Source organism: Hyperolius riggenbachi, chromosome 7, assembly GCF_040937935.1.
Source record: "Hyperolius riggenbachi isolate aHypRig1 chromosome 7, aHypRig1.pri, whole genome shotgun sequence".
NCBI classification, from domain to species: Eukaryota; Metazoa; Chordata; class Amphibia; order Anura; family Hyperoliidae; genus Hyperolius; species Hyperolius riggenbachi.
The window spans coordinates 42,323,055-42,467,233 of NC_090652.1; the positions used below are offsets into that span (position 1 = coordinate 42,323,055).

A 144,179-nucleotide genomic window follows, 5' to 3' on the forward strand; every position below is an offset into this window, starting at 1 on the left:
GAATTATCCATCCAGCCCTGGCACAGAACCAGGCTTCTGAGTGCAGGGGGTAGATAAAAAAGGTCAATAGTCTATATATTTTGCCTCTGTGAGATACTGGACAGACTTTATTGAGCTGAGACTAAACAATAAAACAATTTTTTTTCCGTTTTTAAACATAACATAAAACTGTAGGATATCTAAGAGCATTTTTTTTAGGAGTAGGAGCATAGATACAATTGTTTGTCTCATCAGTGTATTTTCACTTTAGGTTCACTTTAAATATTTTTCTTTATTTAACAGTCTATAATCTCCTTACTCCTTACTAGTACATATATTTTATTTTTACATTTCAACATCAGCAAAAATAGACATTTTACTGACTGATTGTTCTAATTCTTCAATGTTTCTTCTCACTCATTTTTCTAAACAAAGCATTTTTCGGTAGAGGATTCTTCTCTTCTTCTATATCCTCTTTAGGCATTTTCTCTTTCTTAAGGTCATCAAGCTGTGCTTGGAAATCCCTGGCTTGTTGTTTTAGCTTCTGCTCCATGTTTAAATGCATTTCCTGTGAGAACAGTAACAATTCGAGCTGTAATATGTACGAACAGAGGCGCCAAGCAGAGTAAAACAATGTTCTAAAAATGATAAAAAGAGGGAAGTCGAGGTGGACACACCTCCCTCTGGTAGTGGACATATACTCAAATGCAGAGTAAAAAATATAAAATGTATTCACAGCTCCATAAAATCGCAACGCGTTTCGCGGTCAACAGTCCCGCTTCATCAGGCAGTACAGGAGCATATAAAACTGGTTTAGGTCCATTTTCCTATCTACAGAGAGCGATTTTTATACCTGAGTGGAGTCAGGTACTAATACTCCCCACCTGCCTGTCAAGTGGTTACCTGATGGTAACCCACCTTTGTGAGTATAAGAACCTTTGACTTTACATTATATATTGAGCTTACCAGACAATATTGCACTATTGGGCTCTTGGTGTCCTCTGTTTTGTTTTTACAAGTAACAATTCGAGCACATTAAGGACACAAGTTAGAAAAAATAAAGAATGCTGAATAGCAAAATGTAACTTAATGAATAAAATTGCTTATTTTTTACAATATTACTTTATAAATGATTTAGCTAATGTTTTCCCATTGTAAAACTTGATTCTCACGCTGACTTAAAGGGACTCCGAGCAGTGCAGAAACTATGGAAAGATGCATATCATTTTAAAGCTCTCTTTCTCCTCTTTCCAATGATATATAAACCACCGCCCTACACCTTTTAGTTTTCGCTATTTTCGCGATTGAAATTGCAGTGGCCGCGATTTCGATCGCGAAAATAGAGAAAACTAAAAGGCGTAGGACGACGATTTAGGAGTCGTCAGAAAGAGGAGAAAGAGAGCTTTAAAATGATATCCATTTTTCCATAGTTACATTGTATTACACAGGGCGACTTTTTCTCAAAGTCAGCAGCTGCATTCAGCAGAATGGAGCTGCTGACTTTGAGAAAAAGTCGTCCCGTGTAATACAATGTAACTATGGAAAGATGGATATCATTTTAAAGCTCTCTTTCTCCTCTTTTTGATGACCCCTAAATCGTCACCCTACGCCTTTTAGTTTTCTCTATTTCCGCGATCGAAATCGCAGCCGCGGCAATTTCAATTGCGAAAATAGCGAAAACTAAAAAGCTTAGGGCGGCGGTTTATATATCATTGGAATGAGGAGAAAGAGGGCTTTAAAATGATATGCATCTTTCTATAGTTTCTGCACTGCTCGGAGTCCCTTTAAGTTTTTAAACTTTTCACAGAAGGCGACATCTTTATTGCTGGCAAGGTGAAACAATGTGGAATGTTTGTTCGTTGAGTGTTCTGAAGTGAGCAGAAACAACAACTGGTCTCCCAGACTGCTTTGGAGCAGAAGACTAAACCTCACTGGGATGGTGAGGTTACATACTATTATCATTATTATTGTTGTTGTTGATGTTGTTGTTATTATTATTATTACTACTACAAGTACTATTATTACTATTATTATTATTATTATTTTATCACCTTTCTTCCTGGAGATTCAAAGAAAGTGTTTCTGATGCAGGGGCGGACTGGTCATTCGGCACTCGGGCACGGACCGAGGGCCCGTGGTCAGGGGGAGGGCCCGCCAGAGCACCCTGAGCAGGAGGGGAGGCAGCCAGTAAAGGGGAGTGGTATGTACAGTGGTGGAAAAGGGGGGATGTTCCTTTTGGGGCCCCCCTTCCTGGCTCTCCCCTCTGATAACTCGGCGGCTTAACAGCGGGCGGGGGCTTACCGCCGTTCCTCCAGCCGCAAGGGACGCTCTGCTCTGTGTGCGGCTAGTCTGGTCTTCAGTAGACCAGACTAGCCGCACACAGAGTAGAGCTCCCTCCGGCTGCTGGAAGAACGGCGGTAAGTCTCCGCCCCCTGACCGCCGAGTGACTGGAGGGAGAACCAGGAAGGGGGGCACCAAGGTGAGGAAAGGGGCGGGGACTTCCCCCTTCCTCACGCTCTGCACACCGCTCCCTTTCACTGCACTTCTCCCCTTCTGAAGGGACACCTATAGACCTAGCTACATACTGGGGACACCTAAAGACCTTTGCTGCATATACTGGGGACACCTATACACATTGCTACATATACTGGGAATACCTATACACCTGGCTATACTGGGGACATCTATAGACCTGGCTACATATACTGGGGATACCTATACACCTGACTGCATATACTGGGGACACCTATACACATTGCTACATATACTGGGAATACCTATAGACCTGGCTACATATGCTAGGAACACCTATAGACCTGGCTATCTATACTGGAGACACCTATAGACCTGGCTATCTGTACTGGGGACACCTATAGACCTGGCTACCTATTCTGGAGACACCTGTAGACCTGGCTATCTATACTGGGGACACCCATAGACCTGGCTACCTGTTCTGGGGACACCTATAGTCCTGGCTACCTATTCTGGGGACACCTTTAGACCTGGCTATCTAAACTTGGGACACCTATAGACCTGGTTACCTATTCTGGGGACTCCTATAGACCTGTCTACTTATACTGGGGACACCGACAGACCTGGATACCTGTACTGGGAACACCAATACACCTGGTTACTTCCACTGGGGGTACTGTAATGATCCGCTCAGCTGGCTGCACAGGCAGACAGCTGTTTGACCATTCCTTGACTCTGTGGGGTGCAGGTCTCTGGATAAGAGACCTGTCTTTGCTTTGCAAGCTTCAGACCTGCTCTGCTGAGGAATTTGCATATACTGATTAAGCAAATTCCCTAGTCGCCTCCCTTGAAGGTTTGCAGCATAAATACCATGTGATCCCACAGTCCTTCGCTGGTCATCATGGTTTGTTAGTGTTGAAACACTCCTGGAGTGTCAGCCTTGCTATTGTTTGCTAAAGATTATCTTAGAGTATTCCTGGGGACTGCATTAGGCATCCCTCTAGTATAGTCAGGTTGTATTATTTGTATTGCCTGTTCTGTCTTCTGTTTGTCCTTGCGATTGTGCTGTCGCCAGCGGTTGGCGATGGTGAATCGTTTGCTCCAGAACCTGGCTCACGCTTGCTCTGGCAGAAAGAGCAGTGGATCCTGCTAAGCTCTGTTTCTGTACTTGGATCACACTTGCTCTGGCGGAAAGAGCAGTGGATCCTGTTAGCCTGTTTCTGTATTTGGATCGCACTTGCTCTGGTGGAAAGAGCAGTGGATCCTGCTGGCCTGTTTCTGTACGTGGATCACACTTGCTCTGGGGAAAAGAGCAGTGGATCCTGCTAACTCTGTTTTCCTACTTGGTTCACACTCGCTCTGGCGGAAAGAGCAGTGGATCCTTCCTGTCCTGTCCCTGAACCTAGATCGCACTCGCTCTGGCGGAAGAGCTATGGATCTTATCTGACCTATTCCTGTTTCTGTTCGTTTGTCTGTCTGGATTGCACTCGCTCTAGCGGTAGCAGCGGTGGTTCCTTTTGAACTCTGTCTGGGAGTGTAGGCCAGAGCTGCGGTTGCTGCTGGCTGCTCCTTCTCTCTGTCTTGTCAGATACGAACGCTTGCTGTAGGCTCGGTGGGGTAACCGTTAAGCAAGCGTTCGCGTTCTCTATTTCGTGTTTGTGTCGCGTTGGTTAGTTAGGGTGGCGTGCTTGTCTCTGTTGCGCTTCTCATTGTTGTTTGCTGTGCCTTTGCTACTCTCGTGCTCTGTCTTGCTCAAGTCTTGTGTCACTTCTGGCAATCGCCTCTCTCACGATTGCGTTCCTACTTTGTTTCTGCTGTTGTGTGTGCACCGTCGCGGGTTGGCGATAGATTGGTGCACACACATACATTCTGTCCCTGTGCTCATTCTCATTCGCAATCGCTTCTCTTGCGATTGCGTTCTCACTTGGTTTTCACTGTTGTGTGTTCGCCGTCGCAGGTTGGCGACGAGATTGGTGGACATACATACATCCCTTCTCTGTGCTTATTCAGTCTTGTGTCGCTGTTAGCAATCACCATCTCTTGCGATTGCTTTCTCACCTGATCTTCACGGTTGTGTGTTCATCGTCACTGGATGGCGACTAGATTGGTGGACACACATACACCCTGTCGCTGTGCTCTCTCTCTTTAAGGGGCAAGGGCTATCTTACCCTGCATTGCTTCTCCTCGTACAATTCCTATTTGGCATCTGTGGCTGTTCCTCTGCACTCCACGGCTCCATCTGCCGGCAGGAATTTGCCTCTACAGGTGCATTGCACCTTTTGCTGGGTTCTCTCAGATTATATGCTTGTGGAGGATTTCCGCAGTGTCAGCGCACATCTTGTGCGCTGACCACGGAAAGAATTCCACAATTGTTACAGATACCTTTAGACCTGTTACCTATACTGGGGGCATCTATTTTGGGGTCTCTGCTGCTAGATTAACTATTTTTGGGGAACCGCTGCTGCCAGATTAAGTGTATTTTGGGGAACAGATGCCAGATTATGTGTATTTTTGGGGAACCGCTGCCAGATTATGTATTGTGGGGGAACCACTGCTGCAAGATTACATGTCTTTTGGGTGGTCCGCTGCCAGATTATGCATATTTTGGGCAACTGCTGCCAACTTATGTGTATGTTAGGGAAACTGCTGCTGCCAGATTACGTCTATTTTGGGGGAACGACTGCCATATTATCTGTATTTTGGAGGAACCTCTGCCAAATGGCGTAGATTTTTGGTGAAATGCTGTCAGATTGCATGTATTTTGGGGGGAAACACTAAGGCAGAGCTCAAACTTCCCCGACAGACCTTTTACACCCCTTGCCAAGGTCATGTATATTTTGCCCCACCCATGACCACACCCACATTCTGTTGCGTGACCACACCCATTTTTTGGCGCGGCACAGGGGTGTTTTTTTATCAGTATAAAATATCTGTCGGCAGTAAATTATTAGATCTTACTCCGTAAAAAATAACATGAAATGTGGGCGACACTGGTACGGGGCCCCATAATCTCCTATTGCCCGGGGGCCCCATGAGTTGTCAGTCCGCCCCTGTTCTGATGTTGAAATTAGGACAATACATGTAAAAAAATGGGTATCCTCAACCTAAGAACTGACTTTTTTTTTTCCAAACAAAGTTTAGATGCTCCACTATTATTTACTCTGCTGCTAGGATACTGCAATCGAAGAAAGACAGATAATATCACAATGAACAAACTCATTTTAAAGTATCTATTTTATTTTATCTAATCATTTTTTTATGTCAAGTCTTTTCATAAAAGTATTAAACACAGAACATTTCATACACAAAAGAGTTGTGTTTGAAACATAATGATCCAATGAAATAAGTACCCATTAAATGTTGCATAGAGTCTTATCAAAATGATATATCTATGAGTTGAGTGAAATCAAAGAACAGTAGTTCACAAAAATGAACAGAGCTACCAAACTACAGAAGTAAATTGTTGTGGACAAGCTATAACTGGTCATCCTCTAAGAGACCAAAGAGACAAAAGTTGAGTAATGGCTAAAGAAGCATATTAAATAGTTTGCCCACAGTACGCAGTCTACTGGAGCAATAACTTACATATCCCACAGAAAAGGGTGGTTCAAAAAATAATGTACAGTACACGTAAATTATATTCATAATGAAAAGAAATGGTATCACTCAATCAGGCTTACAAAAAAACATATAAATAGGAATCTCAGCTAAAAACTCACACAAAGCCTACAGATGCATGCAGCAACACCTCAAAAAATTAGATTGTTGGTTCCATACATCTAAAGACATGTGGGTGAGCCCCTCAGCCAGTGGCACAATCAACCTAATTGAGCAGTCCAAATGTTAACGCTGTAAACAGTCACATTCTTTACATACAATGAGCATATTCATGACTGGACATGCTTTTTAAGACTGCATGCAGGGTTACGGGCCCCAAATGTGCAGTTATCCATCGAAAAGGGGGGTGGGGGGGGGGGCATATGCACAGATACCACCTGTACTGCTGTGCTCACCATGTCAAACATTGCATATAAATGATGATGTTCTGCTCAGTCAGGCTGACAGCTAACATGCAAAGCGCCCAAAATGCCAAGAAGAAACATGGAGTACATAATGATCTTTTTAGCTAAAAATTCATAGCAAATAAACCACATTTCACCCAGAACCCCTAGATGAGTGATTCAAGCAATGCAGAGCAGTGGTGCTCAGCAGAGCTCGAATATTCGAGTAGCTCGAATATTCGAGCTCTTTTCCAGCTATTCGAGCTCGGTATTCGAGCTCCGAATAGCTGGAGCTATTCGAATGGGCTATTCGAGTACACTCGAATAGCCCATTCACTATTCGAGCTATTCGAGCAAACGGCGCTATTCGAGCTCGGTACCGAGCTCGAATAGCGTCATAGCCCAGATTGATGTCCTTAGAGCCAATCAGAGGGCTCCCAGGCCCTCTGACGGCAGCCAATCACAGAGGGGGACCCTGGCCAGCCCCTACCCTATAAATAGCGGCCGCCATGTTCCGTTTCTCCATGCTTGCCTGAGACTTGTACAGAGAGAGAGTTGCTCCTTTGTGCTTTGGCTTAGCAAGTGCTCTATTGTGATCATTTACCTAGCGTTTTTGCTCACCTACACCTGCCATATACACCTATATTGTTGTTAGTTAGATAGACATTGTATTTTAGTTAGTAGCTTGTGTGTTACATTAGAGACAGGCAGCTGCTGCAAGCTTACAGGTTTAGGCCTCAGGGGGGCCTTGCCTCTGTGGGCAGCTGTCCTCTGTTTATTTCTCTCATCTATACCAGTATTTCTGCTGTCCTTTACTAATAGTATTGTAGTTATACTGTACTAGGAGTAGGACACTCACTGACTGTCACTGTTTATAGGCTACTAGCTAGCTCCTGCGTGTGTGCACTCACTCACTGTCTGTGTGTACACACACTCTATTTCCTTCTGATTACTGATAGATTATTGTTAGTTAGTTGTACTTACTGTTACTACTTACTCTTACTGTACTAGGAGTCTAGGACACTCAGTCAGACAGTCACTGTGTTCATAGGCTACTAGCTCCTGCGTGCGGTCACTCACTGTCTGAGTGTACACACACCACCCACACTCCATTTCCTTCTGATCGCTGATTGATTATTGTAATTAGTTAGTTCTACTTACTGTTACTACTTACTCTTACTGTACTAGGAGTCTAGGACACTCAGTCACTGTGTTCATAGGCTACTAGCTCCTGCGTGCGGTCACTCACTGTCTGAGTGTACACACACCACCCACACTCCATTTCCTTCTGATCGCTGATTGATTATTGTAATTAGTTAGTTCTACTTACTGTTACTACTTACTCTTACTGTACTAGGAGTCTAGGACACTCAGTCACTGTGTTCATAGGCTACTAGCTCCTGCGTGCGGTCACTCACTGTCTGAGTGTACACACACCACCCACACTCCATTTCCTTCTGATCGCTGATTGATTATTGTAATTAGTTAGTTCTACTTACTGTTACTACTTACTCTTACTGTACTAGGAGTCTAGGACACTCAGTCACTGTGTGTTCATAGGCTACTAGCTCCTGCGTGCGGTCACTCACTGTCTGAGTGTACACACACCACCCACACTCCATTTCCTTCTGATCGCTGATTGATTATTGTAATTAGTTAGTTCTACTTACTGTTACTACTTACTCTTACTGTACTAGGAGTCTAGGACACTCAGTCACTGTGTGTTCATAGGCTACTAGCTCCTGCGTGCGGTCACTCACTGTCTGAGTGTACACACACCACCCACACTCCATTTCCTTCTGATCGCTGATTGATTATTGTAATTAGTTAGTTGTACTTACTGTTACTACTTACTCTTACTGTACTAGGAGTCTAGGACACTCAGTCACTGTGTGTTCATAGGCTACTAGCTCCTGCGTGCGGTCACTCACTGTCTGAGTGTACACACACCACCCACACTCCATTTCCTTCTGATCGCTGATTGATTATTGTAATTAGTTAGTTCTACTTACTGTTACTACTTACTTTTACTGTACTAGGAGTCTAGGACACTCAGTCACTGTGTTCATAGGCTACTAGCTCCTGCGTGCGTGCACTCACTGTCTGAGTGTACACACACCCACACTCCATTTCCTTCTGATCGCTGATTGATTATCGTAATTAGTTAGTTGTACTTACTGTTACTACTTACTCTTACTGTACTAGGAGTCTAGGACACTCAGTCACTGTGTTCATAGGCTACTAGCTCCTGCGTGCGGTCACTCACTGTCTGAGTGTACACACACCACCCACACTCCATTTCCTTCTGATCGCTGATTGATTATTGTAATTAGTTAGTTCTACTTACTGTTACTACTTACTCTTACTGTACTAGGAGTCTAGGACACTCAGTCACTGTGTGTTCATAGGCTACTAGCTCCTGCGTGCGGTCACTCACTGTCTGAGTGTACACACACCACCCACACTCCATTTCCTTCTGATCGCTGATTGATTATTGTAATTAGTTAGTTCTACTTACTGTTACTACTTACTCTTACTGTACTAGGAGTCTAGGACACTCAGTCACTGTGTGTTCATAGGCTACTAGCTCCTGCGTGCGGTCACTCACTGTCTGAGTGTACACACACCACCCACACTCCATTTCCTTCTGATCGCTGATTGATTATTGTAATTAGTTAGTTCTACTTACTGTTACTACTTACTCTTACTGTACTAGGAGTCTAGGACACTCAGTCACTGTGTGTTCATAGGCTACTAGCTCCTGCGTGCGGTCACTCACTGTCTGAGTGTACACACACCACCCACACTCCATTTCCTTCTGATCGCTGATTGATTATTGTAATTAGTTAGTTCTACTTACTGTTACTACTTACTCTTACTGTACTAGGAGTCTAGGACACTCAGTCACTGTGTGTTCATAGGCTACTAGCTCCTGCGTGCGGTCACTCACTGTCTGAGTGTACACACACCACCCACACTCCATTTCCTTCTGATCGCTGATTGATTATTGTAATTAGTTAGTTCTACTTACTGTTACTACTTACTCTTACTGTACTAGGAGTCTAGGACACTCAGTCACTGTGTTCATAGGCTACTAGCTCCTGCGTGCGTGCACTCACTGTCTGAGTGTACACACACCCACACTCCATTTCCTTCTGATCGCTGATTGATTATCGTAATTAGTTAGTTGTACTTACTGTTACTACTTACTCTTACTGTACTAGGAGTCTAGGACACTCAGTCACTGTGTTCATAGGCTACTAGCTCCTGCGTGCGGTCACTCACTGTCTGAGTGTACACACACCACCCACACTCCATTTCCTTCTGATCGCTGATTGATTATTGTAATTAGTTAGTTCTACTTACTGTTACTACTTACTCTTACTGTACTAGGAGTCTAGGACACTCAGTCACTGTGTGTTCATAGGCTACTAGCTCCTGCGTGCGGTCACTCACTGTCTGAGTGTACACACACCACCCACACTCCATTTCCTTCTGATCGCTGATTGATTATTGTAATTAGTTAGTTCTACTTACTGTTACTACTTACTCTTACTGTACTAGGAGTCTAGGACACTCAGTCACTGTGTTCATAGGCTACTAGCTCCTGCGTGCGTGCACTCACTGTCTGAGTGTACACACACCCACACTCCATTTCCTTCTGATCGCTGATTGATTATCGTAATTAGTTAGTTGTACTTACTGTTACTACTTACTCTTACTGTACTAGGAGTCTAGGACACTCAGTCACTGTGTTCATAGGCTACTAGCTCCTGCGTGCGTGCAGAGCTGGGACAAGGTCCTCCAGCACCCAAGGCTGAGACCCCAAAGTGCGCCCCTCCATCCCTGCCACCCCAGCCATCACTCACTGATTGCTATTAGACTAAGAGGCGCCACAGGGCCCACAACCTCCCCAACACCTTAATATCTAGTTATCTGGCTTGCAGTCACTGCCATGTATCCCCTTTTCTTATTTCTTTCTGCTTCAAACACAATTAGGAATGACAGCTGAATGAATTCTGCGCCCCCTCTTACACTGCGCCCTGAGGCTGGAGCCTCTCCAGCCTATGCCTCGGCCCGGCCCTGCGTGCGTGCACTCACTGTCTGAGTGTACACACACTAAATTTACTTGTGATTACTACTGATTATTGTAACTGCTAGTTGTACTTCCTGACTGTTACTACTTACTTACTGTACTAGGGGACACTCACTCAGTCACCTCACCAACCAACCCACTCCATTAAAGTACCCCACTTTTCACCCGCCCTTTTACAAAACTTTTGTCTATACGCCCAAAACATTTAAGATGTCTGGAAGTGGCAGCCAGCGCGGTTTGGGCAAGGGGAAGGGCAGCAAGGGAATCAGGAGGAGAGGGAGCAGCATTGTGGCAAGCCGCGGCCGCGGGCGCGCCACCATGCACAGTTCCGCAGCAGCAGCAGCAGCGTCAGTGGCTAACATTCCTCCCATAGCCACTGGCCGTGGACGCCTTGGGCGCCGCCCAGCAGGAGCATCTGCAACTCACGCTGCAGAGACACAGCAGCAGCAGCGTGTAGCACCTGCTCCCATTTTCCTCCAGCCGGGTCGGAAACGTCCCATTGAGGAAAAGGATGCAGACACTGTGGTGCAACTCATGACGGAGGATGAGCAGCCCGCCATCAGCTCTGCATCCGAGGCCTCCACCCTCACCACCACCACCACCCCTGTTCGCAGCAGCCGCCCAGCAGGGTCTGGGGAGGAGGCCAGTTCACCGTCACTCGCCGACCTGTCATTCAGCAGTCTTTTGACCCCAGGCATCATGAGTAAATTGTCTGCTGTTGTTGGCGATCTTGAGGAGGAGATGCTGATGGGCACTTTGGGGGATGAGGGATTGGACAGCAAGACTGTGGCGACAGTCAAGCAGCCCATCCATGCATCAGGAGAGGAGTTTGGGGGGTCCTCATCCCAGCAGGACATGTTTCAGGAGGGGGAGGATGATGATGACCCGGTGACAGACAGAGACTGGGTGCCACCACCTCCAGGGGATGTCGTCCTCAGCAGCTCTGAGGAGGAGGAGGAGGATGCTCTTGTGGGCCTTGCAAGGAGGCGCATCATTGCAAGCATTGGCAGCAGCAGTAGGCAGGTCCCACAGCCTGCTGGTGTCTCAGGCTCAGCAGCAGCAGCATCTGCCAGTACCACCACCAGCCGCACCCAAGCCCCCCAAGCCCCCCCCCCAACCACCACAGGGAGACAGGCAGCAGCGCTTCCATGCCGTAGGGGGATGTTTAAGTCACCAATCTGGCGATATTTCACCATGCCCACTGTGTACAGCAAGTACGCCACTTGCAACCACTGTCAGCGGAAGTTGAGCAGAGGTGCAGACCCCTTAAAGTTCTGCACCAGCTCGCTCATCAACCACCTTGCGGCTAAACATTTCCACCAGCATGAGGAGTTCCAGAGGCTGAAGGCATCTGGTGCTGGCAGTGGCACCACACCCATCACTGCACAGCCTTCAGCAGCAGCAGCAGCAACAGCAGCCACCCGCCCTCCTGCTCCTCCAGCAGCACCAGCAGTAGTGCGGAAACGCACTGCTCCTCCCCCCTCTGCAACTCCTGCCGCCGACACTGAGGCCTGTTCTGGCAGCCAGTCCTCAGTGGCCTCCTCTGCTGTGTCTGCTGATTCCCGTGTCAGCAAAAGGCCACGCCAGAGCCTTTTGAGCGAGTCCTTCCAGGGGGTGGTTAGGGCTCTGCCTCCCAGCAGCCGTCGCGTGCGGCAGCTGAACGGCTTGCTGGCACGGGCCATGTGCTCCCAACTCCTGCCGTACACGCTCGTGCAGGAGGGGAGCGACATTCGTGCGCTGCTTGCTTGCGCAGCCCCAGACTGGCAGCTCCCCAGCAGACACTTCTTTGCCCGCAAGGCCATTCCTGCACTGCACCGCTTTGTGATGGCCAATGTGGAGCGAGGGCTGGAGCACGCGGTTGGTGAAAGGGTCCACGTCACCATGGACTCCTGGAGCAGCCGCTTCGGGACAGGCCGCTACCTGTCCTTCACTGTCCACTGGGTCAGCTTGGTGGAAGGGGGTGAGGATGGGAGAGCAGCAGCGGGCACAGCAGCAGCAGCAACACAGTGGGTGGTGCCACCCCGCAGGCTCAGGGGAACTGCAGCAGGTTCCTCCGATCCTCTGCCATCCTCCGGCACACCTGGCCAAACCCCCCGTCTCAGCAGCAGCGTGAAGGCCCGCCACTGCCAAGCGCTGCTGCACTTGGTCAGCCTTGGGAAGACCAGGCTGACGGCAACCCATGTGTTGGCCAAACTCCAGGAGCAGGAGAGGATTTGGCTGACCCCCAGAGGCCTCAGAGTCGGAGAGGTGGTGGCCGACAATGGGGCCAATCTGGTTGCCGCAATAGACAGGGGAAACCTGACCCACATCCCCTGTCTTGCCCACATGCTGAACCTGGTGGTGCAGAAGTTCCTGCGCACCTACCAGGGGATGGGCGAACTGCTGGAAACGGCAAGGAATGTTGTGCGTCACTTCCGGCGCTCGGCTGCAGCCTGTGCGAGCCTGGAAGACGTGCAAAAGGAGCTGGATCTGCCACGCCATCAGCTGATCCTTGACGTTCCGACTCGCTGGAACTCCACCCTGGCGATGTTGGAGCGTCTGGTTGAACAGAGGCGCGCTGTCAAACAGTACCTTGCCCTGGCCACTGTTTCCGCAGCTCAGAGAAGGGACAAGACCAGCAACTTCCCGTCCATCGTCCCCGATGATGACTGGAGGCACATGCAGCAGGTGTGCTTAGTGCTGGCTCCCTTCCTGCAGGCCACAAACATGGTGAGCAGGGACCATGCTATGGTCTGCGAGTGGGTGCCCCTGGTTTCTCTGCTGAACAGGGCCCTCGATGCTTTGCTGGAACAGGGAGCGGCAGCCTTGGACCAGCAGGAGCGGCAACCAGCTGCGCAGTCCACCTCTGAGGGGGAGGAGGAGGAGGACTTGGTGGAGGTCCCTGACCTGGCTGCTGATGAGGGGGATCAGCACAGCGCAGCTGAGTTGGTGCGGGGGTGGAGAGAGGATGAGGCGGCAGAGGAGGAGGATGAGGACAGCACTGACGTCGATGTGCCAGCAGACGTGGCCCGCCTCTTCCCAATGGCAGCGCACATGCTGACGTGCCTGCGCAGGGACCCCAGGGTGATCCAGATGAAGCAGAGGGAGGACATCTGGATCAGCATGATGTTGGACCCACGCCTCAAGGGGAAGTTGAGCCAGTTCCTGCCGCCTGCAGGAGGAGACCCAGCGCAACAAATAAGGAGCTTGCAGCAGGCCCTTGTTGAGCGCTTGGAGGAAGCCTTCCCCCAGCCTTCCACCCCCACTGTCCAGCAGCCAGCACAGAGGCAGCAGCAGGTGCCTGCATCCAGCAGCAGCAAGCGCCCCACAGACCTGCTGTCTCTCAGCCACGAGCTCTACAGGACTGTAGAGGCTCCGGCAGCAGTGACTAGAGAGGAGATGCATGCAGCAGCATCCTCCTCCGGTCACAGCCAGCGCCTGACCCGCATGGTGGCTGACTACATGGGGTCGTACAGCGGGCTTGACAGCGATGCCCCTGTTGATCCCATGGAGTATTGGGTCAAGCGCATGGAGATCTGGAGCGAGCTGGCGCAGTACGCCCTGGAAGTGCTGTCCTGCCCCCCTTCCAGCGTGCTGTCCGAGCGCTGCTTCAGTGCAGCTGGTGGCGTGGTCACCGAGAAACGCTCACGTCTGTCTCACAAGTCTGTGGACAGACTGACGTTTCTCAAGATGAACCAGGCGTGGGTGGAAGGCGAGTTCCTGGCCCCTGTTGTCGGCGAGAGGGGGACATGAACTGGCTGCCGGAACCATCGTTAATGTGCCTTACCACCCTTTACCACCTCCTGGCTCCTGCTCACTAAGCCAGCCTGGTTCACTTTGACTATTACGTCGCCTGCAGCCACACATTTTTCACCTACAGTGGGCTGCTGTGTACTGCCCTTCTGCTGTCTGTCTGTGTTTCCCACTGCCAGGGTACACAGAATTACCTTCTTCTGCTGCCACTCTGCCACCAGCTATTACGTCAAACAATAGCTATATTGGTTGTAAAACCAAAAACCAAAAAACCATAAAAAAAAAAAAAGGTTTAATTTTTCTGAGGTGCCCGGGTTGAAAACTGTGTTGTCCCAGTTGTGTATTGGACACAATGTGGGCTGCACGACCGCTGTCTGGGACCTCCTGTTGTGTTTATTTACAGCCCTGGTATCACCGCTAGGTACCAGGGCTATTATGTCACGCTGCCTACCTGCTGCCACACTCACACTGCTCCTCCATACCTCCTCCTGCTGCTGCTGCTGCTGTCTGTCTGTGTTTCCCACTGCCAGGGTACACAGAATTACCTTCTTCTGCTGCCACTCTGCCACCAGCTATTACGTCAAACAATAGCTATATTGGTTGTAAAACCAAAAACCAAAAAACCATAAAAAAAAAAAAAGGTTTAATTTTTCTGAGGTGCCCGGGTTGAAAACTGTGTTGTCCCAGTTGTGTATTGGACACAATGTGGGCTGCACGACCGCTGTCTGGGACCTCCTGTTGTGTTTATTTACAGCCCTGGTATCACCGCTAGGTACCAGGGCTATTATGTCACGCTGCCTACCTGCTGCCACACTCACACTGCTCCTCCATACCTCCTCCTGCTGCTGCTGCTGCTGTCTGTCTGTGTTTCCCACTGCCAGGGTACACAGAATTACCTTCTTCTGCTGCCACTCTGCCACCAGCTATTACGTCAAACAATAGCTATATTGGTTGCACAACCAAAACCAAACAAACCATTAAAAAAAAAAAGGTTTAATTTTTCTGAGGTGCCCGGGTTGAAAACTGTGTTGTCCCAGTTGTGTATTGGACACAATGTGGGCTGCACGACCGCTGTCTGGGACCTCCTGTTGTGTTTATTTACAGCCCTGGTATCACCGCTAGGTACCAGGGCTATTATGTCACGCTGCCTACCTGCTGCCACACTCACACTGCTCCTCCATACCTCCTCCTGCTGCTGCTGCTGCTGCTGTCTGTCTGTGTTTCCCACTGCCAGGGTACACAGATGATTTACCTTCTGCTGCCACTCTGCCACCAGCTATTACGTCAAACAATAGCTGCTCGCCTACTCCTCCATTCCTCCTCCTGCTGCTGCTGTCTGTCTGTGTTTCCCACTGCCAGGGTACACAGAATTACCTTCTTCTGCTGCCACTCTGCCACCAGCTATTACGTCAAACAATAGCTATATTGGTTGCAAAACCAAAACCAAACAAACCATTAAAAAAAAAAAAAAGGTTTAATTTTTCTGAGGTGCCCGGGTTGAAAACTGTGTTGTCCCAGTTGTGTATTGGACACAATGTGGGCTGCACGACCGCTGTCTGGGACCTCCTGTTGTGTTTATTTACAGCCCTGGTATCACCGCTAGGTACCAGGGCTATTATGTCACGCTGCCTACCTGCTGCCACACTCACACTGCTCCTCCATACCTCCTCCTGCTGCTGCTGCTGCTGTCTGTCTGTGTTTCCCACTGCCAGGGTACACAGAATTACCTTCTTCTGCTGCCACTCTGCCACCAGCTATTACGTCAAACAATAGCTATATTGGTTGCACAACCAAAACCAAACAAACCATTAAAAAAAAAAAGGTTTAATTTTTCTGAGGTGCCCGGGTTGAAAACTGTGTTGTCCCAGTTGTGTATTGGACACAATGTGGGCTGCACGACCGCTGTCTGGGACCTCCTGTTGTGTTTATTTACAGCCCTGGTATCACCGCTAGGTACCAGGGCTATTATGTCACGCTGCCTACCTGCTGCCACACTCACACTGCTCCTCCATACCTCCTCCTGCTGCTGCTGCTGCTGCTGTCTGTCTGTGTTTCCCACTGCCAGGGTACACAGATGATTTACCTTCTGCTGCCACTCTGCCACCAGCTATTACGTCAAACAATAGCTGCTCGCCTACTCCTCCATTCCTCCTCCTGCTGCTGCTGTCTGTCTGTGTTTCCCACTGCCAGGGTACACAGAATTACCTTCTTCTGCTGCCACTCTGCCACCAGCTATTACGTCAAACAATAGCTATATTGGTTGCAAAACCAAAACCAAACAAACCATTAAAAAAAAAAAAAAGGTTTAATTTTTCTGAGGTGCCCGGGTTGAAAACTGTGTTGTCCCAGTTGTGTATTGGACACAATGTGGGCTGCACGACCGCTGTCTGGGACCTCCTGTTGTGTTTATTTACAGCCCTGGTATCACCGCTAGGTACCAGGGCTATTATGTCACGCTGCCTACCTGCTGCCACACTCACACTACTCCTCCATACCTCCTCCTGCTGCTGCTGCTGCTGTCTGTCTGTGTTTCCCACTGCCAGGGTACACTACACAGATGATTTACCTTCTGCTGCCACTCTGCCACCAGCTATTACGTCAAACAATAGCTGCTCACATTACTCCTCCATTCCTCCTGCTGCTGTTGCTGTCTGTCTGTGTTTCCCACTGCCAGGGTACACAGAATTACCTTCTGCTGCCACTCTGCCACCAGCTATTACGTCAAACAATAGCTATATTGGTTGCAAAACCAAAACCAAACAAACCATTAAAAAAAAAAAAAAGGTTTAATTTTTCTGAGGTGCCCGGGTTGAAAACTGTGTTGTCCCAGTTGTGTATTGGACACAATGTGGGCTGCACGACCGCTGTCTGGGACCTCCTGTTGTGTTTATTTACAGCCCTGGTATCACCGCTAGGTACCAGGGCTATTATGTCACGGCGAGCTGCCTGCCTCATTGACTGCCTGCTGCCACACACTCATCCTCCTCCTCCTGCTGCTGAATTTACCTCCTGCTGTCTTTGTGTTTCCACTGCCAGGGAGCACATACAATGGCGCTTCCAACATGCGTGCGCCCACCAGCTATTTGTTACGCTCAAAAATAGCTGCATTTCTTTAAAAAAAAAATTGAAAAGAGAAATACGTGAAGAAGAAGAAGACGATATTGAAAAAGAAGAAGAAGATGAAGAAGATGATGAAGAAGAAGATGAAAAAGAAGAAGAAGATGAAGAAGATGAAGAAGATGAAGAAGAAGAAGATGAAGAAGAAGATGAAGAAGAAGAAGAAGAAGAAGAAGAAGAAGAAGATGAAGAAGAAGAAGAAGAAGATGAAGAAGAAGAAGAAGAAGATGAAGAAGAAGAAGATGAAGAAGATGATGAAGAAGATGAAGAAGAAGAAGAAGAAGAAGAAGATGAAGAAGAAGAAGAAGAAGATGAAGAAGAAGAAGAAGAAGATGAAGAAGAAGAAGAAGATGAAGAAGAAGAAGATGAAGAAGATGAAGATGAAGAAGAAGAAGAAGATGAAGAAGATGAAGATGAAGAAGAAGATGATGATGAAGAAGAAGAAGATGATGAAGAAGAAGAAGAAGAAGATGATGAAGAAGAAGAAGAAGATGATGAAGAAGAAGAAGAAGAAGAAGAAGAAGACAATATAGAAGAAGAAGAAGAAGATATAGAAGAAGAAGATCTAGAAGAAGAAGAAGAAAGATAAAGAAGAAGAAGAACAAGTATATACAGTAACACTACTGAACAAAATTAAGGACACAACTTCTCTTTCCACATTTTTTTTTAAAGGAACATCCCCACATAATCACTTGCTGTTGTTACTTGGAAAAAAAGATGTTTCTTGCATCATTCACCCTCAAAACAAGTGTTGGAAGCTATTTAAGGCCAATTCGAATAGTCAGCTCGAATAGTGAGCTCGAATACCGACTCGAATAGTGAGCTCGAAGTCCGAGGTCGAATCGAATAGTAAAAATTATTCGACTCGAATATTCGACTGACCTCGAATAATTTACTATTCGAATTCGACCTAACTCGAATTTTGAAAAGGGGTACAGATAGCCTAACTGACACTACTCTTAATTGTACTAGCCCTGCAGTACAATTTGTATGTTCCAGTAAATAAATTGCTCAAAATGAAGGACAGGGGGAGGGTGCAGTAGTAGGTGTAGGAGTATTTTTGGTAAGTATAGTGGGGGAAGGCTGGGTTGTTAGATTTGGCGTGTGAGCAAAAAATATAGGTTTTTTTTCATCTTATATCTAGGCTGTCTAGCTAGCCAAGTCTTTGATGTGGTTCCATAAAGGATTTTAGATGAGGGGAAGTGAAGTAAGACATTTCAAGTGGAGACCAAGTAGTGAAGAGTTTAGAAGTTTTTGCTTATTTTGGAAGTTTAGTATTTTGTTTATTAAATAGCATAATCCTGTGAAGAGAGAGTAAAATTTGTGAGATAGAAGGATGATAGGAGAAAATATTGTTCTTCATTACTATAATAATCAGGTAATGCAGTGTTATCAGAGATGAACAATTTAGAATGTGAGTATGCTGGAGAGTGATGTAGGAGACGGGGGATGTTGAAGTAATACATACTGTACCCTCGGCCAGTAATGCAATGTCATTAATGATAAAGAACCAGAAAGACTGAAAGGGTGGACACCACTAGAATGTCAGGATTGAGCGAATTACATTTATGGCAGTTAGATATCTTATTAATTCTTGTAGATTTAATATGCAAGGTTGAAGAAAATATATGCTCCATGTGTATATGTGTAAGTAGGGGCATAGCAATAGCCATAGCAGCTGCTTCTGACTTTGTCTCAGTGCCTATGAACTATGATCAGTGTTGATTGCATGAGAATGTAAATTGCCCAATTAACTCATACCTATAGGGTAGGGACAGGAGGTATTGATAAAGAAAACCAGAGATCTGATAAAAAGAATATCTGATACTCACCCGTGGCTTCCTCCAGCAGCATAAACACGTCTGAGTCCCATGCTGTCCTCCCACAGTCTGCTGTTCAGCCGCGATTCCCGACCCAGACTGACGCAACTGAGCAATTTACCAGGGCTGATCGAGGCTGAATGGCAGACCACAGGAGGATGGCGTGGGACTCAGACATGTTTATGGGGCAGAAGGAAGACCCGGGTAAGTATCAAATCTGTAGCTCTGGTACACTTTAATGGCAGGCAAAACTTCTAAAACATTCAGGCCAGTTCTACAGCCACAATTTCTTTTAAAAAGGTGAAAAACTGTATCAAAACCTGGACAGTGGCATGATGGAGGAGGATCAAGTGAGAAATGGTTGCCAAAAATATGTTTTTTTTTGCGCAAACACTTTTTTAATGGTTATTTTTTAAGTTGAATGGCTGCCGGTTGATAGAAAAGTTCCCATACAAGCTAAAAACATCAAATTTGGCAGGTATGTTAAGGAAGACAATGGAAACAAGTGGGAAAAAATAGTCAGAAAGACCTAATTTTGGAGAAATTTGATTTTAAAGTTAATGTGCTGAGTGCAGTAAATTGGTTAATAGCAAAGCCCATGTTCAGAGTATGGAAAATAAAAAAAAACACAATGTGGGGTCCCCCCTCCCGAGCCTTGTAAACCCCTTGTCCCCCATGCAGGCTGGGACAGCAAGAATGCGGAGCCTCGGCTGCATGGTATTGAAGGCTCTGGGGGAGAGGGGCTGCCAAGCCTCCCCCTCTCCCCCAGAGCCCTTGTCCAATTCATAGATAAGGGGCTTTTTCCCACCTGCCGTGCCTCTGGGGAGGGGGGGGGAGGGGGTTCATGGTGGCATCTGAGCAGAGCCGGATTAAGGCTAAATGGGGCCCTAAGCAAAGTAACTGATTTGGGCCCCCCCATCATGTCGTAATAGAATCAGAAGATGCAGCTGCACAGCAACATGCCGCACACACCGGGGCAGCCGAGCTACTGGTTGCTATGGGCAACAGCCCACTTTCCTCTGTGGGTGCACAATGCAGGGAATAGCAGCGGCAAAATGCAGAGTGAGAGATGAATGGCTGGGACATTTTCACTCAGGGGCTGGGGCACCCCTGTGAAAAGGGCACCAGATATCACAGCAGCAGCACTTTCCCCCTGCATCTCCTGCCTGGCAATAGCAGAAAGCTCTGGACACCGCCAAACCGGAAGGCGTTCCCCAGACAGAATTACATAACCACCCCCACCACTGAACAACCGATTTTCTCCCAAACTAGACAGCCACCATGCAGCCTCCATCCCAGTGAATACGATAGTCCAGCAGAAAAGGCAGCCACAGCGGGGGAGAATGACAGCACCAGATGACTCACATTCACCTATTGCGATCCAAGCAATATAGGTCCATCTGTCTCCTCTAGAATGCTGCCTCTCTGTTACTACTACTATTACTACTTCCTACTTCCTGTCTGATCTGACAATCAGGAAGTTCAGAGCGAGCGGCTGCACTGTAGAAGAGACAGATGGGTTTCAGATGACGGGATCTCTATTGCTTGGATCATGGATAGATGAGTGAGCGTTTGCCATCTGCTGCTATCATTCTTGCTGCAGCTGTGGTTCTCTGTGGGAAGAAAGGAAGGGGTGGGCAGCAGCAGAGCGCACAGTATCAGGAGGGGAACCTAGGAGGAGAGCCTGGCTCTGAAGACAATCAGCAGCGCACGTCATCATTTGACAAGACAAAACAAATAACATTTATATTGCGCTTTTCTACTGGTGGACTCAAAGCGCCAGAGCTGCAGCCACTAGGACGCGCCCTATAGGCAGTAGCAGTGTTAGAGAGACTTGCCTAAGGTCTCCTACTGAATAGGTGCTGGCTTACTGAACAGGCAGAGCCGAGATTCGAACCCTGGTCTCCTGTGTCAGAGCCCTTAAAGGGACTCCGAGCAGTGCCTGTGGGTATGCCTTTAAGCATACCCACAACTAATTAATTACATCCTCACACCTACCAGCATGATGTTTGTAATTATATCCCCCTGGGTTCCTTATATTTCATTGCATTGTGCTGAATCGAGCTGCCGACTTTGGAGAAAAGTCGTCCTGTGCAATAAAATGTAACTATGGAAAGATGCATATTATTTTGAAGCTCTCTTTCTCCTCTTTCCAATGATAGATAAACTGCCACCCTATGCCTTTTTTTTAACGCTATTTTCGCGATCAAAATTGCCGTGGCCACAATTTCGATCGCAAAAATAGGGAAAACTAAAAGGCATAGGGCGGCAGTTTATATATCATTGGAAAGAGGAGAAAGAGCGCTTTAAAATGATATGCATCTTTCCATAGTTACTGCACTGCTCAGAGTCCCTTTAACCATTATACCATCCAGCCACCACTGACAGGATGGCGAGGGCTGGTTTATGTGCTGATGGGGCCCCTTTGACTCTCAATGGGGGGCCCCAAGCGACTGCTTTTGTTGCCTGGTCGGTAATCTGGCCCTGCATCTGAGAGCCCCCTTTATAAAGGGTCTGTGCTTGAGACAAGAGGAGACAGAGCGCACTCAGGGGAACAGTATAGCAGTAGATTGGGTCAATTCAGAATAATCTCACCTCTAGAAGTTGCTGGCAAACCTGTACAGGAGTAGCCATTGTGTGGGCTTTTATCCCTCTAGCCAGGGATCAGCCACAAAGGCAGCTGGATTCCTCCTTCACTCGGATGGTTGTTGGCAGGCAGCGAGCGGCTCTGAGGTTGTACACCCTGTCTGTGTGCGAGTCCGCTATATGCGATAGCACAAACAGATTGTAGAGGATTTCAAAGCATCAGCTCCAGGAGTGAGGGATCTAAAAGCAAAGCTCCACGCTGCTCTGTGAGTCTTGCACAGGCCGTTCATGGGCAGTTGGAGTGGTGGTCTAATTGTAATGCAGCAATGCGTGTAGGAAAGAAGAAACGACGGCTGCCGTATAGTGTTGATTGAGGTTTATTAAAATATATTGCAATGCGTTTTTAGGACACCAAGTCCTCCTTTCATCAGGCATAGAGTTAAAATGGTGTTTGCAAGGCAGTTAAATACATAATTTCCTGTTCGATTAGAAAAACGTGTTTTTTTTAAAAGGACTTATCAGGGTTGAGGTTAGAAAGGACCAATCAGGATTGAGAGCCAATCAGGGTTGAGGTTAAAAAGCAAGGAGTAGGATTTGGAGAGCCATTTCATCATTATTCAAATGACTGGCTCCCATGAGTCTAACAGTTAGCACGCTGGTGAAAAGCCCTTTATCACGCCTAAACTCAGTTTAGGCATGATAAGTTTAGGTGTGATAAGTTTAGGCGTGATAAGTTTAAGCACCAACTGGGTTAGCACCGCAGTGCACAGCTGATCAAAAGTTTTGCGCTAGCAAAGTCTGGTGCACTTTGCATAGACTTTAATGGCGCTGCTTTGCATGCGGGACTTTGCGCGCGATCTAAACTTATCTAAACTTATCATGCCTAAACTTATCATGTCTAAACTTATCACGCCTAAACTGGCTTTTCACCAGCGTGGTGCAATGGTTATCACGCCTAAAGTCTCTAACTGGGTTAGCACCGCTTTGTGAATCGAGCCCTAAATGTGCAGTATATCAATATTTGAACTGCAGCTTTGGCAGAGGAAGTGAACGTTTAAAATACATTTATGTTGGCAGATAAAATACTTGAAGATTGTGGGTTGAAAATTGGATCTTGTGTATAATTTATATTAATTATTTGTGGGGGTCGTCCTAATATACAAGCATATTATAGAAGATGGGTGTATAAGAGCTGGGTGTATGAGAGCTTCAAACCATTTATAACCATTTGGCAGTGCTGTACAAACAGCAACAGTCAAAATGCCAGAACAAGCAAGGCTTGGCCAATAAAACATAATAAATATTAGAGGACTGAAAAATTATATAAAAATATATATATCCATATCTTAAAACAGGACTTGGTTTACATTATAAAATCAAAATCAGAGGGCATCAAAAATCTTGCAAAAGACTCTCTTCAAGTCTGAAAAATGTGGGACTTAATTACTAAAATAACCTATGGATAATAAATAGTCTATGCAAATATCTGTGTGTATAAGATAAAAAAAATTGTGAAGAATTATAAAATATCACTAAACAACCTTTCGATAAATATTGTAGATAATAAATAATAAAAATGGAAATAATTGTATACACACACACACACACACACACACACAGAGTGTGTATATATATATATATATATATATATATATATATATATTAATCAAACGAGGAGTTGCAGCACATGGCTCTTTTATTGAGCAAAATATGATATATAGACAGACGTTTCGGTTGTCCCCAACCTTTCTCAATGTCCAACCGACAACCGAAAAGTCTGTCTATATATCATATTTTGCTCAATAAAAGAGCCGTGTGCTGCAACTCCTCGTTTGATTATTATATTACCTGGAGGTATTGGGCTACCTCAGTTGCAGGGGCACACAGATCCATAAGTTTGTTGATGTGAGCTGCTGAACCCCCTTGGACTTTATATATATATATATATATATATATATATATATATATATATATATATATATATATATATATATATATATAGATAGATAGATATAGATATACACACACATACATACACATACGCACATATATACATTTACACATATACAAATATACATACACACACATACATACATACATACATACACACACACATATGCAAATAAGGGAACAAAACATTCAATCATTCATATTCCCCAAGGCAATATTAAGGCCATTAGGGGTTACAGTGTCCAACTGTAGTATCCAGAAGGTTTCTCGATTGCACAGAGGCCTACATCATTTATATTTGCTGTTATTATCTATGATCTGTTCAATAAAAGTTAATTTCAGCAAGTCAAAGTTCTTATTGTGGGTTTCATTGAAATGTTTATGTAGGTAGAAAAAAAACAAAGTCTTGTAAAAGTAGTAATACCTTTTAATGGCTAACTGCTAAAGTTAAATAATGCAAGCTTTCTGGGATCTAGTCCCCTTCTTCAGGCATATTTCCAGATGTAAGCTGAAGTAAAACACTGATGCAGGTAAATAGTAAACACATAGATGGCAGTTGTGCTGGTTACTGTTTAGCAGTTAGATGTCAGGTGATCAGCAGGCTGGAGCCAGTGAGCTCATGCAAGCACACATGAAATCTAGCAGGTTTCTGAAAATCATGAAGCCAAGTAAATCATGTTACATAAGGAGTCGTGAATCCCATTCCACAATTTAAACCCTCTGTTAATGTCTTAAACATCTTCATAAATTTGAACTCAGAAATCTTTCTTGGTTGTTCAATTTTTAAAGTTGCCCTTAAGAACAAGTACTTTGAGATCTTGCATGCTGTGTCCTGGTTCACAGAAGTGTTGGCCCACTGATGTGTCCATTTTACCCTGATTAAATTTAAAGCGCTGATGGTGCATTCTTGTGCGCAGTTTTTGTCCTGTTTCTCCTATATAGATTCCTTTTGAGGGGCATTTCATGCAACGTATCATGTATACAACAATGGATGACTCACAGGAAAATTGGTCTGGTATTTGATGATATTTCTGTGAGTTTGGTATTTGTATTTGGCTTGTGCATAAGATATAAGGGCAGGTCTCACACCTTGTGTTATTTCAGGGTTATGTGCCTGGAGTTTCTGGTATCGATAATGCACTTCTGATAATCATTTGTCACAAATTGGGAGATTGTCTGAAAGCAAGGAGTGGTAAATCAGGAAAAAACTTCTTTCAGGCCTTTGTCTTTGTGAAGTATCGGTTGCAGGGCTTTCGATATCTTCCTCAGCATCTTTAATCTTGGGTTGTAGGTGACCACTATTGGGACTCTGTTGTTTTCAGTCTTTGGGGTGTACTTCAATAGTTCCTCTCTAGATTTTAAAGTTGCTCTGTGTATTTGATTATCAACGATTTGTGGATGATATCCCTGATCTATGAATATATTACGTAGCGACATAAGTTGTCTGTCTCTGTCCTCTGAATGTCTTTTGAAATGTTTAGAGACGCTGTGCTTGTCACAACCTTTTTCGATGTTTTCTCTATGTTTATTTAGTCTGTTACAGAGGGGCTGTTTGGTGCATCCCACACATTGCAGTTTGCATGGGCACTCTAAAAGATATATCACAAAAGAAGTCTTGGACGTTAACACAATTGGCGAATAGGCCAAGTTTGATTGTTTGTGGTAGTTGTGAAACTCTTTTTCCATTTTGTACACTTTTACAACATAGACAACATTTTCCACTACATCTGTAACAGCCTAAAATTGACATTATATTCTTTTGTTGTTGTTGGTTTTTATCTATTATTTTGAGTTGGCTTGGTGCTATCAAATTACGTATAGTCTTGCTTCTTCTAAAGGTTATAACTGTTTTTTTGGGGAGGATACTTTTTGTTCAGGAAATGTTTCTGTAAAATAATTGATTGCAACTATTCCTGAAGAAAAGTTATCCACCACAAATTGTCAGTAATACTCTACAAAAAGCCTCGCAACTGAGTCAAAAAGACTGTCTAGTACCTACTAACAAAGATCAGCCAAGCTCTAACTCAGAAAAAAGAAAAATTAACATTGTTATGAATTCCTCTGGACAGCACAGAGTGTTGAACGATTTCGAAAATTCTTTCTTCTAAATGATCCCCTCTTAAAAACAAAGCTGCAGTTCAAATATTGATATACTACACATTTAGACTCATGGGAGCCAGTCATTTGCATATTGATGACATGGCTCTCCAAAACCTAGCCCTTGCTTTTTAACCTCAACCCTGATTGGCTCTCAATCCTGATTGGTCCTTTCTAACCTCAACCCTGATTAGTCCTTTTTTAAAAAAACGTTTTTCTAATTGAACAGGAAATTATGTATTTAACTGCCTTGCAAACACCGTTGTAACTCTTTGCCTAATGAAAGGAGGACTTGGTCTCCTGAAACACGTTGCAATCTATTTTAATAAACCTCAATCAACACTATACGGCAGCCGTGGTTTCTTCTTTCCTACACGCATTGCTGCATTACAATTAGACCACCACTCCAACTGCCCGTAAACTGCCTGTGCAAGACTCACGGAGCAGCGTGGAGCTTTGCTTTTTGATTCCTCACTCCTGGAGCTGATGCTTTGAAATCCTCTACAATCTGTTTGTGCTATCGCATATAGCGGACTCGCACACAGACAGGGTGTACAACCTCAGAGCCGCTCGCTGCTTGCCAACAACCATCCGAGTGAAGGAGGAATCCAGCTGCCTTTGTGCTTGATCCCTGGCTAGAGCGATAAAAGCCTACACGCTGGCTACTCCTGTACAGGTTTGCCAGCAACTTCTAGAGAGAGATTCTGAATTGACCCAATATACTGCTGTACTGTTCCCCTAAGTGCACTCTGTCTCTTCTTGTCTCAAACACAGATACTTTTGCCACCAAGGTGGATAACAAGAACAGCACCTTCATCCTCCCCCTCTTCCACCCTGCCACACTGATCTTTTCCTAATACCCTTTATGAAGGGAACCCCCAGATGCCAGCCCTCACCCGAGACAAATTAGTGTAGGAGTACATAGTACCCCTTACCCAATTCCACAAAGGGTTAAAAGAAATAAAAACAAAATAACGAAAAAAAATAATCTTAATTAACCATGAACACTTACCTTTAAAAAAAAATGTTCCCATTCCAATATCCTCAGAAATTATCCCACACCAATGTCCTCTACGAGCTTGATTGAAGATCTCCACTGGCCGCCGCCACACACTACCGCTTCCCACTGCAGGTCCAGCTATACTAAGTATAGCTAGAGCTTAAGCATCTTTAAATTTCCCTCCAAGGCTCCCAATTGGTCTATCAGCAGACTCACCTCCTCACATTCACATATACAAGACTTCTCAGGTGCTTCATCTCTCTTCTGGAATGCCCTTCCCCAACACATCTGTCACATCCATCACTCACCAACCTTTGAAATCTTTAAACGTTCCCTCAAAATTAATTCCTTCTAACAAGCATATGATCTAACTTAAGCCTTTCCTCCTTCGACTTCTGGTCAAGTTGTACTCCTCACTGGACAACCTAAACACATACTGCCTGCATGAATACTGTATATTACCCCACCTCTTGCCCCCCTCCCATTCCTTTAGATTGTAAGCTTGCAAGGGCAGGGCTTTCTCACCCTTTTTTATCTTGTTAATTGTTATTAATTTGATATCTTGCACTCTGTTATACATTTTTATTCATCATGTTACATTTGTCACTGTAATTACTTGTTCAGTATGTTGTACCAGTGTCAATATTTGATGTATACCATTGTCTGTTTTAATATGTACCCCATGTTTGCATTTCTTACTTTGTGCAGTGCCACGGAATACCGTTGGCACTTTATAAATCAATAATATTTAAAATCAGATTAGAGGGTTGATTTATAAACTTTTTATATTCAATTATATTTTTATAATGAACACATTTTTAACACATATCTACATGTTTTAACATTCAGGGCCAGGAAGAACTGGCTTCCATTGCACCCATTGCTAGAAGTATAGCGATGGTTGGGAATTACAGTACATTCCCAATGTACTACTACTAACTGTGTTTTTGCTGGGAAATCTGCAACTGCCTTTACAGAGATCATCTAGACCTACTAGGTTTAAGAGGAACTTAAACACAAGATTGAACTTCATCCCTATCAGTAGCTGATACCGCCTTTCCCACAAGAAATCTTTACCTTTTCTCACATTAATTATTAGAGGGCTCTGTGTGGCTGACATTGTGGTGAAACTCCTCCCACAGTGTGATGTCATGACCAAACAAGCAGTATCTACCGCTATGCATAGAACTTTCAGTAAATGAACTAAAGTTGTCTCCACCAGTGATAAATGTCAGAATGTAAGTCAGTGAGTGGAAAGATTTTACAATGAGAAAACACTAACTAAATAATCTATAAATTAATATATATATATTTTTTATACATTATGTCATTTTCACTGCATCTCCTCTTTAAGGACTGTTGTTCAAAGAAAAAAAATGATTACCCTCTCCTTCTCCTTGATGATATCTTCTAATTTCTCCGTCATCGTTTCCTTCTGTGCTGCCATCTCCTTCTTCAGCTGTTGAATGATTTCCTGGAGGCGTGTCTTCTCTTCCTCTAGACTATTTCTTTTCCACAATTTTTCTTTCTGTCTGATTTTATATTCTGTTCCTATTTCCTCATTTTTGTTATAGTCCTCTGAAACAAAAATTAAACGTGATCTTTAAGTGAAAAGATAGAATGTGTATATATCGTTTTTGACCTATAAAAAGTACAGTATAAATGTGGAATCTGCTAGGCCCCAATTCAGGATAGTCATACCCACACAGATTGCCACCCAATGTGGCAAAAACATTGATCCCTCTCTAATCTGAATCCTCACTGTTTCATTTCTCTTGTTTTTCTATCCCTGCTTTTCATTGCTGTTTGGTCAAGGGACCCACTCCTCACTGCACACAATTCAGAGATGTAATGGCAGTCATAAGGAAGAACCCCTTTGTGTCTGTGCAAAAGAGGACCAAATTAGGGATTTACAGAAAATCTGTCATTTTTATCCGCTTTAGAACAATATCAGCAATTTTACCACAATTCTACCTTGTCCCTGTGTTGCCTATCTCTCACAACGCTCGCCTATCTATACCTAACAAAAACCCTCCCCTATATATGCCTAACATGAACACTTCCCTATGTATTTCTAACAAGAACCCTGCCCCTATCTATGCCTAACAAGAACCTTCCTTTATCGATGCCTAGCCAGAACGTTCCCGTATCTATGCCTAACTCCGCTATTTTTTGTGTGCGCCCCCCCCCTCCCCCCGCCACTTTCTCTGCCCAAATTTCCAGGTTTAGCCTGTCACTTTCCAGCTGTGGCCGGTATTTTCATACTGTATGTGTCCATGGCAACCACATTTCCCTGGTGCCGCTCGTGCCCAAATAGTCCATTTTAACACCCACTTTTTCAATGAGTAAAGCAGTATCAGTGGGGAGTGGCTTTGGGGTCGAGGTGAGAATATCAAAATGACAGAAGGATAAAAAAAAAAAGACATTGTTGCAGGTAGAGGGCCTCTGTTTAATCAGCATCAACCACTTGCCCTCCTGCAGGATGAGTATTTTCGTCCCTAAAAATAGAATAAAAATTGCTCCCAGGGTGGTAGATACTCATCCCTCTGTTTGTGCGGCCATCATGCGTGCGCCGCCCATACCCCCCCCCCCCTCTCCCACAGTAGGGCACTGATTGGGGATTAGGAACATATGTTTCTAAACCCAATCTAAGTGTTTAAATTGAAATGATCACAGTTGCAATGAGCAATGGTAATCATTTCCTTGTGAAAATGACTGTCTCTGTCATTACCTGTTGGTAGAACTCAGCTTAAGCTGCGCTCTAAACAGACCAAAAAATGTGTGGTAACATCTAGTGGCCAAAAGACTGTTACAATAAAAAAAAAATAAAAGTACATTTCCTATCCCTTTAATAAGCCCCTTAATGTATTCTGCTCCCTCCCTGCCCCATATAACTCAATTGTAAAAAAATAAATAAAAATAAAATAAAGTTAGAGAAATTAAAAGACAATACATAAAATTGTTATGTTAAGGACTTAGCTTTTAAAATATGTATGCTATGAGGGTGTATTACTGTTATTTTTTGCAAATAAGGTAGGAGTACTGAAAATTACATAATGGAAAAAATACACCTTTATTCCCAAATCGAATATTTGTCACCATACATTGTGACAGGGACATAATTTAAATGGTGTAACTGGGACAAATGGGCAAATAAAAATTGTGGGTTTAATTATTTTTAAGTACAGTAACATGTTTTATTTTAAATCTACATAATAGCAGAAAACTGAGAAATAATTAATCGTTTCCATTTTATTCTTATTATTTCTGTTAATGCATTTAGAATAAAATAATTCTTAGCACAAAGTACCACCCAAAGAAAGCCTTACTTGTGGCAGAAAAAACAATGTATAGATTATTTCAGTTTAATAAGTCGTGATAAAGTTATTGGCAAATGAAAGGACTTAGTGCTGAAATGGGAAAATTGCCCTGGTGTTTAAGGAGAAAAACCCTTAGAGGTGAATTGGTTAAAGGTACATCTTAGTATTATAATGCTTGCCCCTCCACTCCCCTTCCCCCTTCCTTAAAAGTCATTCATAATGTGCAGTATTGCCTCATAAAATGTGTCAGAAGAAATACTGTAAAACTGAAAATATTCAACACAGTATCGATGTGAATAAAAATGATATGGTAAAGTATCAATGGTTTTGTAGCAAGACAATTATGCAGCTTCTGCCACTGTCTTCAATTAATAATAATTGCTTAGAATACATTAAAGATAATCTGTACTGTCCGATTTGTACAATAAAAAACATTCCAATCAAGTCACTGTGATCTCCTGGGTCCCACTTTGCCATTTCCGCCGCTCCACGCCGCCATCCTGGCTTTTAATCGCCAGTTTTAGGCAGTGTTTACAAACAAAAAACATGGCCGCTAACCAGGAAGTGATGTGTGTATATATGTGTGTGTATATATATATATATATATATATATATATATATATATATATATATATATATATATATACTACAAGCTTTTATTACATAGTGAACTCCAGTCAGGGATTCTCAGTTTCTCAGAATGGGAAAGCTCCCTTCCCCCTCAGACAAGCTGAAATTGAGAGCATAGAGCTGTCTTTGACTAATAAACAATGCACACACACAGAGCCTGCAGGAGGCGTGGAGGAGGTTGCATAACTTCTCCCTATCACAGCAGAAGCAGTGCATTCCTCTCTGGCTCAACAAGGCTTGACAAAGAAAAGAAGATTAGATATATTACAAAGAGAGTACAGCTAGAAAAGGCTGCAGTAAGGCAGACCACATTAGAACAGGTATAGGAACTTATAGGATAGAAGAAATAAGGCTAAAAATTGTGTTACAGAGTCTCTTTAAAAATGTTAAAGTAATATTTCAGATCAATTTCCATGATAAAGAACTCCACCTTTGTTCTTCAGTAGAGAGGGGTGTGAAAATATTACTCACTTGCTTCATTCCCATAATCCACAGATTCCATAGTCCCACCAAGAGTAAGATTTCCAACATCACTTTCAGGTAGTGGCCCATATGCAATTCACTTTTTCACCTAAGTTTTCCCATAGGAGAGAAGTTTTCATCTTCCTTTTAAAACAACTTTTTAGCACTCTGCAATTGACAAAGTACTAAAAAGTAGGTGAAAAATGGCTGACAAAATTATTCTGAATATTTTATTGCTTGCTGGTGGCTTAAAATGCATTTTATTGATAAGGTATGAAAATATCACCTAGGAGAAAACTAAGGAGAAAAAGTGAATTGCATATGGGCCATGGATGTTTGGGAACATCACCCGAAAATAGAATATAATGGCATCAAACTTTTCTCAGGGACCTCTATCTCACCCTGTCTTTTCAAAAACCTACTAGAAAAATTTAATAAAAATAAGATGATAATATTAATACAAAACTTAAATTAAACTTAATTTAAACATGACAAACAATTACAAGTGTTTTTCCCCTGTGTTGCATTCCATAGATTTCTCAATATAAATAAAAAATTGCAAACCTGTCAAATACTGAAAAAAGGATTCATGTAGCAATGGCAAATAGTAAATAGATTTTTGTACCAGAGTGGAGTTAGCTTTTACAACGTGTTAAACATAAACTAGTCCTGTCTATTTATATGGTAAGTTGAACACATGCACGATTCACAAAGCTTTTTTACCTGTTTTCCTCTGTTTTCACCTTATCTATAATACATTTTTTTTTCAAATTCTTGATTTATTAGAAAATTTTTCTTTCCATATAAAACTTCCATACACATTTTCTCTATATATATATATAAACATCTGGGCAAAAAAAAAGGGTGCATAGGTTATCGATATTACATACATCGCATATATATACATACGAAACTCCATTATATATCCCAATAGGTTAATACATTATCATATTCTCTTCTGCACTCCTTAGCCTCTGCTCATAAAACTTCAAAACCTAAACTCAATCATCCACTTCAGAGGTTTTACCTGGGGGCTTTTAACCTTACACATCCCCAAATTACCCATTTCCTTCCCCCAATTACTCATGCATCCTCCATTCATTCTCACCCACATGGTCTTCTTTATATTTTGCTGTTCTATTCGCCCTTTCCCCCTCCTGCACCTTCCCCTGTACTTTTCCTTTTCTTTATTCTTTTTCTCATATGTATTATATGTTTGTCCCCTCTCTCAGTCTGTTTCCCCCCTTAATTGTCTTTATCCATCTTTATCCAGTTCCCATTACCTGTCTATATTCCGCAGTCTTGGTAAATTCATCCCACTTCTCCCAGCACACTTTAAATTGTTCCTCTTCACCTTTCAATGTACATATCATCTTTTCCATGCGTTGAATAAACAGTATTTTCCGGAAGTACTCAATTAAAGGGGGGGCTAGATGTGATTTCCAATGCCTAGCAATGATAATTCTAGCCGCATTTAAAAAGTGTCGGCATATTGATTTTCTATATTGCTTTCTCCCATAGTCGTTATGATGTAGCAGGAAAAAAGCTGGATCATCTCCTGGAATTAGATCTGTCAATTCTACAATGTACTTTTTTACTTCCACCCAGAATCCCCTTATCCTTGAGCAGCTCCAAAAAACATGCATAAATGTTCCCTCCTCAAACTGACATCTCCAGCATCTCCTATCTGAGTCCGCATATATCCCTCCCAGCCTGACCGGAGTCATATACCATCGTGTAAGAATTTTAAAGCCGGATTCTTGTATCCTTGCTGATATTGAAGTTTTGTATGATCTTTCTATTATTCTTCCCCATTGTATATCCGTGAACGTAAATTCTAAATTCTCCTGCCATTTTTCTCTATAATGGATTATCTGATCCTCCCTGTTCACAAATTCCCCATATATCATAGTCAAAACTTTTTTTGGTCTTTGTTTCATAGCACATATTTTTTCAAATTTAGTTAACTCTCTACAGAATTCCTCTTTTTTCCCCTGGGTCAGAACAAAATGATGGTACTGCATTAGTCTCCACCAATCCAGTCTCAGATCTCGGAACTCCTCTCTGATTTCATTTAGTGTTTTCCAATTCTTCCCGTTTAGTAGTGCACCAGCCCTAATCTCTATTTGAACACTTGCCTCCTCCTTTATATTCTTTCTGCAACCGGGTTCAAAGGCGGGGTTATCTAATATTGGCATAAGCGGGGAGGGACTCATAGGCACAGGGATAGGTACTGTCTGGCATATATAAAGAAACCTAGGCATAGCATTCATTTTCAGTGTGTTAATTCGGCCCAACATTGTAAGATTAAGCTTTCTCCATTTAAGGAGATTTCTTTTAAGGGTAGAAAGCAGGGAACAATAATTTAATTGGTACATTTTTTGAATATCCACCGTTATTTTAATCCCCAAGTATGTAAGGGCCTCCCCCTCCCACCTAAATGGGTAATTGGCTTTTATATTATTTACTTCTTTAGGTTGCTATTTTAATTCCCATGGCCTGACATTTATCCCAATTAATCCTCAAGTTTGATAATCTTCCATACCTCTCAAACTCCCGCATCAGGCAGGGTAGGGATATATGCGGACCCCTCAAATAAAAAAGCAGATCATCTGCGAATGCCGCTACCCGATGTTCCCTCTGCCCAATTTTCACCCCATTGATATCAGGATTATTCCTGATAATATTCAAAAAAGGTTCGAGGATCTATAATACATTTTTAAGCTCCCAGAGAGCAAAAAAAAATAAAAATTGAAAAACAATATAATTAAGGTAAGAAAAGTAATATTGAAACAAAGTTAATCAGGAACAACTTACTTTGAGTGATTATTTTGCTTGTAAATGGGATGAAAGGTTATTGTTATTAATTAGGAGGAAAATAAGTAATTTATTAGAAGTTTTGTAATTGTTCCCATTGGACATATTTTTGAACATATTTTGGACATATTTTCTCTCTCTCCAATTCTTTTTTATTCAGAAATATCATTATTTTATGGTTACTGCTTTAGGGAGATCATCTCTTCTACCAAGCACATCTGAACAGAATGTCCTCACTGATCGAAGACCGCAACCCAAAGACCTTTCACAGGCAAAGAACACACAGGAAGGTAGGCCTCAGAAAATATGATATATCCTGTTGTGGAGATCTGTAGGTAAGTGACTGTGGGCCTGATTCACAAAGTGGTGCTAACAGTTAGCACGCTGGTGAAAAGCCCTTTAACATGCCTAAACTCAGTTTAGGCATGATAAGTTTAGGTGTGATAAGTTTAGGGGTGATAAGTTTAGGCATGATAAGTTTAGGTGTGATAAGTTTAGGCGTGATAAGTTTAAGCACCAACTGGGTTAGATCAGCAATGCACAGCTGATCAAAAGTTTTGCAAAGTCTGGTGCACTTTGCATAGAATTTAATGGTGCTGCTTTGCGTGCGGGACTTTGCACGCAATCTAAACTTATCTAAACTTATCATGCCTAAACTTATCACGCCTAAACTTATCACGCCCAAACTTATCACGCCTAAACTGGCTTTTCACCAGCGTGGTGCAATGGTTATCACGCCTAAAGTCTCTAACTGGATTAGCACCGCTTTGTGAATCGAGCCCTGTAAATCTATGATACCAGTGTAGAGTAGTGTGAATGATAAGATGAGTGGCATAATATACCCTGTTTGCCTAAAAATAAGACCCTCCCTGAAAATAAGCCCTAGCATGATTTTTTAGGATATTTGAGGATGCTCAAAAGATACACCCTACCCCAAAGAAAGCCCTAGTTCCAGTTCATAAAAAAGTCAATTTAATGAATGTACAGGCAGTTGGGGTATACATGTAAATACAATACAATACAATAACATTTGTAAAGCGCTTTTCTCCCATAGGACTCAAGAACAATTGAAAAATATTCTGGCAAAAGGATGCAACATGAAAGATAGACCCTTGGCCTCGACCAAGAAACCCCAGAAAACAATTGCATTCAAAATACTCTGCCAGACACAGCACAATAAGGGAGGGCAAGTGCAGAACTCTCAGTAAATATACATTATTGATTGTACATAGGAAAAGGAATTGTCTAAAGAAATTAATGATGGAATTCAGGTTTTAGAGAATTGTGCTGTTCCAGAATGCCATGACATGACTATATTTGAATAAATAGTGATTTTGTTGTTTAAGAGTAAACATAGAGGCCCATATGCAATTATCTTTTTCTCCTGGGTGATATTTTTACATTTGTCAATAAAATGCATTTTAAGCCACCAGAAAGCAAGAAAATGCTCAAAATAATTTTGATAGTACTTTTCCATTTATTTTTCGGTACATTTTTAGTTGAAAAGTACTGGGAAGTTATTTTAATTTGAAGATAAAAAATTATAATTATGGCCCCATATGTCAAGCTGTATAATTTTTTAAGTCCTACTGGTTATGTCTGTTCTGTGAATCTGGACATGGACAACTGTTGACTTAGAGGTCTTTTGAGTAGAATCTTTCAGATTAACCCAAAACAATAAACCTTGAAATAATAAACTGATAAGTCTGATAAGTAATGGAGATGAAACTAACTTGCAGTGCAATGCTAGTTTTGTAGTCCAAAGTAGCTAATTACTTGGGATGCCATTGGGCCTGTGCATGTCCACAATAAAGTCTTAACTTGAATATACAATACAATACAATACAATACAATACAATACCCTACTGCTACTACTTAACTTGAATATATGTGAGTAATATGATTGTTAGTTACACATATCAGACGATATTGCCAATTAAACATTAAGAATGAGGCACTTTATCGTTACATTTATATTTCCAATTCATGCATAAGGCAGACTGTATTATACTTTTCTGAATTATGCAAGATGTATGCAAACTTATGTTTTTGAATCATTATACTGATTGTATGTTAATGTAACATTAAGACTAAGGGCACTTTTTTATTAGATTTAAATTTTGCAATATATGCAAAACGCAAGTTGTATGCAAATTTGTAATAAGTGCAACTTGTTGACAAACTTTATATTTTTGCTTGATTCCACTGATTGCACTGTATGTAATTTAACAAGAAAGAGGGCACTCAATTATTAGATTTATATTTGCAATAAATTACTAGTGCTTTCGACAAAGGTTTGTTGTGGCAACGCTATTATTTTTGTGAGGATGAGAACTTTGGGAAAACACCATATAGTATTTTTGTAAAAAAAATCTTATCATGCAGATTTTGGGTGCATCTTCATGAATATTTTCTCTCTGGCTAAGCTAAATAAATGAATAAAAAATGGTATTTTCAATACCAAAAATAATTTTCTGAATTTTACCAGATTATTCTTTTTTTGTGGTGTACTAGACATATACTGGAACAAAGACCATGATCAGCATCTTTCTGCTTCATGTGGACTAATCCCAGGAATAAACACAGGCTTCAATGTTCAATGTTTCTCTAATTAGTGTATGAAGGCAGAAGTGGTCCATTAGGTTAACAAAGGTTCTGATTTCCAACTGCCTACTGGCCAAGTAAAGTGAAGTGCGGCACAACACTGTTAATGGATAAAATCTTAGACTGTTTCAGAGCCTTTGAATGTTTTTTTTTTTCACACATCACCTATTATTTCATAAGGGGTTCCCTGGCATCAATTGGAAGGCCAATATGATAAATCACTAAGGGCTCTAATAAAAGGCTGTACTAGCAAATAGAAAAACATATATTTTACAAATTGAAAGTATAATAATTTTACAAATTGAAAGCATTGAAGTATGCTAACAATTCAATACAAACATGGTAATGCCAGCTCACTTTTAAATATATATCAACAGCCCTTTTCTATCTGACAAATAATCATATGCAAACATCCATGATTTAAAGGTGTGCATTATACATACAATACTTACTGTATTCCTGTGCTTTTCTTGGTGCAGAAAAATCTTGCTGTCTATTGAAGATATTTCTGATGTCTTTGAATGAGGCGGCCAGTGGTGGTGAAGATGTTTCACCTAAAAAAGGAGCACATGAAATTATTAAAGCGAGTTTGTGAGCCACAAAATAAAATTCCATTTACCCACTGCTTTATGTTTATTATGTAGTCTACATCCTGACCCAGCATTGCATGCATTTCAATATAGCCATAAATGTGTCTGTTGTAATGAATCTTATATCAGCCAACCTGGTTCCATTTGGTACATTGCCGGGGAGAGGGAAGCCTGTTATCACCCCTCCTACATTCCTGCTCCTCCCTAATTGGCTGAGGGCAGTTCAGTGTAACATGAGGCTGAGAAGGGAAATACACCTCACCCCTCTGCAGAAGCTTCTGAAATACAGCCTATGCCTGTGCTCACATGTGTTTACAAAGCAAGCTAGATATGACGGTGTAGTTTCTAGGAGGAAAAAAAAGAGTAAGGGAGGAAATTATATCAGGATTGGCTTCAGTCAGAGGCAGTAAAAAAACGAAAATGCCTGAAACTGTTTTCTCTTTATTTACTATGCAAAAATTTACTGATATCAAACCGTGGACAGTACAATACACATGTTATGTATGTAGAACACATATTTATCTACTTTTTTACAGGCTAGTATGACTGTCCCTGCTGCTTTAAAGTGATCCTGAGAGGAATACTGAGTTACCTGGCTTCTATACTGATGCTCTCTGCATGTAACAGTATAAGTCACATATTCGCAGAAACTATCGCAATCTAGACATGCAATCCGTCTCTGATGCCCTGGCACCTCTCCTCACACAATCCTTCACTGACCCAGACTCAGCTGCTATACACTACAACAGCTCCATTGCAAAAGTCATGGATGACTTCGCCCCCCCTCGTCAATGTCCGCCCTCACCGTGTATGTCCGCCCTCACCGTGTCAGTCGCCAACCCTGGATGACTAAAGACACTAAACAGTTAAAAAGATGCTCTAGAGCAACGGAAAGGCATTGGAGGAAAAGTAACACAAATGAGGACTTCATCTCATATAAAATGGCCTTGAACAAATTCAGAAACACACTCTCTGTGGCAAAACAGGCCTATTTTTCCTCCCTAATATCCGCCCATGTACACAATCCAAAACGCTTGTTCAGCACCTTCAACTCCGTTCTCCATCCCCCTCCACCTTCATCTTGCTTATCAGCTGAAAAATTTGCAACATACTTCACTGATAAAATTGACAAAATCAGAAGTGAATTCTCCACGCAGCCCTCAAATCCCACCTCCACACCTCTCATTGACTGCTCTCTTACTGCCTTCTCTACACTCTCTGAACATTCTCTCTCCTCTATAATATCCAAAGCTAATCTAACCACTTGTTCTTTGGATCCTATTCCCTCCCATTTCATTCTGCAGCTATCCTCATCTCTCATGTCTGCACTAACATCGCTTTTTAACCTGTCCCTCTCCACTGGCATCTTTCCATCGCCACTCAAAAAGGCTGTTGTGACACCACTACTTAAAAAACCATCTCTAGATCCTACCACACTCGCCAACTACCGCCCAGTCTCACTTCTCCCATTTGCATCCAAACTAATTGAACGCCACATACATGCAGAATTAAGCCATTATTTATCAGCTAACTCCCTACTTGATCAGTTCCAGTCTGGCTTTCGCTCCAACCACTCCACGGAAACGGCACTTACCAAAGTGGCCAATGACCTTCTTACAGCTAAATCCAAAGGTCAGTTTTCCATACTCATCCTTCTTGATCTGTCATCAGCATTCGATACGGTTGACCACACAGTACTCTTACTAATACTTTCAAATGTAGGAATAAAGGACCTTGCTCTCACATGGTTATCTTCCTACCTCTCTGAAAGGTCCTTCACAGTCTCCTACTCAGATCAGATCTCTTCTCCGCATGCTTTGTCTGTCAGGGTTCCTCAAGGCTCTGTCCTTGGTCCCCTCCTCTTTTCCATCTACATGCACGGTCTTGGTGAATTAATCAACTCATTCGGGTTTCAATACCACCTGTATGCAGATGACACGCAACTGTACCTCTCGGGCCCAAACCTTAACTCCCTCCTCAAACGTGTTCCTGACTGCTTGTCTGCTATTATTATTATTATTATTGATTTATAAAGCGCCAACATATTCCGTGGCGCTGTACAAAGTAAGAAACAAACATGGGGTACATAATAGACAATGGTGTACACTAATATACAAGATACATAATTAGTGACAAAATACAAAAAATGATACAGCATACAGAGTACAAAATACAGAAGTGGTAATGACAGTGATAAAAGTAACATGATGAATAAAATGTATAATGATTTCCAAGACACAAAAGGGGGAGAGAGCCCTGCCCTTGCGAGCTTACAATCTAAAGGGAATGGGGGGAAAAAGAGGAGGGGTAGTATACGATAAAATATATAAAGGCAGTGTGTTTTAGGATACCTAGTAGGAGTGCAATTTGGTCTTAGGACAAAGGGAAGTGGCCTAGGGTAGCGCATATGCTTGTCGGAACAAATTAGTTTTTAGAGAGCGTTTAAAAGCAACAAAGGTTGGCGAGTGACGAATGTGTTGTGGGAGGGGATTCCAGAGAAGGGGAGAAGCGCGTGCAAAATCTTGTAAGCGGGAATGTGAGGAGGTGATTCTAGAGGAGGACAACAGAAGATCGTGTGCAGATCTGAGATTGCGATTGGGTTTGTATCTGGAAATGAGTGATGATATGTACCGGGGAGAGAGATTGTGGAGAGCTTTGTAGATTAGGGTTAGGAGTTTGAACTGGATCCTCTGGTTAGTTGGCAGCCAGTGAAGTGCTTGACAGAGAGGGTCAGCTGAGGAAGATCGAGAAGAAAGATGAATGAGACGAGCAGCTGAGTTCAGTACCGACTGGAGCGGGGCCAGTTTGTTAGAAGGTAGTCCACAAGTAGTACATTGCAGTAGTCCAGACGAGAAATTATAAGAGCATGTATTAACATTTTGGTTGTGTCTGCTATATCCTCCTTCATGTCCTCTCGCTTCCTAAAACTTAACATGAGTAAAACGGAACTAATAATTTTTCCACCGTCTCTGGCCACCTCTCTGCCTGAAGTAACTATAAATGTTAATAACACTCCCATAACTTCAGTTCCCAAAGCATGGTGCTTGGGGGTAATATTTGACTCTTCTCTCTCTTTTATTCCTCATCTTAACTCCATAACCAGCTCCTGCCATCTCCAACTCAAAAATATATCTCGCATCCGTCCCTTTCTCGCCCAAGACACAACCAAAATTATTATTATTTTTATTATTTTTTATTTATATAGCGCCAACATATTCCGCAGCGCTTTGTGTGTGCATACATGTTAATACATGCTCTTATAATTTCTCGTCTGGACTACTGCAACGTACTACTTTGTGGACTACCTTCTAACAAACTGGCCCCGCTCCAGTCGGTACTGAACTCAGCTGCTCATCTCATTCATCTTTCTTCTCGATCTTCCTCTGCTGACCCTCTCTGTCAAGCTCTTCACTGGCTGCCAATTAACCAGAGGATCCAGTTCAAACTCCTAACCCTAATCTACAAAGCTCTCCACAATCTCTCTCCCCGGTACATATCATCACTCATTTCCAGATACAAACCCAATCGCAATCTCAGATCTGCACACGATCTTCTGTTGTCCTTCTCTAGAATCACCTCCTCACATTCACGCTTACAAGATTTTGCACGCGCTTCACCCCTTCTCTGGAATCTCCTCCCACAACACATCCGTCACTTGCCAACCTTTGTTACTTTTAAAAGCTCTCTAAAAACTAATTTGTTCCGACAAGCATATGCGCTACCCTAAGCCACTTCTCTTTGTCCTAAGACCAAAATTGCACTCCTACTAGGTATCCTAAAACACACTGCCTTTATATATTTTATCGTATACTACCCCTCCTCTTGTTTCCCCCCATTCCCTTTAGATTGTAAGCTCGCAAGGGCAGGGCTCTCTCCCCCTTTTGTGTCTTGGAAATCATTATACATTTTATTCATCATGTTATTTTTATCACTGTCATTACCACTTCTATTTTGTCACTAATTATGTATCTTGTATATTAGTTTTCACCATTGTCTGTATTATGTTTGTTTCTTACTTTGTACAGCGCCACGGAATATGTTGGCGCTTTATAAATCAATAATAATAATAAGTCACTGGCCCAGAATGAGCATGCAGATCAGATGCTGTGACTCTGGTGTGACTCCACTAGCTGTATGCTCCCTGCAGATGTGTGACTCAAAACACAACTAAAGACAGAAGCTCAGCATGACTGCCAGACAACTGGCATAACAGGCATAATGGAATGACAATGGCATCCTCTGCTTTACTCTCACTATAGGTTCCCTTTAAATAGGTAAGATAATAAACAGTTAGGAATTGAAGCAAGAGTGAAATACTCAAGAAAAAAAAAAACGCATAAAATTGTCACGAAAATAACACTTAATCCAACTTAATTCAACTTTTGAGCAAAAAGGCCACCGAAAATCTTTTTTTGTAAAAAGTTTGTGATTAATCACATTTTTCATGAAATTTTACACTGAAAATCATGTATTTTGTGCTGTTTTCACCGTAAAATAGCAGATTTTTCATGTTTTCACAAATTTTCACCATACTTTTCTCAAAATCGAAAATACCATTTTCGATGCGAAAACGACTTTGTCAAAAATAAATTCAAAAATACAAAAATACTTTGCTAAAATACAAACAACTCTGTTTATCACTATAAAAACATCAATGGCTGTAAGAAAATCCTAGTGCAAAGAGGTAAGGATGAGCAGTGAAGATAGTAAAAAAATAAGTTTCGTATTTTTGCCTAATTAAAATTGCAATAGGATGGAGAATGTAACCAGATACTTTCTGCTGTTCACTGAGTGGTCATTGTTATCATATCAAAATATGCACCAATAACTCTGAATGACCACTTCGGAATATAAATACAAGCTGATTATTCCACCAGTCCTGCCAAGGGATGTTGTGATTACTCCAATCATAGTAGTTATGTTTATAATAATGATATAATTATGTTTTATAAACCCTATTGGTAATATACTTAATTGTATTCATTTTTTAAATCAGCTGTCAACTTTATGTGCCAAATGGAAATGGTTCCATGGAAATACAGGAATGTAGGGTGTGGTGTTCAAAGACAATAGAATACATAGAAATGTGTATTGTCATTGTAACAACCGAAATTGTACAGCAAAATTCTAAAGTGCAATTTTCCAGCAAAAGCAAAACAACATAACAACATTCCATTCCTACATACATTGCATTACACACACCCATTATCAACATGGCAGCATTTACCTTAGATATGGCACTACAAAGGCTCAAACAATCCCCCCCCCCCCCCCCCCCCAAAAAGGTGACTTTTGCTTCGTTGGACTCTACGTCAAGAGGCTGGTGCCTCATGAGCCTCTAAGTAGGTCCAGTTCTGCTTCTATGTATGATTGATTTTTTTTGCTGAAAATCCTTACAGTATAATTGACAGGGATCTCTATTGGACAGTGATCTCCATAAAAATAATTGACTTTTTCCCCAGGGTTTCCCATTGGTCATTACGCTATCAGTGTACAGTGTACTGCCCTGCTCTGGTGGAAAATTCACTGCTTTTACCAGGCATAAATGTATACCTGCAAAACCTATAAGTAAGGAAGGATGCATTTCATTTAACTGTATTTAAAATTTGCTGGCAATTAGTGATGGACAGAAATTTTGCCTAATCGTAGTTTCACATCCACAATGATGATGCAAAAAAGTGATGCAAAATTTCAGAATAAATTGTAATAAATTTAATTTGTTAATTTCACATACATTTTGCATAATTTTCATGGCAATTTTAGTGGTAAATAGCAAAGTTATTATCGCCAAAATTGCCATGTATGTTAAAAATAGTGGGAATAAAACAACATTTTTTTTTTTAAATAGACCTTGTAGTTTTTGAAGAAATTGATTTTAAAAATGCAAACAAAAATATTTTTTTAAACTGTCATTTTTCTGTGTTTAAAAACTGTTTCCTTTTATTTTTAAAATTGATTTTCTTAAAAACTGTAAGATCAATTATTTGCCTTGTTCCCACTAATCGCAATTTTGCTGCCAATAGCATGTATGGGGGCTTTGCTATTAACCGCTAAAGTCAGCAACAAATTATACAAATATTAAGTGAAATTACGAGTAATTGCAAATTGTTATGAAATCAATTGAATGTCCAAATCATAATTACGTATGGCTGTAATTGCAAAAATTACACAATTTTTTGTGTAATCGTATTAAGAATTTGATTGCTATTACGGGCCAAAATTAACTGAAAGATCATACTAACATTTTTACTTCTATTTACAATAATTCTACTCCTATTTTCTAAACTTTTTTTATGGAAGAGCCTTGTTATCACCTAACTGTGCTTCATGGTTTGAATTGGCTGCCAATTGTACAAGAAAACTCGCTAAGAAAAATGGAAAAGTTTGCTCCCTCATCCTTAATAAAAAAAAACAATGAGCTTTATGTTGGAACTTCAGGTCTCAAAAGCATAATATTTGTTTCCCTGTGGGTTTTATAATACATTTATAGCCCCAAGCTTTGTCTTGAAATGTGTCAATGTATGTGACATTAGGAATGGAGGAGCTCTATCTATTTTTGCAGTCTGTCCCCAATAAAAAGTTCCTATTTATAGTCCTATCACCAAAATGCATTTACCAAAATGGTAAAGGGGCTTGTGCTGGCCACCATCTTAACAACGTAAAAAAAAATAATTTCCCCACAGAAATCTGATGGTTGTCTAAAACGGTGAGCACTGAAAAGGAAAACAAGAGTCTGTAGAGAGAATCATGGAAACTGAAGGCTGATGTCAAAAGTCAAGACTGTAGAACAAACCTATTTTGAGGCAACAGAATAAAATTAATGTAGACAAGATACATCACATTAGAGGGAACTTTTTGCTATATGAATGTGTTCTTTTACATATACAGCACTGTGGCTTGGTCATTACCTGTCTTTACATTAATTAAAGTAGAGGCCAATTTGAAAGCGGTATCTTGATTGACCTCGCTGCATTCCTGCAACAGCTTATAAATGTCATGAAGCTGTAAGAAAGAATTAAAGTGAATGATTACCGTAACAAAGATTCACATATGGGTTTATTCATAAAGCAGCATTGTGCTGTAACTCATTTTTAATAATGTGTAAAGTCTTATCTTTAAAGCTTAATGAAGAACTTTACCTTATATAATGCACAGGTGACAACATCTTTACTGTTGGCGGGTGCATCACTGGGGAATATCAGTTTACTTTGTGTTTCAAAGCCAGCAAAAATAATACCTGAGTATTCAGCATATCTAATCATCCTAGGCTAAATGTCTTTGGGAGGAGGGCAGAGATGGGCTTTCGAGTTGAAAGCTGCTTGAATTTGAAATTTTAATGTGGCTTGATTAAGGCAGGTGTGAGCATGGAAGACGAGGGGTTACTTAACCAGAAGTCAGTTGGGCTCCTATGCATATCACTCACACGCGACCTATGGGATGCACTTCCTCCTTCAAGGAGGAAGTGCGGTAGTAAGTCATGGAACGCGTCCAATAGGTCGCGTGCGAGTGGAGTGATCCGCATAGGAGCCTGACGGATGCTCACACGCTCAAACCTGCCTTAATCAAGCCTTATTACAATTTCAAATTCAAGTGGCTTTCAACTCGAAAGCCCTTCTCCAAGGGTGGGACTACATATAAATATAAAGTAATATATAGATATAGAAGGTGGATGTGCAGAATTTTCTACATTCTACTGTATCACTGGAGTTCCTCTTTTAAAGAGACTTTGTAATAACATTTTCAGCCTTATTTCTTCTATCCTATAAGTTCCTATACCTGTTCTAATGTGGTCTGGATTACTGCAGCCTTTTCTAGTTGCACTGTCTCTGTAATAAATCTAATCTTATTTTCTTTGTCAAGCTTTGTCGACTCAGGGAGGGCCTCTGCTGTGAAAGGGACAAGTTATCCACTCCCCCTCCACTCCCCCTGCAGACTCTGTGTGCTTCGTTTATTAGTCACAGACAGGTCTCTGCTCAGTTTCAGCTTTTCTGTGTTGTGAGGCCAAGTGGGGAGGGAGCTGCTGCCTGTCACATGCTAATCCCAGACTGGAGTGCAGATAATTCACTATGTAATAAAAACTTGTAGTATACTGTAGTATACGGTAGCATTATATATATATATATATATATATATATATATATATATATATATATATATATATATATATATATACACAAACATTACTTCCTGGTTAGCGGCCATGTTTTTTGTTTGTAAACACTGCCTAAAACTGGCGATTAAAAGCCAAGATCGCTGTGCGGATCGGCGGAAATGGCAAAGAGGGATCCAGGAGATCACAGTGACTCAATTGGTATGTTTTTATTATACAAATCGGACAGTACAGATTCTCTTTAAAGAACCACCATCCCAAAAAATTAAAATACATACATATAAGATGTTCATTTGTTCCAACGTAAAATGTAACATATTATATATTTTTTTCTTATGCTATCACAGTAGGTAGCAAAAATGCAGATCTCACAGTTTTTAGACTAGTCCTTGTGCTAATTGTAGATCCTCAATTTTCATTACTTTCTTGCTCAACACCGGTGTCTGACCTTATAATGTTCTTCTGGAACAATGAATGGTGAAAAACTCAAGCAGATGCCTAAAACTCCTGCCTCTGGCTCTAAGGGCTCGTTTCCACTATTGCGTTGCGAAATCGCTGCGGCAAAATTCGCATGCAGATGCTAATTTTGCATGCGAGTGCATGCGAATTTTCGTGCGAATTCGCATGAAAATTCGCATGGATGACGATGTATGCGAATTTAACCATGGCAATGCCGGTGTGCTTTTCCATTGATTTCATGCGAATTCGCATGCGAATCCGCATGAAAATTCGCATACCAAAACAGCATGCGAATTTCCTATTAAATACATTAGCGGCGATTCGCATGCATTCCACTCGCAGGCGAATTCTGCGGCTCTTTTGTGCGTTTTTTCACCGCTGAAAAAAACGCACCTCAACAACGCTACAGTGGAAACAGGCCCATCCACTTGCATTACATGTGCGAATCTGCATGCGTTAGACGCATGCGGATTCGCGATAGTGGAAACGAGCCCTAAGTTTTTGGGCAGAAGAGCCTTATTTTGATCACTAAAAAAAGAACCTTTTTGCACACTGACAAATTACACATATTGACTTTTTTTCTGGGTGTAAAACAATGCATCCATAGTACTATTTGCTAGCATGATACAAGTTGAAGATCACTCTAAAAGACTGACATGGACTTAGTAATTTTTTTTGGAGTGTATTCAAGGTTAAGTTATTTAAAAAAAAAAAAAAAAAAAAACAGGGACAAGGTAATAGAGAAAAGTAGTGTATAGTGTTGCTGAAGCAGTGTCTCCTACTGTCCCACTAAGCTCCCGAGGAAGGTTCTTAGGGTATGTATACAACATGAGTAGTGTAAACTGCAGGGACCGTCCGGGAGTTGATATCTCAGGGATCAGTTCAGGGCCAAGTGTAATGCAGACACATTACTAGCCTGTAGGTTAAGTAAGGATGATGCTTGGTGCATGATAGAATGGTATGGGTAAGGAGTAGAGCAATGCCCTAAACCTGTGCTCAGCTGAGGTGATCTGACACTCTGGATATGCATCAGGACCACAGTACACATGCTGAATCCTTGGATGAAGCAGCCACAGTGGGGTGTGTCAACTGAGAGCCATCTAACTGTCATTTCTTGGGTTAGCCAGTCAACAAGTCTGCAGTTGGCCCTGTACTAGCTCACGTGGAATGCTTGCTTGATAAGAATTCCCATATCGAGACAGGCAGATTATTGGCTAATAGAGATGTAGCGAACGGTTCGCCAGCGAACGGTTCCAGGCGAACATTGGGGGTTCGCGTTCGCCTGCGACAGGCGAACTTTTCCGGAACTTCGATTCGCCCCATAATGCACTATGAGGGTCAACTTTGACCCTCTGCATCACAGTCAGCAGGCACATTGTAGCCATTCAGGCTACAGTAAGCCCTGGAGCCCCACCCCCCCCCCCCCTTATATAAGGCAGGGTCCGGCAGCCATTACACTCACTTGTGTGCCTGCTAGTGAGAGGAAAGATACAGCTGCTGCAGACTTGTTCTTCTAGGGACAGATTAGTTAGGTTCTTGGCTGCTTAGTTTGCTCCTGGCTGATTGTTATTGCTTTTATAGCACCCTAGCTCTTGTCAGAGCTCATCCTGTACTTTTTTTTTTACTGTGTGTCAAACTGACACTTTTGTTGCATGCACAGCCTTGCTAATTGATAGTGTGAGTGTGCCACTCCCAGCAGCAGCCCAGCACATTCAGTGACTGACTGCCTATGTGTGTGACAGGGAGCTGCACATTGTACTACCCAGTACTGCATATACCCAGTACATGTTGTGTTTACTTAACCCACCTCATCACTGCATATACCTAGCTTTGTGTTGAGTGAATCCAGCTCACTGCATCCTACTACTACCTGTTGTGTTTACTTAACCCACCTCATCACTGCACATAACTACCTGTAGTGTTGAGTGAACCCAGCTCACTGCATATACCTACTACCTGTTGTGTTGAGTGCATCCAGCTCACTGCATATACCTACTACCTGTTGTGTTTACTTAACCCACCTCATCACTGCACATAACTACCTGTTGTGTTGAGTGAACCCAGCTCACTGCATATACCTACTACCGGTTGTGTTGAGTGAACCCAGCTCACTGCATATACCTACTACCTGTTGTGTTTACTTAACCCACCTCATCACTGCACATAACTACCTGTAGTGTTGAGTGAACCCAGCTCACTGCATACACCTACTACCTGTTGTGTTGAGTGAACCCAGCTCACTGCATATACCTTCTACCTGTTGTGTTTACTTAACCCACCTCATCACTGCACATAACTACCTGTAGTGTTGCGTGAACCCAGCTCACTGCATATACCTACTATCTGTTGTGTTGAGTGAACCCAGCTCACTGCATATACCTACTACCTGTAGTGTTGAGTGAACCCAGCTCACTGCATATACCTACTACCTGTTGTGTTGAGTGAACCCAGCTCACTGCATATACCTACTACCTGTTTTGTTTACTTAACCCACCTCATCACTGCACATAACTACCTGTAGTGTTGAGTGAACCCAGCTCACTGCATATACCTAGTACCTGTTGTGTTGAGTGAACCCAGCTCACTGCATATACCTACTACCTGTTGTGTTTACTTAACCCACCTCATCACTGCACATAACTACCTGTTGTGTTGGGTGAACCCAGCTCACTGCATATACCTACTACCTGTTGTGTTGAGTGAACCCAGCTCACTGCATATACCTACTACCTGTTGTGTTGAGTGAACCCAGCTCACTGCATATACCTACTACCTGTTGCGTTTACTTAACCCACCTCATCAGTGCACATAACTACCTGTTGTGTTGAGTAAACCCAGCTCACTGCATATACCTAGCATCCACCCGAGATGGACAAAATGGACAAACCAGGTAGAGGAAGAGGTAGAGGCAGACCCAGAGGAAGGCCACCAGGCACCGGCAGGTCTGTGCGAGGTGGTGTTGCTGTGATTTTGTGCGGACCTGCCCCAAAATACAGTGCTCAGAAGAAGGCACGTGCCATCACTTCCCAAAATCGTGAGGAGGTGATTGAGTATTTAACACAGAACACCTCATCTCCTGCAGCCACCAGCACTACAACAAGCACCACATCCGCTGCATTTGACACTTCGCAGGAGTTATTTGGTGGTGGTGGTGGTGAAATCACCGATTCACAGCCACTACTGCAACAACAAGAAGAAGGCGCAGGTACACCACCTCCTACGTCTGAGTTAGGTGGCGATAGTATGGACGTATCGTGTGTGGATGTGGATGATGGACCACCTGAAGTTGGTGCAGTTGAGGAGGTTTCTGAGGAAAGCGCAGCTGGCCAGGAGGATTATGATGACGATTATACGGATACCACATATGTTCCCGGTAGAGGAGATGACCAGGGGGACAGTTCAGAGGAGGATTCAGAGAGGACTAGGAGGAGACGACTCCATGTCATAGAAGCAGAGGGAGCTCGTCCTCAGAAACAGCTGGGGGCAGTGTCCGGCGCCATGTATCGCCAGCTATGGCCAGACAGCCAACACGCCCTTCAACGTCAGCTGCTGATGCCACCGTAGCGCCATCAGCCCAGGGGGGCTCAGCGGTTTGGAAATTTTTTAACGTGTGTGTCTCAGATCGGAGCAAAGCCATCTGTTGTCTCTGCCAGCAAAAATTGAGCCGTGGAAAGGCCAACTCTCACGTAGGGACAAGTGCCTTACGAAGGCACCTGGAGAGAAGGCACAAACAGCTATGGCAAGAACACCTGAGGAAAAGCAACACCCCTCAAAAGACAAGCCACCCTCCTTCTCCTCTTCCTCCTTCAGGTGCATCGTCTTCATCCACTTTCTCCCTTGCACCTTCACAGCCACCCTCCTCCACACCGCCTCTTCCCTTCAGCGGTTCCTTCTCCTCCGCCCACAGCAGTACCCAGCTGTCCGTGAAGGAAGTATTTGAGCGGAAGAAGCAAATGTCTGCCAGTCACCCTCTTGCCCGGCATCTGACAGCTGGCTATTAGCTCGCCAGCTATTACCATACAAGCTGGTGGAGTCGGAGGCTTTCCGTAAGTTTGTGGCCATTGGTACACCGCAGTGGAAGATACCAGGCCACAATTATTTTTCACAAAAGGCCATACCCAAACTGTACCGTGCAGTTGAGAGGCAAGTGGTGTCATCTCTGGCACACAGCGTTGGGTCAAGGGTCCACCTGACCACGGATGCCTGGTCTGCCAAGCACGGGCAGGGCCACTACATTACATACACAGCCCATTGGGTCAACCTGGTGACCGATGGCAGCAAGCAGGGAGTACGTGGCTGCGCAGAGGACTGACTTGTCACACCTCCACGGCTTGCAGGCAGGCCTCCAGCCACCTCCTCTCTACCTGCTATCACCGCATCGCTGTCATCATCCTCCTCCTCCTCCTCCTTGGCTGGTGCCACCATCTCCTCTCCAGCTACACAGCCCCAGCACCCCAGGGCCTATGCTGCATGCCAGGTGCGACGGTGTCATGCAGTGTTAGACATGTCTTGCCTAAAAGCGGAGAGTCACACTGGAGCAGCTCTCCTGGCTGTTCTTAACAAACAGGTGGAGCAATGGCTGACCCCGCACAAGCTTGAGATCAGCAACGTGGTGTGTGACAATGGTAGCAATCTCATTGCTGCATTGAATTTGGGAAAGCTGACACACATACCCTGCATGGCACATGTGCTTAATCTGGTCATGCAAAAATTTGTGTCCAAGTAGCCAGGCTTAGAGGACGTCCTGAAGCAGGCCAGGAAGTTGTGTGGGCATTTCAGGCGATCTTACAAGGCCATGGCACGCTTTGCGGAGATTCAGCGTAGAATCAACTTGCCGGCGAGACGCCTGATTTGCGATAGCCCGACTCGCTGGAATTCCACCCTGCTGATGTTCTCTCGCCTGCTAGACCAGGAGAAAGCCGTCACCCAGTACCTGCATCATTACAGTACAAGGACACAATCTGGGAGGATGGGGATGTTGTGGCCCAACAACTGGACACTGATGTGAAATGCATGCAGGGTCATGGAGCCCTTTGAGGAGGTGACCAAACTGGTGAGTCGCGATGAGGGCACCATCAGCGACTTGATCCCCTACGCCTACTTCCTGGAGCGTGCCGTGCGTAGAGTGGTGGATACAGCTGTGGAGGAGCGTGAACAAGAAGAGTTAGGGCAGCAGGAGTCGTGGGAGCCATTTACACACGAACCCGATGTTTCCACAACACCTGCGGCAGCACAGAGGGGGGAGGAGGAGGAAGAAGAGGAGTCATGTGGGGAAGGAGAGGAGTCAGACTCTGATGATGGTGATGAAGAGGAAGGATTTTCTGTGGAGGAGGAAGAGGCGGCGGAAGGAGAACAACCGCGGCAGCCATCACAGGGGGCTTCTGCTGCTCCACGTTCCCGTGGTATTGTTCGTGGCTGGGGGGAGGAAGAGGAGTTGCGTCCCGTCACTGAGGAAGAGCAAGAGGAGATGGAGAGTACGTCTGCATCCAGCTTTGTGCAGATGTCCTCTTTCATGTTGTCCAGCCTGTTGAGGGACCTCCATATCAAAAAACTGAAGACGAATGACCTGTACTGGGTGGCCACGCTACTAGACCCTCGGTACAGGCACAAAGTGGCGGACCTCTTAGCAACTCAACAAAAGGCGGAAAGGATGCAGCACTTGCAGAACAAGCTGTCGATGATGCTTTACAATGCATTTAAGGGTGATGTGGCTGCACAACGCAATCAAGGTACCACTGGCAGTAACCCTCCTCCTCCCAAGTCCACGCAGGCAAGAACAGGATGCTCCAGCGATCTCAGGGTGATGTCGGACATGCGGACGTTCTTTAGTCCAACTCCTCACCATAGTCCTTCCGGATCCACCCTTCACCAACACCTGGACCGGCAGGTAGCCGACTACCTGGCCTTGAGTGTGGATGTAGACTCTGCAAAAAGCGACAATGAACCCTTGGACTACTGGTTGCGCAGGCTTGACCTGTGGCCAGAGCTGTCCCAATTTGCCATACAACATCTCTCTTGCCCTGCTGCAAGCGTCCTGTCAGAAAGGACCTTCAGTGCAGCTGGAGGCATAGTTACTGAGAAGAGAAGTCGCCTAAGTCACGACAGTGTTCAGTACCTGACCTTTATCAAAATGAATGAGGAATGGATCACGGAGGGCTACTGCACGACCGAAGACTAAGTCAGTCCCCACACACAGCATCTCTGCCTGCAGGCCGCTTGACTGCCTTCTCCGCCACTACCAACAGGGTCCAGGACTCTAGGCGGATTCCTGAATTTTTAAGGCCGCTGCTAGCAACGGCCGCTACACTAATTTTTCTGGTGCGTGTACATGTGCCCATCCCCCTTCGTGATCATTACCTTGCCGCGGTGAAGGGGCTTGCGCATCACAATGAAGCAATGACCGCCGGCTATTTGAGTGTCTCGGGTGGGGGTGGCACACAAAAGATAATAAGGTCGTTGCTTCATTGTGGTCAGACCAAATTTGATCAGCTGGACAGTCACTGTTCTGTCATTCAGCTACATCAGCCGGGCGAGCATATGGGCTGAAAAGCCACCATCACCTGCACTCTCGTCATGGTGCGCACCAGTCCAGCACGGCCGTCACTACACGAACGGCTGTTTGCAGTCACTGCATACCTTTCACTGCATCTGTGACTGCACATTATACCTGGCAGTCAGTGCATAACTTGCACTTGAATGGATACACTTTTAAACAATTTAAAAATACAACCATCTAAACTTTCAAACAATTTAAAAATACAACCATCTAAACTTTCAAACAATTTAAAAATACAACCATCTAAACTTTCAAACAATTTAAAAATACAACCATCTATCATTTTCAAAAAATTTAAAAAAAGGGCAAAAAAACTTGCCCTCCGTAAAACATTCTTGGCAAATGCTTTCGACTTGGTTTGTCTTCCGCTGGCTCAAGGGTCCATCTGACCACTAGAGTTGGGCCGAACCTCCGATTTTCGGTTCGCGAACCGGGTTCGCGAACTTCCGCGGAACGTTCGGTTCGTGGAAAAGTTCGCGAACCGCAATAGACTTCAATGGGGATGCGAACTTTGAAAAAAAAAAAAATTATGCTGGCCACAAAAGTAATGGAAAAGATGTTTCAAGGGGTCTAACACCTGGAGGGGGGCATGGCAGAGTGGGATACATGCCAAAAGTCCCGAGGAAAAATCTGGATGTGACGCAAAGCAGCGTTTTAAGGGCAGAAATCACATTGAATGCTAAATTGCAGGCCTAACGTGCTTTCAAACATCTTGCATGTGTATACATCAATCAGGTAGTGTAATTAAGGTACTGCTTCACACTGACACACCAAACTCACCGTGTAACGCACCGCAAACAGCTGTTTGTGTAGTGACGGCCATGCTGGACTGGTGCGCACCATGGCGAGAGTTCAGGTTTTGGTGGCTTTACAGCCCATATGGTCGCCTGGCTGATGTAGCTGAATGACAGAACAGTGACTGTCCAGCTGATCAAATTTGGTCTGACCACAATGAGGCAACGACCTTATTATCGTGGGTGTGCCCCCCGAGACACTCATCTAGGCGCCGGTCATTGCTTCATTGTGATACGCAAGCCCCTTCACCACGGCAAGGTAATGATCACGAAGGGGAATGGGCGCATGTACATGCCTTTTCTTTTGTTGTTGCAGCTGCCCGCAGTGCAGCCAGAAAAATTAGGCAGTCATGTACACGCACCAGAAAAATTATTACAGCGGCCGCTGCTAGCAGCGGCCTAAAAATTCAGCAATCCGCCTGGAGTCCCGGACCCTGTTGGTGGTGGCGGAGAAGGTAGTCAAGTGGCCTGCAGGCAGACATGCTGTGTGGAGGGACTGGGAGCGACTTAGCCTTCTTGGGGCAGGCCAGGCAGCCAGTCACACGGCGTGCAGGCAGAGATGCTGTGTGTGCGGGGACTGACTTAGTCTTGGGGCGGGCAGCAGCCCTCCGGGGTCCATGCCTCATTCATTTTGATAAAGGTGAGGTACTTAACACTTTTGTAACTTAGGCGACTTCTCTTCTCTGTGACAATGCCTCCAGCTGCGCTGAAGGTCCTTTCTGACAGGACGCTTGCGGCAGGGCAGGAGAGAAGTTGGATGGCAAATTGGGACAGCTCTGGCCACAGGTCAAGCCTGCGCACCCAGTAGTTCAAGGGTTCGTCATCGCTGTTCACAGCAGTGTCTACATCCACACTTAAGGCCAGGTAGTCGGCTACCTGCCGTTCCAGGCGTTGGTGGAGGGTGGATCCGGAAGGGCTACGGCGAGGCGTTGGACTAAAGAACGTCCGCATGTCCGACATCACCATGAGATCGCTGGAGCGTCCTGTCTTTGACTGCGTGGACACGGGAGGAGGATTTGTGGCAGTGGTACCTTGCTGGCGTTGTGCCGTCACATCACCCTTAAAGGCATTGTAAAGCATAGTTGACAGCTGGTTCTGCATGTGCTGCATCCTTTCCACCTTCCCGTGAGTTGGTAACAGGTCCGCCACTTTGTGCCTGTACCGAGGGTCTAGTAGTGTGGCCACCCAGTACAGCTCATTCCCCTTGAGGTTTTTTATACGGGGGTCCCTCAACAGGCAGGACAGCATAAAAGACGACATCTGCACAAAGTCTGATCCAGTACCCTCCATCTCCTCTTGCTCTTCCTCAGTTACGTCAGGTAAGTCAACCTCCTCCCCCCAGCCGCGAACAATACCACAGGAAGGCTGAGCAGCACAAGCCCCTTGCGATGCCTGCTGAGGTTGTTCTCCTGCCGCTGTCCCCTCCTCCTCCTCCTCCTCCTCCCCCAAAGAAACACCTTGCTCATCATCCTCTGAGTCTGACTCGTCTTCTGCACACGACTTCTCTTCTTCCTCCTCCTCCCCCCTCTGTGCTGCCGCAGGTGTTGAGGAAACAGCTGGGTCTGATGAAAATTGGTCCCATGCCTGTTCCTGCCGTAACGGTTCCTGGTCACGCTCATTCACAGCTTCATCCGCCACTCTACGCACAGCACGCTCCAAGAAGTAAGCGTAGGGAATTAAGTCACTGATGGTGCCCTCACTGCGGCTCACCAGGTTGGTCACCTCCTCAAACGGCCGCATGAGCCTGCATGCATTTTCCATCAGTGTCCAGTTGTCGGGCCAGAACATCCCCATCTTCCCAGACTGTTTCATTCTACTGTAGTTGTAGAGGTAGTGGGTCACGGCTTTCTTCTGTTCTAGCAGGCGGGAGAACATGAGCAGGGTCGAGTTCCAGCGAGTTGGGCTATCGCAAATGAGGCGTCTCACCGGCATGTTGTTTTTGCGCTGAATTTCCGCAAAGCATGCCATGGCTGTGTAAGACTGCCTCAAATGCCCACAGAACTTCCTGGCCTGCTTCAGGACATTCGCTAAGCCAGGGTACTTTGCCACAAATCTTTGAACCACTAGATTCATGACATGTGCCATGCAGGGTATGTGTGTCAGCTTCCCCATATGCAAAGCGGCAAGCAGATTGCTGCCGTTGTCGCACACCACGTTGCCTATCTCCAGGTGGTGCGGGGTCAGCCACTCATCCACCTGTTTCTTAAGAGCAGCCAGGAGAGCTGCTCCAGTGTGACTCTCCGCTTTGAGACAAGCCATGTCTAAGATGGCGTGACAGCGTCGTACCTGGCATGCAGCATAGGCCCTGAGGAGCTGGGGCTGTGTAGCTGGAGAGGAGAACTGCCACTCAGCCAAGGAGGAGGAGGACAGCAAAGAGCATGTAGCAGGAGGAGAGGAGGTGGCAGGAGGCCTGCCTGCAAGCCGTGGAGGTGTCACAATTTGGTCCGCTGCGCCCTGCTTGCCATCGTTCACCACCAGGTTCACCCAATGGGCTGTGTAGGTAATGTAGCGGCCCTGCCCGTGCTTGGCAGACCAGGCATCCGTGGTCAGGTGTACCCTTGACCCAACGCTCTTCGCAAGAGATGACACCACTTGCCTCTCAACTTCACGGTACAGTTGGGGTATGGCCTTTCTCGAAAAATAAGTGCGGCCTGGCATCTTCCACTGCGCTGTTCCGATGGCCACAAATTTACGGAAGGCCTCAGAGTCCACCAGCCAGTATGGTAACAGCTGCCGAGCTAACAGTTCCGCCACGCCAGCTGTCAGACGCCGGGCAAGGGGGTGACTGGCCGAAATTGGCTTCTTCCGCTCAAACATTTCCTTCACGGACACCTGACTGCTGCTGTGGGCAGAGGAGCAGGAACCGCTCAAGGGCAGAGGCGGAGTGGAGGAGGGTGCCTGTGAAGGTGCAAGGGAGAAAGCGGCAGAAGCAGATAATGCACCTGATGGAGGAGGAAGAGGAGAAGGAGGGTGGCTTTGCTTTTGTGTGCTGCTGCTGCTTTTGCTCAGGTGGCCATCCCATTGCTGTTTGTGCCTTTTCTCCAGGTGCCTTCGTAAGGCACTTGTCCCTACGTGAGTGTTGGCCTTTCCACGGCTCAATTTTTGTTGGCAGAGCGAACAGATGGCTTTGGTCCGATCTGAGGCACACACATTAAAACATTTCCACACCGCTGAGCCACCCTGGGATGTGGGCACTATGGGGACCTCAGCAGCTGATGCTGAAGGGCAAGTCGGCTGGCTGTACATAGGTGGCGATACATGGTGCCGGACACTGCCACCAGCTGTTTCTGACGAAGAGCTGCCCCAGCTTCTTTCAGCAACTTCTCTCCTCCTACTACTCTCTGACTCCCCCTCTGAACTGTCCCCCTCTTCATCTCCTCTGGGAACATACAGAGGATCCTTATTATCGTCATCATCGTAATCATCCTGCCCAGCTTCGCTTGCCTCAGACAAATCCAAACATGCACCATCAGTAGGTCCTTCATCCTCCTTACACGCTACATCCATAATGTTGCCGCGTAACTCAGACATATGAGCTGGTGAAAATTCATCTGGCTGTAACAACAATGGCTGTGCATCAGTGATTTCACCACTAAATAATTCTTGCGAAGTGTCAAATGCAGCGGAAGTGGTGCTAGTAGTAGCGCTGGTGGCTGAGCAAGATGAGGTGTTCTGTGTCGCTAAATACTCAACCACGTCCTGACAATCTTGGGAGGTGATGGGACGTGCCTTCTTCCGAGCACTGTACTGTGGGCCAGGTCTACACGAAATTACATTTACACGACCTCGCGCAGACCTGCCGGGTGGCCTTCCTCTGGCTCTGGCACTACCTCTTCCTCTACCTGTTTTGTCCATATCGGGTATGCACGGAGTGGTATATCACACTGTGTGCACTCACGTAGGTAGGTGGGTTCACTTAACTGCACAGGTATACGCACTGATGCGGTGGGTTCACTGAACAGAACAGGTATGCAGTGGCGGGTTCACTAAACAGAACAGGTATACAGTGGCGGGTTCACTGAACAGAACAGGTATACAGTGGCGGGTTCACAGAACAGGTATGCAGTGGTGGGTTCACAGCACAGGTATGCAGTGGTGGGTTCAATGAACAGGTATACAGTGGCGGGTCCACTGAACAGAACAGGTATGCAGTGGTGGGTTCACAGCACAGGTATGCAGTGGTGGGTTCACTAAACAGAACAGGTATACAGTGGCGGGTTCACAGAACAGGTATGCAGTGGCGGGTCCACTGAACAGAACAGGTATGCAGTGGCAGGTTCACTGAACACAACAGGTATGCAGTGGCGGGTTCACTGAACAGGTATACAGTGGCGGGTCCACTGAACAGAACAGGTATGCAGTGGCGGGTTCACTAAACAGAACAGGTATACAGTGGCGGGTTCACAGAACAGGTATGCAGTGGCGGGTCCACTGAACAGAACAGGTATGCAGTGGCAGGTTCACTGAACACAACAGGTATGCAGTGGCGGGTTCACTGAACAGGTATACAGTGGCGGGTCCACTGAACAGAACAGGTATGCAGTGGTGGGTTCACAGCACAGGTATGCAGTGGTGGGTTCACTAAACAGAACAGGTATACAGTGGCGGGTTCACAGAACAGGTATGCAGTGGCGGGTCCACTGAACAGAACAGGTATGCAGTGGCGGGTTCACTAAACAGAACAGGTATACAGTGGCGGGTTCACTGAACAGGTATACAGTGGTGGGTCCACTGAACAGAACAGGTATGCAGTGGCGGGTTCACTAAACAGAACAGGTATACAGTGGCGGGTTCACAGAACAGGTATGCAGTGGTGGGTCCACTGAACACAACAGGTATGCAGTGGCGGGTTCACTGAACAGGTATACAGTGGCGGGTCCACTGAACAGAACAGGTATGCAGTGGCGGGTTCACTAAACAGAACAGGTATGCAGTGGTGGGTTCACAGAACAGGTATGCAGTGGTGGGTTCACAGCACAGGTATGCAGTGGTGGGTTCAATGAACAGGTATACAGTGGGGGGTCCACTGAACAGAAAAGGTATGCAGTGGTGGGTTCACAGCACAGGTATACAGTGGCGGGTCCACTGAACAGAACAGGTATGCAGTGGCGGGTTCACTGAACAGAACAGGTATGCAGTGGCGGGTTCACTGAACAGGTATGCAGTGGTGGGTTCACAGAACAGGTATGCAGTGGTGGGTTCACAGCACAGGTATGCAGTGGTGGGTTCAATGAACAGGTATACAGTGGCGGGTCCACTGAACAGAACAGGTATGCAGTGGTGGGTTCACAGCACAGGTATGCAGTGGTGGGTTCACAGCACAGGTATGCAGTGGTGTGTTCACAGCACAGGTATGCAGTGGTGGGTTCACAGCACAGGTATGCAGTGGTGGGTTCACAGCACAGGTATGCAGTGGTGGGTTCACAGCACAGGTATGCAGTGGTGGGTTCACAGCACATGTATGCAGTGGAGGGTTCACAGCACAGGTATGCAGTGGTGGGTTCACAGCACAGGTATGCAGTGGTGGGTTCACAGCACAGGTATGCAGCCAGACAGGAACAAGTTAAGCCTTACTAATCTTTCCCTGAGAGACAGTCTGCAGCAGCTCGCCCTACTCTCACTAACGCAGGCAGCACACGAGTGACCGTAATGGCCGCCGCTGCCTGCCTTATATAAGGGGGGGTGGGGCTCCAGGGGCTAGTGTAGCCTAATTGGCTACACTGGGCCTGCTGACTGTGATGTAGAGGGTCAAAGTTGACCCTCCATGTGCATTATGGGGCGAACCGAACTTCCGCAAAGGTTCGCCTGCGGGACGCGAACGCGAACCACGGAAGTTCGCATGGAACCGTTCGCAGGCGAACCGTTCGGCCCAACTCTACTGACCACAGATGCCTGGTCTGCAAAGCACGGTCAGGGCAGCTACAGCATGGGTCTCAGCAGGAATCCAACCTTCATTCCCCACGGTGACAATGGCAGACTTGCCCTCCATAACGGATTCCCGTTAAAGGATTTAAAGTTAATTCATTTCAAATACACAGCAGGGCCTCGAAAGTCCGCCTCCTGTATTGTTATTTTTGGTCACTACCTCGGGGCGGGCGTGCATGCCTGCCTGCTGCCCTCCTTGGATGTGTAGTGGTAGCCGTTTCTCAGGCTCCACACCGGATCCCATCCCTCATTCCCCGGCCATTACCCGGGGTCACAAATGGCAGACTTGCCCGCCTCCATATGATTCTCGTGAAAGGAATGTGGTGTCATCTTTGCCCGCCATAACTGGTTCTCGTTAAAGGATTTAAAGTGCATTCATTTCAAATACACAGCAGGGCCTCGAAAGTCCTCCTCCTGTATTGTTATTTTTGGTCACTACCTCGGGGCGGGCGGGCGTGCATGCCTGCCCGCTGCCCTCCTTGCATGTGTAGTGGTAGCCGTTGCTCAGGCTCCACACCGGATTCAAACCCCTCATTCCCCAGCCATTACCCGGCGTCACAATGGCAGACTTGCCCGCCTCCACAGGATTCTCATTGTAGCGGTACTGAACAAGTACACAGCAGGTAGAAAATGTAATTTAAAAACAAAACGTAAGCTTTTTAACAATGCCATGGAAAGTTGAGAAGGATGTCACACATTACCTGACATCACTGAGTGAGGAAGAGCAATCTCGCCATGTTGCGCAGTAGTCCAGCATGGCCGTCACTACACAAACAGCTGTTTGCGGTGCGTTACACAGTGAGTTTGGTGTGTCAGTGTGAAGCAGTACACTAATTACACTCCCTGATTGATGTATACACATGCAAGATGTTTGAAAGCACGTTAGGCCTGCAATTTAGCATTCAATGTGATTTCTGCCCTTAAAACGCTGCTTTGCATCGCATCCAGATTTTTCCCCGGGACTTTTGGCATGTATCCCACTCCGCCATGCCCCCCTCCAGGTGTTAGACCCCTTGAAACATCTTTTCCATCACTTTTGTGGCCAGCATAATTTTTTCTATTTTTTAAAGTTCGTCTCCCCATTGAAGTCTATTGCAGTTCGCAAACTTTTCCGCGAACCGAACCTTCCGCGGAAGTTCGCGAACTGAAAATCGGAGGTTCACGACATCTCTATTGGCTAATAGCTGTATGGTTGTATTGAGGGCTGCTGATGTTACTGTATGTGAGCTTACAGAGTCGCCCATAATGCCACTCTTAGAATAATGGATGGCTCGCCAAGCTCAGCTAACACAGATACCTTCACTGTAATCATTTTCATCTGTCTTCTAGTGCATTTTTACATAATAAACTAAGTCCACCCACCTTTACAGCTGTTTCAATTTCCATCTTGTGTTTTAAGGCTTGCCTTGCCATAACATTTTCTTTAAGCAGAAGAGATATGTCCTTAAATTCTTTCTCAGGATCTTCCAGATGCTTTTCATTTAATTCATTCTTTTTCAAACCAAATCTCTCCTCATTCTTGGAATAAAGTTTCAAATATGCTTCTTCTCTCAACTGACATATTTTTTTCTAATGGGAAGGAAACGTACAAATATTATTCTGATGTTTAACAACACTTCCCCTCACACCAATATAATGTCAATCCTGCAATATTATTAGATTCAAAAAGCCTCCTTTAAAACTCCACCCTCAACCTAATTTTGCTCTTGAATTAATCATTAGTGTTGGGCGAACAGTGTTCGCCACTGTTCGGGTTCGCCCGGATTTCGGGCTGTTCGAGTTCGATTCGGGCTTTGCCGGACACCTCGTGGTGTTCGGCCATGTGTTCGGCCATGCGGTCAAACGTATGTTCGACCTGACAGCGCATGGCCGAACGTTTCCCGAACGTTTGGTTCGAGCTGTGATTGGCCGAGCGGGTCACGTGGTTCGGGTAAATAAATACCCGAACCGCGTCATTTCTCCGCCACTTGCGTTTGGGTTTAGCTTTGGGTAGGCAGGCAGGTTAGACTCTCTCTCACCAGCTAGGCTAGCCAGGGCCCCCCAGCCTCCTATACTATATTTGCCACTGCACTGTAGTGCCAGTCAGCTCAGCGTGCGTTTACTGCTGGGATCAGTAGTACTTCCGTCCATCACCAGTAAATAGCATAGTATATAGCATTGTCTTCTATTGCCACTGTACTGCCGGTCAGCGTGTACTGCTGGGATCAGTAGTACTTCCGTCCATCACCAGTATATAGCATAGTATATAGCATTGTCTTCTATTGCCACTGTACTGCCGGTCAGCGTGTACTGCTGGGATCAGTAGTACATCCGTCCATCACCAGTGTAGAACATAGTATATAGCACTGTCTTCTATTGCCACTGTACTGCTGGGATCAGTAGTACTTCCGTCCATCACCAATGTATAACATAGTATATAGCATTGTCTTCTATTGCCACTGTACTGCCAGTCAGCTTGTACTGCTGGGATCAGTAGTACTTCCGTCCATCACCAGTGTATAATATAGTATATAGCACTGTCTTCTATTGCCACTGTACTGCTGGAATCAGTAGTACTTCCGTCCATCACCAGTGTATAACATAGTATATAGCACTGTCTTCTATTGCCACTGTACTGCCAGTCAGCTTGTACTGCTGGGATCAGTAGTACTTCCGTCCATCACCAGTGTATAATATAGTATATAGCACTGTCTTCTATTGCCACTGTACTGCTGGGATCAGTAGTACGTCCGTCCATCACCAGTGTATAACATAGTATATAGCATTGTCTTCTATTGCCACTGTACTGCCAGTCAGCTTGTACTGCTGGGATCAGTAGTACTTCCGTCCATCACCAGTGTATAACATAGTATATAGCATTGTCTTCTATTGCCACTGTACTGCTGGGATCAGTAGTACTTCCATCCATCACCAGTTTATAACATACTATATAGCATTGTCTATTGCCACTGTACTGCCAGTCAGTGTGCGTGTACTGCTGGGATCAGTAGTACAACCATAATGAAGAAATCCAGTGAAAGAGGGAGGGGCAAGGGAAGAGGTGTTTCCCCTGACGGTTCACGTAGAGGCCGCAGTGGAGCACCTAAGAAAACCCACTCAATACCACCCATGTGTGCCAGACAAACAACCCTCACTGATCCACAAGAGCAGGAACGGATAATGAATTGGATGACCTCTCAAGCGTCCAGCAGCGGGTTAAGCAGCAGCAGCACCAGCACATCCTTGTTGTCACGCACGAGGTCCTCTGCCAGTTACAAGGAGCCAGTGGGCACAACGGTGACACAACCAGCAGCTACACCATGCACACAATGGCCGAATAACCAGTCCGAACAATTATTTCCGGACACAATGGCCTCTTCGGAGGAGCTATTCCCACTTCTACCCCCACAAACAATGGAACAGCCAGAAATGTTGTGCCCGGATTCACAACCATTGTGCGAGGTAAATGCACCACGCACTGCAATGCAAGGCGAGGACGAAGACACCCAAATCCCTGAGCAATGTGCGCAGGAATTTGAATTGCAGGAGGTCCACCAAGAACATCTTGAAGACATGGGAGTGAGGTGCGCAGAGGGTGTTCTGGTGAGCTCTAGTCCACTGCACACACACACAGTCACAGATGAGGAGATGGAAGAGGAGGTTTTGGACGATGTGGACACAGACCCGGATTATCGAGTACAACCTCGCTGTCGGGATAGCAGCAGTACAGATGAGTCTGCTGCAGAACCCACTGCTGCAAGAGTTCGCCGTGTGCCACAAAGTAGGCGGGGGCGGGGTATTTCGGACACAACAGGCATAGCCGTAGAAGTGAGACGCCCAAGAGGCACGAAAGAAACTCGCCAGCAAAGCAGGAGCTCAAAAGTATGGGCTTTCTTCGACGACTGCAGGGAGGATGTTACCATGGTGATTTGCAAGGTGTGCAGGACCCGACTGAGCAGGGGGAAAAATATCAACAACCTCTCCACCACCAGCATGCGCCGCCACATGGTAGCCAAACATAGCACTCTGTGGTCAAACACGCAAGGCCAGGGTAGCGGCTCGCTTCCAGCCCCCAGCAACACTTCCTCCGTTGTCACCAGACCCTCCTCAGCAGCAGCCCAGCCATTACGTGGTACACAAACATCCGTAGTAGACGACGATGTCAGTTTCCGCAACAGTCCTCTTGACGTTTCCCAGTCTTTAACGACCACGACAACAACAACCAACTGTCCTTCGGTGTGCGATCCTACGGTTCAGTTGTCTGTCCTGGAGATGTTAGAGCGCAAGAGAAAATTGCCAGCAAATGACGCCCGGGCCGTGGCACTAACAGCCAGCATAGCCAAATTTGTGGCCTGTGAAATGCTGCCATATCGCGTGGTGGAGACAAACAGCTTCAAGCGCATGATGGCGCTGGCCATCCCACGTTACATGGTTCCCAGCCGATACTATTTTGCGCGGTCTGCAGTGCCAGCGTTACATGAGCACGTGGTTAGCAAAATAACCAGAAGCTTGAAAAATGCTGTTGCCTGCAAGGTTCACCTCACCACAGACACCTGGACGAGTGCCTTTGGCCAGGGTCGATACATCTCCCTGACGGCGCACTGGGTGAACCTTGTGGAGCCTGGCAGCGACTCCTCACCGACTACGGCGCAGGTGTTGCCCATGCCACAAACTGCTGGACCGGCGCCCCTCAGAGATAACAGCAGCACCTACCTCGACTCTGACTCCTTCTCCTCCAACGCCTCTCAAAGCGGTACCTCATCCGGCATCGGTAACCCAGCAATAGGGTCGTGGAAGCAGTGCAGCACAGCTGTTGCCATGCGTCAGCAAGCCTTACTGAAGCTGATCTGCCTTGGAGATAAGCAGCACACAGGTGAAGAAATTTGTAAGGGAATCAAGGAACAGACCGATTTGTGGCTGGCACCGCATGACCTGAAACCAGGCATGGTTGTGTGTGACAATGGGAGCAATCTCATTCACGCTTTAAAGTTGGCTAAGCTGAGACACATCCCTTGCCTGGCACACGTTATGAACCTAGTTGTTCAGAGGTTCCTGAGGACATACCCAGGCATGGCAGATCTTCTGCTGAAGGTGCCACGAGTGGCCAAATATTTCCGAAAGTCCAGTACCGCTTCGGAGGGACTCACCAAGATGCAGGAGCGGTTCAATCTACCGAGCCATCGCTTGGTGTGTGACGTAACCACGTGCTGGAATTCGACGCTGCACATGCTAGCACGCTTTTGCGAGCAGAAGAGTGCAGTGGTCCAGTACATGACGGCGCAGTACCGAGGCGCACCCGGACAGCTACCAAGCTTCTGTGGATCTGATTGGGCCACCATGTTGGACCTCTGCCAAGTCCTCCAAAATTTTGAGCAATCCACGTTGCTTGTGAGCGGTGACAACTCTTCACTCAGCATTACGATACCACTGCTGTGTTTGCTGAAAAAATCAATGCTGCAGATCAAGGAAGCCGCAGTCAGGATGATGCAAGTGGGGGAATCTCAAGAGGACAACTATCAGCGTGATGATGATACCAACATCAGGCAATCTGCCTCAGGAAACGCTGGTCCTCCCGGCAGCTATGCTGAAGAAGAGGACGAGGAACAGCTGGAGTTGGAGCAGGACTTGGACGCCCCCACTGCCGAGGGACCGAGCGGTGCACGTTGGACTTCTATGATTCAGCGGGAATGGACAGCAGAAGAAGACGAGGAAGAAGGTGGGCGACGGCGTGATGCTGGTGATGATGATGAGGGTGCGTCAAGCTCAGAAGAACATGATGAGGATTCTGTTAGGACTGTGGCAGACATGGCTCAATTCATGCTAGACTGCATCGAATGCGACCCGCGCGTTGTTCGAATTCTGGACGACGTGGATTACTGGGTTTATACCCTTCTGGATGCACGGTACAAAGACAATGTTCCCAAACTCATTGGAGAAACTGTCAGACAGGTCAAAATGGAAGAATACCAGCAGGCCCCTGTGGAGACATTAGAGAGGAGATTGACATCCTCCTCCTCTAGCCAGTTCCACGCCGACAGACTGACTTCCGCAAACCCAGGACGAGGAGGGGAACAAAGAACGCAAGCTGCAGCTAGTGCCCACAAGGAAATGGTATCGGCAGTGTCCTTGGAGTGGCAAAATTTTCTGACACCCATGCAGCAGCCCACAGAACAGCAATCGCCCAGTTCCACCTACAACACTGCTCGCCTGCAGAAGATGGTCAAGGACTACATGTCAGATGGCGTAGCCGTGTTGAACAATCCATCTGCACCCTTCAACTATTGGGTCTCTAAGCTACACACCTGGCACGAACTGGCAATGTACGCAATAGAGGTGCTGGCTTGCCCGGCAGCCAGCGTTATGTCGGAACGCTGTTTCAGTGCTGCCGGAGGCATCGTCACAGATCGGCGTATCTGCCTCTCCACAGAAAATGCAGACCGTCTGACTCAAATTAAAATGATTTAATCCTGGATTGGAAACGACTACGCAACACTCCCGGACCCCAACCAAGTAACAGGAACAGTGAACATTTGTGATGGGTTAGCGTTGCGGGTCCCTGTTTATTGAACCTCTCATCTGTATTACATTTTTGACTGCATGGCGGCAAAATGCATTGCTATCCGCACGCTTCTTGTCCTCATGCAAGGCCTGGGTTGTTGTGTCTCAAAGCGTGGCCTTCTCCTCCTGCGCCGCCCTCCTCCTGTTCCATCACGTGTGCTGCTGCTGGGTTAGTGTTGCCGGTCCCTTTTCCTGGAACCTCTTATCTGTATTACATTTATGACTGCATGGCGGCAAAATGCATTGCTATCCGCACGCTTCTTGTCCTCATGCAAGGTCTGGGTTGTTGTGTCTCAAAGCGTGGCCTTCTCCTCCTGCGCCCTCCTCCTGTTCCATCACGTGTGCTGCTGCTGGGTTAGTATTACCGGTCCCTTTTCCTGGAACCTCTTATCTGTATTACATTTATGACTGCATGGCGGCAAAATGCATTGCTATCCGCACGCTTCTTGTCCTCATGCAAGGCCTGGGTTGTTGTGTCTCAAAGCGTGGCCTTCTCCTCCTGCGCCCTCCTCCTGTTCCATCACGTGTGCTGCTGCTGGGTTAGCGTTGCCGGTCCCTGTTTATTGAACCTCTCATCTGTATTACATTTATGACTGCATGGCGGCAAAATGCATTGCTATCCGCACGCTTCTTGTCCTCATGCAAGGCCTGGGTTGTTGTGTCTCAAAGCGTGGCCTTCTCCTCCTGCGCCGCCCTCCTCCTGTTCCATCACGTGTGCTGCTGCTGGGTTAGCGTTACCGGTCCCTTTTCCTGGAACCTCTTATCTGTATTACATTTATGACTGCATGGCGACAAAAAGCATGTTACCTGTGCAAAGAAAAATGACATTTTCCGCATTTAAAAGACAGTTTTTCCTTTGAAACTTTACAATCAATTTTCTCAAAAACTATAAGCTCTTTTTCAAATATTTTTTTTCCTCTTGTACCCACTCCCAAGGTGCACATACCCTGCAAATTTGGGGTATGTAGCATGTAAGGAAGCTTTACAAAGCACGAAAGTTCGGGTCCCCATTGACTTCCATTATGTTCGGAATTCGGCGCGAACACCTGAACATCGCGGACATGTTCGGCGAACGTTCGCGAACCCGAACATCCAGGTGTTCGCCCAACACAATTAATCATCGAGGAAGTTGGAGGGAGAACCAGCCAGTCCCTTCTACCTACTCCTCCTAATAAAGTTAACTCTTTGTGGTAAGCACTGTTGCTACAGCTCAACCATCTTATTGTCCTTATCCATGCCTCCCTATTCAGTGTGTAATTAAGTATTTAGCCTTTACTACATCCTCTACAGTGTCTTTACAAAAAGGTTAAGAGAACTTGTTTCATATTACCAGCAGAACAGTGAAAGCAATCCATAATTCACGGCTACCCCCAGCAAAATTTTGATGGGGTTCCCTATAACCTACAGTATGAAAAATCCCACTCCTATCCAACCAGTATAGCCAGGTAGCCTAAGCAATGCACCTTACCATGGAGAGGCATTAGGCTGTCTAATTGGGATATGGATGGGTAGGGGTACCAGGAAGTTTAATTCTGGTATAAGAGAGAGGTGGAGGGGTTACACCAGGTTACTTATTTCAGATACATTGGTGGGGTGTCTATGAAAAGGCACCAAGCTTCTTAATTTTCAAACCTGATTTGAGGGAATGGGGTCTATGGAAGGGTGGGAAGAGTGCCAGGCTATGTCCTACTTAATCTTCATTTTGGAGGCTATATAATTCTGATATGCATTGGGGGGTCCACATCATACTTCTTAATTCCGGTATAAGAAGAGGGTATACGGAGGAGAACCATGCAAAAGATTAGAAGCAGGGGTTGCAAGTGGAGCTGGGCCAATGCTCCTTAACGGCTCCTTGAGCACCCAACAATGCAAATCAAATCAAATCAAATCAAAGATAGCTTTATTGGCATGACCAAGATTCATTACAGGTATTGCCAAAGCAAGGGGAAATAGGGGACATGAAAGGGGGTGGGGTCGGGGGACAATGGCTAAGCAGTCTGTGGCCATTTTTTTAGGTTTACAGTTCCGTTATGCTCCTCTCAGTCTGTGGCATGCTGTGACATAGTGTGCAGCGATTGTCACTGTGGATTCCTCTTCTCCTAGTAGGATATATGTTTTTCTCTCATCTTCTAGTGTGAGAAAGTCTGGGAATAGTTCCGACAATTTCTTAAAGTAAGTGTCCCTGGTTGCAGTATATTTGGGGCAGTGCAGCAGGAAGTGGCTTTCATCCTCAAGGGTCTTCTGCTCACAGTGTTGACATAGTCTCTCCTCCCTGGGTTTGTACGTCTGTCTGTGTCTCCCAGACTCTATTTCGAGGTTGTGAGCACTCAATCTGTAGACACTCAGGATTTTCCTCTCTTGAGAGTTTTGCAGCTTTTCCAGGTATGGGGCCATTTTATATTCTCTTTGTAGAGACTGGTATATGGCTAGCTTTTGTGACTGTTTTATTTTACTCCTCCATTTTTCCACATAGTCTTCTTTGCTCTTAGCTGTGGTGTGTTTTATCTGGACTTTTGTTATGACCTGTGGGTCGGGGGTTGGAGGGAGTATAGATCTGACCATGACTTTCAGTGCACACGGCTTTTCTTGGTCTTCATTGTGCAGCATAGCTTTGTAGTGGGGTGAGTCGGGGCTGCTGCTCTGTAGGTGGGCCCAGAAGGACAACACTCTCTTCTGTATCTCAAGCAGTAATGGCAATCTCCCCAGCTCAGCTCAGCAGGCATTGTTTGAGGTACTCCGATGGACATGGAGAAGGTGTTTGCAGAACTCAAGGTGGAATATTTCTGTTGGGCTGGATTCCCATTTTGATTGGTCTGGGTAGGTGGTGGGGCCCCATACTTCACTTCCATACAGTAGGATTGGGGTGATGACACTGTCAAAAACCTTCAGCCAGACCTTTACTGGTGGTTTGAGGTGGTACAGCTCTTTCCTGATGGCATAGAACGTTCGGCATGCTTTGGCTTTTAGGGCCTCCATGGCTGACTTAAGGCTTCCTGATTGGTTGATTTCCAGACCAAGGTAGGTATATTTATCGGTTCTGCTGATTTCACAGTCATTGAGTATAAAGGATGGGCTCTGGGCTGACCTGTTTTTCCTCTGGAACACCATGGTTTTGGTTTTCTTTAGATTAATGGGGAGTGCAATGCTACATTTGCAGCAGAACATCTTGGAGAGGTGAATCACCTATCTGACTGGTGTGTACCTTCTACCTCTTCTTGTCAACACATCCCATATTCAAGGCATCCTATAACAGCTGCTCACATGACCCACCAACCTGGGAAGCACATTTGTAAGATGGTCTGGGCATGCTGTACAGCTATATGAGGGAGGGTTGGTGCAGGACAAGAGAGGGACTTACTTCATCATGCTCCACTACTGTTTACTTTGGATTTAGAGAGCTTACATGGCTACCTAACATTACTATCTAAGAGGTCGTACATGCCTATCTAATACTACTATCTGGGGCCCTTACATGGCTATCTAATACTACCATCTGGAAGGCACATATGGTTACTTAAAACTTCTGTCTGAGGATACACATGACTACGTTTACTTAATACTACAATCTGTGGCCACATATGACTACATAATACCCCTATCTTGGAGGTACGTATAGTTACCTAATACTATTAGTAAGGTGATATATTCAACAGAAAAGCTATGTGAATCTGCTCCAATGTGACTAGGGGCCTGGGAGGGCACAGCAATTTTACTATACTACTGCAGGGGGCAGTACCAGCCATTAACCTATTAGCAACACGTGTCATTATGGTTATGCGCACATTGCTATAGTAGCATACCTTACCATAGCAACATGTGCGTTAACCTGGTAACATGTGTGGTGCCACATTTTAGTGCATCTGGCTCTATATGTTATACATGTGAAGTGATGTCTTTTTGTTATAGTTGTAAGATTGGGTTAGCTGTTATGAAAGCTGTGCAGGGTTTGGCCAGGTTATTGATGCTATGTGGTCTTTCTTAATGAGGACAATTCATCTGAATTGCCTCTCTCCCCCATAGAACCTGATGCAATAAACCTCAGTAAGATTACAGTGTAGCACCAGTTGCCTAAATAGTATGACCCATGTTACTGCATGTAATGCAAGCAAGCATCAATCCCAGCCAGGGTCCTATCTGCTCTTCCTGTGTCTGTGTGGGTTTACTCCAGGCACTCGGCTTTCCTCCCACATCCTAAAAACATATAGATAAGTTAATTGACTTCCCACTAAAAAAAATGGCCCTAGACTATGATACATACACTACACACTACACACGTAGACATATGACTATGATACATATTATATTGTAAGCCCCTCTGAAGAAAACTTAAGTGACAAGACAATATACTCTGTACTGCACTACGGAAGATGGCGGCACTATATAGATACTAAATAATAATAATAATCAATAGTAACTCTCACCACAAATGTAAGAAATTCCTGATCTTTGCCCGTTACAGATTTTTTAAAAAATATCTGCCAGGCTTCTTCCTCACACTCTTTGCTTTGCTTCATGAAGTCCATAACTGTTTGGTTAAGGAAATCAGTTTTGTCCATCTTGCTTACATAGTGCTTCATTGCATCTTGGATGGCTGATATATTAATGCTCTGAAACCAAGAACCCACCACCTCCTCTATGGGGATTGTATTAGAAGAGTTTAGGGCTTTAGTATAATTCTCTACAAGTTCAGCCAAACCTAAGGAAATTAGAAAAAAATAAGTACTTAGAGTTATAAAAGTTTGCAGGAAATGTACTTCACCAGTAGCGGTTATAGGAAAATAAACATCTGATTGATCAATGTTATAACAGTAAAGAACTTTCTAGTATTCACTAGGACTTTTCTTGCCATGAATTCAGATACATCTAAAAGCCTACTCCTTGGGGTTAGGGCTCTAAAGGATGTCATGATTCTTAGAAGATGGATCTCATTCACTTTAGTGAACGGGTCAGCAGCGCGTTTTGCAAACAAATGCATGCAGTATGTGTTCGCGCACCACACTGGAACGGAACGCAAGCAATGTGAACATCGGACAGTGCAGTCTATGCACTTCTGATGTTCATGCGTGTCTGCCTCCTACATGCGTTGCCAACATACGGGCGGCAGCACGTGTATTGTGAACAAAGCCTTAGAGTTCATTTTGTTAAGGGGGCACACAACTATGACTTAGGGGTCTTAGGATCACCCTATGATGTATGTTAAGATTTAAAACTTAAGATCTTCGAGCTACCCAAAGAAATTAATATTTTGTTTTTTTTTCTGCATTAGAAATAAAAAAAAATCAGTTTATAATTGCAGTGTCAAATATTGTAAATTAAAGGGACTCCGAGCAGTGCAAAAACTATGGAAAGATGCATATCATTTTAAAGCTCTCTTTCTCCTCTTTCCAACGATATATAAACCGTCGCCATACGCCTTTTAGTTTTCGCTATTTTTGTGATTGAAATTGCCGCGGCCGCGATTTCAATCGTGAAAATAGAGAAAACTAAAAGGCGTAGGGCGACGATTTAGGTGTCGCCAGAAAGAGAGGAAAGAGAGCTTTAAAATGATACCCATCTTTCCATAGTTACATTGTATTACATAGGGCGACTTTTTCCTAAAGTCAGCAGCTTCATTCTGTTGAATGGAGCTGCTGACACTGGGGAAAGTGTCGCCCTTTGTAATACAAGTAACTATGGAAAGATGGATATCATTTTAAAGCTCTCTTTCTCCTCTTTCTGGCGACACCTAAATCGTCGCCCTACGCCTTTTAGTTTTCTCTATTTTCGCTATTGAAATCGCGGCCACGGCAATTTCAATCACGAAAATAGCGAAAACTAAAAGGCGTATGGCGGCGGTTTATATATCCTTGGAAAGAGGAGAAAGAGAGCTTTAAAATGATATGCATATTTCCATAGTTTCTGCACTGCTCGGAGTCCCTTTAACTAACCTTTCAACCTCTTCTGTTTTGACCTCACCCAGGATAAATTAGCTGCATTACATTTATTCTCCAAAATTCTCCATTGTTCAGCTCAAGGGAATCTAAGGATTTTTTTCTATAGCGGAATTAACAGATGTTTTGTGATTCTTTGAATTATCACTTGTGTTACTGGCACATTTATTAAAGTACCAATAAGACAAAACAAGTGCATATTTTTAGTTTGTGTGGTACTGTCATTAGGATCCCTTTTAACCTCCTTAGCAGTATGCCCGACACTGTGTCAAGCATACCGCTCGCTTGCCCCAGGAGTCCCTCAGTATAATTTTAAAAGATTGCACGCTTGTAAAACCTTTAGCTAGCACCAGGTAGTGTTGGGCGAACATCTAGATGTTCGGGTTCGGGCCGAACAGGCCGAACATGGCCGCGATGTTCGGGTGTTCGACCCGAACTCCGAACATAATGGAAGTCAATGGGGACCCGAACTTTTGTGGTTTGTAAAGCCTCCTTACATGCTACATACCCCAAATTTACAGGGTATGTGCACCTTGGGAGTGGGTACAAGAGGAAAAAAAAATTTAGCAAAAAGAGCTTATAGTTTTTGAGAAAATCGATTTTAAAGTTTCAAAGGGAAAACTGTCTTTTAAATGCGGGAAATGTCTGTTTTCTTTGCACAGGTAACATGCTTTTTGTCGGCATGCAGTCATAAATGTAATACATATAAGAGGTTCCAGGAAAAGGGACCGGTAATGCTAACCCAGCAGCAGCACACGTGATGGAACAGGAGGAGGGTGGCGCAGGAGGAGAAGGCCACGCTTTGAGACACAACAACCCAGGCCTTGCATGAGGACAAGAAGCGTGCGGATAGCATGCTTTGTACCACCATGCAGTCATAAATGTAATAAAGATAAGTGGTTCAATAAACAGGGACCACGCGGCAACGCTAACCCAGCAGCAGCACACGTGATGGAACAGGAGGAGGCGCAGGAGGAGAAGGCCACGCTTTGTGAGACACAACAACCCAGGCCTTGCATGAGGACAAAAAGCGTGCGGATAGCATGCTTTGTACCGCCATGTAGTCATAAATGTAATAAAGATAAGAGGTTCAATAAACAGGGACCACGCGGCAACGCTAACCCAGCAGCAGCAGCAGCAGCAGCACACGTGATGGAACAGGAGGAGGCGCAGGAGGAGAAGGCCACGCTTTGTGAGACACAACAACCCAGGCCTTGCATGAGGACATAAAGCGTGCGGATAGCATGCTTTGTACCGCCATGTAGTCATAAATGTAATAAAGATAAGAGGTTCCATAAACAGGGACCGGCAACGGTAACCCAGCAGCAGCAGCAGCAGCAGCAGCACACGTGATGGAACAGGAGGAGGCGCAGGAGGAGAAGGCCACGCTTTGTGAGACACAACAACCCAGGCCTTGCATGAGGACAAAAAGCGTGCGGATAGCATGCTTTGTACCGCCATGTAGTCATAAATGTAATAAAGATAAGAGGTTCCATAAACAGGGACCGGCAACGGTAACCCAGCAGCAGCAGCAGCAGCAGCAGCAGCAGCACACGTGATGGAACAGGAGGAGGCGCAGGAGGAGAAGGCCACGCTTTGTGAGACACAACAACCCAGGCCTTGCATGAGGACAAAAAGCGTGCGGATATAGCAGCAATGCTTTTTGCCGCCATGCAGTCATAAATGTAATACAGATGAGAGGTTCAATAAACAGGGACCGGAAACGCTAAACCATCCCAGATGTTCATCGGTCATGTTACTTGGTTGGGGTCCAGGAGTGTTGCGTAGTCGTTTCCAATCCAGGATTGATTCATTTTAATTTGAGTCAGACGGTCTGCATTTTCTGTGGAGAGGCGGATACGCCGATCTGTGATGATGCCTCCGGCAGCACTGAAACAGCGTTCCGACATAACGCTGGCTGCCGGGCAAGCCAGCACCTCTATTGCGTACATTGCCAGTTCGTGCCAGGTGTCTAGCTTCATGCCCGGTTTCAGGTCCAGCGGTGCCAGCCACAAATCCGTCTGTTCCTTTATTCCCCTCCAAATTTCCTCCCCTGTGTGCTGCTTATCCCCAAGGCAGATCAGCTTCAGCAACGCTTGCTGACGCATGCCAACAGCTGTGCTGCACTGCTTCCACGATCCTACTGCTGCTGGTGCTGGGTTAGCATTTCCGGATGAGGTACAGCTTTGAGATGCGTTGGAGGAGAAGGAGTCAGAGAGGTAGGTGCTGCTGTTGTTATCCAGCTGTTTGCGGCGTGGGCAACACCCGCGCCGTAGCAGGTGAGGAATCGCTGCCAGGCTCCACAAGGTTCACCCAGTGCGCGGTAAGGGAGATGTATCGACCCTGGCCGAACGCACTCGTCCAGGTGTCAGTGGTGAGGTGAACCTTGCAGGCAACGGCATTCTTCAAGCTTCGGGTTATTTAGCTGACCACGTGCTCATGCAACTCAGGCACTGCAGAGCGCGCAAAGTGGTAGCGGCTGGGAACAACGTAACGTGGGATGGCCACTGACATCATGCCCTTGAAGCTGTTTGTCTCCACCACTCGATATGGCAGCATTTCGCAGGCCAGAAGCTTGGCTATGCTGGCTGGCTGTTACTGCCACGGCCCGGGGGTCATTTGCTGGCAATTTCCTCTTGTGCTCAAACATCTCAGAGACAGACAACTCAACCGTAGCGCTGCACACCGAAGGGCTGTTGGTTGTTGTGTTTGATGAACACTGGGAGACCTCAAGAGCACTAGTCCGGAAAGTGACAGTGTCAGCATCGTCTGATGTTTGTGAATGTTGTGAACCACGCAATGGCTGGGCTACTGCTGCTGCTGAGGCGGGTCTGGTGGTGAGTCTGGTGAACCCAAGGGAGGCAGTGTTGCTGGTGGTACCCTGTCCTGCCGCGTTTGCCCACAGAGTGGGATGTTTGGATAGAATGTGGCGGCTCATGCTGGTGGTGGAGAGGTTGTTAATACTTTTCCCCCTGCTCAGGCGGGTCTTGCACACCTTGCAAATCGCCATGGTAACATCCTCAGTGCAGTCTTCAAAGAAAGCCCAGACTTTAACTGGCTGAGGACTCGGACCTCGTGCGTGATGTGCTGGTGCTGCTTAACCCACTGCTGGACGCTTGAGAGGTCATCCAAGTAATTATCTGGTCCTGTTCTTTTGGATCTGTGAGGGTTGTTGTCCTGGACAACATGGGCAGTATTGAGTGGGTTTTCTTGGGTGCTCCCCTGTGGCCTGTACGTGAACCGTCAGGGGAAACACCTCTTCCCTTGCCCCTCCCTCTTTCACCGGATTTCTTCCTCATTTCACTTATCCTTAAAGTACACGCTGACTGGCAGCAGTACAGTGGCAGTACAGAAATGCTATACAGTGGTGGGTGAGCGGTGTACCACTATTGTCAGCAGTGACACAGAGCACAATGCTATACAGTGGCGGGTGAGCGGTGTACTACTGTTCCCAGCAGACACAGAGTGGAAGTAAACACAATGCTATATAGTGTGGCTGAGCCGTGTACACAGAGTGGCATTAAACACAATGCTATATAGTCTGCTATATAGTCACCCCGAACAGGGTGATGTTCTGCAGAACCCGAACAGTGGCAAACACTGTTCGCCCAACACTACTGGGAGGGAACACAGATTTTAGTACCTAAACACACGATACAACATGTTTTCCGGGGTCGGACTCTGAGGCACATACAGATGGTCCCGATCATCATCCTCATCATACAACTCTTCTCCTGAGTCTGACCCACCCACCACCTCTGCCACCCCAACATCCCCAGACACAGACCCCTCATCGTCCTCAACATTAACTTGGGATGCTGGCCTGAGCCAGACCTCCTCCTCCACATCAGGCCCCATCATCTCCTCAATGGCAGCCCTCATTAATCGCTCTGGCGACGGACTGATGGACACAACGTTCTCCTCCGGGGAGGGCTGCTGCTGACCACTGGCTGCTGGGGTGGATGTTATAGCTTGCGTGGGGCGTTGGCTGTTGCTGTTGTTGGGAGTGCTGCTCACAGCGGAGGTCTCTGGGGAACTCATGTTGAGCTCATATAGTGGTTGACGGTGAGTGGAGTATTACTGATCCCAGCAATATACACACTGACTGGCAGAGTACGCAATGCTATATAGTGTGGCTGAGCGGTGTACACAGAGTGGCAGTAAACACAATGCTATATAGTCTGGCTGAGCGAGCGGTGTACTACTGTTCCCAGCAGAATCAGAGTGGCAGTAAACAATGGTATATAGTCTGGCTGAGCGGTGTACACAGAGTGTCAGTAAACAATGGTATATAGTCTGGCTGAGCGAGCGGTGTACTACTGTTCCCAGCAGAATCAGAGTGGCAGTAAACAATGGTATATAGTCTGGCTGAGCGGTGTACACAGAGTGTCAGTAAACAATGGTATATAGTCTGGCTGAGCGGTGTACACACAATGCTATATAGTCTGCTATATAGTGTCAGTAAACAATGGTATATAGTCTGGCTGAGCGAGCGGTGTACTACTGTTCCCAGCAGAATCAGAGTGGCAGTAAACAATGGTATATAGTCTGGCTGAGCGGTGTACACAGAGTGTCAGTAAACAATGGTATATAGTCTGGCTGAGCGAGCGGTGTACTACTGTTCCCAGCAGAATCAGAGTGGCAGTAAACAATGGTATATAGTCTGGCTGAGCGGTGTACACAGAGTGTCAGTAAACAATGGTATATAGTCTGGCTGAGCGGTGTACACACAATGCTATATAGTCTGCTATATAGTGTCAGTAAACAATGGTATATAGTCTGGCTGAGCGAGCGGTGTACTACTGTTCCCAGCAGAATCAGAGTGGCAGTAAACAATGGTATATAGTCTGGCTGAGCGGTGTACACAGAGTTTCAGTAAACAATGGTATATAGTCTGGCTGAGCGGTGTACACAGAGTGTCAGTAAACAATGGTATATAGTCTGGCTGAGCGGTGTACACAGAGTGGCAGTAAACACAATGCTATATAGTCTGGCTGAGCGAGCGGTGTACTACTGTTCCCAGCAGAATCAGAGTGGCAGTAAACAATGGTATATAGTCTGGCTGAGCGGTGTACACAGAGTGTCAGTAAACAATGGTATATAGTCTGGCTGAGCGGTGTACACTGAGTGTCAGTAAACAATGGTATATAGTCTGGCTGAGCGGTGTACACAGAGTGGCAGTAAACACAATGCTATATACTCTGGCTGAGCGAGCGGTGTACTACTGTTCCCAGCAGACACAGAACAGTGAACAGAATGCTATATAGTGTGGCTGAGCGAGCGGTGTACCACTATTCCCAGCAGACACAGAACAGTGAACAGAATGCTATATAGTGTGGCTGAGCGGGCGGTGTACCACTATTCCCAGCAGACACAGAACAGTGAACAGAATGCTATATAGTGTGGATGAGCGAGCGGTGTACCACTATTCCCAGCAGACACAGAACAGTAAACAGAATGCTATATAGTGTGGCTGAGCGAGCGGTGTACCACTATTCCCAGCAGACACAGAACAGTGAACAGAATGCTATATAGTGTGGCTGAGCGAGCGGTGTACCACTATTCCCAGCAGACACAGAACAGTGCACAGAATGCTATATAGTGTGGCTGAGCGAGCGGTGTACCACTATTCCCAGCAGACACAGAACAGTAAACAGAATGCTATATAGTGTGGCTGAGCGAGCGGTGTACCACTATTCCCAGCAGACACAGAACAGTAAACAGAATGCTATATAGTGTGGCTGAGCGAGCGGTGTACCACTATTCCAAGCAGACACAGAACAGTGAACAGAATGCTATATAGTGTGGCTGAGCGAGCGGTGTACCACTATTCCCAGCAGACACAGAGTGGCAGTAAACAGAATGCTATATAGTGTGGCTGAGCGAGGTACACAGAGTGGCAGTAAACAGAATGCTATATAGTGTGGCTGAGCAAGCGGTGTACTACTATTCCCAGCAGACACAGAGTGGCAGTAAACAGAATGCTATATAGTGTGGCTGAGCGAGGTACACAGAGTGGCAGTAAACAGAATGCTATATAGTGTGGCTGAGCAAGCGGTGTACTACTGTTCCCAGCAGTGACACAATGACAGGGGGGACCCTGGCTAGCGTGGCTGGAGCGCGAACTACCCTGCCTGCCTACCCAAAGCTAAACCCACAGACAAATGGCGGAGATATGACGTGGTTCGGGTATTTATTTACCCGAACCACGTGACCGTTCGGCCAATCAGAGCGCGTTCGGGTCCGAACCACGTGACCCGTTCGGCCAATCACAGCGCTAGCCGAACGTTCGGGGAACGTTCGGCCATGCGCTCTTAGTTCGGCCATATGGCCGAACGGTTTGGCCGAGCACCGTCAGGTGTTCGGCCGAACTCGAACATCACCCGAACAGGGTGATGTTCTGCAGAACCCGAACAGTGGCGAACACTGTTCGCCCAACACTAGCACCAGGCTAGCTAGTACATGTGGCCGGCATCCCCCGATTGCTGCTGATCCCCCCTATCCCCCGCTAATACATTACCCAGGCCTGGCTCCAGCGATCGGGCAGCCTCCCTGCACATCTGCGGTCCTCTCTATGGGGAGGATCGGGTCTGCACATGACGTTATGACATCATGTGCAATCCTCCCCATAGAGAAGAGCAGAGCTGTTTGGGAAGGCTGCACTGATCGTTGGATCCAGGCTGGGTAATGTATTAGTGGGGGATAGGGGGGGATCAGCAGCAATCGGGGGATGCCGGCCACATGTACTAGCTAGCCTAGTGCTAGCTAAAGGTTTTACAAGCGTGAAATCTTATAAATTATACTGGGGAACTCTGGGGCTGCAAAACCTCCTGAGCGGCGTAACGCTCAGGAGGTTAATCAACTCCTTTTGTATTGTAACGTTTATGAGGAAACTTACCAAAAATATTGGTCCATGGCACTTGGATTGGATAATGGTGGACTCCATACGCAAGCCTAGATCTATAAATTCTGGCCATCTAGGCCAACTTTTGTGTGCTGCCTGCTTTTCTATGTGCAGCCCACTTTCCATGAATGACAGTCCCTCTTCTTCGTGTAAAAGTCCCCTCGTATTACACGTGCACCCCCTCTTCCATGTGTATCTTACATGTACTCCTTGGGGGTGGGTGGAACAGCACTCACGATGAGCCAAAATAAGTGTGCTGGGATCTGCCCTGTGTACCAACAAGGCCCAATCACTTCTTATAAATTCTTGATCTGCAGCACTCCAGATAAAACACATAGGCCTCAATTCACTAAGATCATGCTGGACATAATAAGGCAAGAGAAAACTTAACTCCACACAGTGAGAGAGTTATCTTATCTCTTCATTCCTTAAATTACCTCCTCTGTAGTTAATTTACCTCCTCTGTAGTTATTTTCACAAGCAGTTAATAAACAGCCTGTCTTTAACTTTCAAATTCTGGAGTTATTTTAAGGATTGAAGAGTTAACTTAAAGACAGAAGAGTTAACTTTAGGTTTGCCTGAGGTAAAATGTTTCCTGAATACTACATGCCTCGTCACCATGGTAACAACTCTAGAAACGTTATTAAAGACAGGAGATAAGCTTAGTAAATTGAGGCCAAAGTTTATTATGTCATAGAAGTTAAACCGCTGTGTCGCATCTACAGGCCTGAAACAGCGGGCTGTAGCTGCTACACAGGGTTTTAACTTCTATAAGACAGTAAACTATGGGCTTGATTCACAAAGCGGTGATAACTCCGTTATCACGCCTAAAAGACTTTAGGCGTGATAACCTGTGCACCACTGAGTTATCACCGATTTGTGCTGCTCTTCGCGCGAAGCTCCCGCACGCAAAGTCTTGCGCGCGCAAAGTCTTGCGCGCGCAAAGTCCCGTAGGGCTCAATGGGCGCTGCGCGCGAAGCACGGTACACTACGCGCACAGCGCGGTACGCTACGCGCGCAAAACTTTGCGTGCGGGAGATCACGCGAGTTTCTTCTTATCACGCCTAAACTGAGTTTAGGCGTGATAAAGGGCTTTTCACAGGCGTGCAAACACTTTGCACCGCTTTGTGAATCAAGCCCTATGTGTTTTATTCGAAGTGGTGCAAATCAACAATTTATTATAACTTACATGCACCAATTGGGTATTGTCAAAAATGCTAATGTCCGATTCTGCTAAAATAATGCTTTCCGCCAATGCCAATTTTTGACTTTCCAATTTCCGATTTTGTGGTTTTCAGATAACTGTTTTTCTAATTTCTCCATTTTTCCAGTTTCCATTTTCTAACTTCTGAGGAGTTTTTTATTTGTCATCTTCTGCATTAGGGAATACAAAAAATGATACAAAATCATAAATCAGAAAAACAGAATCTTGTGATTGGTCCAAAATGACAGAGGTAATCTGATTTTTTGCAGAAAAATTCTGAATTTTATGATTGGTCCAATGCTTCAGAGTTCTGTGATTGGGCTAACATTACCAAATTGTGGTAAATCATATTTCTGTGGAATTCTGATTTTCGTTTTCCGAATTCCAATTCAGAAATGCTGTTTTCCAATCGGAATTGCCGAAATTTTAATTCTGCGGGATCCGAATGAGCATTTCTAGCACCAATTAGCAGACTCTCTATTCCATATGCAACTATATTATAGGGCAACAGCTCTATATGCAACCCCTACCTGTCGACAGAGTTGCCTTGCCTCTTGTCTGCTGATGTACTGAAGTTTCTAAGGGTGTAGAGTAGTAGGGGTGTCTCAGCACCCTAGAGAAAAAGACACAGGAGACAAAAAACGGGAGCCCAAAAGCGCAATATGTTTTCATATACAGACTCCCTTTGCTGATCAGCTATTTGCAATTTGCACTGTTATTGGCCTGAGGAAGCGGGCTTAGACCCATGAAACGCGTTGTCTGGGCTAAATACATTTTTTTTGTCTATACAAAGGTCTCATCATTGAGGTAAGCCACCTAATTTCTTTCGATTTTATGTTGTTTTTAATCCAATTTTATTCACACTGGGGAGCCTCACAGCTTACCGGTAGTTAAACTCTAAAAAAAACTAAAGTTCAGTGAGAAAAATGTATTCAATCCAAATTATTTTTGAAGATTAGATATTTGAACATTTGATGTGAACATGGAGTGAGGAAATATACATTTAAATATATGAGGGGAATTGCATTTTATTTATTATATATTTACATAAGCACAATTTGCTGGACTTACGCTGTCCGGTGACTGTGACATTGTACAATTTCTTCTCTTCGGCATTCTGGTAAATGTAGTCACACAGCTTCTGGGACTGATCCACAAATTTGGCATTGAGTTCACTATCAGGTAATTCTTCCAGTATCCGATGAAGCTGTTTATTGTTAGTTGGTACATCAAACACAAAACATTTCCACTGTTTGAAAAACCTCCGAAGGGGTTTCATAGCAGAGTCATCATCCTCGTCACTTTGGTCTCGTCTATCTTTTAAAGATATAGAAATGATACAATTTACCAGCATTTACCAGCATGCAATGCTCTGTGCATTATTTAAATGAATAATGTTTTGCTGCACAGCATATCAGCATGTGGCATCTGCACCTGTGTGACTGCACATTGTATTATACCACCAGTCACTGCATACCTTTCACTGCATCTGTGTGACAGCACACTGTTTTACATACCAGTCAGTGCATACCTTTTTACTGCACCCGTGTGACTGCACATTGTATTATACCACCAGTCACTGCATACCTTTCACTGCATCAGTGTGACTGCACATTGTATTATACCACCAGTCACTGCATACCTTTCACTGCATCTGTGTGACTGCACACTGTTGTATATACCAGTCAGTGCATACCTTTCACTTGAATGGATGGCAGACTTGCCCTCCATAACAGATTCTTGTTATAGGATTTCAAGTGTATTCGTTTCATCATTATACGGCAATCAGTGCATACCTTTCACTGCATCTGTGTGACTGCACACTGTATTATACCAGCAGTCAGTGCACACCTTTCACTGCATCTGTGTGACTGCTCATTGTATTATACCAGCAGTCAGTACCTTTCACTGTATCTGTGTGAATGCACACTGTATTAGTCCAGTCAGTGCATACCTTTCATTGCATCTGTGACTGCACATTGTATTATACCTGGCAGCCAGTGCATAACTTTCACTTGAATGAATGGCAGATTTGCCCTCCATAACAGATTCTCGTTAAAGGATTTAAAGTGTATTTGCCTCATCATTATACAGCAGGGCCTCAAAAGAGTCCTGTATTGTTATTTTTCTTCACTACCTTCCTGAGTCTGGACTTGCGTGCCGTGCCTGCTGCCTTCCTTGGATGTGTGGTGGTAGCCATTTCTCAGGCTCCCACTCCAGACCAGAAGCGAACCCTGATTCCCAACCCGTTACCCGTGGTCACCATGGTACTGAGAAAGTACCATGAAAACTTTATCACACAGTTGAGTGAATGGCAGACTTGCCCTCCATAACAGATTATCATTGAAGGAACTGAACAGAAAGCAGAAAAAGTAATTTTAAAAAAAGTAAGCTTTAACAATGGTAGAGAGAGAACCATCAACAATCTGAGCAGTGATGAACCCCTGGACAACTGGGTGTGCAAGCTTGACCTGTGGCAAAAGCTGTCACAATCTGCCATCCAACTTCTGGCTTGCCCCGCCTCAAGCGCCCTGTCAGAAAGGAGCTTCAGCGCAGCTGGAGGCATTGTCAGTGAGAAGAAAAGTCGCCTAGGTCAAAAAAGTGTTCAGTACCTCACCTTTATCAAAATGAATGAGGCATGAATCCCGGAGGGCTACTGCCTTCCTGAAGACTAAGTCAGTCCCCCACACAGCATCTCTGCCTGCAGGCCACTTGACTGCCTTCTCCGCCACCACTAACAGGGTCCAGGACTGCAGGTGGATTCCTGAATTTTTAAGGCCACTAACAAAAAGAAGAAGAATTTTTCTGCTGCGTGTACATGCCTGCCTAAGTTTTCTAGCTGCACTGCAACTGCAACAACAAAACAAAAGGCATGTACAAGTGTCAATTCCCCTTCGTGATCGTTACCTTGCCGCGGTGAAGGGGCTTGCATATCACAATGAAGGAATGACCTATATGAGTGTTTGGGGGGGCACACCTGACCCAAGATAATAAGGTCTTTGCTTCATTGTGGACAGATGAAATTCGATCAGCTGAACAGACACTGTCGTTCTGTCATTGAGTTACCTCAGCCCGACAATATGGGCTTGAAAACCACCATCGCCTGCACTCTCGCCACAGTCCAGTACGGCCATCACTACACAAACAGCTGTTTGCGGTGTGTTCCACAGTGAGTTTGGTCTGTCAGTGTGAAGCAGTACACTATTAACACTACCTGCTGATCCATGTATACACACACAAGATGTTTTCAAGCACTTTATGCCTCCAATGTGATCTCTGCCCTTTAGGGATTATAACCCTGCTGTGCGTCAAATCCATAATTTTCCCAGGGACTTTTGGTGTGTATTCCACTCCGCCATGCCCCCTCCAGGAGTTAGACCCCTTGAAACATCTTTTTTATCACTTTTGTGGCCAGAAACAGTGTTTGTAGTTTTTAAAGTTCGCCTGCCCATTGAAGTCTATTTGGTTCGCATGTTTAGCGCGAACTCGAACCTTTTGTGGAAGTTCGTGTTCGAGGTTTATGAACCCAAAATCGGAGGTTCGAGCCATCTCTAGGCACATGTTCTACCTACCAGAGATACGCCTCTGCAAGCAGAAGCCTAATGTTGGAAATTGAAACTTGGCATAGCTTTAACTGTCCACACTGGACATTTTAATGCGTCCACTTTTAGAGAAGTGGTTAAAGAAAATGCAAGGTGGGGGGAAAAGTTCAGATTTACTTACCTGGGGCTCCCTCCAGCCCCCCACAATATATCAGGTGCCTCACTGCACTTTAACTCTGCTCCAGTGTGACACTGCTCTCTCAGAAAGATCTGGCTACTGTGCATGCATTGACCCATCTTCGGGCTTACTTGATCATGCTCCTGTAGCCGGGAGCATTCTGCATGTGTATAGTTTAAGTCTTTGTGAACTGAACAAGCACAGAATGCTTCCAGCCATGTCAGTGTGAACAAGAAAGCATACGGTTGGAACCAGACATGCAGAGTACCCGCAACCAGAGTTCTGGTTGGGGATCATTCAGAAGCACAATGGAGGGGATCAGCAGTACAGCGAGGGGCCTGATATACTGCTTGGGTCTGGAAGAAGCCCCAGATAAGTGAATCTGAACTTTATGCTCCACCTTTAGCTTCCTTTAAATAAGATGAAATCTGTCTTTAGCTATATATTTGTCTCACCTCCTTTCTAAATGTGGCTTGGCCTCTGCTTTGGTGCAGGAACCTGGCTTTGAAGAGGAACTTTCTTAAAACCTCAACAGCTTTGAATTCTTTTGTGGGATTAATTGGGTCCTTTAGCTAGCAAATGAGGATCCTCCTAAAAATATGTGACTATTTAATAAAATGCTAGCACATTCTGTGATACAGCGCAATGTATTGTTTAAAAGCTAATTGTTTAGGAAAATACAGACAATAAGGAAAATGAACAGTAACGATAATAATAATAATAATAATAATACTACTAATAATAATAATAATAAAAATAAACAATAATAATAATGAAAAGGAAAAGGAAAAAGAAAGGAAAGGGAAAAGGAAAAGGAGAAGAACACACCTTGTACTAATTACAAATTATCTATCCGTAAATGACCTACTTCACAATTTGTCTTTCCTTATCTAAATTAACCCATGATTTATCTCTCCTTAACTGACTTAACTCATGGTTTACCCCATACACTTTTTTCACTTTTCACCTTGTACAATGATCCACTACAGGATGGGTTTCAACCTCTCCATCTCTGGTGTAGCATTTGGTGTACTATATAACACACATTGCTTTTCAGGTTATGATTAAATTGTGATTATTTTCCAATACCTACTGTATCTGGGCTTTAGAGCTTCCTCCAGAAAGTCCTCTTTTGAGACCAATTTTCCACTTGTTTTCAGTCCCAGATCAATCTCTTCCACTGTCCAAATAAAGATGGGGAAATGTCTAAAAGCTTCTGCCTGATCATCATCATTATGCTGTTGTCTTACTGATATGAATGTATTTAAAGTATTTAAAAATCTGATGAAAGTTAATAAGGAAATTCAACTTTTAATCAACATGAGTCACAACAGAAGATCACTGTGAGAGGTCAAGAGAAAGGTGGAGAGTGGCAGAAACTTGGAAGCAACATATTTGTTAGTTTAAGTGGTGATATTGAACTCCTAAATAATGGATTTGTTGGTGGACACTACAGATAAGAACACAGATTTCACAGAATTTTAAATGTCGACTTTCACTTTGGCATCTAACAATTTTAAATTAAAACGCAACATTAAGAATTTACTAAATTATAGTGTGCATATTGCAAACGTTATGTGAAGTTAAATTCATATAATGCACAAAAGGTTTTTTTTTTTGCAGAAATAGTGGAAAAAATGTCTGCTAAGAATGCTTAAAGTGGTATCATCACCATAAAAATCAAATTTCAACAGCAACTGGTCTGAGTGTATTAAGTGATAAAGATGCAAATCCTGCATTCAAAACTTTTTAAAACTTTTTCTGCTGTTATGATTTGGAGTTATCACATACTTAAGGAGCACTGGCCCTTTAGTAGTCGGTGCCATAGAATTGCATGCTGGGGGTTCTTTTTATCTATAATGTATTGCTCCTCTTTCCTTTATTTCCCTGCCAGCTGCTTATCTGAAACCTAATCCCCTACTCACTTGTGTTTACAAGCAAGGCTGAGGCGACTCAGCGATTGGAGGAGACAAGAAAAAAAGTAAAGGGCAGAAATGACATCACGAGTTAGCCTTAACTAAAGAGACATGGCCCCCACCACTAATAGAATTCTTGTCATTTACTATATAACATTCACTGAAATCAAAATGTGGGCAGTATAATACATGTGTTATGTAAGTAGATCAAGTATTTATCTACTTATACATGTGTTTTTTTTTCCCTGGCATAGTATGGCTGATCCTACTGCTTTAACCCCCCTGGCGGTACAATAAATCCGCCAGGGGGCAGCGCAGCACTTTTTTTTTTTAAAGCATGTAGCTAGCCTAGCGCTAGCTACATGATTTCCCCCTCCCTTCGCTATCCCTCCCACCTTTCCGATCGCCGCCGGCGCTTTTACCCTGCAGGGAATCCTGAACGGGATTCCCTGTATGGGCTTCCCCGTCACCATGGCGACGATCGCGATGACGTCATGGACGTCATCGGATGTCCCGATCCACCCCTCAGGCACTGATTGACCAGGCAGCGCAGGTGTCTCGTGGGGGGGGGGGGGGGGGTGGCGCGGGGTGGATAGCAGCGAATCGGCGGGTGGCAGTGGCGATCGTTATGCACACGCAGCTAGCAAAGTGCTAGCTGCATGTTTGAAAAAAAAAAATTATGTAAATCGGCCCAACAGGGCCTAAGCGGCACCCTCCGCCAGCACGGGGTTACCGCTAAGGAGGTTAAGGCTTAATTCACACTGCAGAATTTTACTAATGATTTTAGCAGCGCTAGAGTTTTGAAAAGCACTAATGCAATGTAAAGTGTATGGGAGTGTTCTTACCAGCAATTTTAACGCTTTGTTGAATTTTCATACCCGGTGCATGCAGCCTTTTTTTAAGCAATTGCATTTCAATGTTAAAGAATCATAAAATGCAATCACTCCAAAATTGATTTCTCATAGAGTAAAAATTGTAGGAAAATCACCTTGCAAACCGCTAGAGATTTTGCTAGTATTTTGCAATTCCCAGTGTGAACGCGGCCTAAAATATATCCAAGTTGAAAAAACAGAGGCCAAAAAAAGTACATATGTACATCCACTAAGGTTTGTGAATTAAGCCCTAGGTGTGCAGCCAGAGTGGCATCCTGGAGCCAACTGCATATCCATGAATGCTAGAATTTCCGGTTCAAAGTTACTGACTACTTGTGGTCGGGGTCTACTATGGGACAGATTGTGAAAAAATGAAGCCTAGTGGCTTCCTGAGCAGCCAAGCATGTAAAAATGGGAGCAGAGTCAGAATGACGTCCTGGAGTCAATTGCACATGCACCAAAGTCAGAATCTCTGGTTCAGAGTTTGTGGTTGGGGGCTACTATGAGACAGATTGTGGAAATATGGAGCCTTGTGAGGGGAAGCAGAGGACACAGTCCTGGAGTGGATACCTTAACGGATGTATGTATGCACTCTTTTTAACCCCTTTTGCTTTAACTCTGGTATCCTTTAAGGTAGATGTATGTGAGAAATCTATCTGAAAATGAAAAAAAATCTATACCAAAATGAAAAAACATTTATAAGGAAATTCTAAGTGAAATTGTAGCCTATTGAGTATATATTTTCACAAATTCACACTAACCATAACGAATGTTATGGGTATTTTGGGTATTGTGAGAGAACGCGGAAAAGCCGCCGCGTGTACTGACAGCAAGGCAGCTGATTCCGCGTCCAACGCGGCGGTCTGCACGCGGAAGCGTGCATCTAGTGACATGGCAGAACATGGAAAAGCCGCCGCGTGTACTGACAGCAAGGCAGCTGATTCTGCGTCCAACGCGGCGGTCTGCACGCGGAAGCGTGCATCTAGTGACATGACGGAACGCGGAAAAGCCGCCGCATGTATTGATAGCGAGGCGGCTGGTTCTGCGTCCAGCACGGCGGTTTGCACACAGCAGCGTGCAGCTGGGGTGGCTGAGCCTGTTAGTGCACATAGGTTTAGGAATACACGTGCGCGCGCTGAAAGGCAGAACTTTTATGATGGCCAAGGGGGGATCAGCTGACCAGGCCGGTCAGCTGACCTCAGAGCTGGTAACCATTGGTTGATCACTTCAGGGTGGCACCAGAGAGCACTGCACTATACATGGTTACTGCTGGCCACTCTCAAATTGTCTGCCGTTGTGATCACTATGTGGAAGCACACAGACCTTAGTCAGATCCAACAGTGTGTTTGAACCAGGAGGACCTGGGAATTCACACTGAGCCAGATTACTTGTGTTATCATTCTGTTATACTTCAGACTAGTTCCAGGGTGTAGAGACCACGGACCTCACACCCAAGACTAGGAAACTTGTGTTATCATTCTGTTATACTTCAGACTAGTTCCAGGGTGTAGAGACCACGGACCTCACACCCAAGACTAGGGAACTTGTATTATCATTCTGTTATACTTCAGACTAGATCCAGGGTGTAGAGACCACGGACCTCACACCCAAGACTAGGGAACTTGTATTATCATTCTGTTATACTTCAGACTAGTACCAGGGTGTAGAGACCATGGACCTCACACCCAAGACTAGGCATTGTTTAATATTTGTTATGACCTGTTGCTTTCCTGACTATCCCTCTGCTTCCTGATTCAGTACCATGCATATCTGATATCACATTGCCAAACCCTGCCTGACTTGGATACCGAATCAGCCTTCTGTCTTTGTACTTGATCTGTCTGTGTGTTGCCGACCTGGCTTGCCCGACCTCGAGAGCTATCTCTCTCCACTTAAGAGATAGTCTCCAAGATCAGTCAGTGACATCCACCTTCAGGTGTCACTCACTCTCTGGTCCTTCCTACCTTCAGCCTGACTCCATCCCTTGGAGAGTCTCAGGCTGCTGGAAGGTTTCTGTACCCTCCATAGCAGTATCTTCTGTACTGCTTAGGGTCACCTGTTTATCAGGTGGGTTGCTCAAAGTCATACTGTTACACCAAACACTCACCATATATATATATATCTAGAGGTGTCCAGAGGTTAGCGCTATATCTGTATTATTGGTGATTCTGCAGATCATCCATAATCAGGTATAGATCTGTATTCTTGGTGATACTGCAGATCACCAATAATCAGATTCTCTCTGTGTGTTGACACCGATCGTTACAGGTATTAAGAAAATATATTTGCTATAAATTACAATTTTTGCAATATACCGTGCAAACTCAAATCTGCATAATTCAGAACACATTTGGGATTCCATGTGTAGTTTTGGAGTTTCATCAGAGACAGAATTTGGAAAATCCGACCATTCCTGGTGGACACCAAGAGGGGATGCCATACTGAAAAGTGTGCTATAAAAAGCGTGGGTCGGCCTGGAGAATGATAAATTATAGCAATGTGTATGTAAAAGGGAAAGTTGATGCAGACTGAGTGGGTTTAAAAAATAGGAAGCAGAAGATGAGACGGAAAGACGGATGCCCACACCAGCAGCAAATACTTTGGTGAATAAAGTTTAGAGTCTCTAATGTCACACGCTATTCTTGTTTCTAGATCAACTTTGAGCCACAGTTATATTTTCTTGATATAAAAGGATACAATAGCTTTCTTATAGCATGCTGATCAATGATGTCACCACTGTCATACACCAGAGCACTGCTCAGCAGGACAGCGAGAGTAAACATCCTAAAGTCTCCTTTATTATCCTCCTAGAAGAAAAAGGGACACATACATGAATAGGATGGAATTTTCTTGCACACCTTGGGGTTAAATCACAAAACTTACTTCATTATCTATCTTACCTTAAAGTGGATCTTCAGCCTTCCTGTAAAAGAAAGTTATAGTTACCTGAAAAGCCTTGTCCTGCGAAGCCATCCTGAAGGCCCCACATCACCCAACTTGTGGTGCCTGGCCCCGCCTTTGCTCTTTCCCCTGAGAAAAACGCCCGTTTATTGACTGCAGTAAATAATTTGGTGGTTTTCTCCTGGTGAGAGGGGAGGTGAGACCAGGTGCCAGAAGTGAGGTAATGCGGAGTCTTTGGGGACGGCTTTGTGGGACAAGGTTTCTTAGGTAACTATAACTTTCTTTTACAAGGAGGCTGCAGGATTTTTCACTTAGTCTGAAGATCCACTTTAAGCTAGTCCTACACAAGTCAGTTATGTTCTGGTTCGACACAACAATCAATCCCTATCTAACCAGAATTCGACGAAATAGTGATCGATTCCTGTCTTTCATGCCAAATTTGAGTTCAGTAGATTTATTTAAAATCTTACTAAACTAAACCATCATTGCACAGAAGTTTTCCAACTTGCCTGAACAGACTTTCAATAAACTACCCAAGCTTTACTGGATATGTTGAAGCAATAGACTGCTAGACGAGTCAATCAAAGTGAGACCTGGGGCCCACTAGAGTTATTCCAGCTGCAGTTTTGGATCATGGACAATCACTGGTGATCCCAAAAAGCACTGGTGGAAAGTGACTCCAGGAGACCCGGCAAGTAGTTTAAACTTTATTTCACAGGAGACAAAAGAAAAAAAAAGACAAACTCCGAAGCCCTGTACAGAACTTCCACACAGGAAATCCCTGTAGCAAATGCTAGCAAAAATGCTGTGCATTTAAGACAGGGATTGGCGATCTATGTAGTGGGCCCCTTGCCTGATGAAATCTACTACATAAATGATCAGTGTCAGTACATTTGTTAACCATTGTTTTTTTGTGCAAAAGCTATGATCTGTTTTTTTCAGCTTCCAGGATTGCCAGGCACTACGCTTCCGTGTCCCTCTGCGGGGGTCAAAAATGACAAACAATGGGAAGCGCTGCCGAAGGTTGCAAAATGTTTTTCTCCTCACTAGCAGAAACATCTGCGTGAGACGTAGCAGGAGGCCCATGTGAACTGGCCCTTGATTTACACAACATAGATAAAAAATTGATCTAGTAAAAACTGATCTATTTACAGTTTCAAATGAATCCGTTTTTAGTATTGAGCACCAGTTTTTCAATGGATCCATTACAAACAGACTGATGTGAACTGATTCTATAGCTTTGCATAGAATCTGTTGTTCCATTCTGTTTCATTATGCTAAATGGAAATTTTTTTAGCACAATGTGAACCAAGCTTTAATCCACAATAAAGTAACAGGAAAGTCAGGAAAATGCTGTTTTATCAGTCTGTCAAAACTGCTAGTTAGCAAAAAAAGAATGTCAATTGAAGATTAACTATATTAGTAACTGATATAACTAAGTGGAAACATCTGTTTTACATATCCTGGAGTTCTTTTTAACCACTTGAGGACCACAGTGGTAAACCTCCCTAAAGACCAGGCACATTTTAACTAAAATGGTCACTGCAGCTTTAAGGCCAAGCTGCAGGACCGCACAACACAGCACACGAGTGATCCCCCCCCTTTTCACCCCACCAACAGAGCTCTCTGTTGGTGGGGTCTGATCGCCCCCAAGTTGTTTTTTTTTTTATAAATATTTATCTTCGTTTTTTGAAACAAAATATGCCTTTGTTTTTGTGTTACTCCCTCCCTCTCTCCCTGCACCCAGCCAATCTTGCGACCGGCTGTCATAGGCTTCTGCCTATGAGAGCTGATCGCTCTCTTGTTCCCCAGGGGGACAGCCGTGTCACACGGCTGCTCCCAGTACAGCACTGGTGCTGATCGCAGCGCTGTACAAGTAAATAGACGGTGATCACGCCGTCTAACAGTCTCCTGAGCGGCAATAGCCGCTCGGAGACTGAAGAGGGGGCGGAGCTCCGCCCTCCGAGCATGAGCTGCGTGCGCAGCGTGCGCACAATCTTATGTAAATTAGAGCCCCAGGACTTGACGCCCATTGGCGTTAGGTGGTCCTGGGGCTGCCGCCGCGGCCACGCCCCTTGGCGTTAGCCGGTCAGCAAGTAGTTAAGGGTGCATTCATTCTGAGCATATGAATCAAGTATGAATGCACCCTAACAATAGAAATAACATAAACTGAATATATTTATTTAGGGACAAATAATGCAAGCTGGGAAAAAAAAGTCAAGAAAAGACATTACCATGCAAAAATATTATATTAGTGACAGGCAACTTTACATTTTTAGAAGTTCTTACCTTCTCTACATCCTCTAAAGGGTCTGTGTCCAAGAGGACCAATGTATGATTTTTCTTATGAGGATGAGGGACGCACCACATCCTGATGCCTTTACTCTCTGTATGAATACTGGCATCTACCTTTATTGCTGTAAATGTAAAATATGAAAAATACTTAGTGAAACACTCAAGACAGCTTCATAGAGTCTACAAATACACTACTCACCCTTGTTAGGTCCGACCAACTTTTTCATAATGTAGAATTTCTTCTGCTTCTTCTCCTTAGTCCGTACTATTTGAGTCCTCTCATTTTTATAAGATCCAGCAAAGGCGACCACCACTACTGGTTGCTTGATCTCATAGAGTATGTTTATAGCCTTGGGGTTCACCAAAAACCTGCATGTTCCTTCTTCTACTATGTTCTCAATCAAGTAGATTGGAAATTCAGTTCTGTTTCTTGGTTCCATAGTAGATGACACAGTCAATATATCTTAAATAGATTGATAACAAGTTCATGCAACACTTCATTTTATTGGCTATTTTGAGTGATTTAATGTAATTGGAAAGTATATTAACTAGGGATGATCAATGATATGCAATTTTTTTCTGAAATTATTCAAATTTGTATGAAAATGTATGCAGTTTGAAAATGGACCTATCAATTTAAACCCAGGTTTAAATTGATTGGTCCATTTTCAAACTGCATACATTTGCATAAAAATTTGCATACATTTACATCAACTCAGAAGAATTTGCATATCGGTGATCATCCCTACATTTCAACAACAACAAAACATTTGTAAAGGGCTTTTCTCCTATAGGACCCAATGGTCATAGGCTTGTCTAAGATTAGTACATAGTAGCAGTTTGTAATGTGTTACAGGGAAAAAAAGTTATGTGATCATAAATGGCAGACTAAACTGGTGGCTTTTCAGTTTGAATTAAATGCCTCCAGGGTTGGGGTTTTCTTCGTTGGGTTTGGCAAGGCATTTCAAAGGATGGGACAGCATGACAGAAGGCTCTGCATTGATACAGAAATAGAATACAGAATGCAGTTCCCATTAATTGATCTATGTCCCTGTGTCAATGATCACTAGCATCAATGAGAACTAAGGAAGTAACACATCCACATATTACTTCCTGTTTGCATGCTTATAGTATGCACAGGAAAGTCTTCAGCAAGGACATCTTGTGGCTAAACAGTAAAATTACACTTACATACATTTTTTTATTTTTTTTATGAAATACACATACAGTGCTGCCTATAATTATTCATACCCCGGGCAAATTTTGACTTAAAGTTACTTTTACTCAACCAGCAAGTAATTTTCTGATGGGAAATTACATAGGTGTCTCCCAAAAGATATTAAGACGATGTACAAGAGGCATTATTGTGAAAAAAAACAAAAAATTTCTCAGCTTTTATTTACATTTGAGCAAAAAGTCACCAGGCCAAAATTATTCATACTCTTCTCAATAACCAATAGAAAAATCTTTATTGGCTATTACAGCAATCAAATGCTTCCTATAATTGCAGACCAGCTTTTTGCATGTCTCCACAGGTATTTTTGCCCATTCATCTGAAATGAGCTTCAAATCTTTCAGGTTGATGGGTCTTCTTACCATCACCCTGATCTTTAGCTCCCTCCCAGATTATCAATTGGATTCAAGTCAGGACTTTGGCTGGGCCACTCCAAAAACATTAATGTTGTTGTCTGCTAACCATCTCTTCACCGCTTATGCTGTATTTGTTGGGTCATTGTCATGCTGCATTTCTTATAGTGCCATTTACTGTGATTAGTAGAGATGTCCCGAACGGTTCGCCCACGAACGGTTCCAGGCGAACTTTAGGTGGTTCGCGTTCGCCGGCGAAGGCGAACTTTTGCGGAAGTTCGATTCGCCCCATAATGCTCCATTGAGCAGAACTTTGACCCTCTACATCACAGTCATCAGGCACATTGTCACCAATCAGACTACACTCACTCTTGGAGCCCCACCCCCCTTATAAAAGACAAGGTTCCCCTGTCGTTTTACTCACTCGTTTGCCTACAGTAATTAGTTAAGGGACAGCTGCTGACAGACTCTGCTAGGTAGAGTTTAGTTAGGCTCTTGTAGGCTAACTAAAGCCAGCCTAGCATGTGCCATTATGATCAATCCAAGAGAAAAATGAGCTTGCTTAACAATTTGTAGCATGTCAAAAGGCAACTCAAATTGGCTGGGAATTGAACCCTGGCTGGGCATTGAACCCAGGACTCAGTGTGTGGTAGCTAACTGACTTAACAACTATACCACCAACACTACATGTTGAAGCCAGCCTAGCATGTACCATTATGATCAATCCAAGAGAAAAATGAGCTTGCTTAACTCACATTGGGTGGGAATTGAACCCAGGCCTACCGCTCTGTAGGCTGCTATCCTAACTATTATACCACCAACACTACATGCTGAAACTTCTTGAAGCAGACTTGCTTCCTTCCTCCAAAAGACACACATACATCCCCATAAAATCATTCAACAGCAACTGCATGCACAGTTTTTGTGGTACACAGTCTGTGTGGCACAATTGGTTAGTGCGTTTGGCTGTTAACTGCAAGGTTGGTGGTTCAAGCCCACCCAGGCCTGGCCTGTCCTTTTGTGTTCAACAGTTGTCCGAAGAAAACCCCAGATAGCCAGGTAGATTCATCTCTCTCTCTCTCTCTCTCTCTCTCTCTAGTAGGGATGGTCACTGCTTTCCGCGGAATTGTATTTTCCGCAATTTTAGGCGGAAATTGGTCATTCCGTTCCGTTTGGTCGTAATGGAATTGCTTTTTCAATCTGGCGGAATTCCAAAATTGCCTGTGAAATTCTGCCGGTATCCGTTGATGGTTTTAAGCTGAAAATTAACTTCAATGGCATCAAGTCCTAGAGAGAGAGAGAGAGAGAGAGAGAGAGAGAGAGAGAGAGAGCTCATTTTTCTCTTGGGTATATCACAATGGTACATGCTAGGCTGGCTTCAGCATGTAGTGTTGTTGGTGGTTTAGTGGTTAAGTGAGTTACCTACCACACACTGAGACCTGAGTTCAATTCCCAGCCAATGTGAGTTGGCTTTTCATGCTACAAATCATTAAGCAAGCAAATTTTTCTCTTGGATTGATCATAATGGTACATGCTAGGCTGGCTTCAGCATGTAATGTAGGTGGTATAGTGGTTAAGTCAGTTACCTACCACACACTGAGACCTGGGTTCAATTCCCAGCCCAGCCTGGGTTCAATTCTCAGCCAATGTGAGTTGGCTTTTGACATGCTACAAATCGTTAAGCAAGCTCATTTTTCTCTTGGATTGATCATAATGGTACATGCTAGGCTGGCTTCAGCATGTAGTGTTTGTGGTATAGTGGTTAAGTCAGTTAGCTACCACACACTGAGTGCTGGGTTCAATGCCAAGCCTGGATTCAATTCCCAGCCAATGTGAGTTGGCTTTTGACATGCTACAAATCGTTAAGCAAGCAAATTTTTCTCTTGGATTGATCATAATGGTACATGCTAGGCTGGCTTCAGAATGTAGTGTTGGTGGTATAGTGGTTAAATCCGTTACCTACCACACACTGAGACATGGGTTCAATTCCCAGCCCAGCCTGGGTTCAATTCCCAGCCAGTGTGAGTTGGCTTTTGACATGCTACAAATCATTAAGCAAGCAAATATTTATCTTGGATTGATCATAATGGTACATGCTAGGCTGGCTTCAGCTTGTAGTGTTGGTGGTATAGTGGTTAAGTCAGTTACCTACCACACACAGAGACCTGGGTTCAATTCCTAGCCCAGCCTGGGTTCAATTCCCAGCCACGGTATGTAAGCTGGCTTTTGAAATACTACAATTCCCAGGAAGATGAGGGGAGAGAGGGAGGAGGGATTCCTGATTTCATAAAGCAGTGTAGGCCTGTAATTGAACATTCAATGAGATTTCTTACCTTAAAACACTGCTTCGTAGTAAATACAGATTTTTTTCTGGGACTCTTGATGTGTATTTTACTCAACCATGTCTTCCTCCAGGTATTAGACCCCTTGAAACATCTTTTCTATCATTTTTCCAGTCAGCAGAAATTTTTCTAAATTTTTAAGTTCGCCTCCCCATTGAAGTCTATTGCGGTTCGCAAAAGTTCGCTCGAACCGAATGGTATTGCGGTGTTCGCGAAACAAAAATCAGAGGTTCGCGACATCTCTAGTGATTAGGGTCCCTGGTCCAATGGCTGAAAAACACCTCCAAAGCATTAGGTTCCCACCACCATGTTTTACAGTAGGGATCAGGGCCGGGCCGAGGCAGAGGCGAGAGAGGCTTCAGCCTCAGGGCACATTGTAGGAGGGGGCGCACAACTCACTCAGCTATTATTCCCCTATTGTGTTTGAATCAGAAAGAAATAAGAAAAGGGGATACATGGCAGTGACTGCAAGCCAGATAACTAGAGATTAAGGTGTTGGGGGCCCTGGTGCACCTCTGTCTAATAGCAATCAGTGTGTGGCGGCTGAGGTGGGAGGGATGGGGGGGGGGGGCGCACTTTGGTGTCTCAGCCTTGGGTGCTGGAGGACCTTGTCCCAGCTCTGGTAGGGATGGTGTTCTTTGGGTTGAAGGCTTCTCCTTTTTTACACCAAATGAAAAAAACATCATTGTGACCAAACAATTCAATTTTGTTTCATCTGATCATGACACAGAAGACCAGAAGACTTCTTCTTTGTCTAGATGAGCATTTGCAAAGGCCAAGTAAGCTTTTGTGTGCCTTATCTGTGGAAGTGGCATCCTGGTCTGCATCCGTGGAACCCAGCCAGCAGTGTTCCATGTCCCTTAGATTGTCTGCCTTGAGACATTGCCACCAGCATAGCCCAGATTCACCAGGATAGCCTTGGTGGTGATCCCTGGATTCTTTTTCACCTCTCTCACTATCCTCTTGGCCAGCATAGGTCACTTTTGGCTTCCGATCACGTCCTCTGATATTTTTCACAGTGCAGAACATCTTGTATTTTTTAATAAAAATTTGCACTGTAGCCAGTGGAACTTGAAACATTTAGAAATGACCTTGTAGCCCTTTCCTGACTTGTGAGCAGCCACAATGTGCAGCCGTCCTCACTGAACTCATTTGTTTTAGCCATGACTGTCCAAAAACAAACTGCAGAGAGCTGCTTTTTTCACCTTTTGAGTTGTTTAAAACAACTGTTCCCAATTAATCATGGTAATTAGAATGCTGTAGAACAGCTTGGACTATTTGGAATGGTATAGATCTTTCGATTTTCCCACTGAATGTGAAGGGTATGAATAATTTTGGACTGGACACTTTTTGCTCAAATGTAAATACAAGCTGAGAATTGTTTTCCCCACAATAATGCCTCTTTTACATCTTCTTATTATCTTTTGGGAGACACCTATGTCATTTCCCATAAAAAAAAAAATGACTTGCTGGTTGAATAAAAGTAACTTTAAGTCAAAATTTGCCAGGGGTATGCATAATTATAGGCAGCACTGTACATTACATTATAATTAACTCCTTACCTTCCACACTCTCCCATAGTTTCATAATACAACTTTTGTACAATAAAAAAAAAATCTGAATTAAAACCAAATACGTAAATAGTTACCTTCAGGCCTGAACTTTTTAATATGTATTTCAAGAGGGTATATTACTGTAAATTTTGAAAATAAGGGCTTGTAATCAGTGATGAACACAAAACCGAAAAAATGCACCTTTATTTCCAAATAAAATATTGACGCCATACATTGTACTAGGAAAATATTTTAAATGTTCCAATAACTGGGAAAGTGGGGAAATAAAATGTGTGGGTTTTAACCACTTGAGGACCGTGGGCTTTACCCTACTTAAGGACCAGGCACTTTTTTTCCATTCAGACCACTGCAGCTTTCACGGTTTATTGCTCGCTCATACAACCTACCACCTAAATGAATTTTGGCTCCTTTTCTTGTCACTAATAAAGCTTTCTTTTGGTGCTATTTGATTGCTGCTGCGATTTTTACTTTTTAATTATATTCATCAAAAAATACATGAATTTTGTCAAAAAATGATTTTTTTAACTTTCTGTGCTGACATTTTTCAAATAAAGTAAAATTTCTGTATACATGCAGCGCGAAAAATGTGGACAAACATGTTTTTGATAAAAAAAAACCCATTCAGCTTATATTTATTGGTTTGGGTAAAAGTTATAGCGTTTACAAACTATGGTGCAAAAAGTGAATTTTCCCATTTTCAAGCATCTATGACTTTTCTGACCCCCTGGCATGTTTCATGAGGGGCTAGAATTCCAGGATAGTATAAATACCCCCCAAATGACCCCATTTTGGAAAGAAGACATCCCAAAGTATTCAATGAGAGGCATAATGAGTTCATAGAAGATATTATTTTTTTGTCACAAGTAAGCAGAAAATGACACTTTGTGACCAAAAAAAAAAAAAAAAGTTTCCATTTCTTCTAAGTTGCGACAAAAAAAAAAAAATGAAATCTGCCACGGACTCACCGTGCCCCTCTCTGAATACCTTGAAGTGTCTACTTTCCAAAATGGGGTCATTTGTGGGGTGTGTTTACTGTCCTGACAATTGTAAGCACCCCTGTAAAGCCTAAAGGTACTCATTGGACTTTGGACCCCTTAGCGCAGTTAGGCTGCAAAAAAATGCCACACATGTGGTATTTCCATACTCAGGAGAAGTAGTATAATGTGTTTTGGGGTGTATTTTTACACATACCGATGCTGGGTGGGAGAAATATCTCTGTAAATGACAATTTTTTCATTTTTTTTACACACAATTGTCCATTTACAGAGAGATTTCTCCCACTCAGGATGGGTATGTGTAAAAATACATCCCAAAACACATTATACTACTTCTCCTTAGTACGGCGATACCACATGTGTGGCACTTTTTTGCACCCTAACTGCGCTAAGAGGCCCAAAGGCCAATGAGTACCTTTAGGATTTCACAGGTCATTTTGAGAAATTTCGTTTCAAGACTACTCCTCACGGTTTAGGGCCCCTAAAATGCCAGGACAGTATAGGAACCCCACAAATGACCCCATTTTAGAAAGAAGACACCCCAAGGTATTCCGTTAGTAGTATGGGGAGTTCATAGAAGATTTTATTTTTGTCACAAGTTAGCCGAAAATGACACTTTGTGAAAAAAAACAATAAAAATCAATTTCCGCTAACTTGTGACAAAAAATAAAATCTTCTATGAACTCACTGTACTACTAACGGAATACCTTGGGGTGTCTTCTTTCTAAAATGGAGTCATTTGTGGGGTTCCTATACTGTCCTGGCATTTTAGGGGCCCTAAACCGTGAGGAGTAGTCTTGAAACAAAATTTCTCAAAATGACCTGTGAAATCCTAAAGGTACTCATTGGACTTTGGGCCCCTTAGCGCAGTTAGGGTGCAAAAAAGTGCCACACATGTGGTATCGCCGCACTCGGGAGAAGTAGTATAATGTGTTTTGAGGTGTATTTTTACACATACCCATGCTGGATGGGAGAAATATCTCTGTAAATGGATAATTGTGTGTAAAAAAATCAAAAGATTGTCATTTACAGAGGTATTTCTTCCATCCAGCATGGGTATGTGTAAAAATACACCCCAAAACACATTATACTACTTCTCCCGAGTACGGCGATACCACATGTGTGGCACTTTTTTGCACCCTAACTGCGCTAAGGGGCCCAAAGTCCAATGAGTACCTTTAGGCTTTACAGGGGTGCTCAAAATTTAGCACCCCGCCCACTTGCCAGGACAGTTAACAAACCCCACAAATGACCCCATTTTGGAAAGAATACACAACAAAGTATTCCATGAGGGGAATGGTGAGGTCATTGAAAATTTTATTTTTTGTCACAAGTTAACGGAAAATGACACTTTGTTAAAAAAAAAAAAATTCTGCTAACTTGTGACAAAAACTAAAATCTTCTATGAACTCACCGTGCACCTCACATAATCCTTTAGGGTGTCCTCTTTCCAAAATGGGGTCATTTGTGGAGTCTGTCCTGGCATTTTAGGGTCTCTGCAATCATTACATGTATGGCCAGTATTAGGAGTTTCTGCTATACTCCTTATATTGGGTATACGGGTAATGCACTCTGGGCTGAAAGGAAAAATGAACGGCAAACATACCTTGCTCCACATCAATGGCAGATCTTCCTCCACATCAATGGCAGTGATAACCTCAGGAGAGAGACACCCCGTGCCACCCTGCACTCAGGGTGAGCCACCAACTTATGTGACTGGGCCTCAGAACTTTAGTATACAGCATTATGCCTGTAGTATACAGCAATATGCCTGCCAATAGAGATGACTCTGTGTGGCATTAAAGCATCATCATAGGCCCAAAATAAATCACATATAAACCGGGGGTGTCCACACTCAAGGGAAATTCAAACATGCTGTCTTATATCGCCAACCCAGGACAGATCAGCAATATCAAGCATGGAAATCGATCCTTCTTCCGACTTTTATGCTTACCTGTTTGGTTTTCAAGCTTACCTCTCCTCCCCCTGGGACAATGTGCGAAAGACCACTGAGTGTGTGCCTACTCCTGTGTCTGGAGTTCCCTAGGTTCTAATAGTGTACCTGCTCGTGGTACCTCTCAAAGCACTCCCCTATGCATAGGCCAGGCTGGTCAGGACATTTGGGACAATAAAAACTGGTGTCATTCCTTCTTCTAGCACTGCTGCAGACACGACAACGTTTTCTTCGGATGCGTTGACCTGGGGCACTCGGAATCTGATAGGCGTAATGCCTTCCATGCAGTCGGCTAGTTGCATTTGGGGGGGGGGGGCTGGCACCTCCTGGATACAGGATGTCCAGAATGATCTGTTCCTGAAATTGAAGGAAAGATTCAGTTCTCCCAGCCTTACTGTAGAGAACAAAGCTGTTGTAAACTGCCAATTGAATCAGATAAAAAGACACTTTCTTATACCAGCGTCTTGTTTTCCGGGAAATTAAATAGGGCGCTAACCTCTGGTCATTGAAGTCCACCCCTCCCATGTTGACATTATATTCGTGGACGACAAGGGGCTTTTCAATGACCTCAGTTGCCCGTTGAATTTGGATTGTCGTGTCTGTGTGAATGGTGGACAGAAAGTAAACGTCCCTCTTGTCCCTCCATTTCACCGCGAGCAGGTCTTCAGTACGCAAGGCGGCCCTCTGCCCCCGTTCAAGTCTGGTGGTAACGAGCCGTTGGGGGAAGCCCTGGCGACTAGGCCGCGCAGTGCCACAGCATCGGATTCCTTCTAACTTTAAGTGCTGATAGAGGGCCACACTTGAGTAATAGTTGTCCACATAAAGATGGTGCCCCTTCTGGAACAAGGGTGACACCAAGTCCCACACAACCTTTCCACTGCTCCCCAGGTAGTCAGGGCATCCGACTGACTCCAATTTTGAGTCTTTTCCCTCATAGACCCTAAAACGACATGTATAGCCTGTGGCCCTTTCACAGAGCTTATACAGTTTCACCCCATACCGGGCGCGCTTGCTTGGGATGTACTGTTTGATGCCAAGGCGCCCGGTAAAGCGTAAGAGGGACTCGTCTACGCAGATGTTCTGTTCAGGGATATAAGCATCTGCAAATGTTGATGACAGGTGGTCTATGAGGGGCCGAATTTTGTGGAGCCGGTCATAAGCAGGGTGGCCCTTTTCGTGACAGGTTTTGTCGTCGTTGAAGTGCAGGAAGCGCAGGATGGACTCAAATCGTGTCCTGGACATGGCAGCAGGGTACAAGGGAACATGATGTACTGGGTTCGTAGACCAATACGACCGCAATACATTCTGTTTCATTAGTCCCAAGTGAAGGATAAGGGCCAAAAAGATTTTAATGTCAGAAACTTGGACTGGTTTCCACCGGAAAGGCTGGGCATAGCTGCTCTCCGGGTGCTCGGATGAATTGTGTGGCTTTACGGTTGGTCTCAACCACAATTAAGTCCAAGAGAACCTGGGTGATGAACAGCTGCAAATAGTCTAGGGCCGTTCCTAGATGAGCTGTCGCCACCTGGACTCCAGACTGGGCGGTGAAAGGGGGCACTACGGGTGCGGCGGAATCAGGGGATTGCCAATCTGGATGTGCCAGCACCTCTGGGAGTCTATGGGTACTACGGGCCCGTCTTCTTCTTGGTGGCTGCGACGGGGTACTATTGCACTTGCCACCGTACCAGTTTCAACTTCCATGCTGGCGCTCACCACTTCACCAGGGTCTACGGAAGTACTGGTACCAAGTCCAGGAGATGCTGCGCTGCTGGTGCCTGCCTCACCATGAAAACTCTCATCAGCGCTAGCACCACCCTGCTGCCCTTGAAGCGCATCCTGCGCCACCTGCGGTCTAACGACATGGGGTCAGGTACGCCTGGCTCTAGCCGGGACCAAAGCCTCGTCATCACTTTCGGTCAGAGAACCACTGCTTTCCACAGGTTCAAATTCGGACCCGGATGATTCGTCGGATGAGTCTTCCCAAAAGCTCTCATCCGACTGGTCCATGTACCTGTATACCTCCTCATCGGAATTACAGCACAATCGAATCCAATCACAGCACAAGCAAATCTGATGCACTCGGAAGGTGGTGGTTGGAGGTGGTGGGGGGGAGGGTGGGGTTGGGTGTGGCAGGAAGTGGGGTTTCAGAGGCAATCAAACAATCAAGGGACAATCGAAGCAGATCACGGGACAATCAAATACAATTACAGCACAATCGAATCCAATCACCGCACAATCAAATCTGATGCACTCGGAAGGTGATGGGGGTGGGGGTGGTGGTGGGGTGGGGGTTGTTGGGAAGTGGGGTCTCAGAGGCAATCAAACAATCACGGGACAATCGAAGCAGATCATGGGACAATCAAATACAATCGCAGCACAATCGAATACAATCGCAGCACAATCAAATACAATCACAGCACAGTCAAATACAATGTCCTCGGACGGTGATTGGGGGGGGGGGGGGTCTGAGGGCAATTTGAGGGGGTGGGGGGTTGATCAGGAGCCCGCATGTGGCAGACTGAGTCCTGATCTGATGAGAGGCAGACACAGGGGGTTACTGATCGCAGATCAGTTAGTGATTGCTGGGGAGGACAGATGTAAACAATGTGCAGGGGATGTAATCAGGAGGGGGGTATGAGGGCAATCGAGGGTCTGGGCAGGTGATCGGTTGCCCCCGCAGGGCAGTTAGGGTCTGCTCTGATGGGTGGGGGTGCTGAGGGGTGATGGACAGGTGATAGACAGGTGATCAGAGGGGGATCAGGGGGTTAGGTAGCTGTATACAGATGTATACAGTATACAGGGGGGTAGTCTGGGATGGGGTCTGGGGGTGATCTAAAGGTAGGGGGGGGGGATCAGGGGTGACTAGGGGGCAGTTAGGGACCTAAACTAAGGGATAGCGTCAATAGTTAGTGGCAGGTGGGGGGGTGGGTGTTTTATAGGGGTGCAAGGGTGCTGGCAGGGGTCTGCTGGGGTGATCAGGGGGGGTCTGAAGGCTGGGGTGGGAGATCAGGGGGGCTGTAGGCAAAAAAAAAGCAGTGTGCTGTGTATACCTGCGATAGCTTCCTCCTCGCTGGTGATCTCTGGAACAATGAGACCACGAGGCGAGGAGGAAGCACGTATAAGGCACTTTGTTTACCTAACAAAGTGCCTTATACTACTTGATTGGCCGGATTTTTGGATTCCTCCGCTCGCCGGCGCTCCTAAGTGGCCGGCGAGCGGAGACTTAACTGCCGGCTATCGATCCCCGGCGGAGGATCGCGTCACGGATGACACGATCGCTCCGCCCATGCCCCTACAAGGACCGCCGCCATTTGTCTATACGGCGGTCCTTGCGGGGTCCACTTCCCGACCGCCAATTGTCTATTTACAAAGTAGACGGTGGGGAGAGGCACACCTTGCCGTAGTGTGGGTGCATAACCATGGATGTTAGCAGCATCCAGAAAACAGTCCAAGAGTAGTAAGGATTGGTTAGCACTCCAGCTTCTCAGATGAGCAAATATTTTATTCTTCAATCATGTGTCAACACAAGGTTAACAATTGTTTCGGGGCCAACAATGGTCCCCTTCATCAGAACAGTGCAGACAAAAGTTTTGTCTGCACTGTTCTGATGAAGGGGACCATTGTTGGCCCCGAAACAATTGTTAACCTTGTGTTGACACATGATTGAAGAATAAAATATTTGCTCATCTGAGAAGCTGGAGTGCTAACCAATCCTTACTACTCTTGAATTGTCTATATACGGCGGTCGGGAAGTGGTTAATCATGTATTATTTTTAAACTAGAATGGCCGAAATTTGAAAAATAATGATTTTTATTTTTCTTAATGTTTCTGTTAAAATGCTTTAAGAATAAAATATTTTTTAGCAAAATGTTAAACCCAAAGAAAGCCTAATTTGTAGAAAAAAAAAACAAAATATAGATTGTTTTGTTGTGATTGGTAGTGATAAAGTTATTGGAGAATGAATAGAAGGAGTGCTGAAAGGTGAAAATAGCAAAACCCCTTACTAGGGAAGTGGTTAATAACATAGAAAAGTAGAATGGGATGGCAGGCAAATTGTGGACAACACTTGTTAAAAACTAAAAGTTATTCCCTTTGGTTTGCAATTTAAAGAATTGCATTATCATTGTGGAAATTTCATGAAAGAATATTTTGTTTTCTTAAAAAAAATGACAGGATATTTTAAATTATTATCTGCACATGTTTAAATATTTTGGACGAGCAGGGATTGAGTTCACCTCTTGTCAAGGTAACACACTACTGATCTCCATCACAATGACACAATTATTTTTTTTTTTAAATGTGAGATATTGGGGATTGCAATATTGCAATCCCCAATATCTCACATTTAAAAAAATGAATTATTTTCATCTCCTTCTCATTACATTGACTGAAAAATTTCAAGATATTTACAAAAATTGAGGCGCAAATTTAGGATTAAAAACAAAAGTAAATTTTAGCTCTAATACTTTAAACACATTAAAAAATAATATGAAACTGTAACGATCGGTGTAACACAGAAAGGATCTGATTACCGGTGATCTGCAGTATCACCGAGAATACAGATATATACCCGATTATTGATGATCTGCAGTATCACCGATAATCAGATATATCTTCTAACCTCTGGACACCTGAGAGATGAGAGTGTTTGGTGCAACAGTAATACTTTGAGGAAAGCACCTGTAAGGTGAGTGCTAGTCAGTAACAGATACAGCTTTGGATCAGATTCCTTCCCCAGGTCTGATGCTCCCCAAGGGGCAGAGCCAGGCTGAGAGAAATGGGAAGGACAGAATGTGAGTAACACCAATGGGCAGTGTCACTACCAGAGCTGGTGAACTATCTCCTAACATGAGAGATAGTTCTCGAGGTTGGACAGGCCAGGTCGTAAACACACGGACAGATACAGTACAGAGACAGGAGGCAGATGCAGAATCCTGAGACTAGCAGAGTTTGGCAACAGAGTATCAGAAAGACTAAGGTACAGAATCAGAGATCAGAAGAATGGTCAGGAAGGCAGAAGGTCATAACAAATAATCAGCAATATCTAAGCTTGAGTGTGAGCTCCAAGATTCTCACACTCCAGGAACTAGACAATAACAATGATACAGATGGTACAGAATTCCTAGACTAAGGTGTGAGTTCCTTGGCCATCAACACCTTGGAAACTGGTCTAGATAATAATACAGATAACAATAGAATTCCTAGACTAAGGTGTGAGCTCCGTGATCATCAACACCTTGGAAACTGTCTAATAACACAGATACTGACAAGGTCTGAGTGCTACCACGTAGTGATCGCAACGCCAGACACCAGATGAATGACCAGCACCCAGTATATATACACTAGCGCTCTCCAGCGCCACCCCTAAGTGCTGGACCAATGAAAGTTACTGAATTTGTCAGCTGACCGGCTTGGTCAGCTGACCCCCTTCTGACTGCCATAAAAGCCCTGCCTCTCTGCGCGCGCGCGTCCTCCTAAACCAATGTGGACTATCAGTCCCAGCCACACCAGTCATGTCTTGCAATGTCTCTGCTGTGTTGGATGCGGAATCTGCCGCACCACTGTCTGTGCGTGCGGCATTTTCTACGCATTCCGCATTACTCAGAGGAGCAGGCCCATGCGCGCAACTTGCCGTATTGGATGCGGAAACCGCCGCCCCGCTGTTAAAGCATGCGGCGGTTTTTCCGCGCTCCGCCTGCGCGCCAGGTGTCATGTTGAACGTGGAGTCAGCCGCCACACTCTGAGTATTGGCGGCGGATTTTCCGCGTTTTCTCACAGAAACACTATAAGACTGTTCTGATGTCATGGGAATGCATATTTACATCTCACTGAAGCTAATTGATAATTGGGGGACAAATTATCAAATTGACTCCTAATTAAATAATTTGTGAGCAAATAAAAGACAGAAAGTTATCTGCTTCCCCCTAGATACAGCAGGAACTTTTCTACTGTGTCAACACAGTTTGAAACTTCCAAAACAATCTGATATGGCAAGGTTAGCAATTAGCAGCTAAACAATGTAAAAGGCTTGAGTTTTATCATATCCAGTGCATTAAAAAACAGTTTTAGCTGTTCATTTTATGCTGTGTTTAATGCTTTAGACCATAGATGATATTTAAGTATACCACTTTAATCACAAGACATGTAGAAAAACAGCAAGTGCAAAAAATAAATACATAAATAACAAAAAACAAAAAAGTATATAATGTGTGATAGTAAAAGAAAAAGATGCAAAAAACTTATTTTCTAAAAATTAAATAAAAAGAATTAAGTAAATAAAAAGTACATTGAATAAATATTTAGTTATCTACACACACATACTCATGCACACACTTACACACCTACATGTATACACATACACAAAACACTCACACACACTGAAACTGACAGACAGATGACAGATACACATACATATGGACACATCAAAGACTCACATACAGAAAGACACACTCACGCATGTACTCATATGTTTACACACACACACACACACAATTCACTGTTACCTTACAGGTTTTGCCAATAAAAGCATTACGAGCAACAGAAACAAAATGAGACAAGAAAAGGTAAAATAATGCATAAATATACAACAATTGCTGCAAATGGTAAACAGCATTGCTCAGTGCACTCTTTAATGAAATAGTATATTAAGAATTAGCAGGAGGCTTACCTGGACAGCTAACTCCTCTGTAGGCAAATCTTTCAGGAAAAGTCATGCTGTAAAAGCGTTCATTACCCCTGAGTGTGAAATACAACCTGATGAATAATATGTGAACTTGGATTCATTGAGAGATGGAATTTACAGCTGCTGTTATAGATAACATGAGTGAGAGTTCCATCAGGAGGTAAACCTTTAAGGATACAGTGTCAATGGAGTCCTAACAAGTGATAAGCATAAATGACAATATTCTTCTCACATTAATTTCTGCAAAAAAGATTTTGGCATGACATACAGTAATAAAATGGCTTATCTATTTTTGGAAGAAAAATTTTGTTGCAGACGCTGTACAGCAGGTGACAAGGCTCCTTGTGGTGGTGATTGCGACTACAACTCTTTCTCCTGTTCTTCCTACGCACGTTGATCTATGGCATGATCAAACATTTAAATGTTTAATACAATATAATAATACAATACAATACAATAACATTTCTATAGACTTTTTAATTTTGAAAAAAAAAAATGTTTAGGGAACTGCATGACACTTGATTCAGGTGACAGATAGGTTTATGCAATGTGCAACAACAACCACCCCAAAAAAGGACCTGCCATTGATGTCTTTACAGGACAGTACTGGATGGATAACAGTAATATTTCAAAAATTATTTTGTTGTATCCACTGTAGTTTTTTGTGTAAAATTTTTATTTTGGAGAAAAAAAAGTGTTTAGGGAACTGAATGACCCTTAACTTGGGTGGCAGTTAGATTTAAGCAATGTGATACAACAACCACCCAAAAAAGATCATGCCCATGAGGCTTTACAAGACAGAACTGGATAGATAACAGTAATTTTTCAAAAATGATTTTGTTGTATCCGCTGTAGCAAAGGCCTGAGAACTTTGACATATACATTTGTGTAAAAACTTTTTGTTTTAAAAACATTTTTTGTTTAGGGAACTGAATAACACTTAACTTAGGTGACAGTTAGGTGTATGCAATGTGCAACAACAACCTAAAAAAGGCCCTGCCAGTGATACAGTACTGTCCTGTAAAGACAACAATAATTTGTGTAAAACATATTTTTGGTTGCAGCTACTAAAGTAGAAGCCTTGTTTAGGGACCTGAATGACACTTAACTTAGGTGACAGTTAATATGCAATGACGACTACCCAAAAAAGGTCCTGCCAGTGATGTCTTTACAGGACAGTACTAGATAAATAATACAGTAACTCTAAAAATTATTTTGTCGTATCCACTGTAGCAGAGACAATGGGACTTTGACATATATATTTGTGTAAAAAAAATTTGTTTTGAAAACATTTGTTTGTTTATGGAACTCAATGACACTTAACTCAAGTGACAGTTAGGTTTATGCAATGTGAAACAACAACTTCCCCCCAAAAAAGCCCTACAAGTAATCCAGTACTGTCCTGTAAAGACAACAGTATGTGTAAAAACATATTTTTGGTTGCAGCTGCTATAGCAGAGGCCTTGAAAATTGGGCATGAACATGTCTCAAAAATATGTTTTGATGCAGTCACTGTAGCAGTCGAAGGCCAGAAAAATTTGGCATGTACACATGCCTGCTAGAAAAATTATGTTTTGCTGCAGCCATTGTAGCAGCCAGAGGCCAAACATTTTTTGGCATGTACACTTGCCTGCCTAAAAATTATGTTTCATTTCAGCCACTGTAGCAGCAGCCTGAAAAATTCTGGATTTACCTGTATAAAATAAAAAAAAAACATTATGGTTTAGACCCTTGTTGGTAGTGGTGGAGGACATCTGTGTGCCGAGTCATGCAACATGCAGAGAATGACAGCTGTGTGGGGACTGAGTCACAAGTATTCTGGCATGCTGTAGCCCTCTGAGATCCATGCTTCATTCATTTTAATAAAGGTCCGGTAACTAACTCTTTGGTAACCTGGGTGACTTCTCATGTCACTGAGAATCCCTCCTGCTGCACTGAAGGTTCTTTCTAATAGGACACTTGAGGAAGGATAAGCCAAAAGTTTGATGGCAAATTGTGACAACTCTGGCCACAAGTAGGGATGCTCGGATGTCCCTATCCACAAATTTGGCAACCACAGCCGTTGCCGGGAAAAAATTTGCCTCCGATGTGATTGGCTCCGGACTTTGTTACGCGTCCCCCTTTAAATGGGGCTATTAATTGGTAATAAGTGGTTTTAAACAGGGAAATACACTTTAAGCAATCACAGAGGTGAAAGTGAGTCCCAATGGCACCTGGCAGTGATGGTACCACCGGAGGAGGATGAGTGGGCAATGCCAAAAAGACCCAGAGAGGTTTTTTTTTTTTTTTGCACCAATAGCAGCCAATGACATGACAGCAGAGTTGTCACCCGGGAAGTGTGTATGCAGACTTTAGTAGTGAGTCAGGAGGACAAAGCAGCCAGTCAGTGCGCCAGCACAGAAGGACCATGGCAACTCACTGGTAGTACCACAGTTTGATAGTGCTGCCCAAAAAATGAGATGCGTCAGTGGACCCGGGCAGTGTGAACGCAGACTGTAGTAGTGACTGAGTCAGGAGGACTAAGCGGCAGGTCAGTGCAACAGCACAGAAGGACCATGGCACCTCACGGGTAGTACCACAGTTTGATAGTGCTGCCCAAAAAATTAGATGCGTCATTGGACCCGGGCAGTGCGAACGCAGACTGTAGTAGTGACTGAGTCAGGAGGACAAAGCGGCCGGTCAGTGCAGCAGCACAGAAGGACCATGGCACCTCACTGGTAGTACCACAGTTTGATAGTGCTGCCCAAAAAATTAGATGCGTCAGCGGACCCAGGCAGTGTGAACGCAGACTGTAGTAGTGACTGAGTCAAGAGGACAAAGCGGCCGGTCAGTGCAGCAGCACAGAAGGACCATGGTACCTCACTGGAAGTACCATAGTTTGATAGTGCTGCCCAAAAAATGATATGCATCCGTGGACCCGGGCAGTGGGAATGCAGACTTTAGTACCTAAACACACAATACAACATGTTTTCCAGGGTTTGAGGCACATACAAATGGTCCCGATCATCATCATCATGATAGAACTCTTCTCCTGACCCCCCCCCCCACCACCTCTGCCGCCCCAACATCCCCAGACACAGACCCCTCTTCTTTGACATCCTCCAATAAGAGGTGTGATGCTGGCTCGAGCTCAATCTCCTCCATATCAGTCCCCAGTATGTCCTGAGCTTTAGCCATCAATATATTCCCAGATGCTGGACTGAGGGACATAACGCTCTCGTCCTGGGAAGGCTGCTGACCTATGGCTGCTGGGGTGGATGTCACAGCAAGCATGGGGCGTTGGCTGCTGCTTGGAGTGGTGCTCACAGCAGAGGTCTGGGATGCAGTCATGATGTCCATCAAAACATCAGGTTCTATCTGCTCAACCACCATGCGGGGACCAGAAAGCTTAAAGTATTGTGATAACGTCGTCGGCTGACTCGGCCAAGGCTGTGCTGCCCTTTCTGCTGCACCACGACCCCGTACAGCTGGGCATCTTCTCCCTGGCCGTGGAGCAGTCCCAGATGTGGCTGAGGCAATGGAACTCCCCTTCCTGACCCCTCCACGAACCCTGCCAGAAATGTTGCTAATGAGCTGAACACAAGTGGACAACCAGTGAGCAGTAGTACAACATCACTCACGAAACTAACTGAATCAACTGCAGTGGTAAATGTAGTGTATCACTGGCTAATGAGCTGAACACAAGTGGGCAGCCAGTGTGCAGTAGTACAACGTCACTCACAAAAGTAACTGAATCAACTGCAGTGGTAACTGAAGTGCATCTCTGGCTAATGAGCTGAACACAAGTGAGCAGTACAATCAGTCTGAACCTACCTGCCTGCACTAAACACACTAATCACCAGTACACTCTGACTACACTGACTACAACTAACTTCAGTAATCACTCACTAGCTAGCTAGCTGAATACAAGTATAGTATAAGAGCACTGTTAGGAGTAAAAATGCTGGATTTTGACACAAAAAAGCAGAAGCAACAATGGCCTGGAGATGATCCTCTTAGTACCAGAGTCTAGCAAGGACGGAGCTTTTCATCATGGCCGCCACTTTATATACAGGAGGGGAGGATATAGCCTCCCCTCATATGATTGGTTGCTAGGGCCTGGTTGGGGGGGCCTCTGATTGGCCCAGGGAAGTCACTTCCACCTACTTCCACTAATCACGACCTAACCACGGCTTCTGCACTGTTTTCATGAGCGTGAATGCGTTTGAATGTATTTTTGTGATTGAAAATGTGTCCACGGAATCGAATACTGGAGGCGGATAGCGTAAAAATGGTCGTGATCCATGGCAATCCATGACCACGAATCCACATCCAAGCACCACTGGCCACAAGTCAAGCCTGCACACCCAGTAGTCCAGGGTTATAGACCCCTGACAGTGAGGCGTTATACATGGCAGTAGAAGTAAATACTAGATGATAGTAGTGATTATACAGTAGTAGTGATAGTAGTAGATGATACAGTAGTGGTTCTTCTGGTCTCTCAGGTGATTTTTAAGGAATATCAGTTCACTCAGGTCAAGTGACATATAGGTTTATGCTGTGTGCTACAATAACCACAAAATATAGGGCGTGACACCAACGTGAGGCTTTATATGAGGCAGTAGTGAATACCCTATGACAGTACAGTAGTGGTTCTTTTGGTCTCTCATGTGTTTTTTTTTTTTTACTGAATGTTAGTTCACTCAGGTCAGGTGACAGGTAGCAAGAAAAATAAAACAGCCCTCACAAGGGCTATGGGGTGAACTACTGTAGCACTAGCTGCACTGCACACCTGTCTCCAACAGCTAAAGTGCACTGGACAGTGGACACATTGAACAGCAATATAACAATAGCAAGAAACTGCACTGAACACACACAGAACACAGGGCTAACTAAACTATCCCTCTCAGCACTGCAGCACAGCTTTCTCTAAACTGCACAGCACAGCAGCCAAATGCAGAAAATGGCTGCACTGCTGGCGTTTTTATAGGAGGGGAATGTGGTCCAGGCCAGGAGGGAGGGATACCTGATTGGCTGCCATGTGTCTGCTAACCCTGGGGTGAGGGGTACATTTTTGGCTCCGTGCATACTTATGGGGGGGGGGGGGCAGATGGAATGCGCAATGTTTGCTGGCAGACGAACGGCTGATAAACATCAGGAACTTTCTGCCAGCGAACAGTTCAGGCCATCTCTATAGAAGACATGTGTATAGGGTAGATTATATAGTGAAGTAAGAAAGATGGTCTAGGATTTTACGGTATACTATGCATATTGAGTTACATTCCATAAGCCATACTGGTTGGATTAATAAACACGTTAATAGCTCCATAGGGGATTATAATTTATGTAGATAATATTGGTTTGTTATATATAGTTTATGCAACATATTTAAAATAACATTTCCTCTTCTGCATTATAAAAGTAAATGATACAAGCTTCAAATATCCAAATATGCTCCGTTTTCAAGGCTGGGATCATAAAGATGATCTTCTTGATGCCATAAAAAAGATAACACTTAACGTATTTGTTGGATTAACTTCCTGGTACATTTGATCAGGCAATATAATGAAAAATGTACATGCATGCACATTTTAAGTCTGTTTTCTACATCAAGTTTTTGGCATTATGTGCTTTTTGACTTTATGTAAAAATGTAACTGTCCAGTCCAGAAAACATTTATAATTTGAACTATAAATGTATAATTTGAACTTTAAATACTGTGTTAGTGTTATACCTATACATTATATAATTAATGTCACATGCTAATTGAGACCTGGATATTCATTAAATCCAACTTAAACAGTAAACATAATAGTGCTATATTTAAAAAAAGCCGAAAAATTTAACAAAGCTTAAAAATTTAACAAATATGCATGCATACTTGCACAGTGTGGTGTGTGATCAAAAGGCTAAATCAGGGCAGATGAATGAATAGAAGAGTAATTCAAACTATATCAGTAACTCCATAGTATCCATTACATCAGTGGCATCTAATTTCATGGGCAGGGTGTGTGTCTAGCACAAGATTTTTCAACTGGAGGGGGCAGAGCATCAATGTCCTGGCTTTGGGTGGAGCCAAGCACAAACAAAAGGTGGGCCTACAAGAGGAGGGGCCTGACACACAAAAAAGTAGTCCATGCAAGCGAGTGTAGCCCAGGTTGGACAGCCCTGCATTACATTATTAATCACTTGACCATTGAGGGTTTTTTACCCTGACTGACTAGAGCAATTTTCACCCGTCAGCGCTCCCTTTCATTCGCTAATAACTTAAACAGTACTAATCACAACAAAATGATCTATATCTTGTTTTTTTTTCACCAACAATTAGGCTTTCTTTGGGAGGAACATTATGCTAATAATTATTTTATTCTAAATGCACTTTAGTGGGAATAATACGAAAAAAAATGGAAAAAAAATCATTACTCAGTTTTCGGCCATTATAGTTTTAAAATAAAATGTTCTACTCACACATTTTATTTGCCTATATGTCCCGGTTATTGCCATTTAAAATAGTACAATGTATGGCAACAATATTTTATTTAAAAATAAAGGTGCATTTTTCAGTTTTTTCATCCATCACTAATTACAAGCCCATAAATTAAAAAAAATAACAGTAATATACCTTCTTGACATACATATAAAAACATTTCAGTCCCTAAGCTAACTATTTATGTATTTTTGATGTCATCTTTTTTCTTATACAAAAAAAAAAATATATATTTGGGAAGCATGGTAAAGTGTGGGAGGGAAGTAGTTAATTTTAAATGTAAGGGTTGGTATTTTTATTAAATAAAATGTATTTAGGTGTAATTTTACTATTTAGCCACAATGACATAAACATCTCATAAATGCCAAAGTTCATTGACACGGGGACTTAGCTTAATGAATGGGAACATCATAGCATGCGTGGGAGCAAGCGGCGGCCACCCGCCGCTGAAGATGAATATTTACGGCCCTGGGACTTAAAATTCAGTTTTTCCAGACTGTGATTATACTGCACCTGGTGCAGTAAGTGGTTAATATCCATTAAATGCAATTGCTGAATCATCAATAGGCAGGTCAGTCTTCTGAGTTGTTCACATAAAACATTATGTGCATAAGCACATTTTACAGCAGCGTACTTGGGCTTGCTTACCTTTGAAGCAAGACTTCTCCATCTCCTTGATTGTAATTGTGATGTGTAGAGTGGAGTGATAGTTATCGTACTCAAAGTTTAATGTATGCCTCACTTGATAGTGGATCCCAGAGCCGCTTGATCTCATTAGCCCTGGCTAGCATCTAATAAGAAGACTGTAATGATCCGCTCAGCTGCCTGCGCAGGCAGGCAGCTTTTTGACCACTGTTTAGGTCTGCATTCTGCAGGTCTCTGGAAGAGAGACCTTTTGTCAGTTTTGCAGCTTGCTGCTGCTGAGGAATTTGCATACGTTTGTCATGCAAATTGCATAGCCACATCCTTTTAGGCTTGCTCTATATATACCATGTGATTCCACAGTACGTCGCTGGTCATAAGGGTTTGTCCTGTGAAACACTCCTGGAGTGTCAGCCATGCTTATTGTTTGAAGATTAGCTTAGAGTAATTCCTGGGACTGCACTAGGCATCCTTGCTAGAGCAGTCAGGATTGTATTATTTGTATTGCCTGTTCTGTCTGTCTGTCGTGCTTGGATCACACTAGCCTCTAGCAGTAGCGGCTGTGGATCCTTCTGGTCTGCAACTCTCTTGCTGTACTTGGATCGCACTTGCTCTGATGGAAAGAGCAGTGGATCCAGCTCGCTCTGTTGCTATACTTGGATCGCACTTGCTCTGACGGAAAGAGCAGTGGATCGTATCTCGCACTTATTCCTGTTTTCGTGTATCTGTCTTGTCTGCTACGAACGCTTGCTGGAGGCTCGGTGAGGTAACCGTTAAGCAAGCGCTTGCGTCCTCTGTTTCATGTTTGTCTGTCAGTGGTTAGTTAGGCGTGCTTGTCTCTGTTGTGCTTAACACAGGGAGACCGCGCAGTAAACGCTTTCGCTGTTGCGAATGAGTGCGGTGTTCGCGTTTAGTTAGCGTTTGTTATTTTCCTTATCTTCTCATTGTATGATTACTGTGCCTTTGCTACTCTCATGCCCTGTCTTGCTTAAGCCTTGTGTCACCTCTGGCAATCGCCTCTCTCGCGATTGCGTTCATACTTCGTTTCTGCTGTTGTGTGCGCACTGTCGCGGGTTGGCGACTAGATTGGGGCACATACATACATTCTGTCCCTGTGCTCATTCTCTTTCGCAATCGCTTCTCTTGCGATTGCGTTCTCACTTGGTTTCCTCCGTTGTGTGTCCGCCGTCGCAGGTTGGCGGCTAGATTGGTGGACATACATACATTCCTCATCTGTGCTTATTCAGTCTTGTGTCGCTGTTAGCAATCGCCACCTCTGGCGATTGCCTTCTCACCTGATCTTCATGGTTGTGTGTTCATCGTCGCAGGGTGGCGACTAGATTGGTGGACACACATACCCTCTGTCGCTTTGATCTCTCTCTTTCAGGGCTATCTTGCCCTGCGTTTCTTCCCTTCGTGCAATTCCTGTCTGGCGTCTGTGGCAGGGCAGAGGAGCTGTTCCTCTGCACTCCACAGCTCCACCTGCCGACAGGAATTTCCCTCTACAGGTGCGTTGCACCTTTTGCTGGGTTCCCTCAAATGATACGCTTGTGGAGGATTTCCACAATGTCAGCGCACGTCCTGTGCGCTGATCACGGAGAGAATTCCACAATCGTTACAAAGACTGATGTGCAAATAGGATCAGATGCACTTCGGACCAGCCAATTAGACTCCTGTATAAGCATAGCTTGGGTAGTCTCTATTGCCAGACTATCCACATCCAGAAGCTGTGATTTGGACATGCCGCCTCCACCAGATTGGTTGTGACATCAGAACACTGGACAACCAAGTGATTAGCTCAACCGGGTCATAGCTTACAAAATTTTTGCTCATAGCATATGAAGATTTTATAAAGCTGGCCATGGCAGAAACACAGATTTCATTGAATCTGCTTGTTCATCCCTATTTATTTGATAAATGTGTTTGTGGGTCACCATCTGTGCAGTGTGATGGTTGCAGTGTATAGGGAAATGTGAACATGCATGTATTTGTTTCCAGTTAAGCTAACTGGGTCACCTGGACATGGCTCCAGGGATGTTGGAAAGCGTAATATCTTTTTTTTCTGTGTATTGGTGCTGCTTGCCTGCTACTTAGGTGATCACTAGTGTTGGGCGAACAGTGTTCGCCACTGTTCGGGTTCTGCAGAACATCACCCTGTTCGGGTGATGTTCGAGTTCGGCCGAACACCTGACGGTGTTCGGCCTTTTAAGTTCGGGTTCGCCCCGAACTACTAATTGGCCGCCGAACAGGGCCCCTGTTCGGCCGAACAGGGCCGAATACTGCCCCCCTATGGGGTCGCAGGCATAAGGGGGGAGCATGCCCCGATCGCGGGGGGGGGGGGGGTCGGAAATTCCCCCCACCCCCTCCGCTAGCGCTCACCCCTCTGCCCGCTTCCCCATACAAAAGTTTCAGGAAGTACCGGTCCGGTGGTAGTGGGTGGCTGGCAGTGGGCGGCACTGTGAAGTGAGTGACTGAGGAGGAGGAGTCCGGAGAGTGACGCGTTGAGGGAGGCCGGGCAGCGGGCGGTTCAGCAGTAGTACGGTACTACTGCTGAACCGCCCGCTGCCCGGCCTCCCTCAACGCGTCACTCTCCGGACTCCTCCTCCTCAGTCACTCACTTCACAGTGCCGCCCACTGCCAGCCACCCACTACCACCGGACCGGTACTTCCTGAAACTTTTGTATGGGGAAGCGGGCAGAGGGGGGAGCACTAGCGGAGGGGGTGGGGGGAATTTCCGACCCCCCCCCCCCCCGCGATCGGGGCATGCTCCCCCCTTATGCCTGCGACCCCATAGGGCCCCCAAAAGCGGGATGTTCGGGGAGTTCGGGGTTCGGCCCGAACATGCCGAACATTGCGGCCATGTTCGGCGAACTTTCCCGAACCCGAACATCCAGGTGTTCGCCCAACACTAGTGATCACAGCGGCACTAACCTCAGAGGGGGAGTTTGCAATCCCTTGGTCTAGTTAATTAGGCTCCTAGTGGGGAGTAGATATGGCCCGAATGGTTTGTCCGGTGGGTAGTTCACACAGATATTAGCTACCCGCACCCGCAGTGGGTAGCAAATACATAGCGCGTTCGATCCGCCTCCTATACCTCGTCATTGGGCTAAACATTGACCCTCTACATCACAGTCAGCAGACACATGGCAGCCAATCAGGCTGCACTCACCCACGGACAGCCGCCCCCCCTATAAAAATTGCACATCCTTGGCCATGTTCTCAGTCTGCTGATCTTGCTGTAGTGAGAGCAGGGAGAGGCATTTGGAGATAGGGATAGGCTATTGTTAGCTTGCTCCTCACTCAATGTTGTTGCTGAAAGCACCCCACAAAAAGCTCTTTTAAGAGCTAATATTCTTCTGATGTGCTTTTTTTTGTGTGTGTGTGTGACCACAGACAGGCATATATACAACCCTGCCGCAGCAGGGCCTAGTTGCTGTACTGTGCCAGGTCCAGCACACAGTATTACCAGTGCATATCTTTCCACTGTATTTGTGATTGAACTTACTAAAGAATAGCTGTCTTTGTGGGTGACACTGCATAGATAGAGCCCACAGACAGTTGCCAGGCCAGATACTACACTTGATCTCAGCCAGAAACGTTCCATGCTTGCAAGTCTCCACTGCGTGGCTCTGCATTGGAGTTGGGTGACATCACTCCCACCACAAATGGCAAGCAGGCCTGCTGCTGCCAGCCTGACACCTGCTGACTTTGTTTGCTTTTTTTGAAAATTATCAATTAGAATTATTTTATTACCTTGAAATGTGTAATTTTTTATAAATACATTTGTATTTCTTACTTTGTTATAAATAAATAATCTATCCATAAATAACTTTCAAAATAATTTTATTTCAATAACCTACCTTTACCTAAAACTGATCAAAACAGATACTACAACTTGAGAAGCCACAGGTGTTTGTACACAGCACAAGTTCTTTATGGCACCGCACAGATCAGCTCTTGTCAGCAGGTATTAGCTCTGGAATTACCACAGTTATCAAAGTTAATACATATCAGTAAAAAAAAAAAATGTAGAATTCGATAAATAGCTCTTCAATTTTCAATCAATAAAAAAACCCGTATTTTTCAATTTTCATCTTCATAGCCTGCACTCTTGCCAACGTGTGCACAAACACGGCCATCACTACATAAACATTGCAGCCCAGAGGACTGACATTTTATGTCCTGGGAGTGTCAACTAATGACAACCCTTTGCGGCTGTTTGCACCAGTGCGTTAAACAGTGAGTTTGGTCTGTCAGTGTGAAGCAGTACACTACTTACACTACCTGCTGATTCATCTCTACACACGCAAGATGTTTTCAAGCACTTTATGCCTCCAATTTAGGAATGCAATGTTATTTCTGCCCTTTAGGGATTATAACCCAGCTCTGCGTCAAATACATAGTTTTCCCAGGGACTTTTGACGTGTATTCCACTCCGCTATGCCCCCTCCAGGTATTAGACCCCTTGAAACAACTTTTCCATCACTTTTGTGGCCAGAAAAAGTCTTTGTAGGTTTTAAGGTTCGCCTGCCCATTGAAATCTATGGCGGTCCACCCGGTTCGCACGAATTCAGACTTTTGCAGAAGTTCGCGTCCGCGGACCTAAAATCTGAGGTTCGAGCCATCTTTAGTGGGGAGTTGGGGAAATTAGGATCAGGGTGTTTATATTTCTAGCCCCAAATTGTACAACAAAATATAAAATGTAAAACATACATAAAAGACATGAAACATATTATAATTAACAGATGTAAAAAAAAAAAATAGTGGATTAAACTATAATTAATTAGTCTATGAGAGATAAAGAGTGTTTATTTTGAGTCTAAACAATTGTCTTCTCATTTTTTTCATGCACTTTTTAGTCTGTCCTGTTCTACTCTATGCTACATTTCTTTATATTTTATATCTATCTGTTAAATGGATATTTTTAGGTTTTTCCAGTATGTTTTCCCAATTTGGGCTTTGATAATAATCCTATTTCTCAGCTTCTCGGCTCTCTCTAAAACTTTACCTCACCACACCCTGCTTCCATTCTGAACTTCCTTCTCCTTAACCTGCCCAACCACTCCTTCTTTCCGAACCCAAAACACACTTCTTTAACCCCTCATCCTTTCTTTCTTTATGTATATAAACTTTTCTTAAATCAACTATTTCTTCCATATTTCCCCCCTCTCTCTTCTGCTTTAACCTCTTCTTTGCTTACCACCTTGATATCAATTCCTTATGCTTTCTCTCAAAGTTCTGCATGCAGTCTTTCTTGTCTGCACTAATACATTTCTTCAGATGCCAGGGATGACGTGTTTGTCATCCCTAATGTTTGCATTGCTTTCCTTAATTCACTGGTTCTCCCCACTTCATATGGTTTTAACTGACAGCCAAGTTGTCTCCATCCATTTAATACACAGTAGTTTATCTTGCTAGCCTAGTGGTTTCCTTCCCTATTAAATAGTTTTCTTTAGCTATCTAGTGGTTCTCCCTACAGCACCCTGCAGAGATTGGTAGGTCAAAGCATGGTTGGTAGATAGTGTCTCCCTTCTTCCCACTTTATCAATGAATGTATTGCACTGTACTCCCTCTTATAGAGTTTTACCTGGCAGCCTAATGGTTTCCCCTCCTCCTGAAATATTTTGCTCTGGTAAACCAGAGCCCCTCTCACATATATACCATATTTCCGCAGTATAAAATGCTCCAGAATATAAGATGCATGTAGGTTTAGAGGGCAAAACCAGGGATAAATAATAAACTAAACTTGGTGCGTCCATGTTGGTGTGACATGCATCTTGTACATGTTCTCCCCATGTGTCCTCCTGAATCCCCCATGTGCCCTCCTGTGTCTCCATGTGACCTCCTGAATCCCCATGTGTCCTCCATGTCTTCCTCATGTGTACTCCATGCCTCCCCATGTATCCTCCTGAATCCCCATGTGCTCTCCTGTGTCCCCTATGTCTCCCCATGTGTCCTCCTTTGTCTCCATGTCTCCCCCTGTGTTCTCCTGTATCACCATGTGTCCTTCTGTGTCCCCCATGTCTCCCCATGTGTCCTCCTGTGCCTGGCTCCCCTACGTGCCTCTGCTCCCTCTCCTGACCACCCCGGGTGTGTAGTGGCTGTAGCGGTAGCTTCTTACCTAATCGAAAACACCCATCTCCTTTGAGCGTCTCCCTCTAGTGTTCGTCTTGTATAGATCACGTCATCAACACAAGTTGAACACTAGAGGGAGATGGGTGGAGAAGAAGGATGGCTGGATAGTGTAATGGTTAAGGGCTCTGCATCTGACATAGGAGACCTAGGTTCAAATCTCGGCTTTTCCTATTCAGTAAGCCGGCACCTATTCAGTAAAGAGTTCTTTGTGCAAGACTCCCTAACACTGCTACTAACACACCTACTGAGTGCGCTCTAGTGGCTGTCTTGCAAGCGCTTTGAGTCCGACGGGAAAAAAGCTCTATACAAAAAAAAGGAATTATTATTAAGGATGTCTGCAATCCCCTCGGACATGGCGGATTAGGTAAGCAGTTACCGCTACAGCCCCTTCACACTAGAGGTGGCCCGAACGGTTCGCATGCGAACTTATTTGCGCGAACATTGCTGGTTCGCGATCGTGATCGACCGTGAACTTGGGAGTTCGACCCGCCCCCTGTGTAACTGCACCTGTACATTGTATTATATACCAGCAATCAGTGCATTCATTTTCACTGGACCTGTGTGTGTGACAGCTGCGCATTGTCATACCAGCCGTCACTGCATACCTTCTACTGCATCTGTGTTACAGCTGCAAATTGTTATACCAGCAGTCACTGCATACCTTTTCACTGCACCTGTGTGACTGCACATTGTTATACCAGCAGTCACTGCATACCTTTTCACTGCACCTGTGTGACTGCACATTGTATTAGTCAAGTCAGTGCATACCTTTCACTTCATCCCCCCAATATGTACAAAACAGGCAGAGGCAGGCCACCCGGCAGGTCTGTTTGAGGTTGTGCTGTCGTGAGTTTTAGCGGCCCTGGACCAAAGTACAGTGTTCGAAAGGCACGTGCAATCAACCCCCAAGATTGTCAGGACGCAGTTGACTATTTAACACAGAACACCTCATCTTCCTCAGCTTCTGCATGGAACTGTCTTCCTCCTCCTGCACTGATTCTGGCACCCCACTTAACACTCAGTCTGCAGCCACTAAAGTGCCATCATCCCAGGGCTCAGCGGTGTGGAAATTTTTTGTGTGTGTCTGCCTCAGATGAGAGCAATGCCATCTGTACTCTTTGCCACCAAAAATTGAGCCATGGAAAGACCAAGACCCGCACAGGGACAACTTCCATGTGAAGGCACATGATGACAAAGCACAAACTGCAATGGGATGACCACCTGAGGAAAAGCAGCACACAAAAGCAAAGCCACACACCACAGTGGAAGATACCAGGCCGCAATTATTTCTCAAATAAGGCGATACCCAAGCTGTATATGGGCTTGAAAACCGCCATTGCCTGCACGAGTCCAGCATGACCATCACTACACAAACAGCTGTTTGCAGTCACTGCATACCTTTCACTGCGTGACTGCACATTGTATTATTATACCAGTCAGTGCATACTAGGGATGCTCGGTAAATTCCGCAACACCGGCCAGAATTAGGTTAATTCCGATTCCGGTAGTCGGAAAGGAGGAGGAGGAGGAAGATTTTAACCACTTTACCCCCGCGCGTACGTATTTCTCCGCCCCTTTTTCCATCCTTTGACAACCAGGGACGGAGAAACACGTACTTTCCGCGTTCCCGACGCTGCCCGCGCTCCCGCTCGTAAACACGCCGCCCGCCGCTAATAAACACGCCGCCGCCCGCTCGCCCGGAGATCAATGAACGGGAAAATCCATTCCCGTTCGTTGATCTAAGCCCCACAATGACCCGCTGCTCTCCTATGGGCAGCGCGATCATTGTGAGAAGAAACTCATGTGTCCAGCCTCCTTATTCTTCCTCCAAGCTTCCGGAAGGAGGCTTGGAGGTCGCAATAAAGCAAAAAGTTACTGTGGCCATCTTGTGGCCAAATAGTAAACTACACCCTACACATTTTTCACATACAAATAAATGACTTTTACACAAAAAATTAACTCATTACCTCCCACACTCCCCATTTTTTTTTTTTTGTAATTAAAAAAAAATTCAAAAATTTACAATTAAAAAAAATACATAATTAGTTACCTTAGGGACTGAACTTTTTAAATATTTAAGTCAAGAGGGTATAACACTGTTACTTTATAAACTATGGGCTTGTAATTAGGGATGGACGCAAAACTGAAAAAAATGCACCTTTATTTCCAAATGAAATATTGGCGCCAAACATTGTGATAGGGACATAATTTAAACGGTTTTATAACCGGGACAAAAGGGCACATAAATTTCATGGGTTTTAATTACAGTAGCATGCATTATTTAAAAACTATAATGGCCGAAAACTGAAAAATATTTTTTTTTTCCCCACATTTTTCCTATTTTCCCATTAAAACACATTTAGAAAAAAATAATTCTTGGCATAATGTCCCATCTAAAGAAAGCCTAATTGGTGGCGGAAAAAACAAGATATAGTTCATTTCATTGCGATAAGTAATGATAAAGTTATAGACGAATGAATGGAAGGAGCGCTGAAAGGTGAAAATTGCTCTGGTGGTCAGGGGGTAAAACCCCTCAGTGGTGAAGTGGTTAATGTAATTCCGAGCACCCCTAGTGCATACCTTTCACTGCATCTGTGACTGCACATTGTATTATACCTGGCAGTCAGTGCATACCTTTTCACTTGAATGTATGGCAGACTTGCCCTCCATAACAGATTTATGTTAAAGGATTTCAAGTGTATTTGTCTCATCATTCTATAGCAAGGCCTCGAAAGAGTCTTCCTGTATTGTTATTTTATCGTCACTACCTCCCTGAGTCGGGACTTGCGTGCCGTGCCTGCTGCCTTCCTTGGATGTGTGGTGGTAGCCGTTCCTGCTCCTCTGCCCACAGCACAGCCAGGTGTCCGTGTCGTGAAGGAAATCTTTAAGAGGAAGAAGCCACTATCTGCCAGTCACCCCCTTGCCCAGGGTCTGACAACTGCCTTGGCTGAACTGTTAGCTCACCAGCTGTTACCATACCAGCTGGTGAACTCTGAGGCCTTTCGAAAATTTGTGGCGATTGGGACACCACAGTGGAAGATACCAGGCCGCAATTATTTCTCAAAAAAGGCGATACCCAAACTGTACCGTGGTGTTGAAAGGCAAGTGGTGTCATCTCTGGCACACAGCGTTGGGTCAAGGGTCCATCTGACCACAGATGCCTGGTCTGCAAAGTACGGTCAGGGCAGGTACATTGCACACATTGGGTCCTTCCTTGGATGTGTGGTGGTGGTAGCCATTTCTCAGGCTCCCACTGCGGACCGTAATCGAACCCTGATTCCCGACCCAATACCCGTGGTCACCATGGTACTGAGAAAGTACCACAGAACGTTTATCACACAGTTGAATGAATGCCAGACTTTCCCTCCATAACAGATTCTTGTTGAAGGTACTGAACAGACAGCAGAAAAAGAAATTAGAAAAAAAAAATAAATTTAGGCTTTAACAATGGTAGAGAAAGTACCATCGAAAGTTGATAAGGCAGTCACTTTTGTGGCCAGAATGAGTGTTTGAAATTTTGAAAGTTCGCCTGCGCATTGAAGTTTATTGCGGTTCGCGAAGTTCGCGCAAATCCAAACTTTTGCGGAAGTTCGCGATCGAGGTTCGTCAACCTAAAATCAGAGGTTCGAGCCATCTCTACTTCACACTTGGGGACACAGAAGAGGGCACATGGGGGAGGGGGCAGGAGAGGGAGCGCAGGCACATGGGGGACCAGGAGAGGGATTGGAGGCATAGGAGGGCAGGAGAAGGAGTGCAAGCATGCAGGGGAGCCAGGCACACTGCAGGCACACAGGCAGGGAATCCCCGACGTGGTGGCGGGTCAGTGTTTCATAACGGTGGGCGTTCAGAAGGATTCCCTGCCTTTGCCATTTAAGATGCAGGGACTTTTTTCCTCCATTTTGGGGGGAAAAATGGTACCTCTTATATGGCCGAAAATACGATATGTTCTTGGATCAAAAAAAAATGTAAATATACACTAGTGCTGGCAGCAGGTAGTTAAACTTTTTCTTTCTGTCTTTCTGCTGCTTTTTCTAAGCACTTTTGATCTTTTTTTTTCTTTTGCTTTTGATTGGCAGTGGCAATTAGTGGCATTACTTACTTTATTGTTACTCTTTTATGCCATATTTCATCATTTATTCATCAGTTTTCATAAACATCAACTTTTTATAACATTTTTACTATTTTCATGTATTTCATTAAGTTGCTTTGAGTTTTTGGCACTTTCATTCAAAACAGTTTGTAAATCTATATATATAAAATCAGATGTATATGTGTATATGCCTCCACCCTATCCTCCCCTCACATCCTTCACTCCTACTACCACCGAGGAAGTCAACCACCTACTGCAGACTTCCCATACCACTACTTCCCCCCTTGACCCCATCCCTTCTGATTTACTCCAGCCTCACTTCACGGAATTGGCCCCAGTCCTCACTACCCTGTTCAACCTCTCCCTATCCACAGGCACCTTCCCCACAGACTTCAAGCAGGCCACTGTACTACCCCTGCTCAAGAAACCCTCACTCGACCCCTCGCTACCTTCCAACTACCGTCCTATCTCCCTCCTCCCCTTTGCCTCAAAACTCCTTGAGCGTCTGGTTCACAAACGCCTGACCCAGTACCTCAATGCCAACTCACTGCTAGACCCACTCCAATCTGGATTTCGGCCTGCCCACTCAACCGAAACTGCTCTCACCAAAGTGGTCAACGACCTTGCCTTAGCTAAAGCTGAAGGTAAATACTCCATTCTCCTCCTCCTTGACCTGTCAACAGCTTTTGACACAGTAGATCATCCCCTACTCCTCCAGTCCCTCCAGTCCTTGGGCATTTATCATCTCGCCCTGTCCTGGCTTTCATCCTACCTCTCCAACCGCTCCTTCACGACCACCTTCAATGAGTCCTCGTCCACCCCCAACCACCTCTCGGTGGGAGTCCCCCAAGGTTCGGTCCTTGGTCCCCTACTGTTCACCCTATACACATCCTCCATTGGCAAGGTTATCTCCTCCATGGGTTTTAACTATCATCTGTATGCAGATGACACCCAGATCTACCTCCACACCCCTGACATATCCACCACTACCATGGACAAGGTCTCCTCCTGCCTATCAGCCATCTCCTCCTGGATGTCCGCTAGGTTCCTGAAACTAAATCTAGACAAAACGGAATTTATGATCTTCCCACCCCGGCCATCCACGAACCTCCTAGATGTGCATGTCACTGTTAACCACACTACCATTCGCCCTACCTCTCAAGCCCGCTGTCTGGGTGTCACCCTGGACTCCGCACTCTCCTTCACTTCCCACATCCAAAACCTCACAAAGTCCTGCAACTTCCACCTTCGTAACATCTGTAAGATTCGCCCTTTCCTGACCTCTGCCACCACCAAACTCCTCATCCATGCCCTCATAATTTCCCGCCTTGACTACTGCAATGCCCTGCTGTCTGGTCTCCCTATGACCCGAACAGCCCCACTGCAGTCCATCATGAATGCGGCAGCCAGAATTATCCACTGCTCCCATCGCTCCACCACGGCAGATCCCCTCCTAGAATCCCTCCACTGGCTTCCTATCCAGTCCAGAATCAGATTCAAGATACTGTGTCTGACCTACAAATCTGTCCACAAAACCTGTCCAACCTACATTTCCGATCATTCTTACTCAGAGGTACACACCTAGCCGCTCACTCCGCTCTTCCAATGAACTTCGCCTAACTGCCCCCCGCATCACCCAGTCCCATGCACGCCTCCAGGACTTCTCAAGAGCTGCTCCAACACTATGGAACTCCCTACCTCCACCCATTAGGGCAGCCCCCTCCTTCAACATCTTCAAGAAAGCTCTCAAAACTCACCTTTTCACTCTGGCCTACTACCCCTCACAAGTGCTCTAAACCTACAGCTGAACTCTGGTCCCCTACCATTCGTGTCCTTACCTCTCCCTCTAGATTGTAAGCCTTTGGGCAGGGTCCTCCTCCTTTTGTGTCCTACCTGATCTTGCACCTCCATTACTGTGAACCCATGCTATGCATCTGAGTGAACCTAACTTGCCTAATCTCCATGCTCCATCCAGTGACTGACTAAGCATTACCTTGTACTCATACTGTGCTGTGTGATCTGGTTTTCTTGTATTCCTGTATTGTCATATTGCTGTATGTCACCCCTAAATATTGTATGTAACCTAAATTAATGTTCAGCGCTGCGTAATATGTTGGCGCTTTATAAATACAATAAATAATAAATAAATATGCCGTGATCACGCCTTGACGGATTTGAACGAAACTTGGTATAAAGATCCCTTACTACCTGGGATGATATGTTCTGGGGGTCTCGCCTCCCTCCTGTACACCTGGGCAGAGCTACAAACAGCTAATCAGATTCCACCCATTCATTATTATTTAGTATTTATATAGCGTCAACATCTTCCACAGCGCTGTACAGAGTATATAGTCTAGTCACTAACTGTGCCTCAGAGGAGCTCACAATCTAATCCCTACCACATATGTATTGTGTTGTGTATGTATTGTAATCTAGGGCCAATTTAGGGGGAAGCCAATTAACTTATCTGTATGTTTTCTTGGGATGTGGGAGGAAACCAGAGTACCCGGAAGAAACCCACACAGACACGGGGAGAGCATACAAACTTCTTGCAGATGTTGACCTGACTGGGATTTGAACCAGGGACCCAGCACTGCAAGGTGAGAGCGCTAACCACTACGCCACCGTGCTGTCCATGTCAATGGAAAAAATGTAAAAGGCTGCCATTCTCACAGTAATCAAACCAGAGGTACAGTTGGTCACTTGGTGACCGAGGTTACAAATCCAGGTAAAGTGGGCAGGGCATAAAACAGCCAATAACATTTCATCCATTCATTTTAAGTGGGAAAATGTAAACTGCAGCCATTCATAGGGCCCGTTTCCACTGGAGCGGAAACCGCTTCAAATCCGCAGAGTTTGCCCGCAGGCAAATCGCGCGGGGAAACTCTGCCATACAAACCTATGGCGCCGCCGGCCGAATCCCTTGCGCTAGCGATTCAGCAGAAACTGGCCACAGATTTCGCCACGGGAGGCTGCCAATCCCATAGCTGTGCATGGCACAGCTTCTGGGATTCGCCTGCGATCCCGCACACCCGAAAGTGCTGCCGCTAGAGTTGGGCCGAACGGTTCGCCTGCGAACGGTTCCACGCGAACTTCAGTGGTTCGCGTTCGAGTCCCGCAGGCGAACTTTTGCGGAAGTTCGGTTCGCCCCATAATGCACCATGAGGGTCAACTTTGACCCTCTACATCACAGTCAGCAGGCCCAGTGTAGCCAATTAGGCTACACTAGCCCCTGGAGCCACTCCCCCCCTTATAAAAGGCAGGCAGCGGCGGCCATTACGGTCACTCGTGTGCCTGCGTTAGCGAGAGTAGGGCGAGCTGCTGCAGACTGTCTCTCATAGGGAAAGATTAGTTAGGCTTAGCTTGTTCCTGGCTGCATACCTGTTCTGTTCTGTGAACCCACCACTGCATACCTGTTCTGTGAACCCAGCACTGCATACCTGTTCTGTGAACCCACCACTGCATACCTGTTCAGTGAACCTGCCACTGCATACCTGTTCTGTGAACCCACCACTGCATACCTGTTCTGTGAACCCACCACTGCATACCTGTTCAGTGAACCTGCCACTGCATACCTGTTCTGTGAACCCACCACTGCATACCTGTTCTGTGAACCCACCACTGCATATCTGTTCTGTGAACCCACCACTGCATACCTGTTCAGTGAACCCACCACTGCATACCTGTTCAGTGAACCCGCCACTGTATTCCTATTCAGTGAACCCGCCACTGCCGTCACTACACAAACAGCTGTTTGCGGTGCGTTACACGGTGAGTTTGGTGTGTCAATGTGAAGCAGTACCTTAATTACACTACCTGATTGATGTATACACATGCAAGATGTTTTAAAGCACTTTAGGCCTGTCATTTAGCATTCAATGTGATTTCTGCCCTTAAAACGCTGCTTTGCGTCAAATCCAGATTTTTCCCGGGGACTTTTGGCGTGTATCCCACTCCGCCATGCCCCCCTCCAGGTGTTAGACCCCTTGAAACATCTTTTCCATCACTTTTGTGGCCAGCATAATTTTTTTTTTTTTTAAAGTTCGCATCCCCATTGAAGTCTATTGCGGTTCGCGAACTTTCACGCGAACCGAACCTTCCGCGGAAGTTCGCGAACCCGGTTCGCGAACCTAAAATCGGAGGTTCGGCCCAACTCTAGCTGCCGCGCATCTCTCTGACGCATGTGACGGCAAGTGGAAATGGGCCCTTACACTGTTAATCGCAGGGTTTTCAAACTTGGCACACTTGCTCACTGGGTGAATGAGATTAAGATTCAGAAAAGTGAGTGGAGCCTACAACAGCCAGTCAAAATTCACCTACTGATTTTCAAGGGGAATATTGAAACTGCTGCCATTCTTACACTGTTTATGGCAGAGGCTTCAAACTTGCACCAGTCAGTCATTGGGTGACTGGGGTTCAAATTCACCCAAAAGGGGCGGAGCCACAAACAGCCAATCAGATTTCCTTGGTGGATAAACTGCTTCCATTCACACATTTTTGATGCCAGGAACCTGAAAGCTCACAAACTTGGCCATTGAGTGACTGTGTTTCAAGGTTACAAAAAGTGGGTGGAGCCAAAACCAAATTTCAGTGGTGAAATATAAACTGCAGCCATTCTTACACTGTTAATGGCAGGGTTCTCACACTTTGCACAGTTGGTCACTGGGTGACTGAGATTAATATTCAGGAAAATGGGTGGAGCCTACAATCAAAATTCACTTGTTGATTTTCATGGGGAATATTTAAATTGCTGCCATTCTTACATGCCTCAAACCTGCTACAGTTGGTCATGGGGTGACTGGGGGTTCAAATTCAGAAAGGGGGTGGAGCCACAAACAGCCAATCAAATATGCTTAATTTCAATGGGAATATACAAATTATCGATACTAAGGACCCCAAAGCTCACAGACTTGATAATTAAGTGGCTGTATGTCAGGGTTAGAAAAAGTGGGCGGCGCCAACAACTACATTTTTTACATGGGAAAATATAAACTGCAATCATTCTTACACTGTTAATAGCAGGGCTATCAAACTTAACACAGTTGGTCACTGGGCGACTGGGATTAATATTTAGAAAGTGGGAGGAGCCTACAGCAGCCAATCAAAATTCACCTATTGATTTACATTGCTACCATTCTTACACTGTTAAAGGACTTCCGAGGCCAAAAAGATGAAAATTACACAATACCTTTTATATATCTGAATCCACGGAGGACGTCCAGCGCGTCCTCCACACCGTACCGCCGTCATTGCTGCCTTTCTCTTTCCCCCCTGGCTCGGCCCGACCCCACTGAACGGGTCGCATAGGCTTCCACTACTAAGATGGCCGCCGCCTTGAGCCGCGGCTGCGCAGTACGCTTTGCCCTTAGTGCGACTGCGCAGCCTTCAGCCCGCCTCCCGCAGCGTACGGATTCCGTAATGCTGCCCAAGCGTATGTCCGTACGCTGCGGGAGGCGGGCTGAAGGCTGCGCAGTCGCACTAAGGGCAAAGCGTACTGCGCAGCCGCGGCTCAAGGCGGCGGCCATCTTAGTAGTGGAAGCCTATGCGACCCGTTCAGTGGGGTCGGGCCGAGCCAGGGGGGAAAGAAAAAGGCAGCAATGACGGCGGTACGGTGCGGAGGATGCGCTGGACGTCCTCCGTGGATTCAGATATATAAAAGGTATTGTGTAATTTTCATCTTTTTGGCCTCGGAAGTCCTTTAATGCCAGATGCCTCAGGGTATAGTTGGTCACTGGATGACTGGGGTTCAAATTCAGAAAGGAAAGCCACAAACAACCAATCAGATTTGTTAGATTGATTTCAGCCATTCTGTTATTGGCAGGGTTCTCAAACTTGACACAGTTGGTCACTGGTTGATTGGGATTAATATTCAGGAAAGTGGGTGGAGCCTACAACAGCCAATCAAAATTTACCTATTGATTTTCAAGGGGAATATTTACATTGCTTCCATTCTTACACTCTTAATGGCAGATGCCTCGAATCTGGTACAGTCAGTCACTGGGAGACTGGGGTTTACATTCTGTATAGGGGGCGGGCCACAAACAGTCAATCAGATTTGTTTCATTTCAATGAGAAAAGGCAACTTATTGATGCCAAGGACCCCAAAGCTCATAAACTTGGTCATTGAGTGACTGTATGTCAAGGTTAGAAATAGTAGGCGGAGCCAGAAACAACTAACTTTTTACGTGGGAAAATATAAACTGCAGCCATTCTTACACTGTTAATGGCAGGGTTCTCAAACTTGACACAGTTGGTCACTGGTTGATTGGGATTAATATTCAGAAAAGTGGGTGGAACCTACAACAGCCAATCAAAATTTACCTATTGATTTTCAAGGGGAATATTGAAACTGCTGCCATTCTTACACTTTTAATAGCAGAGGCCTCAAACCTGCTACAGTTGGTCATTAAGTGACTGGGGTTCAAATTCACTAAAGGGTCGGAGCCAAAAACAGCCAATCAGATTTCTTTGCTGGATAAACTGCTTCCGGTCACACAATTTTGATGCCAGGAACCCATAAGCTCAAAATTTGGTCATTGAGTGACTGTGTCTCAAGGCTACAAGGTTACAAAAATTGGGTGGTATCAAAAGCAGATTTCCCTTGGAAAATGTAAACTTCAGCCCTTCTTCACCGTTAATGGCAAGGTTTGCAAACTTTGCACAGTTGGTTACTGGGTGACTGGGATTAATATTCAGAAAAGTGGGTGGAGCCTAAAAAAGCCAATCAGAATTCAACAGTTGATTTTCAAGGGGAATATTAAAAATGCTGGCATTCTTGCACTGTTAATGGCACAAGCCTCAAACCTGGTACAGTTGGTCATTGGGTGACTGGGGTTCAAATGCTGGAGAGGGGCGGAACCAGAAATAGCCAATCTGATTTGTTTAATTTCTATGGTAATATTCAAATCATTGATGCCAAAGACCCCAAAGCTCACAAACTTTGTCATTGAGTAATTGTGTGTGAGGACTAGAAAAAGCGGGTGGAGCCAAAACCAGCCAAATACATACCTGGGCAACGCCGTGCCATCAGCTAGTGAAAAATCAGCTAGTCAAAAAATTGTTCTGGAACAGGGAAAAAACTGAAAGGAGTGATATGTTTGGCTTTCCACTACACTATATAGTTCCGCTTGAATTTCAAATGATATCAAAACTTTAGCAGTGTATTAAAAATACAGAAATTAAGGGCAGGGTTTATTGAAAACTAATGATGAGCTTGAGTTTTACATTGTAGTAACATTGCAGCAACATTCCTAATGATAATGCAAAATCTTAATATGAAACTTTCAAAAAAGTTTGAAATCTTAATATTTCAAACTTTTGTGAAATTATTAATTTTGCATGTAATTGTAATTAGAATGCAAAATTTTGCATAGTTTAAAATATTCAACTATGTAGAAATGCCAATTGACTGTGATACATTTGTTGAAAATTAATTTTCACATGCATGCCCACATCTTTTTACATTTACACTCATTTATGCAACAATATGTCCCCCCCAAAAAAAAGTTTAGTCAGTTCCATAAACATAATTTGTGAAAATGACAAGAATTAAAGTTTACATGTGAAATCATAATTGTAAACACGATGATAATTGAGAAAATTATAGTACATTTCACAAAACATGAAACATCCATTACGATCAACACTAGCTAAAACTATTTTATGTTCTATGTTTTCAAAAAGCAATTAACAAGCTCATAAAGAAAACATTTTCTAGGCTACATATACTTTTTATTTATTACAGCGTGCCAACGTCACTGTGTTAACATACATTTTTTATTTTTTTATTACCAGGAACTTAGTATAAAAAAAAAGTTAAAATGTATGCAAATTTTCTCTATTATATTGTCTAATGAAAGGTTCCAGGAAGTTAATAAAATACATATTAGTGTTCACTGTTATCTCGTACATGGTATTCAAGTCTCTCTTTACGATTCCAGCCTTGAGTACAGAGTGCATTTGGTTATTTGAAGCTTGTTTCATGTACTTTGGTGTAGCAGAAGAAATCTCACTAACTTTAAACATGCAGCAAAATATTTACAGGAAATCAATATGATGCTGAAATTTTATTCTTTATGTTTATATGAACTTTGTTACCAACTAAGCCAGTCTGGCTTATCGAACGTAGCTCATTATAGATGCCTTACACCCCAGACCATCTTCCTAACCTCATCTATGTTCTATCAATTTGGGTTTTTATATCAATTGTGGTCAATGTGGAAACAACCAGCACAAGGAATAAAACAAAATCATCTTCAATACAACACAGCAAGAAAACAATGTCTCCATAGATGTGGAAGATAGTAAATTAGAGCCCAATATAAAGCATAGACGTAGTAGCACCAGACTGCTATGCAAGCTGCTGTTTCAGATATTAAAACATATCCATTCTAAAGCTATGAAGTGCAAATATTAAACAAAGAAATACAGTCCTTAAAAACTCTCAAAAGCTAGAAATATTAGAGTAAATCAAGCAAATTAAAAGCCCACAATTAGAAACTATTAATGAAGAGGCCTGATGGAGAACTATAGCCCTTAAAAGGAAAATGAACCCTTTCAATACATGCCCCCTATACACACAACACAGTTACAGTATTTATGGGTGTTGTGGCAAGGTGGCATGGCACGCCCTAGTTGTTGGGACCCCTTCATCAGTGTTAAAAGTCAGCAGCTTTGTTATTTTGCTAGCCAAAGCAAGATGCTATTGACAAAATAAGTCATAACTATTGCTGATGAGCCAAACAACCAAACAAAAACAGGCTGCGCTCAATCCAATAGGCAATCAGAAAAGTTTAGTCTTAGCATCCAGTCAGTGCTGCTCCATAAACTTGTGGGAAACCAAGCCAACATCTATAGAAACAAAAAGGTAAAGGAGCGCTCTCTGGTGCATTACCTTTCTTTAATCACTTCAATAAAATATTAAAATACACTTACAAAATGTTTGTCCAATAACAGGCATATCACATCTCCAACAGGCATATCCCTTCCAGATGACGCTTACACTTCACAAGCTCCAACCACGCTATGGCCAGTAGCGGGGACTTTCACTCTGTGCACCGGCAGTGTCCGTCTGGGGGTAGGTGGTACCTGTGTTGTCGCACCGATTATGTCATTACGCATTTTGGCGCTCTGCGCCTTCATCAGATGACCCTGATAAGCGTCACCTGGAAGGGATATGCCTGTTGGACATGTGATATGCCTGTTATTGGACAACATTTTGTAAGTGTATTTTAATCTTTTATTGAAGCGATTAAAGAAAGGTAATGCACCAGAGAGCGCTCCTATACCTTTTTGTTTCTATTGCTGGTGAACTCCTATCTGCTGAGAAGTTAACTGTGATAGTGCAGCAGGACTAAGCAATGTGCATACATGCACTGAGGTCTCGTCAATCAAGTTGTAAAGGATTTTGGCATTCATACATGGAAAAAGGCATCCAAGAATTTGAGTGTCAGGTAATGCTGATTGTAGAATATCGGTAGTACTGATATTCTACAGTTGCCTTCCTAACCTACTCCCTAACCTAATCTCTCATACTAATCTTCCCTTACCTATGCCCGACACTAACCCCCTTTCTTATGACTAAAACTAATCTACACCTAACACTGATTAGTAAAAAAAACCCTCTCCCCGCCCAGCTATACTATAGCCGAGCGTCCAGTGCCAAAGCTAACCCCTGGCACTCAGCTGTACAATAGCCAAGTTCCATTAGGGATCCATTAGGGATGGTTGGAAATGCCCATTTCTGATTCCGTGGCAATCCCGCTTTCTGCCAATGTCAATTTCCGTTTGTCCTACTTTTGACTTTCTGATTTTCTGGTTTTCCGATTTACAGAGAGTACTTTATTAGTCATCAGAGAATGCAAAAAAAAAAAAAATAAACAAAAAAAATCAGAAAAACGGAAATCAGAAAAACAGTAATTTCAGTCTGGTGATTGGTCTAAAATGACCACAGTGATTCAATTTTTACAGAAAAAATTTGCCTTCTCTGAATGGTCCAGTGTTTCCGAGTTCTGTGATTGGGCTAAAATTAAAGAGTTGCTGTGAATTGGATTTCCGCGGAATTCCAGTTTCTGAGTTCTATTTGTCCACTGGATCCAAATGAGCATCCCTAGTGCTGCTTGACTATGGCAGTGCCTAAATTACCAGGCATGTCTTTCTTTATTGCACATTTTATCACTTCCAATTGGCATGGCATCATTAATAAAAGGTAAGCATATATTGTTCAGTATGTTGGCTTTGAAGAAGCCAACATGGTGTTCTACAAGTTCTTATTCTTATTATTAACACCCCCCCCCCCCCCCCCATTTTATATATGCTGTTCCTCCTAGAGTTTTAGGGGTACAAGCGCCAAACTTCCACACTTATTTGTCTTATAGCAAAGTACATTGCTTGTGCTTTAATAAGCGATCCCACCCATGTTGCCCATGGGGCGCCAGGGGTGGACCACCGAAGACCCCTTTTTTTGTATCGACTTTAACATGAAACATTTTCAAATCACTACTACAGATGGCCTGAACGGTTCACCGACAGACAGTTCCCGGTGAAAATCAGCTATTCACACTTGCAGCAGGTAGCAAACACATAGCGTGTTCGACCCACCCCCTATACATCATCATTAAGCTAAACATTGACCCCTTACCTCACAGCAAACACAGGGCAGCCAATCAGCTAGCACCTCCTCCTGGATCCCCTGCCCCCCTTTAAAAACACAGTTGCGCTAGCCATGTTGCATTTAGTCTTCAGCTGGTATACTTAGAGGAAGGGAGAGACATTGCTGCCCATAGGGTAAGAGTTAGCTAGTCCTGTTTTGTTGTTCCTCACAAAATGACTTGCTGTGAAAGCACCCCAAAAAGCCCTTCTGGGGGCTACTACATCATTCTGCTGTTTTTTTTTTTGTGTGTGCGACACTCCACAGTGCATACTGACACTCAGAGCTCTGCACAGCGCTACTGCTTACTGCTATTGTGTGCCACATTAGAAACAAGCACAGTATTACTCCAGCGCCTTATTTTCCACTGTATTGTGTAATACAACTATTACATTGTCAAAAAATGACAGGCAGAGGCAGGTCACCAAACAGGCGTCCTCAAGGTTGTGCTGCTGTTATTTCCTGTGGCCCTCGAATAATGCCCAGTGTTCAGAGGGCACGTACCATGAACCCCCAAAATTCTGAGGATGCAGATGACTGGCTTACACAGCACCTCCTCCTGGTCTAGCTTCTTCAGCCACATGACCCTCTGCTGTCCTTGTCCCTTCACTTCCACCCTCCACTCCACCTCTCACCTTGAGCAGTTCCTGCACATCTGCCAACAGTTAGGTTTCTGTCAAGGACATTTTTGAGCATAAGAAGCTGATGTCTCCGAGTCACCTCCGAGCTGGCTTGTTGGAACTGTTAGCCCATCAGCTGTTACCATACAAGCTGGTGGAGTCTGAGGCCTTTAAAATATTTGTTGCGATTGGGACTCTGCAGCGGAAGGTATCCAGCAGAACTTATTTTTCCAGGAAGGCAATCCCCAACCTGTACCGTCATGTGGAAAGCTAAGTCAAACATTGACATTTTTCTCTAAATAACATTGACATTTTTTTTCACAATAACAATGACTTTTTTTCTTAAATTAAATGGGTATGTGTAAACCTGCGCCATCATGTGCAGAACCAGGTCACCGCATCTCTGGCACACAGTGTTGCGGCAAGGGTCCATCTAACCACTGATACCTGGTCTAAATAATATTGAGATTTTTTTTCCTAATTAACATTGTCATTTTTTTCTCAAATTAAATGTGTATGTGTAAACCTGCACCATCATGAGCAGAGCCAAGTCACCGCATCTCTGGCACACAATGTTGGGGCAAGGGTCCATCTGACACTGATACCTGGTCTACAAAGCATGGTCAGGGAAGGTATATTACCTTTACTGCACATTAGGAAAACCTGCTGACCACCACTGGCAAGCCTCCACTGTGTGATTCTGCATTGGAGTTGTTGACACCACCACAAATGGCAGGTATATAAAGAAGAGAGGAACCGAGAGCCCAATATAGTGTAGTAAGTTAAGGCAAAATGGTATAATGGAAAGGAGTAAAAATGTATACTCACAAACACAGGTTACCTCCAGGTAACCACTAAATAAGCAGGTGAGGAGTTGGACCTAGTGGTGCTCAAATACCCCTTTTTAAAATTCGAGTTTGGTCGAATTCGAATAGTAAATTATTCGAGGTCATTCGAATATTCGAGTCGAATAATTTTTACTATTCGATTCGACCTCGGACTTCGAGCTCACTATTCGAGTCGGTATTCGAGCTGACTATTCGAGCTGACTATTCGAATTGGCCTTAAATAGCTTCCAACACTTGTTTTGAGGGTGAATGATGCAAGAAACCTCTTTTTTTCCAAGTAACAACAGCAAGTGATTATGTGGGGATGTTCCTTTAAAAAAAAATGTGGAAAGAGAAGTTGTGTCCTTAATTTTGTTCAGTAGTGTTACTGTATATACTTGTTCTTCTTCTTCTATATCGTCTTCTTCTATATCGTCTTCTTCTTCTTCTTCTTCTTCTATATCGTCTTCTTCTATATCGTCTTCTTCTTCTTCTTCTTCTTCTTCTTCTTCTTCTTCTTCTTCTTCTTCTTCTTCTTCTTCTTCTTCTTCTTCTTCTTCTTCTTCTTCTTCTCCTTCCTTTTCAATATAGTCTTATTCTTCTTCACGTATTTCTCTTTTCAATTTTTTTTTAAAGAAATGCAGCTATTTTTGAGCGTAACAAATAGCTGGTGGGCGCACGCATGTTGGAAGCGCCATTGTATGTGCTCCCTGGCAGTGGAAACACAAAGACAGCAGGAGGTAAATTCAGCAGCAGGAGGAGGAGGATGAGTGTGTGGCAGCAGGCAGTCAATGAGGCAGGCAGCTCGCCGTGACATAATAGCCCTGGTACCTAGCGGTGATACCAGGGCTGTAAATAAACACAACAGGAGGTCCCAGACAGCGGTCGTGCAGCCCACATTGTGTCCAATACACAACTGGGACAACACAGTTTTCAACCCGGGCACCTCAGAAAAATTAAACCTTTTTTTGTTTTTTTAATGGTTTGTTTGGTTTTGGTTTTGCAACCAATATAGCTATTGTTTGACGTAATAGCTGGTGGCAGAGTGGCAGCAGAAGGTAAATCATCTGTGTACCCTGGCAGTGGGAAACACAGACAGACAGCAGCAGCAGGAGGAGGAATGGAGGAGTAGGCGAGCAGCTATTGTTTGACGTAATAGCTGGTGGCAGAGTGGCAGCAGAAGGTAAATCATCTGTGTACCCTGGCAGTGGGAAACACAGACAGACAGCAGCAGCAGCAGCAGGAGGAGGTATGGAGGAGCAGTGTGAGTGTGGCAGCAGGTAGGCAGCGTGACATAATAGCCCTGGTACCTAGCGGTGATACCAGGGCTGTAAATAAACACAACAGGAGGTCCCAGACAGCGGTCGTGCAGCCCACATTGTGTCCAATACGCAACTGGGACAACACAGTTTTCAACCCGGGCACCTCAGAAAAATTAAACTTTTTTTTTTTTTTATGGTTTTTTGGTTTTTGGTTTTGCAACCAATATAGCTATTGTTTGACGTAATAGCTGGTGGCAGAGTGGCAGCAGAAGGTAAATCATCTGTGTACCCTGGCAGTGGGAAACACAGACAGACAGCAGCAGCAGGAGGAGGAATGGAGGAGTAGGCGAGCAGCTATTGTTTGACGTAATAGCTGGTGGCAGAGTGGCAGCAGAAGGTAAATCATCTGTGTACCCTGGCAGTGGGAAACACAGACAGACAGCAGCAGCAGCAGCAGGAGGAGGTATGGAGGAGCAGTGTGAGTGTGGCAGCAGGTAGGCAGCGTGACATAATAGCCCTGGTACCTAGCGGTGATACCAGGGCTGTAAATAAACACAACAGGAGGTCCCAGACAGCGGTCGTGCAGCCCACATTGTGTCCAATACACAACTGGGACAACACAGTTTTCAACCCGGGCACCTCAGAAAAATTAAACCTTTTTTTTTTTTTTTATGGTTTTTTGTTTTTTGGTTTTGCAACCAATATAGCTATTGTTTGACGTAATAGCTGGTGGCAGAGAGGCAGCAGAAGGTAAATCATCTGTGTACCCTGGCAGTGGGAAACACAGACAGACAGCAGCAGCAGGAGGAGGAATGGAGGAGTAGGCGAGCAGCTATTGTTTGACGTAATAGCTGGTGGCAGAGTGGCAGCAGAAGGTAAATCATCTGTGTACCCTGGCAGTGGGAAACACAGACAGACAGCAGCAGCAGCAGCAGGAGGAGGTGTGGAGGAGCAGTGTGAGTGTGGCAGCAGGTAGGCAGCGTGACATAATAGCCCTGGTACCTAGCGGTGATACCAGGGCTGTAAATAAACACAACAGGAGGTCCCAGACAGCGGTCGTGCAGCCCACATTGTGTCCAATACACAACTGGGACAACACAGTTTTCAACCCGGGCACCTCAGAAAAATTAAACCTTTTTTTTTTTTTTTATGGTTTTTTGGTTTTTGGTTTTGCAACCAATATAGCTATTGTTTGACGTAATAGCTGGTGGCAGAGTGGCAGCAGAAGGTAAATCATCTGTGTACCCTGGCAGTGGGAAACACAGACAGACAGCAGCAGCAGGAGGAGGAATGGAGGAGTAGGCGAGCAGCTATTGTTTGACGTAATAGCTGGTGGCAGAGTGGCAGCAGAAGGTAAATCATCTGTGTACCCTGGCAGTGGGAAACACAGACAGACAGCAGCAGCAGCAGCAGGAGGAGGTATGGAGGAGCAGTGTGAGTGTGGCAGCAGGTAGGCAGCGTGACATAATAGCCCTGGTACCTAGCGGTGATACCAGGGCTGTAAATAAACACAACAGGAGGTCCCAGACAGCGGTCGTGCAGCCCACATTGTGTCCAATACACAACTGGGACAACACAGTTTTCAACCCGGGCACCTCAGAAAAATTAAACCTTTTTTTTTTTTTTTATGGTTTTTTGGTTTTTGGTTTTGCAACCAATATAGCTATTGTTTGACGTAATAGCTGGTGGCAGAGTGGCAGCAGAAGGTAAATCATCTGTGTACCCTGGCAGTGGAAAACACAGACAGACAGCAGCAGCAGGAGGAGGAATGGAGGAGTAGGCGAGCAGCTATTGTTTGACGTAATAGCTGGTGGCAGAGTGGCAGCAGAAGGTAAATCATCTGTGTACCCTGGCAGTGGGAAACACAGACAGACAGCAGAAGGGCAGTACACAGCAGCCCACTGTAGGTGTAAAATGTGTGGCTGCAGGCGACGTAATAGTCAAAGTGAACCAGGCTGGCTTAGTGAGCAGGAGCCAGGAGGTGGTAAAGGGTGGTAAGGCACATTAACGATGGTTCCGGCAGCCAGTTCATGTCCCCTTCTCGCCGACAACAGGGGCCAGGAACTCGCCTTCCACCCACGCCTGGTTCATCTTGAGAAACGTCAGTCTGTCCACAGACTTGTGAGACAGACGTGAGCGTTTCTCGGTGACCACGCCACCAGCTGCACTGAAGCAGCGCTCGGACAGCACGCTGGAAGGGGGGCAGGACAGCACTTCCAGGGCGTACTGCGCCAGCTCGCTCCAGATCTCCATGCGCTTGACCCAATACTCCATGGGATCAACAGGGGCATCGCTGTCAAGCCCGCTGTACGACCCCATGTAGTCAGCCACCATGCGGGTCAGGCGCTGGCTGTGACCGGAGGAGGATGCTGCTGCATGCATCTCCTCTCTAGTTACTGCTGCCGGAGCCTCTACAGTCCTGTAGAGCTCGTGGCTGAGAGACAGCAGGTCTGTGGGGCGCTTGCTGCTGCTGGATGCAGGCACCTGCTGCTGCCTCTGTGCTGGCTGCTGGACAGTGGGGGTGGAAGGCTGGGGGAAGGCTTCCTCCAAGCGCTCAACAAGGGCCTGCTGCAAGCTCCTTATTTGTTGCGCTGGGTCTCCTCCTGCAGGCGGCAGGAACTGGCTCAACTTCCCCTTGAGGCGTGGGTCCAACATCATGCTGATCCAGATGTCCTCCCTCTGCTTCATCTGGATCACCCTGGGGTCCCTGCGCAGGCACGTCAGCATGTGCGCTGCCATTGGGAAGAGGCGGGCCACGTCTGCTGGCACATCGACGTCAGTGCTGTCCTCATCCTCCTCCTCTGCCGCCTCATCCTCTCTCCACCCCCGCACCAACTCAGCTGCGCTGTGCTGATCCCCCTCATCAGCAGCCAGGTCAGGGACCTCCACCAAGTCCTCCTCCTCCTCCCCCTCAGAGGTGGACTGCGCAGCTGGTTGCCGCTCCTGCTGGTCCAAGGCTGCCGCTCCCTGTTCCAGCAAAGCATCGAGGGCCCTGTTCAGCAGAGAAACCAGGGGCACCCACTCGCAGACCATAGCATGGTCCCTGCTCACCATGTTTGTGGCCTGCAGGAAGGGAGCCAGCACTAAGCACACCTGCTGCATGTGCCTCCAGTCATCATCGGGGACGATGGACGGGAAGTTGCTGGTCTTGTCCCTTCTCTGAGCGGCGAAAACAGTGGCCAGGGCAAGGTACTGTTTGACAGCGCGCCTCTGTTCAACCAGACGCTCCAACATCGCCAGGGTGGAGTTCCAGCGAGTCGGAACGTCAAGGATCAGCCGATGGCGTGGCAGATCCAGCTCCTTTTGCACGTCTTCCAGGCTCGCACAGGCTGCAGCCGAGCGCCGGAAGTGACGCACAACATTCCTTGCCGTTTCCAGCAGTTCGCCCATCCCCTGGTAGGTGCGCAGGAACTTCTGCACCACCAGGTTCAGCACGTGGGCAAGACAGGGGATGTGGGTCAGGTTTCCCCTGTCTATTGCGGCAACCAGATTGGCCCCATTGTCGGCCACCACCTCTCCGACTCTGAGGCCTCTGGGTGTCAGCCAAATCCTCTCCTGCTCCTGGAGTTTGGCCAACACATGGGTTGCCGTCAGCTTGGTCTTCCCAAGGCTGACCAAGTGCAGCAGCGCTTGGCAGTGGCGGGCCTTCACGCTGCTGCTGAGGCGGGGGGTTTGGCCAGGTGTGCCGGAGGATGGCAGAGGATCGGAGGAACCTGCTGCAGTTCCCCTGAGCCTGCGGGGTGGCACCACCCACTGTGTTGCTGCTGCTGTGCCCGCTGCTGCTCTCCCATCCTCACCCCCTTCCACCAAGCTGACCCAGTGGACAGTGAAGGACAGGTAGCGGCCTGTCCCGAAGCGGCTGCTCCAGGAGTCCATGGTGACGTGGACCCTTTCACCAACCGCGTGCTCCAGCCCTCGCTCCACATTGGCCATCACAAAGCGGTGCAGTGCAGGAATGGCCTTGCGGGCAAAGAAGTGTCTGCTGGGGAGCTGCCAGTCTGGGGCTGCGCAAGCAAGCAGCGCACGAATGTCGCTCCCCTCCTGCACGAGCGTGTACGGCAGGAGTTGGGAGCACATGGCCCGTGCCAGCAAGCCGTTCAGCTGCCGCACGCGACGGCTGCTGGGAGGCAGAGCCCTAACCACCCCCTGGAAGGACTCGCTCAAAAGGCTCTGGCGTGGCCTTTTGCTGACACGGGAATCAGCAGACACAGCAGAGGAGGCCACTGAGGACTGGCTGCCAGAACAGGCCTCAGTGTCGGCGGCAGGAGTTGCAGAGGGGGGAGGAGCAGTGCGTTTCCGCACTCCTGCTGGTGCTGCTGGAGGAGCAGGAGGGCGGGTGGCTGCTGTTGCTGCTGCTGCTGCTGAAGGCTGTGCAGTGATGGGTGTGGTGCCACTGCCAGCACCAGATGCCTTCAGCCTCTGGAACTCCTCATGCTGGTGGAAATGTTTAGCCGCAAGGTGGTTGATGAGCGAGCTGGTGCAGAACTTTAAGGGGTCTGCACCTCTGCTCAACTTCCGCTGACAGTGGTTGCAAGTGGCGTACTTGCTGTACACAGTGGGCATGGTGAAATATCGCCAGATTGGTGACTTAAACATCCCCCTACGGCATGGAAGCGCTGCTGCCTGTCTCCCTGTGGTGGTTGGGGGGGGGGCTTGGGTGCGGCTGGTGGTGGTACTGGCAGATGCTGCTGCTGCTGCTGCTGAGCCTGAGACACCAGCAGGCTGTGGGACCTGCCTACTGCTGCTGCCAATGCTTGCAATGATGCGCCTCCTTGCAAGGCCCACAAGAGCATCCTCCTCCTCCTCCTCAGAGCTGCTGAGGACGACATCCCCTGGAGGTGGTGGCACCCAGTCTCTGTCTGTCACCGGGTCATCATCATCCTCCCCCTCCTGAAACATGTCCTGCTGGGATGAGGACCCCCCAAACTCCTCTCCTGATGCATGGATGGGCTGCTTGACTGTCGCCACAGTCTTGCTGTCCAATCCCTCATCCCCCAAAGTGCCCATCAGCATCTCCTCCTCAAAATCGCCAACAACAGCAGACAATTGACTCATGATGCCTGGGGTCAAAAGACTGCTGAATGACAGGTCGCCAACTGACGGTGAACTGGCCTCCTCCCCAGGCCCTGCTGGGCGGCTGCTGCGAACAGGGGTGGTGGTGGTGGTGGTGGTGGTGGTGAGGGTGGAGGCCTCGGATGCAGAGCTGATGGCGGGCTGCTCATCCTCCGTCATGAGTTGCACCACAGTGTCTGCATCCTTTTCCTCAATGGGACGTTTCCGACCCGGCTGGAGGAAAATGGGAGCAGGTGCTACACGCTGCTGCTGCTGTGTCTCTGCAGCGTGAGTTGCAGATGCTCCTGCTGGGCGGCGCCCAAGGCGTCCACGGCCAGTGGCTATGGGAGGAATGTTAGCCACTGACGCTGCTGCTGCTGCTGCGGAACTGTGCATGGTGGCGCGCCCGCGGCCGCGGCTTGCCACAATGCTGCTCCCTCTCCTCCTGATTCCCTTGCTGCCCTTCCCCTTGCCCAAACCGCGCTGGCTGCCACTTCCAGACATCTTAAATGTTTTGGGCGTATAGACAAAAGTTTTGTAAAAGGGCGGGTGAAAAGTGGGGTACTTTAATGGAGTGGGTTGGTTGGTGAGGTGACTGAGTGAGTGTGACCTAGTACAGTAAGTAAGTAGTAACAGTCAGGAAGTACAACTAGCAGTTACAATAATCAGTAGTAATCACAAGTAAATTTAGTGTGTGTACACTCAGACAGTGAGTGCACGCACGCAGGAGCTAGTAGCCTATGAACACAGTGACTGAGTGTCCTAGACTCCTAGTACAGTAAGAGTAAGTAGTAACAGTAAGTAGAACTAACTAATTACAATAATCAATCAGCGATCAGAAGGAAATGGAGTGTGGGTGTGTGTACACTCAGACAGTGAGTGCACGCACGCAGGAGCTAGTAGCCTATGAACACAGTGACTGAGTGTCCTAGACTCCTAGTACAGTAAGAGTAAGTAGTAACAGTAAGTAGAACTAACTAATTACAATAATCAATCAGCGATCAGAAGGAAATGGAGTGTGGGTGGTGTGTGTACACTCAGACAGTGAGTGACCGCACGCAGGAGCTAGTAGCCTATGAACACAGTGACTGAGTGTCCTAGACTCCTAGTACAGTAAGAGTAAGTAGTAACAGTAAGTACAACTAACTAATTACGATAATCAATCAGCGATCAGAAGGAAATGGAGTGTGGGTGTGTGTACACTCAGACAGTGAGTGCACGCACGCAGGAGCTAGTAGCCTATGAACACAGTGACTGAGTGTCCTAGACTCCTAGTACAGTAAGAGTAAGTAGTAACAGTAAGTAGAACTAACTAATTACAATAATCAATCAGCGATCAGAAGGAAATGGAGTGTGGGTGTGTGTACACTCAGACAGTGAGTGCACGCACGCAGGAGCTAGTAGCCTATGAACACAGTGACTGAGTGTCCTAGACTCCTAGTACAGTAAGAGTAAGTAGTAACAGTAAGTAGAACTAACTAATTACAATAATCAATCAGCGATCAGAAGGAAATGGAGTGTGGGTGGTGTGTGTACACTCAGACAGTGAGTGACCGCACGCAGGAGCTAGTAGCCTATGAACACAGTGACTGAGTGTCCTAGACTCCTAGTACAGTAAGAGTAAGTAGTAACAGTAAGTAGAACTAACTAATTACAATAATCAATCAGCGATCAGAAGGAAATGGAGTGTGGGTGGTGTGTGTACACTCAGACAGTGAGTGACCGCACGCAGGAGCTAGTAGCCTATGAACACAGTGACTGAGTGTCCTAGACTCCTAGTACAGTAAGAGTAAGTAGTAACAGTAAGTACAACTAACTAATTACGATAATCAATCAGCGATCAGAAGGAAATGGAGTGTGGGTGTGTGTACACTCAGACAGTGAGTGCACGCACGCAGGAGCTAGT

At 45.0% G+C, this 144,179-nt stretch overlaps 1 protein-coding gene across 1 annotated transcript; it reads right to left on the reverse strand.

Moving 5' to 3' along the window:
• Nucleotides 1-379: 379 nt before the first annotated feature.
• Nucleotides 380-91,836, reverse strand: LOC137525991 (guanylate-binding protein 7-like). The gene is made up of 11 exons (XM_068247200.1): nucleotides 91,596-91,836; nucleotides 91,391-91,518; nucleotides 88,898-89,007; nucleotides 84,506-84,693; nucleotides 80,764-81,009; nucleotides 70,076-70,350; nucleotides 60,480-60,686; nucleotides 44,182-44,275; nucleotides 37,136-37,237; nucleotides 28,235-28,428; nucleotides 380-547 (listed from the first exon to the last, which is right to left on the reverse strand). Exons 1-11 carry the CDS (start codon nucleotides 91,834-91,836, stop codon nucleotides 380-382), a joined length of 1,953 nt encoding a protein of 650 aa, XP_068103301.1.
• Between the last annotated feature and the right edge of the window lie 52,343 nt (nucleotides 91,837-144,179).

Excerpts from the sequence above, each read along its gene's own strand:
- LOC137525991 (XM_068247200.1), bottom strand. The coding sequence starts at position 91,836 with ATGGAACCAAGAAACAGAACTGAATTTCCAATCTACTTGATTGAGAAC. Across the intron at positions 91,519-91,595 it reads GTTGGTCGGACCTAACAAGG|CAATAAAGGTAGATGCCAGT; the intron begins GTGAGTAGTGTA and ends TTACATTTACAG. Across the intron at positions 37,238-44,181 it reads TTTAATTAATGTAAAGACAG|GTGAAACATCTTCACCACCA; the intron begins GTAATGACCAAG and ends CTCCTTTTTTAG.